This window comes from Hypanus sabinus, chromosome X1 (genome assembly GCF_030144855.1).
Source record: "Hypanus sabinus isolate sHypSab1 chromosome X1, sHypSab1.hap1, whole genome shotgun sequence".
Classification (NCBI taxonomy): Eukaryota; Metazoa; Chordata; class Chondrichthyes; order Myliobatiformes; family Dasyatidae; genus Hypanus; species Hypanus sabinus.
The window spans coordinates 7,713,369-7,857,547 of record NC_082738.1 but is presented as its reverse complement, the minus strand read 5'-3'; positions in this window follow the sequence as shown (position 1 = coordinate 7,857,547).

The following is a 144,179-nucleotide window of genomic DNA, read 5'->3' as shown; positions in this document are numbered from 1 at the left end:
TTGTCTTCAAAGGATGAATCTCAGTACTGATGCACTTTCAGTTATGTCAGTTCAGGCAAGGAAATTGGTGCTGCCTTTTCTGACCCTCGGGCTGAGCTGATGGAAGAAAGGAACATAGAAAATAGAATAATACAGCACAGGAGTAGTCCCTTCAGCCCACAATGTCTGTACTGAGCATAATGCTAAATTTAACTAATCCCTTCTGCCTGCACATTATCCATAACCATCCATTCACTGTATAGAAGCCTCTAGCACACTACAATTGCAAAGAGCAGGGACTGGTTCTCTCAGCAAAGGCAATGAGCCAAAGGTCAGCACTGACTGGGTGAGACATGACTTTCAAGTCCTGCTCCAGATATGACAGGAAAAGGTTGAAGCCAACACCAACGGCCCAACCTTCAGCATGGGAGTGCTGCATGTTTCATGGTACAATATACTGGATGAAACCTTCTTACATCAAACACCAGAGGGCGTATGTACAAAATTAAGGGAGGGAAGTTTAGTGGAGACATCAGGGGTAAGTTTTTTACACAGAGGGTTGTGAGTGCCTGGAATGACTTGCCAGGGATGGTGGTGGAGGCTAAAACATTAGGGGTATTTAAGAGCCTCTCGGACAGGCACATGAATGAAAGAAAAATGGAGGGTTATGGGGTAGTGTGGGTTTAGTACTTTTTTTTAAGAATTATATGTGTCAGCACAACATGGAGGGCTGAATACTGTGCTGTAGTGTTCTATAGTTCTATAGCACCATAAGATATAGAAGCAAGATTAGCCATTCAGTCCATCGAATCTGCTCCCCCCATTTCATCATAGCTGATCTAGTTCTTTCTCAGCCCCAGTCTCCCCATAACCCTTCACACCTCAACTAATCTACCAACCCCCGCCTTAAATGCACCCAATGACTTGGCCTCCACAGCCACCTGTGGCAACGAATTCCACAGATTTACTACCCTGGCTAAAGAAATCCTTCCTCATCTCTGTTCGAAATGGATGTCTGTCTATTCTGAGGCTATGCCCTTTGCTCCTAGACTCCCACACTACAGGAAACATCCTCTCCATGTTCATTCTATCCAGGCCTTTCAACATTCAATAGGTTTCAATGTGATTCCTTCCTTCATTCTCCCACATTACAAGGAGTTCAGGCCCAGAGGCATCAAATGTTCCTCACGTGTTAACCCTTTCATTCCTGCAATCATTCTCTTGAACCCTCTCCAATGTCAGCACATCCTTTCTTCAATAAAGGCCTAAATCTGCTCACAATACTCCAAGTGAGGCCTCACGGTGCCTTATACAGTCTCAACATTACATCCTTGCTTTTCTATTCTCGCCCTCTTAAAATGAATGATAACTTTGAAATGAATGAATTACAGAGAAGAAACTAGGGAGACATCTGTGGACTTCTTAAAAATATATTATCTTATTAACAGCTTAGCTGATGATTTGTATGTGAGCTGGATGTCACACTTCCTCTATTAACACCAGTAACTCCACCAAGGAGAGTTGTTGTTGTTGTTGAGTGCTGTCGAGTCATCATCGACTCATGGTGACCCTATGTAGAGTGTAGTTGTCCATAAGGTTTTCATGATTGAAGTAGATTGATGGGCCTTTCTTCTGCACAGATACTGGTGCTGCCCAGGTTGGGACCCAGCCTGATTCGAACTCAGGACCATCTGCCTCGGGCCCATGCTGATGCCACGACACCACTGTCCGACAAGAAGAGTTACTTGCTAATAAAGCCTTCTGAATTATCAAAGGTAGTATCTAAGTGAAAATTTGTTCATAAAATCAAAATATTTAATATACTAACATCAATTCAATTATTTAGCCAAAGCAAATTTCTTGGTTTAAGTTGAAGTTTTAATGGCGTACATAAAGCTTTCACTTCATGCTTCCCTGATCTTTGAAAACTTGGGCTGCATCAAAATAATTTCACCCCAGATTAGTAAATATTCCTCACAACTTCACGTCAGCACTCCTGGCATGAGTAATTTGTCAATCCTCCCAATGTAGAGTCTAAAGGTCAAGTAACTCAATGGGAAAGGTTGTCTCCTTGCTGAATGCTAGATCTTGAAACTTCCTTTTGCTCGGTCCAAGAGACTACGGGAAATTGCATCTTAAGTTTTCAAAGCAAGATTTGCATCAATGTTGGCCGACTGTTTCTCAACCCAGAATGTTGACAATTCTGCTCCTCCTCACGGATGTTGCTCGCCATGTTGAGTTCCTTCAGAAGACTGTTTTTGTGACCAGCTGTTCCCTTCCTATCCTGAGTTTTCTGGAGCCAATCTGAGCTTACAGCAAAGTGCCTTCATTTGTTGATGGATAAAAAAGTAAACCAAAATGGATTTTGTGAAAAAGTTTTCCAGATCACTGCAACTGCTGGAAAAAGCGTGATATTTAAAATGTCGATTTTCAGAAGCAAGCTTAGAGAATCCTGTAGTAAACATGAATATCAACCTGATACAGCTGGAACACAAAACTACCTCCTCAATCACCAGTTGATGTATCTCTACAAGCAAACTGACCCCAACACCAATGGAACAGTTCTAAGGTCTGCAGCGCTGTCAAATGCAGCCACATAAACCAATGGAGGGTAGTATAGTTAACAGGAGCAGTTTTGGGCTCCATATCTAAGAAAGGATGGGTTGATATTGTAGAGGAATCAGAGGAGGTTCATGAGAATAATTCTTGGAATGAAAGCGTTATTATATGAGGAGTGCTTAATGGCTCTGGGCCTGTATTCTTTGGAATTTAGAAAAATGAGGGGGGGGGGGGGTCTCTGAAACCTATCAAATGATAGAGTGGATGTGGAGAGGATGTTTCCTATCGTGGGGAAGTCTGAGACCAGAGAACACAGCCCCAGAATGGAGGGATGTCCATTTAGAACAGAGATGAGGAGGAATTTCTTTAGCCAGAGAGTGGTGAACCTGTGAAATTTGTTGTCACAGTCGGCTGTGGAGGCCAGGTCGCTGAGTGTATTTAAGGCGGAGGCTGATAGGATCTTGATAAGACAGGCTGTGAAAGGTTATGGAGAGAAGGCAGGAGAATTCGGTTGAGAAGGAAAGTGGAGCAGCCACAATGAAATGGCAGAGCAGACTCAATGAGCTAAGTGGCCTAATTCTGTTCCTATATTTTATGGTCTTATGGGGGAGGATTAAAAGGACCAACTAGAAGGTGATAGGTGAAGCCAGGTGAATGGGAAAGTTAAAGGGCTGAAGAAGGAATTTGATGGGAGAGGAGAGTGAACCTTGGGACTTTTTTTCACTGGGGTTTGTTAAGACTAGAACTAGAGGTCATGGGTTAAGGGTGAAAGGTAAAATGTTAAAGGGGAACATGAGAGGGAACTTCTTCACTCAGAAGGTGGTGAGAGTGTGGAACAAGCTTCCAGTGCAAGTGGTGGATTTGGGTTTGATTTCAACATTTAAGAGAAATTTCAAGAGGTACTTGGTTGGGAGGGGTACAGAGGACTATGGTCTTTGTGCAGGTTGATGGGACTAGGCAGATTAATACAGTAGTTCAGCATGGACTAGTTGGGCCGAAGCTCCTGCTTCTGTGCTGCCGTGTTCTATGACTGTTTGACTGAGAGTTGCAACACCCATCTATAAGATACAACAGGTCAGACTCAGGCATCCATTGATATTAGGAGGTTCTGTACAAGGTGAATCAGCAGGAACCAAGTGCAGACAAACCCAGGAGGAAGTGACAGCTCTCCAGAGATTCTGCTCTGGAGATCCTAGTCATAGACTGCTATGGGACTACCTGCACATGAAGTTGCCTGGAGCAACCTCAGGCCTGTCTTCAACCCTGTGTGAGGTATTGACTGCCAGGTTTAGGCTTGTGCATAACTGCTATCTTGGAGATAGAAATGAATCCACAGTCTGGGTCACAAAAGAAAGTTCAAAGTAAATTTATTATCAAAGTACATATACATCATGCTATACAACCCTGAGATTCATTTTCTTACAGACATACTCAATAAATCCATAATAGAATAATAACCATAACAGAATCAATGAAAGACCACACCAACTTGGATTGTCAGCCATCGTGTAAAAGACAACAAACTGTGCAAATATACAAAGAAAGAAATAATAGGAATAAATAACTATCAGGAACATAAGATGCTTGGAAGTGAGTCCATAGGCTGTGGGGATATTTCAGTGATGGGGCAACTGAATTGAGTGGTTATCCCCTCTGGTTCAAGAGCCTGATGGTAGAGGGGTAATAACTGTTCCTGAACCTGGTGGTGTGAGTCCTGAGGCTCCTGTACTACCTTTCTGATAGCAATAGCGAGAAGAGAGCATGGCCTGGGTGATGGGGGTCCTTGATGATGGATGCTGTTTTCTTGCAACAGCTCTCTATGTAGATGTGCTCAGTGGTGGGGAGGGCTTTACCCGTGATGGACTGGCCTGTATCCACTACTTTTTGTAAGATTTTCTATTCAAGTGTATTGGTGTTTCCATACCAGGCTTTGATGCAGCCAGTCAATATACTCTCCACCACACATCTATAGAAGTTTGTCAAAGATTTAGATTTCAAACCGGATTATGATAGTTGAGAAAAGCTTAAGAATTTTTATAAAGGTGCAGTAACAAAACAGATGAGAACCTTGAGGACAACCCATATTCAATGGTTTATCATCTCCTTGCCCTGTAACCTTCAATGCTGAAAAGAGCACAAATCAGAAATATATTGGAACAGCATCACATGGCATTGGTTTCTTTATCTGTTTAGTGGGTTTGGAGTTTCACTGACTAAACAAAGAAAAACTGTACACAAAAATGTAATTTGAAATGCAGGCAGGTTCTAATTTAGCAAATTGCAGTTTAACTTGTTTGAGTCCCCCTTCTGCGGAGAGCAAAATATCGTCATCGATGGGAACCTTCTGTGTTCTATTATATTTGAAAGTGATTTCTTTTCTGAAAATAAGCTGCAATTTAGCAGCATATCTTACAATCTGAAGAGTTTCTAAACAATTTACTTACTTACCTACTGCCTGTTACATCGCTTAGGGCTGCAATGAAGGTCCTCCATCTCTGTCTGTCCTTGAGCACTCAGATGTAGAAGGAATCTTCATTACTGTTTCCATAACATTGTTAGCCCTCAGACTTGGAGGACCAGTGGACCACTCTTTGTCTGGCCTCTACTTTTTGACCTCTTTGGCATGGATGGCCCTAACAAGAGCCAAAGCATAAAGCTCTGACTCCAGTCAACTTGGCTCTCCAGGTCATTGAGGTACACAAGCCTCCAAGCCCCTGAATTACTTCTGCGAGCAAAAAAGAGCATAAAGAGACAGGAAAAGAAAGCATAAAGCGAACGTGACCAAAGGAAGGGAGAGTTATCAAGAGAATAAATAGAAAACATAGAAATTTTAACATTATGGAGCATGGGTGGTACAAGATGTTTAAAAATAAAGTAAGATGAACTGCTATTAAAAATTAAGTTGTACAGCAATGTGCACGGTGTCCTTTATAGAAGAGAGAAACTGGAAATAATAATGCATTATTTGGAGCCAAATATAGTAGAAATTGCTGAAACATGGCTGCAGAAAAATCAGGAGAATGAATTAAACATCACAGAGTATAAATTTTTCAGAAATGATAAAGAGGACAATTGAGGGGATAGAGTCGCTGTACCCGTTGGAAGCAGCGTTAAAGCCGTAGAAACGAGGGATATGGCTAACAGTCGGACGGATAATGAGTCTATGAGAAGTGAGATAAAAGATAATAAAATGTCAGTCACATATATACCAAACAATACAAAGGAATTGCAGGAAGAAGTATAGAGATGCACAAAAATAGAATAATGATCAGATAGGTTCTCAACTCACTGACTGGAGGAGGTAAGGAATATGAAAAAAGGAATATAGCTTTGATGTGCTCAGAATTTCTTTCCAAACTAGTAAAATGCCTAATAAGGGAGATTTTGATTCTGTTTGCTAATGGAGCTGGTGACAGAGTAAATGAAAGGGAGCATCATTCAGAAAATGTGAAGACAAACAAAGAAGTGGGAGGGAGAAGGAAGGTAGCAGCTGGGGAGAGAGAGAGAACATCATTGAAAGGGTTGGTCTAGAATACATTTGGTAAGAATTGACCTGAAGGAAGGGAGTAATCATGCCACTGGTGTAGTAAATTCCTTGTATGTGTACAGGTACTTGACGATTAAAGTCTGATTCTGATTCTGATTATTGGCCAGTGTTGGCGCGTGGCCAAGTGGTTAAGGTGTTTGTCTAGTGATTTGAAAGTCGCTGGTTTGAGCCTTGGCTGAGGCTGCGTGTGTGTCCTTGAGCAAGGCACTTAACCACACATTGCTCTGCGACGACACCGGTGCCAAGCTGTATGGGTCCTAATGCCCTTCCCTTGGACAACATCGGTGGCGTGGAGAGGGGAGACTTGCAGCTTGGGCAACTGCCGGTTTTTCCATTAAAAAAAGCCTTGACCAGGCTTGTGAAACTTTCCAAATGCAAATCCATGGTCTATCGAGACTAACGGAGGCCTACACATACATACATATGACTATTGGCCACCAAAATATCAGAAATAGAAGAGCAAGTCTGCAGGGGAAATTCAAAACATCATGAAAGGGCTGTAGTGGGGTGAGAATGGAAGTTTTCAATTACCTCTACATGGACTGGAAAACTAAAATCAAAGGGGAAAGAAAAGGAGGAATTTCTGAAATGAGCTTGAGGGGTATAGGAGCAGCACGGTGACACAGTTATTGGACCACTGCCTATCCTGACTGTGTGGAGATTGCACATTCTCCCAGTGACTGGAAGGGTTTCTTCCTGGTACTTTGTTTCCTTTTGGATACCAAAGACCTGCAGACTAAGGGGTTAATTGATCATTGTAAATTCTCACCAGTGTGTAGACTGTACATGCTGAACTATGAAGCAAAAATGGAACTCTACATTCTCCCAATGGAATGTGTGGGTTTCCTTCAAGTATTTGGTTTCCTCCCAAAGTTCGAAGACATATTGGTTTGTAGGTTAATTGGTCAGTGTAAATTGTCCCGTGATTAGGCTAGGGTTAAATTGGGGACAGCACGGCTCAAAGGGCTGAAAAGACCTATTCTGCACTGTATCTCAAATAAATAAAATAAAATAAAAATAGAATCTGAGGGAACTTGACAGGAATGGAAGAATAAAATAGAGTGAGTGTAGGATTGTAGTGAGTAATAGATACTTGTCGTTTGGCACAAATCCGATTGGCCAGATGGCATGTTTCTGCGCTATTTAACTCTATGAGTCAGCTAGAACTTCTTTGATGAACAGGCCATTTTTGGATCTGATTCTGAAGAATAAGAAGGCCTCATGGACCACTGGTCAGTAAATGAACCTTTGCAGAGCTGTGACGATTGGATCATACAGTTTAGATTGGCAGGGAGGAATCCAAAAAAAAACCTTTAACCTGGAGGAGGGCTGACTCCAATGTGATACAAAGCACCTGGTTTGGATAAATGGAACCAAGTATTTATTGGTAAACCAGTGCTGAAAGACAAGGGTAACCTTTAAAGCACAAATGGTTCAGATACAAGCCAGGGATATTCCCACAAGGAATCAAAGATTGGACAAGGCATCACGAGGAAGGAGGGACAAGGGAAGTGCCTGATGCACAACAGATTGGTGTGAACCAGGTTGAATATAGTCAAATTAGAAGGGGAGTGAAAAGGGAAATGAGATCATGATGCAGTTAGTAGTTTCATTGCCAGAGACCAAGGTTCAATCCTGACCTCGGGTACTGCATGTGAAATCTTCCCATTCTCTCTGTGATGGCATGAAATTTGAAGGGGGCTGGGTAAGTACCTGAGCAGAGATAATCTGCAGGATGGTTAGGGTGGGGTTGGGGAGTGGGACAGTATAATAAGTCTTATATACAGCTGGTGTGGACTCATAAGACCATGAGGGATAGGAGCAGGATTAGGTAAACCAGCCAGTAAAGTTTTTGACTATTATCCACACATCCCGTCGCTTGCTTAATATCTGGAAGCCTATCATTCCAAATTTGAAATGAACTCAACAAATGAGCTTTCACAACACTCCGGGGTGGAAAATTCCAAATGTTCTCCATCTGAATGAACTAATTTCTTGGCTTCTCAGTCCCAAGCAACCGAGCACTTAATGAGCAACTGAAACAACTCAGCAGGTCACAGTTTAGGTCATGAGTCTTCATTTAGACTGACAGATAGAGGGGAGATAACTAGTACAAAGAGCCCTTGTTGCACCCCTCCCTCCCACCTCTTTATCATGGCCATCTCCACTTGATATTTTTCAGTTCAGATAAAAGGTTTCAACCTGAAACATGAACTGTCCATTTCCCTCTACAAATATTGCTTGACGCTCTTTGTTCCTCCAGCATCTTGCAGCCTCCTGTGTTTCCAACCTCGCACTTACTCTCAAAATGTGCCACCTGGCCCTGCACTCCTCAGCCAGGGGAAGCATCGAGTTGAATCTTTTTACACTTTGATTACTCACTGGCTTCCTCACTCAGCTTTCCAAACTCCAGAGAAAACAATCCCAGTCTACTCGATCTTTCCTTAAATGGCAAACTTGTCATCCTTGGAATTAGTCCAATCATTTTGATAATGAATTAGTCTAATAAATTGCGACAAGTAGGAAAAAAGATCAAAACTGAACATTGTATTCCAGATGTGGTCTGATCAAGATGGTATGAGACATTTTTAGTCATAAGACCATAAGACATAGGAGCAGAATTGGGCCATTTGCTCCCAGTCAACCTCATTCTCCTGCGTTCTCCCCGTAACCTTTGACACCATTATAATCAACCTCTAATTTAACCTCTACAGCTGTCTTCACTGGCTAAAGAAACTTCTCCTTCTCTCTGTTAGGATGTCTTTATATTCTGAGCCTGTGCCCTTTGGTCCTAGATTTCCTCACTTCAGTAAACATGCATTGCCAGGGGTGATGCAAGTATGACAGAGACATTTAAGAGGTTCTTAGATGGACATTGTATTGACAGAAGGAATTGTTTAATTGTTTAAGTGTTTAATTAATTTGCCACAACATCAGGGTACTTCTGACAGAACGATACCCTTTCACTCTTGCCCAGAATTTTGGTCCAGAAGCATGGTCAAACCCCTCAAAGCAAATTCAGAGATGAGGAGTGGAGTTGATATGTTTTTGGTGGAAATTCTAAGAGGTCCTCTGTCATTTTGAGAATGCATGTTTGTTCACTAGGGTTCTGCATTTCGATTCTTCACCCTGTAGTGTAATTAACTGAAAATAATTTTGAGGGGGTGTGAATAAAAGCAAGGGCGAGCCACCCACTGTTTAAGCTAGCTGTTCTGTGCAGAAGTCACTATATTAAAACATTGCATCACAGAACTGTCTGCAGCCAGGAGTTTATAAACTGAGCATATTGGCAAACTGTGAGAATAAATGGTAAGTTTCACACCCAACTGTTCTGCTGGTGTCCGTTAAAATCAATGAGTATCAAACCTTACACTTGAGTCTCAATACACTCTCCCAATGATATCATTGACCTTCTTAAGGCCAGTATATAATTACAAGGTGAGAATACTTGTTCGAATTGCAGGTGAATGTCCTAAATGGAATGTCCTATTCAACATGTGTGCCTACTTACTCTTCACTCAACAAAGCTGAGAGGCTTATCAAAATCCCAAATTCAGTATTATCTTCTGCCATGCTCTGCAGTGTCTGGGCTGCTTAACACGGCTACTGACTGAAGTAAAGTTTCCAGGAATGAAAGGGTTAACTAATGAGATGTACTTGATGGCCCTGGGCCTGTAGTCATTGGAGTTTTGAAGAATGAGAAGAGATCTCATTGAAACCTGTTGAAAATTGAAAGGCCTAGAAAGAGCGGATGTGGAGAAAATGCTTCCTATTGTGGGGGAGACTTGGACCAGAGGGCCCAGCCTTAGAATAGAGAGAGATTCATTTAGAACAGAGGTGAGGAGGAATTTATTTAGTCAGAGAGTGGCATCAATTGCAACATGTGGCTCTGGAGGCCGAGACATTGAGTATATTTAAAGAGGAGATTGATAGGTTCCATATTACTGACATATATCTTGAAAAGAGGCGGCCCTAACAACGACCCCTGCAAAATACCACTAATTACCAGCAGCCAATGAGAAAAGGCACCCTTTATTCCCACTCTTTTATCTGGCAGTCAGTCAATCTTCTGTTCATGCTCATATCTTTCCTGTAATATCATGGGCTCTTATCTTGTTAAAGAGTCTCATGTGTGGCATTTTGTCAAAGACCGTCTGAAAGTCCAAGTAAACAATATCCACCTATTCTCCTTTGTCTACCTCGCTTATTTCCTCAAAGAATTCCAAAAGGGTTGTCAGGCAAGGTTTTCCCTTAAGGAAACTATACTGACTTTGGCTTATTTTTATCACATGTCTCGAAGTACCCCGAAACCAAAACCTTAACAGTCAAGTCTGTTCTATTGGAATTGCTCCCTCCTTCCCCAATACTGGTGCCGGTGTCCAACGAATTCCACCCTACTTCTCCCACACCAAATTGTGAGCCACCCATTTAGCTCTCTGATCTTATTAACACTGTGCTCATTTTCACCTGGCTCAGTTATCAATCAAAAGATTACTATCTTTTTGATTCTGTGTTTTTATTTAGTCCTGAGCTGCTGAAAGTTCCTGAGAAGAACCTTTATTCCTCATTCTTCCTACACATGGAACATGCCAACTGGATCTTTGCTCTCCCACTCCAAATTCTTCTGCAAGTCAGATGAGGTGTCCTGAAGCCAGGCACCAGGCACGTAACACAGGTTTCAGGCCTTGCAACAGAAAACTGTGTCTGTGCCCCTAACTATACTTCTCTTCTTTCACCTTCAAGTCAAGTTTATTGTCATTTAACTATATACATGTATATATAAATGAGACAATGTTTCTTCAAACCAGGGAGTAAAGCACAATACATAACACACGGTAACTTATGAAGGTAAGGATAAAATCTACAGATGAGTCATAAATAACAAACTAAAGTGCATTAATATTAAATATTGTAAGGTACGGAACAGAATAACCAGTGACACTTTGAATACGATGCAACAGGGAGTTCAGAAGCCGAATTGCCTGGGGGAAGAAGTTGTTTCCCATCCTGACCGTTCTTGTCTTTATGCATCGGAGTCTCCTGCCTGAAGGTAGAAAGTCAAAGAGGATGTCGGATGGATGGGTGGGGTCCTTGATAATACTAAGGGCCCTGCGTATGCAGAACTCCTGATAACTGTCCCCGATGGTCCCCTATGATCCCCTCAGCTGTTCTCACAGTCCCATGTAGGGATTTCTGGTCCGATGCTCGACTGCTCCCATACCAGATGGAGATGCAACTTGTCAGGACACCCTCAATGGTGCTCCTGTAAAATGCAGTTGGGAATTGGGAGTTGTGCTTGCCTCAATCTTCTTAGGAAGATCTTTTTGATTGTCTCCTTGAACTACAACGCCACGGTTCAGTTGCTCATCCTTCCTGCAGCCCCTACTCTCAACCTCACAGGGAACAACAATCTCAGACCTGTTGGACAAGCTCAAGGCCCAAGCTCCTGCAGCAATACCTCTTGAATCCCCTCTTCTCCATGGCCACAGACCAAACTTGAATTAGTTATAATCTAATTTCAGACTGCCTTCTGAAACACAGCGTCCACTCTCCTCTTCCCTGGTGCTTCACAGTCTTTGAAGCTCAGATTCCAGATCATGAAATTTGAACCTGAATTTTGAACAACATGGACTTTATGTTGAATGGATTCTGCCATGACCAGGCACTCAAAACACCTTGTGCTGGTGATGGTGGTAGTCATTAAAGAATGTTATCTTTCTTTTCCTGAGTACCGGATGATATTGGTCTTCCTAAAGCAATTGGGAACCTTAGATTGAAGTAGACAGAGGTTAAAAATGTCTGAGAATAGCTCCGCCATCTGATCAGCACAGGCCCTAAAGACACAGTCACGGGCATTATCTGGACTACATGCTCTCTGCAAGTTCACTCTCTGGATAATAGCTCTTACATCTGAAACAGTGACTATGCATACAGGTGCATTGGAGGCCTCTGGAGTGGGTGGTATCCATTCCTTTCTCTTCAAAACGTGCATTGAATGACTTAAGGACATTATGAAGGGATGCATTGTTGTCTGTGATGGTTACCCCACATCGTTTTGTAACCTGCAATAAAACCATGCCAACCATCAACTATTCACATAAAATTACACAGTACTGTGGTAACTTTATGTATTTCACTGTACTGCTGCCACAAAAAAAAATTAATGAGCTCTGTGTGTGATGATAAACAATGATATTCATCTCTATTGTAGACTGAGGGTGGGAAGGAGGCAAGGAGAGGGGAATCATGGTTGGGAAAAGGGGAAGGGAGAGGGGAGGGAGTGGGAAGCACCAGGAAGACACTCTATAATAATCAATAAACCAATTGTTTGGAATCAAATGACCTTAGCTGTACCAGCCCCTGTCCCTGGCACTCCTTCTCTGCCTGCTGTCCAACACCCCTCCCACAGTGCTCCAGCCTCGCCATTCCCAACATCCTTTGCTCTGGCAGATTTACAAACTTGCTCTTTGCTCCACATTGACAAAAACAGTACTGTGCAAAAGTCTTAGCACCCTAACTACATATACGTATGTACCTAAGACTTTGCATAGTACTGCACATACATACATTAAAATACTGATGTAAACATATTAACTACATATTCTCTTGAACACTTGATTTCGTCATTCACCAAATTCCTCTCTGCACGCTACATTTGTTATCTCAGAAACATCCACTCCAGCTTACGGGTAAGTCCACACGCACATTTAGTCTCACATTTTTTCTCTCTAATTATTGAATGAACACAATTGCCCTGTTAACTGTGAGCAGACTTTCAGAAGGAATGGAACACTACAATACAGCAGTATTGAAGTGAGAGCTATGAAAATACAGACTGTGGGAGTATCTATAGGTATGACTAAAGGAAAAGATCAGCTAAGGTTAATATGAGTCCCTTACAGTCGAGACAAGAGGAAGCATATCAGGAAATCAGAAAATTGAGACTATAATATTATCACTTCACATTTACCCATCTTCTACAGGATCTGCTATGTATTTTCCATTCACTCACCGTATTGAAATTGCCTTGAAGCCTCTGTGCATCCTACTCACCACCCACATTTGCACTCACTTTAGTGTCACTTGTAAACTTAAAAATATTACTCTGAGTCAGGCTCATGTAACTCATTTATGTGTGCTGTGAATAGCTGGGGTCCAAGCACTGACCCCTGTGCAACCCTTGTAGTTGAACTCTTTCAAGAAAAACTCATTTATTCTTTTTCTCTGCTTCCTGTCTATCAACCAATTTTCAATGCATGCCAGTATATTATTATCCTGAGTCACATTGCTTTAATTTTGTGCATTGACTTCTCATGTCAGGCGATATCAAAGGCTTTCAGAAAATCCTAAACACCATATTTTCTCCTCTCCTTTATCTATTCTATCATTTAACTTCTTAAAAAACTTGGTAGATTTATTAAACACTATTTCCCTTTTGTAATCCAGGTGGATTTTATCTGATCCTGTTCATTTTTATACTGCCCCTTTATCATATTATACGGACTCCAAGCATTTTCCTACTTCTGATGTTAGGCAAACCAGACTTCTCTCTCCTAATTTTTTTTTTAAATTTACATGGTTAACACAGTCCAATCTTTGGGAACTGTCCCATAATCTACATTGGGTCCAAGACCTTAACTCCTGGAAGTGGCCATGTCACGATGTATACTGACAGACGGTAGAACCCAGATGCATGGAATGACTGAGATAGAAACAAGAGTTTATTTATAGGAGTTCCAACAGAACATCAGTGGCTTCACTGAGCGACACTGCGGGACAAATCATTCTTGAAACACAAGGAGCCTGCAATGAGCACTGCTCAGGAATCCACTTTAAATAATCACTACACAGAAAACCCGTGTCAGTCAAAATAAACTTGACAAGATTAAGCAGAAAGCAAATGGGCTTAATGATTCTAGATAAAACAATAATTAACACATACAGGTGCAGACGCCCGCAGGGGTCATGATAGACGCAGTAAGTTGATGACATGTTTAAGACAGCATATGGTATGCTTATTAGTCAAGGCATTGAGTTCAAGAGTTAGGAAGTTATGTTGCAACTTTATAAAACTCTGATTAGGCTACATTTGAAATATTGCATTCTATTCCAGGCAGCCCACTAGAGGAAAGATGTGAGGCTTTGGAGAGGATTAGAAGTTTACCAGGATGCTGCCTGGATTAGAAGGCACGTGCTGTAAGGAGAGGCTGGACAAACTTGGGCTGTTTTCTCTAGAGCAGAGGAGGCTACAGGGAGAGCTGATAAAAATTCATAAGGTTTTGAGATGTGTAGGTAGAGAGTCAGTATCTTTTTCACATGGTTAAAATATCTAATACCAGAAGCCCCGCATTTAGGGAGAGAGGGGGTTGTGCCAGGCAAGCTTTTCACACAGAGAGCGATGGACGCCTTGAATGTACTGCCAAGGGTGGTGGTGTGGGCAAATATACAGGAGACATTTAAGAGGCTCTGAATATGCAGAAAATGTAACACTATGGATTTGTGTAGGCAGAAGGGACAAGTTTGGTAGGCTTTTTAACTACCAGCTGAATTAATTTGGCAGAATATTGTGAGCTGAAAGGTCTGTTCCTCTGCTGTACTTTTCGATGTTCTGCAGAATCTTGGAATGCATTCACTGTTTCTGTAGTTACTTCTTTCACTAATGTTGGCCGTTCTGAGGCTCCTTTCCCAGCACTTGTTTTTCTAACATGACTCTCCTTTAATCCCTCCTTTTCATTCAATTCTTAAGTTCTTCAAGGACTGAAGAACGGCAGATTTCTTTCTCTAAGGGGTTAAGTAGGAGGAAAGGTCTGAGATCTGTATTGAAAAGGGTGACCTTTGTGCTTGTCAAATGTCTCCACCCCACTGTGGCTTTGGACATGCGCGAACTGGCTGCAGGGCCTATGATTAGCTCATGGGGTACAATATAACCATGAGAATGCAAAACTATGGGAATATGACCATTTGGACATGAAAGGTGCAATACTGTGCAAAAGTCTTAGGCACGTATATACACAGCTAGGGTGTCTCAGACTTTTGCACAGTACTGTAGTAATTTTCTATATTGAATCGTACTGCTGCCATAAACAAAATAAACTTCATGACGTGTAAGTGATGATAAACCTGATTCTGATATGGGTCACTATTGTGGACTGAGAGTGGGAAGGGGACACGGAGAGGGGAATCACGGTTGGGAAAAGGAGGACGGAGTGGGAAGCACCAGAGAGACATTCTGTAATGATCGATAAACCAATTGTTTGGAATCAAATGACCAAAGACCACACCCAGCCTGGTGTCGCAGGGCTGGGTGTGTCTGCACCCACACCACCTACGCCCTGGCACTCCTTCTCTGCCATCTGTCCCACACCCCTCCCATGGCACTACACCCTCACCCTTCCCAACATCCTTTGCCTAAGACTTTTTCACAGTACAGTAGGGGAACACAGTGGTTGCTCGGCGTTGTCCTCCGGTGTTCACACTGTGCTGCTTCTAGTGTTCGCTCAGTCTTTGACACAAAGACTGAAAGGCTTGAGCATGTAGATATTAAAAAAGAGAATGTGCTGGAGCTTTTGGAAAGCATCAAGTTGGATAAGTCACAGGGACCGGATGAGATGTACCCCAGGCTACTGTGGGAGGCAAGGGAGGAGATTGCTGAGCCTCTGGCAATGATCTTTGCATCATCAATGGAGATGGGAGAGGTTCTGGAGGATTGGAGGGTTGTGGATGTTGTTCCCTTATTCAAGAAAGGGAGTAGAGATAGCCCAGGAAATTATAGACCAGTGAGTCTTACTTCAGTGGTTGGAAAGTTGATGGTGAAGATCCTGAGAGGCAGGATTTAAGAACATTTGGAGAGGTGTAACATGATTAGGAATAGTTAGCACGGCTTTGTCAAAGGCAGGTTGTGCCTTACTAGCCTGATTGAATTTTGAATGATGAAGGTAGAGCAGTAGATGTAGTGTATATGGATTTGGGCAAGGCATTTGATAAGGTACCCAACACAAGGATTATTGAGAAAGTAAAAAGACATGGGATCCAAGGGGACATTGCTTTGTGGATCTAGAACTGGCTTGCCCACAGAAGGCAAAGAGTGGTTGCAGACAAGTCATACTCTGCATGGAGGTCGGTGACCAGTGGTGTGCTAGGACCCCTTCTTTTTGTGATTTTTATAAATGACCTGGATGAGGAAGTGGAGGGATGGGTTAGTAAATTTGCTGATGACAAAGGTTGGGGGTGTTGTGGATAGTGTGGCGGGCTGTCAGAGGTTACAGCGGGACATTGATAGGATGCAAAACTGAGCTGAGAAGTAGCAGATGGAGTTCAACCCAGATAAGTGTGAGGTGGTTCATTTTGGTAGGTCAAATATGATGGCAGAATATAGCATTAATCGTAAGACTCTTGGCAGTATAGAGGATCAGAGGGATCCTGGGGTCTGAGTCCATAGGACACTCAAAGCCACTGCGCAGGTTGACTCTGTGGTTAAGAAAGCATACGGTGCATTGGCCTTCATCAATTGTGGCATTGAGTTTAGAAGCCGAGAGGTAATATTGCAGCTATATTGGACCCTGGTCAAACCCAACTTGGAGTACTGTGCTCAGTTCTGGTCACCTCACCACAGGAAGGATATGGAAACTACAGAAAGGGTGCAGAGGAGATTTACAAGGATGTTGCCGGGATTGGGGAGCATGGCTTATGAGAATAGGCTGAGTGAACTCGGCCTTTTCTCCTTGGAGCAACGGAGGATGAGAGGTGATCTGATAGAGGTGTATAAGATGATGAGAGGCATTGATCGTATAGATAGTCAGAGGACTTTTCCCAGGACTGAAATGGCTAGCCCAAGATGGCACAGTTTTAAGGTGCTGGGGAGTAGGTACAGAGGAGATGTCAGGGGTAAGTTTTTTACTCAGAGAGTGGTGAGTGTGTGGAATGGGCTGCTGGCGATGGTGGTGGAGGTGGATACGATAGGGTCTTTTAAGAGACTCCTGGACAGGTACATGGAGCTTAGAAAAATAGAGGGCTATGGGTAACCTTAGGTAATTTCTAAGGTAAGGACATGTTTGGCACAGCATTGTGGGCCGAAAAGCCTGTATTGTGCTGTAAGTTTTCTATGTTTCTGTTTCTAGAAGATATCATGCTTCACACATATAAAGTTTCTGATTCTTATTGTGGACTATAAAGGGGTGCTTGGGGAAGAGAGGAGAAAATCTGATCATTGTGTTTTCTGGGTTTAATGTGAACATCTAGTTCATTCTTCACCTTTGAATGAGGTGTCAGCAGACAGTGTGAATGTTCATCCTGCACTTGTGTGAGGAGACGAAGGGGTGATCCTACAGACATATTCCAATGGAATTGGAATTCTCCAGCTCTTTTTAGGGGAGCAAACCAATTTCTCATTTTGTTCCAACATAAAGAATACAGGTCTGGAAATGCTTTAGTCCAGTAATTTTGTGTGCTATTTGTAGGAATACTGGTAAAAAAAAACAATAATCTGTTTGCAGCAGTTTTCAGAAGTCACTGACTGTTTGTTGGGTCCTCATTGCCAATGTCTCAATTTGTCATGGAGGCCCTTGGACATACCCAGTGATATGTAATCCTAATGAAACCTGCCAAATTTTGTCTGAAACTAGTGAGTAAGGTACTTGGAATCCACGGACAAGAACGCCCCACTAGAACGCAAGACCGTAAGATATAAGACCAGAATTGGGCCATTTGCCCCATTGAGTCTGCTCCACCATTTCATCATGGCTGATCCATGTTCCCTCTCAGCCCCAATCTCCTGTCTTCTCTCCATATCTCTTCATGCACTGACCAATCAAGAATCTATCAACTTCTGCCTTAAATATACCCAGTGGCTTGGCCTCCACATCCACCTGTGGCAACAAGTTCCACAGATCCCTTCACAATATCTTAGTACACGTGACAATAATAAACCAATACCAATAAAAATACATTTAAATTCTCTACTTACCCTTCGCAGTGGGTCTCCTTTTGGTCCTTACGCCTGGACATTGGTTCAGTGTAACCCTTGACCTTTGTTCTGCCGCTGCATTGAAACCCTGAATGATTGCAGCAATCACTCATGACCCAAAACACAATCAACTGGTCGAGATAATCCCAGTCCCTGAGACACTGGTCCAAGCCTTGAGCTGATGATCTCCGTATCTGAAACTCTGAGTCCTTGGGCTTCTCTTAATCACAATGCCTGGCCCCACACATTCAGGCTTTGGCCCTCCTGAGAGACCTTTGCATATGCACATGTACAAGGCTAATTATGTTGCACATTATGCAATTGGACTCATACACGGTAGAATTTTGCAGTATAAGACCCATACGCAGAACACATACTGTTCATTGTTGATTTAACAGGATAATTCTAGGCTGGAATTCCCAGAAACTTGAAAGTACTCTTGCAGAGTCAATATATAAACACAAGGGATTCTGCAGATGCTGGAAATCCAGAGCAACACACACAAAATGCTGGAGGAACTCAGCAGGTCAGGCAGCATCTATGGAGAGGAATGGAGTGTTGACATTTTGGGCCAAGGCCTTGGATTCTTTCACTTTAAGCAAAACATTTGGAAGTTCATGATCTGATCAAACAGAATCAATATGGCTTTATGCCAGGGAAATTATGAATGACAAATATATTAGTCTTCTTTGAAGAACTATCAACTAGGGTAGATAGAGGGGTACAAGTAGATGTAACGTATCTGGATTACAAAAAGTCATTTGATTAGGTGCCACACAGCAGGTTACTTCGTTAGTTAAGAAGTCACAATATTGGAATTGGTATATTAGCATGGGTTGTGAACAGGAAACAGTTAGAAGGGAAAAAGAAGTCATTACCAGGTTGGCAACATGTTTCCAGTGGGTTACCACAGGGATTGGTGCTGGGACTGTAACAGTTTAGTGCACAGATGAAGAGAACAAAGATACTGTCACCAAGGCTGTGAACTGTACAGAAGTAAGGAAGAAGGGACGCTTGAGAAAGATACAAACAGTTCAAAAAGAGGTATTGATAGGTCTGGTGAGTGGGCAAAAAATCAGCAAATAATGTTGAGAAATATGAAGCTGTTCATTTTGGAAGGAATAATGATAGAACTGATCCTGTTTTTCACTGAATGTCAATAGATTTCATAGGTTTACTATTATCCAAGTTAGGAGTGTTCCCTGGCTGTCTCTGATTGGCTCTCAGCTCCTCCAGATGTGGCAAGATAAGGCTCCCACTTGTGAGTGAATGGTGAAAGAAGCAGTTGAACGAACAAGCCCATTGTAAAGAAGAGCTATCCAATCAGCCTGCCCACCTGCCTATCTGCGTGGTTTGCATGCTCTCTGTGACCTCATAGGTTTCCTCTAGGTGCTCCCATTTCTTCCCACATCCTGAAAACATGTGGGTTGACAGGTTAATTGACCCCATGGTGTAGGTGAGCAGTAGATGCTGGGGAAATTGTAGGGACTGTGGGGAGAATAAAATGAAATTTGTGCAAATTGGTGTTTCTAGGTGCTCCGTGGTGATGTGAATCTCATTCACAGAGAAGCCTTTTTCCCCGCTTAATGATATTTATCTCCAAGAAACATTTTTCTTCAACAGTCTTGATCCAATTCCATTTTGAATCTGCTTCCAGTCATTGGACACCAGGTCATTATAAAGTCAATGCCTGGGGACAAAGAAAAAAATGAAATTAGCTTCCTGTGTAGCCAACATTCATTTATCTATTAATAAATCAATAAATCTCTTGATGATTAGGTTAGGCCTCAAGTTATAATTCAGCAGAATTTCATTGAATATACCCTCTGTCCAAAGGAAGGGCCACACCTTGCAAAATAATCACACTGTTAAATATGATATGGTGATTCAACTACTACATTGACTTCATTATATTCCCACCAGTCACAGCTGGTTTCCTCTAAGTTATAATAAAATATACTCAACTTTATGAATACATCAAACTCCAGCTACCAATTATCATTGGAAATGTTCTCCTCCACCATTTAAATCACTGTGGGCTCCCTATGCTGTCAGGCTGTAATCAAATTTGCTCTCTCCAGCATTATTCCATCAGAATCAGTTTGGTTATTATCATCCACTCTGGGGATGTTTGAAGCCGGATTCCTGCTGCTTTCTCTGTGTCTTTACTCAGTCTGGCACTGCCAGCTTGCTTTGAAATAATCCACCCACTGTAACTTTGTGGTTTTAGGCATCTCATTCCTTGCCTTCACTGACTGTATTCTCCAGATGGTAGGATGGTTATTCTAAAAGAGTTGTAGCAGCCAAACCAAGCCAAAATAATTGCCACTGCTGGTGACCCTACAGATTTGTTATACCTGTGTGACGCGTCCTCCACTCTGGCAAGTGATTCCATCCAAAAGTCGAATCCTTCATCCAATCCTTTATAAGCAATTAGCAAACATATTATCTTTAAGCAATGAAACTTAAGCATACCCAATTGTAAGCGAAGCATAATTGAGCGATCAGCAAAAAATGGTGGCTCACAGCTAATATAAACTGCGATGAACAAAGCATGAATATATAACTTATTCCCTTCGTTTTGACCACACCCCCACTCATATGACTAATTACCATAATAAACACATAACACAGAATACAATGCAGGTAGAGAACAGGTCCTTGGCTCCTACAAGAGTGATAGATGAACACCACTGATTCTCCTATTCCACCTTTGTCCTTTCACCTATCCATTCCCTCCTGAGGGTACAACTGAAATGGCAAGCTTTTTCATCAATATTCATCCAGCTGTATGGCTTTCAGGAAACGGAGCTCATGTATCCTGTTACACCCCGTAGCATCAGGGTTGCAGAAATAGTATGCTGAAGCAAAAGCACTTGCAGCGGAGGTCAGAGGCTTGGTTGCCAGAGCTGGGCAGGAAAATGCTGTCACTATGGACGGATCACCAAAACTTCATCAGGGGGACAGTGTCAATATTTCAGGTGAATAAACCCAACCATAAACCATTCCAACATTAAAACATGACAAAGACAAAGGGAGCTGGGTCAGGAGGTAAGAACAGGTCAGATATGCAATAGGGCGGAATGCAGGAAAAGTTAGATGATGAATAGGATGAGGCTGCAGGCCTAATGGGTGGTAGTGGGACAAGGAAAGAGAGGGAAAACGAGTTTGAAGGTCACTGCGACATCAGTAGTTTCTACCTGATAAGTGGGAGCATTAACTATGATCTGAAGCTATTGAACACTGCCTGTGCATTGAGTCTGAGAGAGAGGAGGTGCAGTCCTTTCAGATTCCACCAAGCTTCAATGTGACCACATCTCTCTCTGGCTATCTATCCCATAGGATGATGATGGTTCCTTTCAGTCAGTTAAGGTGACTACATAGGAATCTGGAGACAGGGTGGCAGAAAGGTTTGCCCCAGAGTCCAGATGAAAATACACCATGTCACTGAAATATAGTGGGACATGGGTGGGGAAGAAAAATTCGGCTGACGAGTAATCAGAAGCTCAGAGGCACACCTGATCAGAGCGAGCATGGGCAGCTTGTTGCACACTTGTTCCTCACTATGAAGGTCATGAGAACATTCGCTGCTGGAAGTTGAGAGTCTTGGGAGAAATTTTGAAGCATGCTCAGGTGGATATTAAAAATAGGACTATAGACTATACGACATAGGAGCAGAATTAGGCCATTTAGCTTATCAGATCTGCTCTGCCATTCTATCATGGCTGATTTATTATCCCTCTGAACACTATTCACCTGGCTTCTCCCCATGATCATTGATGCCTTTACTAATCAAGAACCTTATCAACCTCTATGTTAATGACTTGGCCTCCACAGGCTTCAGTGGCAATGGATTCCATCGATTCACCACCCTCTGGCTAAAGACATTCCTCCTCATCTCCGTTCTAAAGGCACATCCTTCTATTCTGAGGTGTGCCCTCTGGTCCTAGACTCGAACACTAAGGGGAACATTCTCAATAGCCTAAAGAATATCACTGTATAAACATCACTGGAATCAGGTATTGACTTCATTACTATAGCTAATGTAGTTGTCTATAACCTCAAGTTTACTTTATTGAGTTTGTAAACTGTGCCTAGAAATTCAGATTTTGCTTTCCATTGATTGCCAGCTACTGTGAGAACCTGTGATGAAGAGCAGTTAACTTATGCCTTGTCAAAGTCAGCACTCATCAGGATAGCATCCCCTAAGACTACACCCAACAGTATTTCAAATGCTGTTCAGGATTAACTGTGATGGATAGTTTAATAGCCAGACTGCATCCAAAGAAGCAACTGCCTTAGATTCCTGTTACGTGTTTAGGCCAATTTCTCCAATATTTTGTCTGCTCTTAACAGTAATAAAAAAAAATCTAAAATAATATACATTTTGCCATTGCTATGTTGGTTCTTTACCTGTCCACTCTTCAGCAGGTTCTGTCACGGGCCAAAAGGAGAAAATGCTGAAATACTCAGCAGGTCAGGTGACAACGGTGCAGAAAGAATTAGAATGAACATTTCAGGTTGATGACCTGCCACCAGAACACCATACTGGCTGGACAGATACGGTACAGTAGCTCACAAAAAGTGGTAACTGGAGGTCAATCATACCAGTCCCAGATATCATCAATGCAATGCTCCAGGACCAACCACCTTCAGATGCTTCACCAAAGACTTTCTTTCCATTATAAGGTCAGAAATGAGGATGTTTCCTGATGTCTGCACCATCTTCAATTCCATGTGTAACTCCTCAACAAATAAAGCAGAGAATGACGGCTTGCAGAAATAACTGGGTAACATGCTTACCAGTTACCGCACCACTAGCTTCTGTATCCAATGCATCATTCTTCGCAGCTTTTGCCATCTATAATAAGATCCTACCACTAGATACATCTTTCCCTTTTCTCCCTCCGTTTTCCAAAGGATTCACTCCCTCTGTGGTTCACTTGTCCATTCATCCCTCCCTGCTGATCTCCCTCCTGGCATATCCATGCCATTGTGCTAGCTACTACACCTGCCCCACACCTCTTCCCTCAATACCATTCAGGGCCCTTAACAATGCTTCACCTGCAAGTCTATTGGGGTCATTTTTTTCGCATTTGATGCTCATGGAGTGGCCTCCTCTGCATCAATGAGACACGGTAGAGATTGGGGAACTACTTTGTGGAGCACCTCACTAGGTCCTCTGCAACAGCCAGGATCTCGTTGTGACCAGCTATTTCAACTCTACTTCCCAATTCCACACTGAGATGTCTGTCCACGGCTTCCTCTGCTGCACAACAAGGCCAGACACAGGTAGGAGAAGTAACACCTCATAGTCTCCAACATGAGAGCATCAATATCGATTTCTTTAACTTCTGGTTACCACCCCTCTCTGCTTTCTTTCTTCGTTTTTCTACCCCCTTTCTTTTTCCTCATTCTTTTAACCTCCTCCACCCTCACAACCTGCCCATCACCTCTCTCTGGTTTCCCACCTCCTTCCTTTTATTCCATGATCAGCTGCCCTTCTTCCACTTATCACATCATTCCCTTTCATCCTCCTTTCCCTCATCCACCTATCTTCCTCCTTCACCTAGACTCACCTATTTCCTCTCAGTTTATGTTCCTTCCCTCACCCTACCTCTATGAAGAGAAATGAACAATTGATGGGTTGCCTTTTTTATTCTGGTGCTTCCCCCTTCCTTTGCAGTTATAATGAAGTGTCTCAGGACAGTAAAGAAAAGGCACAGAAGCCAGAATAAAAAATGTAGCGGGAGAGTAACCCATCCATTGTTCATTTCTCTTCATAGATTCTGCCTGACCTGCTGAGTTCCTCAAGCATTTTGTATGTGTTGTTCCTGGGATTTGCCATTTACCAACCTCCGGAATAATGTGGTTACAAGAGCAAGTCAGAGGTTGGGTATTCTGTGGTGAATGACTTACCCCCTGACAACACAATACATTTCTACTGTCTACAAGGCACAGGTGTAGAGAATGAAGAACACACTGCCACTTGCCTAAGTGAGTGCAGCTCCAAAAATTCTTCAGAAGCTTGATTCTTTCTTGACGGAAATGAACCACTTTAATGGGCATTCATCACACTTATATCCTCTGCTGCCTGCTCACAGTGGTTGCAGAGAGAATCATCTCAGAATCAGAATCAGATTTAATATCACCGACATAATCATAGAATTTGTTGTTTAGTGGCACTAGTACGATGCAGGCATAACAAATTATTATGTTACAATATGTAAACAAGTAAATAAATGGTACAAAGTGGATTACAAATATTTACTATGACCTCCCTGCAAGGAAACTCCGCTATTAAGAAAGGCAAATGGACTTGTAGCATCTCCTCCAAACATCACAACAGCCAAATTTGATAAGACATCACCATTCCTTCTTTGACACTGGGTCTAAATTCTAGAATTTCTTTTTTAACAGTGATGCACCATCAATAACTCACTCTGAGATGTGAAGGCGAGATGTCAGCTTTTATTGACTGGAAGAAGGAACCAGCAGTGAGTGACCACCATACTACATCCTGGAGACTGAGAGGCCGGACTCAGGCCTCGATCGCCTTTATACAGGGGTCTGTGGGAGGAGCCACAGGAGCAGTCAGCAGGGGACGTGTCCAGACAGGCACACGTAGTTCACCACAAACAGCTCACAACAGGGAAGATGTGGAGAGAGTGCAGAGGAAATTTATAAGGATAATGCCTGGATTGGAGAGCATATTGAGTGAACTTGGCCTTTTCTCCTTGGAATGACAGGGAATGAGAGGTGACATGATAGAGGTGTATAAGATAATGAGAGGCATTGATCGTGTGGATAGTCAGAGGGTTTTACCCAGGGCTGAAATGGCTAACACGAGAGGGGCATAGTTTTAAGGTGCTTGGAAGCAGGTACAAGGGGGATGTCAGAGGTAAATTTTCCACACAGAGAATGGCGGGTGTGTGGAATGCACTGCTGGCGGTGGTAGTAGAGGTGGATACAATAGGGTCTTTTAAGAGCCTCTTAAATAGGTACATGGAGCTTAGAAAAATAGAGGGCTGTGCAGTAGTGTAATTCGAGGTAGTTTCTAGAGTAGGCACAACTTTGTGGTCCAAGGGACCTGTAATATGTTTTAGGCTTTCTATGTTCTATGATTCTATCAATAGCACTGTGGGAGCACTTCCACCAGAAAGATTTCAGCCGTTAGAAGGCAGGTAACCATCACCTTCTCAAGTCCGTTAGGGATGGGAATACCCAGATCCTGGAAGATGAATCAACTAAAATAAACGCTATTTTATTTTGGAAAAGGAAGAATCTGCTACCTATTGGTATAGCCGAGTGAATATACTGCAGAAGTAACCACATCAGGTAGCAGAGTTGTCACAGTGACTTGTGAAATAGCTGAAAAGTTCAATACAAATTTTATTATCAAAGTACATATATGCCACTATACCGAATCCTGAGATTTATTTTCCCGTGGGCATACTCAGCAAGTCTATAGAATAGTGACTACAACAGGATCAATGAAAGATCAATAAGAGGGCAGAAGACAACAAACTGTGCAAATGCAAATATAAATAAATAGCAATATAATGAGAACAGAAGATAACAAGATAAAGAGTCCTTAAAGTGAGATCATCGGTTGTGGGAACATTTCAAGGATGGGGCAAGTGAGTGTAGTTATCCCTTTGTATTCAACAGTTGAGGGGTAGTAACTGTTCCTGATCCTGAAGGGGAATGTGATGAATTATCAGGCGTGTGATGGATCAGAGTGTGCCTTTTCCAATAAGCAACAAAAGCAAATGTGAGTTGATTAATGTTCGCATACAAAAATGACCCTATTTTGGGGTGTTACAGGTAACAAAGGAACTAAATAATAAAATGAGCTCATTAAATAATATTACAGTGTCCAGTGTTTCTACAGATTAAAATAAATCACCGATTTCTGCTCATTCATGATTGTGCTTTGATAGGGTACTGCAGTTTACATAATAGCTATAGTTGAGAGATTACCGTCTTTAAATGCATTAATTAGTTGCCAGATGACTTGAACACCTGCGATAGCTGGCAATCAGCAGGAATCAGAACTCAGTCAATGTTAACATACTGAATCCTTTATCTAGTTGTGGTGATATTTTCATATCTTGCTGAAGATTGCACCGATGAATGTGCTTTCTTGGGGATTTGTAGCCTGCTCAGTCACAATGGTCACATATTATTGAAAATGACTATTAATTTATTAAAATTCAACTTCTACTTTGCTAGTTCTGCTGTCCAAACAGCAAACAGTTAGCAGTATTTATTCATCACTGTAGTTGACATAAGCACAGAAAGGTTTTAAATATGCTTAAAATGTATGTGTGAAAATATGATTATGAAAATTCACTCCATTTCTTTAAAAATGAAAATGAATGCTTCTTGTCTGCTGTTTCACATTCTATTCAGCCTAGTTCTCCTTGTCCAATGGAAGAAGTGATGTTTTTTACGTACTTACTGAAACAGTAATAATTTTCATGTAGTGAAAAATAGTGTGTATCTCAGGGAGTTGACAGCTTTAAAGATGGCATTAAACTGCAAGAGTTTAGAGATTCCATTGTACAACTCCAATAGAAAGGAATGCCACAGCTGAAAGTTGGCTTCACTGGGAGCAGAGAGACAGGTCACCCATTTCTGGGTGCCCTAGGGTCCAATAGGAAGCTTATCACCATTGGAGAATTTTATGGCTGAAAAAAAATTACTAGGGGGAATGAAAATCCAGCTAAGAAACAAGGAGCCGAAGTTCCCAATGGGCATCAAGGCAGAGGGAAATGTGTGTGAAATTGCTTTTTCTTTCCCATTTAAGCTAACTTTCAACAGCACAGCACATTTTTTTTGTTGTGTGAACAAAATTTTAGCCCATTTTGTTTTTAGTGACATTGATTCAGGGATAAACATCAACAAGGACATCAGAGACCATAGAAGCTGCTCGGCCTGCTGATTTCCTCTAGCAGATAGTCTCTTGCTCCAGATTCCAGCATTTTCAGACTCCAGCATGTTTGTAATTCCTCTGCTTTTTAAAATCCTGCCATGACATCACCTACACACACGCACCTGAGAAGACAGATGGTTCACTCCAAAAGAAGTCATTTTTTATACTGATTCTTTAAGTACCATGAGCTCCACCATTTTCTAACCCAGAGATATACTTACTCAAAACCAAGCCACGGGTGACCTATCTCTGCGTGATATACACAAACAATTTCACTCCCATCTCTCTTATCACTACCTTATTTATGAATCAATTAAATATTTTACAAGATTCATCCCTCTGTGAAAATATTTGATCGCAGATGGCGAGGAGAATTAAAGAAGACACTCTGGAATAACAAATTGGGGACCGCTTTGTCGAGCATCTCCACTCTATCCACCAAAAGCGGAACTTCCCAGGGGTCAAACATTTTAATTCCCTTTCCCATTCCTGTTTCAACAAATCAGTCCGTGGCCTCCTCTTGTGGCAAGATGAGGCCACCCTCAGGGTGGGGGAACAGCACCTTATACTCCGTGTGGAATATAATTCTGATGGCATGAGCACCGATTTCTCCAACCAGTAAAAAAAATTCCTTCCTGCTCCCTCTTCTTCTATTCCCTACTCTGGCCTCTTACCTCTTCTCACGTGCCTGTCAGCTCCCCTTGTGTCCCCTCCCCCTTCCCTTTCTCCTATGCTCCACTCTCCTCTTCTATCAGATTCCTTCCTCTCCAGTCCTTTACCTTTCCCACCCACCTGGCTTCACATATCACCTTCTAGAGCTCTTAAAGATAGTGGGGTCAAGGGATATGGGGAGAAGGCAGGAATGGGATACTGATTGTGAATAATCAGCCATGATCACAGTGAATGGCGGTGCTGGCTCGAAGGGCCAAATGGCCTACTCCTGCACCTATTGTCTATTGTCTAGCTACCCTCCTTCCCTCCACCTTTGTTATTCAGACATCTTCCCCCTTCCTTTCTAGTCCTGAGGAAGGGTCTCAGCCCAGAACACTGACTGTTTATTCAACTTCCATAGATGCTACCTGACCCGTTGAGTTCCTCCAGTATTTTGTGTGAGTTATTCTGGGATAATAGATTGGCTTCTCATTTATTAAATATCAGAATCAGGTTTATTATCACTGTCAATATGATGTGAGTTTTACTGTTTTTGCAACACCAAATGCAAGTTAGAAAATTATTCTAAATAACAAAATAAATAAACAGTGCAATAAAAAACAGTCACAAGATAATATTTGTGGACTGTTTGAAAATCTGATGGCAGAGCGGAAGATGTCTCTGAATTGTTGAATGTCTGTCTTCAGGCTCCTGTATCTCGTCCCCAGTGGTAGTAATAAGAAGCGGGGTAGTCTCAGACATTGAGGACCCTCAGTGACGGATGCTGCCTTCCTGAGGCGCTGCCTTTTGAAGATTCTCCTTTATGGTGGGGAGGGTTGTGCCCGTGGTGGGCAACCCTCTGCAGGTGCTGGAGCAAACAGCGGAGGACATGCATTTAAGGTGACAGGGCAAGTTTAAAAAGATGTGCTGGTCAAGGTTGTTACACAGAGAGTGGTTGATGCTTGGAATGGGCTGCCTGGGGTGGTGGTGCAAGCAGATATGATAATGTTGTTACACAACCTTGTAGATAGGCATGTGACTATGCAGGGAATGGAGGGATTGATGCACCATCAATAACTCGCTCTGAGATGTAAAGGCGAGATATCGGCTTTTATTGACTGGAAGAAGGAACAAGCAGTGAGTGACCACATACTACATCCTGGAGACTGAGAGGCCAGGCTCAGGCCTCGATCGCCTTTGTACAGGGGTCTGTGGGAGGAGCCACAGGAGCAGTCAGCAGGGGACGTGTCCAGACAGGCACATAGTTCACCACAGGGATATGGATCATGAGCAGGCAGAAAGGATTGTGTTTGACACAGGTAGGAGCTATTCCTGAATTGCACTATATTCTATGCCCCAACTTATTATTGATCTATGGTAATGGACCCTAGTGATTAAAACAGAAAAGAAAAGCAACTTTAATGGTTACAGGAGAAAAACAGCAAGGGGGCTATTTAATTAGCCCTGATGGTGAAGCTCACAATGGATCTAGAAATGCTCTGCTCTTAAGTAACATCTTGCACATCCTAATAATATCCCAAACTGCTTTAAAAGTCCATAACGTACTTTTGCCGCCCTGTCCCTGTCATAACTCGGGAGCCGTTTTGTTTCCTCATAGCGATCTGACAATGAGCAGATAATTACTTTCTTATTTTAAGGTAGATTGAAGGATATCCACTGAGCAGAGGAGTGGAGGTGTGATATGAAATGATTTCATGGATAATTGCTAAATAAATCAAAATTCCACTTTCTTTAATTGACTCAACTTTACGCAACATTGAGGTAGAAGAGATGAAGTCTTAAGCTGGAGGTGGCTAGTGTTAGGTTACCTGAACCAGAAGCAGTTGCTGAGACCGCCAAGGGAGATAATGTCTCACAAATTTGAAGAAGAAATTTGAAAAGTTTTTGAAGTAACAAAGAATATCTCTGAGAGTAAAGTAGTAGAGGGAGTCCATAGGGACTTCAGAAAGGCTTTTGATGAGGTTTTGCATCATAGCCTGCTTTGGGATTCAGGGAGAACTAGCTAATTGGGTATACAACAGGCTCAATGGTAGGAAGCAGAGGGTAATGGTGAAAGATTACTTCTCACACTGGAGGACTGTTCAAGTCCAAATTTATTGTCATTCAACCATGAACGTGTATACAACTAAACAAAGCAGTGTTCCTCCTGGACCAAGGTGCAAAACACTAGTAAAAGTCACACACAGCACAGAGCACATATAGTTATGATAGTATATACAGTCACAAAACAATTGGCACGTCCCTGAGTGACCTGATGACTGACGATGCATGGGATGTTGCCCTGGAGTCATGTTCCTGCGAGCAAGAACAAGCACATAGCACTTCCTCATCCCCCACAACTGAAGGTGATACAGCTTGTCTTTCAGGAAGCGAACACTGGAGAGCACCGGTGGGAGAGCCAGTCTGCCGCGGCCAGTTCCCACCACAGCATGGGTTCCACCGCGCCTGCTGTGCCTCTGTTCTTTCCCACACTGTATGCAATGCCTCCTCCCCTAGGCGCCTGTTATAGCTGACGCTGTAGCAGGAGGGGTCCTCAGGCACAAATTCGAGTGCACCCACTGCACATTTTTGCATTCCCACACTGTCTCCAGTGCCTCCCCCCCGGGTAGCTGTAATGGTGATGCTGCGGCATGAGGGCGCGTGGTCCTTGGGTATGGATTCCGGTGCACCCACTGCACCTCGTATGCACACCTCCTCCCTTGGGTGGCTGTAACAGGCGACACCGCAGCATGAAATCCTGGTCTGTGCAACAACCTATGCCACACAGGACCCCGCCATTGGTCTTGCCAAAAAATGAATGAATCGGGCATGCAGTACTTGATTTCCCAGTGTCCATCAGGGTCTTATGATTACAAGAAAAATGTTCAAGACGAGCGTTAGCACTTTTTGTTGTTCCTGGAGAGGCTGTTGCGGCCAAGTGCATCACCAGCTTACTGGAATTTGTGTTCCCAGTGGTCAATAGTAGTCCTAGTGGTGTTCGTCAGGAGTCCATAAGATCATAAGACATAGGAGCAGAATTAGGCCATTCAGCCCATCGAGTCTTCTCCACCATTCCATCATCGCTGATCCATTTCCCTCTCAATCCTATACTCCTACCTTCTCACCATAATCTTTGATGCCTTGACCAATCAGGAAACTATCAATTTTTGTAAAAGGAACAATAGTGCGGACATTTATCTAAATGGAGAGAAGGTTCAAACATCGGAAGTGCAGAGTGGCTTCGGAGTCCTTGTCCAAGACTCCCAGAAGGTTAATTTCCAGGTTGAGTCTGTGGTAAAGAAGGCAAATGCAATGTTGGCATTTATTTCAAGGGGAATAGAATATAAAAACAAGGAGGTAATGCTGAGCCTTTATAAGACACTAGTCAGGCTGCACTTGGAATATTGTCAACAGTTTTGGATCCCATATCTAAGAAAGAATATGTATAGCATAGGCAAGTGATGGGTGAGCTTATAGAGCTATATAAAATCATAAAGGGTGAGATGGGGTCAATGCACAGTCCTTTCCCCAGGGTTAGGGAATCAAAAACTAAATAGCAAAGGTTTAAATTGATCAGGAAATTATTTAATAGGAGCCTGAGGGGCATCATTTTCATCCTGAGAGTGGTCAGTAGATGGAATGAGTAGCCAGAAGAAGTGGTTGAGGAAGAAACATTAACAACATATAAAAAAGTATTTGGACAGATACATGGATAGGAAAGATATAATGCAGGGAGTTCCAACCTTTTTTATGCCATGAGCCCTACCATTAACCGAGGGGTCTGTGGACCTCAGGCTGGGAACCTCCATTATAGGGGGAGAAGGGCCAAACACAGCTAAGTGGGACTAGTTTATATTAGAACCAGATGACCAAAGGCCCTGTTTCTGAGCTATATGACTCTGTGGTCCTGTAATCTCCCTCTCACCCGGGTTCACCTGTTGCTTTCCACCACTTACTCCTCTTCTCCCTGTCACCACTGTACACTGGCTGTCTAGCCTCTTCAGCTTTTGATGAAGGATGATGAAATATTGACTGCTCATTTCCCTCCACAGGGAAAGATGTGGAGACTCAAGTTAAGAAGCTGTCCTTGAGTGAACAAAATGCTGATTTTATAGCCAGCACTCCTTCTCGCTCTCATTGAGTGTGTCTGTTTATAAAATATTTAACTGCCCAATAAGTGTTGAATTGGCAACATTTGTATGTGAACTGAAATATATCTTTCAACATTTAATAAGTGTTTGAAATCTCTGATGTTTTTTCATAAATGCACTCAAACTGAAACCCTCATGTTTTTTTTTCAACTCTTTCCTTTCATAGTGGTATTTGAAATCATCAAGAGTAAGCAAGCTATCATGTTATTTTGCAAATAATTCTTGATTTGCGCTGTAGAATTTGTCTTTTCAATAGAATAAATCTTGCATGTAGTCCAGATGCAATTTCATGTTCAAAGAAGCTGTCATAACTTTGATTTTGTGAGCTTTTTTTTACCCCTTTACTGTTATCATCGACCTCTGCAGGGCAGATGTGAACAGGGACTCCTGATTTGTCATTGTTTCCTTTAAGTACAGTGTGTGCTCGAAGCTACTCATTGTACATGAATGAACATGGGAGGAGATGTGAGGCAATCTACCAAAGGAGAAAGTAAAAAGGAGCGTGTAATAGTGAGCAAGTTTGTGACAGAGGAAGTGAATTATTGAATCTTAAAAAACAAAAGGTGCTAGATTTACACTGAGATCAGTCAGTGTACATAGAGAGAAGATTAAAGTCAATATTTCAGCACAGGTGGTGCATACAAGCTCAATTTCAATGCTTAAAAGAAGATTGGATAGGTACATGGATAGTAGGGATATGGAGAGCTATGGTCCTGGTGCAGTTTGATGGGAGTAAGCAGTTTAAATGGTCTAGATGGGCTGAAGGGCCTGTTTCTCTGCTGTACTTCTCTATGACTTAATGACTCCAAAAACAGTGAGAGTAGTGTTCATGGGTTCATTGTCCATTCAGAAATCAGATAGTGGAGAGGAAGAAGCTGTTCCTGAAATGCTGAACGTGTGTTTCCAGGGTCCTGTACCTCCTTCTCGATGGTAGCAATGAGAACAAGGCATGACCTGGGTATTGGGGGTCCTTAATGATGCATGCTGCCTTTCTGAGGCATCATCTTGAGGACTGGAAGTCAGTCCTGAGGAGAGAAACCTGGTGAAAAGAGACATGTTGAGAAGGCAATGGAATTGGCAGTCGCTGCATTGTTAAGAATAAAGAGCAATCTGTGCGAAACAAATAACAATCCAGAGACACAAAGAGCCTTAGACTCTGCTTCTCTCAACATCCTTAACTGAACAAACACCCACAGGCACTGTCATCTCTTAAGTATTCTTAATTGCATTTTCTTTGATATTAAGGTGCCTCATCTGAACAAAACCAGTATTTCAAATGACAGTAACATCTACAATTGTGTAGATAATTATACAACATTTAAGGTTATGTATTGGTCAGAACTGTATTTGCATACCTCATCAAAGATAGAAAATCAAGATTTAAGCAGCAGCTAAAGAGAAAACAGGAAATGCTGGAAACACTCAGCAGGTCAAGCTGTACTCATGAAGAGAGGAATGGTGCTGAAGCCTCAAGTTGATAGGCGTTTATTAGAGTAGGGCAACTTCTCACCAAGTTGACTCCATCTGAATTTAACTCTGGTTGGTCATTTCAAGGAGCAGTGTCTCCATCATTAAGGACTCCCATCACCCAGGACATGCCCTGGCCTCACTGTTACTGTCAGGAAGGAGCTACTGAAGCCTGAGGGCACACACTTAGTGATTTAGGAACATCCCTCTGCCATCCGATTCCTCAATGGACTATTTTAAATTTAGCTATTTAATATGCAGATATGTACTTTTTCCTATATTATCATGTATTGCAATGTACTGCTGCTGCAAATTTAACAAATGCCAGTGATAATAAACCTGTTCCTGATTCATAAACACACACCTTAGCTTTTGCTAAATTCTATGAATCAGAAAGAAGTCAATGGGTCTTCAGCTGAAACTGTTAATTCTGTTTTCGCTTCTACAGGTGCTGCTTGACCTAGAAACACAGAACATCGAAAACCTACAGGACGATACAGGCCCTTCAGCCCACAGTGCTGTGCCAAACATGTACTTACCTTAGAAATTACCTAGCGTTACCCGTAGACCTCTATTTTACTAAGCTAAATGTACCTGCTGAGGGTTTCCACCATTTTCTGTTTTTACATCAGAAGCAAAAGCTACCTTCTGCTGTGTGTTGTTGAATCATAATTCAAATTGTTACAGATTTGGTGTTTCTGAAGCTCAGCCAGATCTAAGGCCCAATTTAGCCGAAATTCACATTTTCATATTAATCCTCTATTGTGGCAAGAGTCCTAGAAAGATACAATATGAAAATTGATCCTTCTGTCAGTAAGTACCATAAAATGTATCTTGATTTGGTACAGATTTGCCTTAGATTGGAGGAAACAGCAGAGAGTTGTAGATACAACTCAACACATCACAGAAATCAGCTTCCCTTCCATGGGTCCTGTCTACACTTCTTGCTGCCTCGTTAAAGCAGCCAACCTCATCAAAGACCCCACCCACCCTGGACATTCTCTCTTCGCCCCCCCCCCACCCCCATCAGGCAGAAGAACAACATCCTGAAAGCATGTACTACCAAGCTCAAGAACAGCTTCAACACCGCTGCTATGAAACTAGTGAATGGATCCTGAGAGAGATAAGATGGACTCTTGACCTCACAATCTACCTCTTAATGACCTTGCACCTCATTGTTGCCTGCATTGCACTTTCCTTGTAATTGTACAACTTTATTCATAATCTATTATTGCTTTCATTTGTAAAACCTCAATTTATTGTTGGATTAAAATAATCTTATGGACACCGTGCAAACGAAAGTTTTTCCATTTTGTCTCAGTCCGTGTGGCAATTAAAATCAATTTACTAATAGAATTTATGAATTTTATTCTCTTCTTCTCATCAGCTCCCCCCTGATTTCCTGCTCACTTACACATCAGGAGCAATTTGCAGTGAACAGCTATCCTCACAACTTAATTAGGCTGTGCTAGGAACTCACTGCACCCTAAGGAATCATAGCCAATCACAAGGAGCACAGACAGCGTCAGAGGTTGGGATTGAATCCAAGTTCGTGGAGCTCTGAGGCAACAGGTCATTGTGCTGTGGGAGGCCTAGCATTCAGGAGAATGCAATCAGGTTTAATATCACCGGCATATGTCGTGAAATTTGTTAACTTAGCTGCAGCAGTACATTGCAATACATAATAATAGAGAAAGGGAAAATAATAAGTGAATCAATTACAGTAAGTATGTATGTGTATATTAAATGGTTAAATCGGATAGCAGAGGGAAAGAGGGTGTTCCTGAGTCATTGAGTGTGTACCTTCAGGCTTCTGTACCTCCTGCCTGATGGTAACAATGAGAAGAGAACATGCCTTTGACTTGAGGTAAAGGAAAGTGTAGATTTTTCAGGTGAGGAAGAAGCAGTCATCGGACAGTTAGTTAAATGAGAGAGTGAAGTCACTTGAAAACTCTGAAGAAATCGACAGAAAATAAGAATAACTTGTGTAATAATCCTTCCTAAAGTAGCTGTGATTGGACTTCTCCAGACAGGAAGAATATTCTGCTTCCTGTAAACACAACTGGATACAGCATTCACTTTGTGTACAATGAATTTGGACAAATCTCCTGATGTTGGAAGTTGATTTACACTGAATCTTTATTCCCAGCGTCAGCTACTCATTTTGAAACTAATTTTCCTCCCAAATACAAAGATATAAGGATAAATTAACTTGGGGACTCAAGCCATTTTTCGGTACTGTGTACTCATAGTCTCTTTGGTCCATCAAACCCACATTGTCCATTTGCACTAATTTCATTTTGTTTTCCTCCATTCACATCAACTCCCACGCACAACACCCAAATTCTACCACTCACCTACTGCAGTGGCCAATTAGCCTATTCTCCTCTTAGGGATATAGAAGGAGACCAGAACACCTAGAACAGGGGTTCCCAACCTGAGGTCCATGGATCCCTTGCTTAATGGTATTGGTCCATGAAATAAAGAAGATTGGAAACCCCTGATCTAGAAGAATTCAACAGAGTGTTAGGGAGAATGTGCAAACGCCACCTGAGGTCAGGATTGAACCAAGTCTTCGGTGTTGTGAGGCAGCGGTCCTTCTGTTTGTGCCACTGTGTCCTAAAAAATAACCAGCGTGAGATTGGCTGGATTTATATTACACCTTTCACAGCTTTGTAATCACTTAGAGTGACTTTTTAAAATATTGTTACTGTTGTCACAAGGCAACTACAACTACAAAGCTTACCATGAGCATCCTTGGACAGCAAGATCATGACCAGATCATTGAAAAGAAGCGCATAAATGTTGGAACTCTGAAATAAAAATGGAGATTTGTAGAAGTACTCCACAAGTCAGGATTCAATAGGCAGAGTAAAACAGAGTTGACCTATCAGGACCCTTCTTGGAAATTGTGTTGATGAAAGTCTTCAACTTGGAACACTTTCAGTTTCTCTCTCCACTCACTAAAAATTCTAACATATTCTGTTTTTAATTGCTAATCAGATTAGCTATGTTAGTGGTGCTAGTTGCAATCAAACAGTGACCAGGTTACAAAGGAAACCCTCCTGCTTTTTTACTACGAATACTGTTGAATCAGTTACATCCAGGCTGGAAGATGTGACCTCAGCTCATTGCTTAAACCAAAAGGCAACACTGTCAACAGTGCACCACTCCTCATTAAACACTATCCTGTGTGCAGACTGGGAATCTCAATATAAGTCCCAGTGACTCATGGTGAAATGTGCACTTCCAGTTAGTGGTCAGTGCTGGGCCTGCAACTCTTCGTGATATAGATGAATGATTTGGAAGAGGGGACCGAGTGTACTGTATTTAAGTTGAGGCTAAATTGAGTGGAAAAGCAAATTTTGCAGAGGACACGGAGAGTCAGACAGGTTAAGTGAATGGACAAGGGTCTGGCAGATGGAGTACCATGTTGGAAAATGCAAGATTATTCAATTTGGAAGGAAAAATAGAAGATCACATTATTATTTAGATGGTGAAAGATTGCAGGATGCTGTTGTGCAGAAGAGTGTTTGTACATTGATCACAAAAGGTTGGTTTGTAGGTGCAACAGGCTATCAAGTCGCAAATGGAATGTTGGCCTTCGTTGCTGGAGGGATTGAATTTAAGAGCAGGGAGGTCATGCTGTAACTATACAGGCTACAGCGAGGCCACACCTGGAGTACTGTGTGCAGTTCTGGTCTCCTTACTTGAGGAAAGATATACCGGCTTTGGAGCAGGTACAGAAGAGGTTCACCAGGTTGATTCCAGAGACAGGGGAGTAACTTATGAGGAGAGATTGAGTTACTCAGTGGAATTCAGAAGAATAAGGGTATCTTCTTGAAACATGGGCTGGAAAAATGAACTGAAAGTGGGCAGGTGGAATTTAATGCAGACAAGTGTGAGATGTTGCACTTTGGGAGGCCAAACCAAGGTAGGAATTACACAGTGAGTGAGAGAGCACTGTGGAGTGTGGTAGAGGGATCTGGGAATATAAATCCATAATTCCTTGAAAGTGGCATCACAGGTAAATAGTGCCTTGAAGAGTTTTTGACATATTTGCCTTCATAAATTAAAGTATTGGGTACAGGAGTTGGGATGTTTTGTTGAACTTTTATAAGACACTGGTGAAGCCTAATTTGGAGCATTGTGTGCAGCTTTGGTCAGATACCTACAGGAAAAATGTAAATAAGGTTGAAAAAGTACAGAAAAAATTTACAAGGATGTTGCTGGGACTGGAGGACCCGAGTTATAGGGAAAGATTGAATAGGTTAGAACTTTAGTCTTTGAAACTTAGATTGAGGAGAAATGTGACAGGGGTATACAAAATTTTGAGGGGTATGGTTAGGATAAATGCAAGCAGGCTTTTTTCCATTGAGGTTGGGTGAGACTACAACCAGATCATGGGTTAAGGGTGAAAGGTGAAAGGTTTCAGGGGAAAACAAGGGGAAACATTTTCCTCGGAGGGAGCTGAGAGTGTGGAACAAGCTGCCGGCACAAGTGGTGAATGTGATTTTGATTTCAATGTTTAAGAAAAATTTGGATAGGTACATGAATGGGAGGGGGAGGGGTATGGAGGGCTATGGTCTGGGTGCAGGTTGATGGGATAAGGCATGAATTTAGAGGGCTGAAGAGTCTATTTCTGTGCTGTAGTGTTTTATGACTCTAGGATTCTATGAAACATAAAATTATGGAAAAGGGATATATAAGATAGAGGTAGGAAATTTGTTTCCACTGGTGGGTGAGACTAGAACTAGAGCACATAGCCTCCAGATTCAGTTGAATCGATTTAGGACAGAGTTGAGGAGGAACTGCTTTTCCCAGAGAGTGGTGAATCTGTGGAATTCTCTGTCTAGGGAAGCAGTAGATGCTACCTTAATAAATATATTTAAGATACAGTTAGATTTTTGCAGAGCAGGGGAATTAGGGGTATGGGGAAATGGCAGAGAGTTAAAGCTGAGTCCACAACCAGACCAGCCACGATCTTATTGAATGACAGAGCAGGCTGGCTTGATTTACCCAGTGATTCCGCCCTCCAAGGATGTATGGCACTGAGAAGACCATTGGTTCACCACATCTGTGCCTGCTTTTTGCCTGAGCTTATTTCATTTGCAACCCCAATGTTTTCTCGGTCACATGCACTATGTCTTATGTCAAGACGTGTCTAATCTCTTGGCTAGAATCAGTTTTCCTTAAAGAAATGGCCACTGGAACAAGGTGTGCTTGGAAGCTGTATCTGTACCCTCTGGGGAAACAGCTAAGGGTTTATACAAATTGCTGGCTTTACCCACAGTTCTTGCACAAAAACCTGACCCTTCCCGTGAAAACCCCTTAGCAATGCAGTTTGGTGTGGGGAACTGCCACCTTGTCGGAAGATCAGTGGATGGGAGAGGAGGATAGAAGTAGAAGTGATCTCCTCCCCACCCCCCACCCCCATATCATTGCACAGAGAAGGACTCCCAAGTTTTATGGAGCTTAGAGAAACAATTTAAAACCAATATGCCTTTTAAAAAAAAATTCACAGTTCAAATTAACTTACTTTAACCTGAACCATTACTTTGACTCTTTGACTTGATTAACTCTATTTGTCTTCCCACAGATGCTGCTCGGCCTGCTGTGCATTTCACGATTCTCCATTTTTATTTCAAATGTCCAGCATCTGTGGATTCTTGCTTTTCAGTTCTAGAAGGGGAATGGGTCCTAGGGCTCCCACCCCACCAAGTATTCTGCTTCTCCCATCACTACATCTATGTCCAAAGCAATGGCTAAAACCATATGCATCCATATGCATATGACTACACAGGAGTAGAACGTGCTGCTGTGGCTGGTTCCCCAACAGGGACTTAATTAAAGACAGTCCCTTTCAAAACTGCAGCACAACCAAGATTGGTACCGATCGGTTCTTGATGATCAACGTCAACATGGTGGTCCAAAGAGCCTGATTCTGTGCTGTACAATTCCATAACTCTTTCTTGTAGTCACAACCTTTCTCTCTTGGTCATAGATGATATGGTTTCCTGGTCAGAAAGCTGAACTTCAATGTTGCAGCAATAAACAAGGTGCTGGAGGAACTCAACGAGTCATGTACTATCTGTTGGAAGAATGAAATTGTTAGCGTTTCTGGTTAAGGACTGAAAGTGGAGAGAGGAGACCATTTCAACCCTAAATGCTGACTATTTTTTTCCTCCCACAATGCCGCTCAACCCACTGAGTTCCACCAGCACATTGTTTGCTTATCCAGATTCCAACGTCTGCTATATCTTGTGTTTCTAGTAAATATGTGTTGCTTGTCCTTCGATGTCACTGGTGTATGACCAGTGGGGTTCAAATGTAGATCAGTCACACCCAGTGAAGTGAACAGCTTACATGGCACATTCAAAGGTGCTAATCATGCTTATTGATCAATTTTACATTTCCGTACAATCAAAAAGTGTACCTCTCTCTCACACACACACACACTATTCTGAGTTTGTAAAGCTGGCAGGAGCAAAGGATATTGGGAATGGTGAGTGTGGAGTGCCGCAGGAAGGCTCTGGAGCAGGTGGCAGAGAACGAGTGCCAGGGGTGGGAAGGAGGGGTTGACATGGGTGCAGACACACGCAGCCCTGAAACACCAGGCAAGGTCATTTGATCCTAAACAATTGGTTTATTGTTCATTACAGAATGTCTCTCTGATGCTTCCTACTCCCTTCCCCTTTTCCTAACCATGATTCCCCTCTCCCTGCCCCCTTCCCACTCTCAGTCCACAATAGAGACCTGTATCAGAATCAGGTTTATCATCACTCACCAATGTCATGAAATTTGTTTTTTTTTTCTGTGGCAGCAGTGTAGTGCAATATATAAAATGCAAAGCTCTTGGGCACCCTAGCTATATATAAATGCCTAAGACTTTTGCACAATACTGTACACCCTATTTATGCATATGTATTTATACACACACGCATGCACACACACACAAGTAATAAATAAACAGACTACATTATTTGATCTGACTGGAAATATTTTCTAAGTTAGAGTCATAATATAAGTTTCAAGCTGTTAAATCAATTTCTTTCTTCACCAGATGTCTCAGCCAGCATTAAGACATATCTTTATTGCATGTGTATACATGTAAATTCAGAGTTATGTTTAATGTTTCTCTAATCAATCAAATATAAAAGCTGAGAATTCTGGAAACATTCAGCAGGTCAGGCTCTATCAGTGAAAAGAGAAGCAATTAATGTTTTCAGGTTCAAGGCCCTTCATTTGAATAGAAGAAGGATCGGGTGGCATGTAGAACAACAGGAGTATCTCAGGCAGAGTGAGACCAGGTGGGTTAATGTCATAGAAGCCAAATTGCTTCTTTGTCTTTATTATGTTTCACTAGGAGCAGGTCAGAGGGATATGATCAGCTAAATCTCTCTCTCTAGCCCTGTCTCTCTCTCTCTGTTCCTTTCCTCCCCCACCGACTCTCCCTTTCTGTTTCTCACTCCCTCTCTCTTTCATGCTCTCAATATTTATTGCTTATTTATTTACTATTATTATTAATTCCTTTTTTCATTTTGTATTTGCACAGATTATTGTCTTTTCTGCATTGATTGCTTTTCCATCTTGTGTGTGGCCTTTCATTGATTCTATGATGTTTCTTGTACTTACTGTGAATGCTGCAAGAAAATTAATCTTAGGGTTGGTAAATGTACTTTGATAATATACTTACTTTGAACTTTGGAGGGTAACGAAGCACAAATAGCAATTAGATGAATGATCACTTAATGTGGTTTCCGGAGCAACATTAATGATAGTTGCAGGAGATCTCAAGCACCTTTGAACGTTGCCTTGGGACCTTTAACAGCAGAGATCGGTGTAATGTGTAACCTGAAGGACAGCACTCATAATGACAAGGACATTAACATGTGAAATGGTGCTGAAAAGGACAACGTGAAATGTCATTTAAGGTCTGTGAAGTGGAGGAGAGGGAGCTTAAATCATGTTACTTGATTTGAGGGAACTTCAGAATCCTCAGGTTCTTAGGAACTTGGTTCAATTCCACCATGGGCACGAGCCTCTGTAGTTATCATCATTAAGGACCCCCATCACCCAGGGCATGCCCTCTTCTCGTTGCTACAATCAGGAAGGAGGTACAGGAGCCTGAAGAAACAAACCAGGAACAGCTTCTTCCCCTCTGCATTCTGATTTCTGAACGGATATGAACACTATCTCTACCTTGCTGAGGTCAGGAGATAACTGTCAGACACCTCCTTTTACTTACACCTCGAACAGGACCCTGCTCCCCTTCATAGATGCAGCCTGATCTGCTGAGTTCTTCAGCATTTTGTGTCTGTTGCCCCATCCATCCACCCATGCCCAAAGCAATTCATAATAAAAACAGAAATGCAGGAAGCACTCAGCAAGTCAGGCAGCATCTGTGGAAAGAGAAACCGTGTTAATATTTCAGATCCATACTGATGAAGGATTTTCATCAAAAATGTGAACTCTTTTTTCTCTTGCCTCAGATTTCTAGCTGCTGCAGATTTGGTTTTGATTTCCAAAAGCAGTTAACCTTTTGAAGACACCTCATGTACAGAGGGTGATACCATTTGGATGATGTGGTTGTGATGGAGCATTATTATGGATGTTCATAACTGTCAGCATATGGAGTACTCTGTACACGATACTGCTGAAGTAATCTACTGTACTTTTATAGTGATTTTTCATTTGAAAGGAGTGTCTGGAGTATCAGATATCAGGTTGCTGTCACGTACAGCAATCTGGTCAATGCTCTCATCCTGTATTTGATTTAAAATGAGTGCAGCATAGTTTGATAATCTTGGATTATAAGGAAGCTGCTGACTGCATTTCTTAACATTCCTAGGGCTCTGCTCCAACACCGTCACCTTTGTTCATCAAGTTACATCACAAACATTATCAGCAGATGATGATGGCAGTGCTCACGAAATTTCTGCCAAGAATAAGTCAAATAATCAATGAACACTGACTCTTGTTTGTCATGTGTGATAAACTACATATACCTGTCTGGACACGCCCCTCTGCTGACTGCTCCTGTGGCTCCTCCCACAGACCCCTGGATAAAGGCGATTGGAGGCACTGCTCCTCCCTCAGTCTCCGAGATGTCATGCTCCCTTTTGCTGCTACCGAAAGCCTATCGTTCACCTCCTGTCTCCGAGAGTTATTGATGGTGCATCATCATGATGTCTTGTCTTGTCATCATCGGGTCTCTCTCCCCACTCCCCCACCACCATTCAGGGCATATATCAGAAGGGACACAGACACAGTGCTTCCAGCATTGGCATAGACCCCTCCTATCCTTTCCCCAATCTCTTTGACCTCCTGCCATCAGGCAGAAGATACCACAGCATAAGAACCAAAACTGTCAGGCTGGGTAACGGCTTATTCCCTCAGACTGTTAGACTTAACACCTTGCTGTCATCCAGCACACAGGCACAGGATGTCCTGTCTGAATGTCCTACCCCACGGCCCAACTCACATACACACTCTCATCCTGCACTGGTCACTTTTCATCTTTTATTGCTGCTGCTTCACACATTCATACGAATGCTTGTTATATCACAATTCTGTCTTACGTAACCATGTACCTCTCAATCTGTGAAACCCTCTCAATCTTCAGTCCATGCCACTCAGGGACCTGTGCTCATATTATTTTGTGATTGTTGTGGTAGATAGTAACTCTATGTGCTGTGTGTGACTATGTGTACTGTGGTTTGAACCTTGGTCCCAGAGGAACGATGGTTCATTTAGCTGGATACTCTACATTGTGAATGGTTGAATAACAATAAACTTGAACTTCAAATTGTATTTTCACAAAAATACTTCCAAAATGCCTGAAATTGAGAGACAAAGATGGAGAAAGGTTGAGCAGGTTGGGACTGTTTTCATTGGAGTGAAGAAGAATGAGGGGTGATTTATAACGGTGCATAGATAGGGTGAATGTGCACAGGCTTTATTCCAGGGTTGAGGAATCAAAAACTAGAAAGCATAGAATTAGGGTGAGAGGAGAGAGATTGGAAATAGTTGGGAAGAAGTGTTGCTCGGGTGGTTGAGTTGTTCTTTGATCTTGGCAATTTACTTGCAGACATTTTGTCACTATATGAGGAAACATCATAAGTACACTGTTGATTGTGCTGCATTCTCCGAGTGCTTGGCCTCTACATGCTTTTCCATCAGCTGATTGATCGTCATTTCAGAAACTCAGTTGTGCTGTGGGGAGTGGGTCTCACTGCTGATTGGTTGCGTGGTAAACTCTGTGCTTTGTGGACTGGAATTTTGCCCTCATTGGCTCATAAATAGGATCGAGGCCTACATGTCGGTTTACAGAACTGTTTGTGGAAAACCACTCTTCTAGGAATTCTCTTGCATGCCGTGTGTTTGCTTGTGCCAATGCACTCACTGATGTCCTCTCGATCTTCATGGGTAGAAGAGTTGGTCACGCCGTTTTGCAGTTGATGATCCTAGGTCCTCACAGATATTTTTCTCCCAGTTTGGCCGTCATTATATTTGCTACTGATTTTGTTGACCACCTTGGTTTGTTCTTTAGGCCTGCAAAGTACTCTCCTCAATGTTGCTGTTGGCTTATGCATGACCAAAATTTTACATTCCTGGAGTGGTTGGGCCGTCCTTTCCAAGTTACTTCGAACGTATGGAAGGACAACCGGTTTGTTTGCTGCGTTGGTGACGTCGGAGAGAGATTAGCTTGGATCGGTTGGGCTGAAGGACCTGTTTCCATGTTGTTTGGCTTTATGACTCCAAGCCAGACTGTGCAGTCTCTATCAGAATCATCAGGTTTATTATCACTGACATAATTAGTGAAATTTGTTACTTGGCAGTAGAAGTATAATACAATACATGAATTATTCCATAAGTTACAAAAAGAAATATAATTAAAAAAACATAAATATGTAGTGAGAAAAGGGCATGTCCTCAATGATGAGGGTCTTCTACTGGTGTTTCTGACTGTCACGGGGTTTTGTATTAAAGCAAGCTGCCTCAATTCACAAGGGCAGAGTTTACATAGAGTCATTCAGTCATACAGAATGGAGACAGCCATTTCTTTACCCACACCGGTATAACAGCAGGACTGCACCAGTTCAAGGTGATTACAGCTCATCTCCTTTTGAAGGGCGATTATAGAAGGGCAACCAATGCTGATCTTACTGGCAATACCCGAATCCTGAAAATAAATATAAAAACATTAGGCAGGAGTCTTAAAAATCAAATTGGGCCTGCCTGGACTTGCCTGCGGAATGAGTTGGAGACAGTTCCTTGTAGACCTTACACGCCAGTTTTAAAAAGTGAGTGGTGAGTGTCAGGACTTGTATGTGGTGCGGGAGATCGTAGAGTGATTTGGAGACAGTTCCATATGGACATTACGTGCCAGTTTTAAGAAGCAAATGGGACTTGAAGGAACTTGTCTGTTGTGGTGAACAACGTGTGCCTGTCTGGACACCCCCCCGCTGACTGCTCCTGTGGCTCCTCCCACAGACCCCTGTATAAAGGCGATCGAGGCCTGAGCCCGGCCTCTCAGTCTCCAGGATGTAGTATGGTGGTCACTCACTGCTTGTTCCTTTTTCCAGTCAATAAAAGCCGATATCTCGCCTTTACGTTTCAGTGTGTTATTGATGGTGCATCATCTGTGGAGTGGGAGATCATGGAGTGAATTAGCAAGAGTCCCTTGTGAACTTTACGCGCCAAATTTAAAAAGCGGGTGGGGTCTATTGGGGCTTGTCTTCTGAGCAGCAGGTTGCCTGGGTTATTAGTAACTTAGCAAGGGCCATAAAAGAAGCGGGGTTAAATCAGAGAGGCCATTGTTTGAGTAGATTCTTTTAGAGTGGTCAGGCTTTGGCAAGGACAGGCAGAGGCTAGATCTTAAGCTTGATAAGTTAGAGCCAAATGTTTAACAAGTGTAGTCAGGATAGTAGTTCAAATAGTGGAATGCTCCCCCTGTAAGATGTCGGATTGCACAGTACTTAACAGTCTCCCCAATAACTACAGCTGTGGGAAGTAAACTCAACTGCGTCTTCTGACTGACAAGATCAGGGAACCGGAGCTGGAGCTGGATGCACTCCGGACCATCCGGGAGGCTTTCTCTGAGGTGGTTACACACAGAGCTCAGGCTTCAGATAGTAGATGGGCGATCAGCAGGAGAGGTAAGGGGAGTGACCAGTCAGTGGAGGGCTCCCCTGTGGCCATTCCCTTCAGCAACAAGTATTCCCCTTTGGATACTGCTGGGGGGTGGGGGGTGGAAATGATCTATTAGGCCAGTGGCACTGTGGCCAGCTCTAAGGCTCAGCAGGGAAGGGTAAAGTCAGCCCGAGTGATGCACCATCAATAACTCACACTGAAACGTAAAGGCGAGATATCGGCTTTTATTGACTGGAAGAAGGAACAAGCAGTGAGTGACCACCATACTACATCCTGGAGACTGAGAGGCCGGGCTCAGGCCTCGATCACCTTTATCCAGGGGTCTGTGGGAGGAGCCACAGGAGCAGTCAGCAGGGGGGGTGTCCAGACAGGCACACGAAGTTCACCACACCGAGCGACAGTGATAGGAGACTCAGAGTAAGGAGAACAACAAACAGGAGATTCTATGGCTGTGAAAGTAACACCCGGATCATGTGTTGCCTCCCAGCTGCTTGGGTCTAGGATGCCTCAGGGCAGCTGCAGTAGATTCACAGGGGTGGGGGAAGGTGAGCAGCCAGGGAATGCAGTGCACTTTGGAACCAATGACATTGGTAGAAAGGTCCTGCGCAGTGAGTATTGGGAGTTAGGAAAGAGGATGAGAAGCAGGACCTCCGGGGTAGTAAGTAATCTCTGGATTACTCTCATGCCACATGCTAATCAGGCAGAGAATAGCAGACATCCCACCCTGCAAAAACTCATTTCAGGGAGGTAGCATCACCACCCCCATCCCTCGCAACCCCATATCCCCTCCCCGGTCGACCTCCAAGAGTGTATGTGTACAGGACATTTGATTATGAAAGAACACAACGATTTATTTGATAAGACAGAGTTCTTTTTGCTAATCATCACATTGCAGTTGTCTCTGCTAAATCCTACACAATTAGACCATTCAAGGCCTTTGTCATGCATGGATGATGCAATGCAGTTGAATATGTTTTCAGCTTTGGCATCATTGCACACTGGCATGTCTACAAATCCGACTGGTACCTTATCCTGCGCTTCATTATAGTACCTGGCTAAAATGGCACATTCCTTCTCACATATGATGTCGTTGCTTTCATCAACCAAAATACTGCGTGGCCTTTTTTCTGTCCGGATGAGTTTGTACAGATCCTCTGAACATTCAGGTTACAGTGCCATGTCCACAGCAGCTGCTGTCTTGGTTGATGAGCAGGCAGTGTTTTGCTAATTCTGAATCGGGGAACATTTTCCTGAATAGCTCGCCCGTGCGCTTACACACCTGGAATGGCAGGTTATGCTCAACAATGAAAGATGTAAAGTACACCTCAGCTCTAGTGACCTTCTCTGTCAGACTTTGGTTTTCTGCTGAAAAGAACTGTGAAATACTTGAGCAGCCTTCCCTGCGCTTAGCCTCCCTAATATGCTGTGGTCCCTAAAAGAAATAAAAGCATAAGTTGCATCCTTAGTATATTGTCTTATACAGAAAATGTGACATTAAAATATGTACTTATATTATATTCTATTAAATTATATCATCATGGAGTCTTTTTTTATTCTATTACAACTTTAAGCAAGTCTACAGGGAGTTTGGCCTCATCATGTAGGACATCAATAGAGTAGCTCCTTAGCAGCTACCCAGCTAGTTTAAATAACATTAGGTATGCTAATGAATGAATGACACCTGTTAAACTCACCTCAACATGTCTTTTACAGTCATTTAACTCACCATGGGCAATAGAAAACTCACTGTTGCAAACAGGGCAGCGAGCAACACTGTCATTATTTTTGACCCCTATTAGGCAGGGTACACTTTAGTGTAGTCTGGGGTGAAGTACGTTTTATATTTTCTTGTTTTGGAACACTCTGCCATGACGCTGCAGGACACTAAACTGAACTAATGGACAATGAAAGGGAGAGAGAGGTTGACTGTAAAGCCCACCCACAGAGAAAGCTGATCGGTCTACTTAGCACAAAGAGAGACCGATCAGGATGCTCTCTCTGTCACTCTCTTGCTACGGCAGTCACCCGCTCTCTCCCCCCCCCCCACCTCCTCTCTCTCTCTCTCTCTCTCTCTCTCTCTCTCTCTCTCTCTCTCTCTCTCTGTCTCTCTCTCCCTCTCGCTTGCTTGCTCTCAAAAAAATCGATTTCTGGGATATTGTATATAATTTGCGAGCATCAGGGAACCACTATCAATATGTGGGAAACTCCCGGAACTTCTGGGAGAGGTGAGATGTTTGGAATAGGATGATAGTACAAGTGAGTGAGTGGCTGAGGAACTGGTGCAGGGGCAGGTCTTCAGATTCGTACATCATTGGAATCTCTTCTGGGGCAGGAGAGACCCGTACAAGAAGGACAGGCTGCACCTAAACTGGAGGGGAACCTATATCCTGACCGGGAGGGATACTGAGGAGGGTTTCAACTAGTTTGGCAGGGGGATGGGAGCCAGAGCACCAGATCAGAAAGTGGAGGATTGGAGAGGAAAGTAGATGCCAGGGCCAGTAAAAACAGGCAGGAGCAAAGTAATAGATACGACAGGACAGTTAGATTGAAGTGTGTGTGCGTTTTAATGCTAGGGGTGTTACAGGTAAAGGTGATGAACTCAGAGCACAGATCAGTACATGGAATTATGATGCTGTGGCCATTATAGAGACTTGGCTGAGAGGAGGAGGTAAAAAGGTGGGAGGAGGAGAGTTACCCTACTAATCAGGGACAATATCACAGCTGCACTCAGAGAGGTCATAATGGGGAGCTCATCCACTGAGTCTATATGGGTAGAACTCAAAAATAGGAAGGGTTCAGTCACTCTCATGGGATACAGACACACCTCCCCCTCCACCCAATAGCCACTGGGACATTGAGGAACAGATATGCAGACAGATTAATGTATTAAGATTAAGGTATCCAGACAGCAAAGGTGTAAACCTCAGGATGCCCGCTATCAATTGCAGCTTGGTATTTAATGCCATCATCCCCTCAAAACCAATCAGCAAACTCCGAGACCTGCACCTTAATCCCCCTTGTGCAATTGGACCTGGAATTCCTCACTAGCAGACTCTAGTCAGTTTGGATTGGCAAAAACATCGCCTCCACCATCTTCACCGACACAGGTGCAGCATAGGGCTGTGTGCTTAGCCCCTGCTCTACTCACTTTACATCTCTGACTGTGTGGCTAAGTACAGCTCCAACACCATATACAAGTTTGTTGATGACACCACTATTGTGGGCTGTATCAATAAAGGTGATGAATCAGCATACAGGAGGGAGATTGAAAACAAGGCTGAGCGGTGTAATAACAACAACCTCTCAGTCAATGTCAATAAGACCCAGGAACTGACTGTAGACCAGGAGAAGGAAACCAGAGGTCCATGAGCCAGTAATCATTGGAGTTTCAGAGGTGGAAACAGGCAGTAACTTTAAATCATTGGGTGTCACCATCTCAAGTCAAGTCAAATCACTTTTATTGTCATTTCGACCATAACTGCTATGTACGGTACATAGTAAAAGTGAAACATTTTTCAGGACCATGGTGTTACATGACACCGTATAAAAACTAGACTGAACTAAGTAAAAAAAACAACAACACAGAGAAAAAAAAAGGTCTCAGAGGACCTGTCCTGGACACCTCATAAATATTATTGTGATGAAAGCACAACAGTGCCTCTACTTCCTCAGGAGTGTGCAGAGGTTTGGTATGTCATTGAAAACCTTGCCAAAGCGCTATAGATGTGTGGTGGAGAGTGTGCTGACTGGCTGTATGACAGCCTGGAATGGGAACACCAATGCCTTTGAGTGGAAAATCCTACAAAAGGTAGAGTATTTGGCCCTCTACATCACGGATAAAACTCTCCCAACCATTGAGCATACCTACTGTAGAAAAGCAGCATCCATTATCAAAGATCTTCACCACCCAGGCCATGTTCTTTTCTCACTGCTGCGGTCAGGTAAAAAGTACATGAGATGCCTCAGGACTCACACCACCAGGTTCAAGAACAGTTACTGTCCCTCACCCATCAGGCTCTTGAACAAAAGGGGATAGCTACACTCATTTAAGGACCCTGTTATATTGTTATTTCATGCTCACTATTTATGGCTCTTTATTTACATCTGCATTTGCACAGTTTGTTTACAGTTAACAGTTCCTGATGCTTACAGTTTATATTTACTGTTCTATAGATTTGCAAGGTATGTCTGCAGAAAAGGAATCTCAGGGATGTAGAAGGTTAAAAGGGAGAACATCTGGTTGGATGTGGAGGATGGGGGTTCGGTCCTTAACGAACACTTTATATCAGTATTTACCAAGGAGAAGGACATAGAGGATAGGGAGATCAGTGCTGACTGTATTAAAATACTTGAGCATTTCAAGGTAAAGGAGAGGCAGTTTTGAGTCTTTTAAGGAGCATTGAGGTCCATGGGCCTGATGGGATATTCAGAAAGGCAAGAGAAGAGATTGCGAGGGCCTTGACCAATATCTTCATGTCCTCTGTAGCCTTGGGTGACGTCCTAGATGAGAAGCTAATGTTGTTCCATTATGCAAGAAGGGTATTAGGGATAATCCTGGAAACTATAGCTTGATGAGTCTCACGTCAGGGGTAGGGAAGTTACTGGAGAAAATTCTTAGGGACAGGATTTATGAGCATTTGGAAAACCATGGCCTAATTAGGGAGAGCCAGCATGGTTTTGTGTGGGGCAAGTTGTGTCTTACTAATTTGATTGAGGTTTTGATGTGTGAATAGGTAACTGTGCTATCTACCCATTCACTTTCCCATTCCTTCTCCTGAAAGTCACCCAGCTACCCACCTCCTGTGGCTTAGGGGTAACTACTTTACTGGGACATCTGATGTTTGTGATGTATATAAATGATCTGAATGAAAATGTAAATGGATGAGTTACCAAGTTTGCAGATGATGCGAAGATTGGTGGTGTTTACCAGAATGCTGCCTGGATTAGGGGGCATGTGAAGTTAGACAAACTTGGGTTGTTTTCTCTGGAGCAGTGGATGCTGAAGGGAGATCTGATGGAGGTTTATAAGATTATAGTGGCAAAATTAGAGTAGACAGACAGTATCTTTATCCCAGGGTTGAAATGTCTAATAACAGAGGGCATACTTTTAAGGTGAGAGAGGTAATTTCAAATGAGATGTGAGGGACAAGTTTTTTAGGTAGGTGCCCGGAATGCACTGCCCAAGGTGGTGGGAGAAGCAGATATGTTAGGAACTTTTAAGGGATATTTAATAGGTATATGAATGGAAGGAAATTGGAAGCATATGGACATTGTACAGGCAGAAGGGATTAGTTTAGATAGTTATTTGATTACCAATTTAATTGGTTCAGCACAACATTGCAGGCTGAAGGGCCTTTTCCTGTGCTTTACTGTTCTATGTTCTATAGGAAAAGGCTGAAGAACAGGATCTCTGGATTACTCCCAGTGCCACGGGCTAGTCAGGGCAGGAGTAGGATTATACAGGTGAATGTGTGGCCGCGAAGTTGCTGCAGAGGACAGAGTTTCAAAGTTCTAGATCATTGGGATCTCTTCTGGGGAAGGGATGACCTATACACCTGAACCCAAGTGGGGGAGCAATATCCTTGCAGGCAGGTTTGCTAGAGTTGTTGAGGAGGGTTTAAACTAAGTTAGTAGAAGGATGGGGTCTGGAGGGATAGGGCTGAGGATGGAGCAATTTGTATATAAATTGATGCAATGTGTAATGAGACTGTGGAAGGACAGGCAGATGATAGGACAAAATTGCAATCAATGCTTTGAGGTGAAGTGTAATATGGGGGCAAATCAAAAAGGGTGACATATACAGGACTGAAGGTGTTATATTTGAATGCATGAAGTATACAGAATAATGGAAACAATCTTGTTGCTCAGTTACAGATTGGCAGGTGTGACGTTGTGGGCATCACTGAGTCATGGCTGAAAGATCATAGTTGGGAACATAGATTCCAAGGATACTCATTGTATTGAAAGGACAGGCAGGCAAGCAGAGGGGTTGGGGTTACTCTGTTGGTAAGGAATGAAATCAAATCCTTAGAAAAAGGAGACATAGGATTGGAAGATGTTAAATTCTTGTTAAGAAACTGCAAAGGTAAAAAAGCCCTGATGGGAGTTACATACAGGCTCCCAAACAGTAGCCAAGATGTGGGATATAAATTTCGCGGAAATTAGAAAAGACATGTAAAAAAGGCAATGTTATGATAAACATGGGGGAGGGGGGCGGATTTCAATATCAGGTAGATTAGGAAAATCAAGTTGGTGCTGAATCCCAAGAGAGGAAATTTGTAGAATGCCTATGAGATGGCTTTTTAGATCAGTTTGTGGTTGATCCCACTAGGGGAAAGGTGGAACAGACTCGATGGGCCAAATGATCGAATTCTGCTCATATGTCTTATGGTCTAACGGTCTTATGGCTGTTTGCAAGAACTTCTTTTCCAAGATTATGACAGAGTCTGTGACTGCATCCTAAGTATAATGCAATAAACCAATGTGTTATACAAATGAATAAGCTTTTTCTCCCAGTTTATCCTTCCTTAGAATGGTGGAATTTTTCAGACTATAAGAAATTTACCGATACACACCAGAAGATCAAACCCAAATCAACAGTACTGCACAATAGGCTCCCAACAAATCTACAATTGGTTTGCACAGAGCCAATTCTATTTTCCATTGATTTCAGTCTTGTTCAGATAAGAGCACAGATGGGGCCTCAAATATAAAAGCAATTGAGCTAATGTGAGCATCCCTGCAACAGGGCTGCTGGGATTACAGGCTAAAGTCTTTGTGCTAGCAATTGAACTACTGACCTTCTCACCCCATGGCAAATACATTGTGACAAATGCAAAGCTTCCACATTGGACAAGGTGGAACATTTAGTCCTGAGGGAAGCAATGTTAGACGATAAAAATGTCCGTACACAGCGTGGTCAAAACATGGAATGAACAATCATTACTGCTGAGAGATGGCTGTTGAAATAACTATGTTTATAATCCATAATTATCTCGTAAACAGGAAACAGAATTATTTTTATTGGAACTAATGTCAAAAACAAACTGCTGGAGGGACCCAGGCAGTGGAGTGGCTTCTGTGGAGGCAAATGGTGGGTAGATGTTTGGGATTGAGACCCTGCATCCAAGGAAGATAGCCAGTATATTAGTGTATATTAACATGTTAGTATTAACTCTGTCATGAACAGTCACAAGCCCACCTGCAAAAGCAGTGTTGGGTATGGGGCTAGCAATCCCATCCAGCAAAAATATAACAGAGCTATAGAAAAACCAAAGACCTCATCCCTGGAGAAGAAGGATCTTTGCCTAAAAGACATTTGAAGTCGTGTGGTGAAAGCAGAAACCACAGGGCAAATCAACCTTCCACCCAGGACAGAAGATTCAGGTGAGCTGCTGTCAGTGGCCTATGCTCCAGAGGGGTGATGAGCTTAAGAAAAAGAAGCATACAGTATGTTAGTATTCAGTGAATTAGTGTTCTGATTAATGCGATATCTGACTTTTATCCATGGAGACAGAAGAAACTGCAGATACTGGAATCTAGAGCAAAAAGCAAGATGCTGGAGGAACATAATGGACTAGGCAGCATCTGTGGAAGGAAATGAACACTCAACATTTTGGGTTGAGACCCTTCATTTGGATTGAAAGATAGAGGGCAGATTGTGTCACATCTACTTTGTTTTCCATGCCATCCATACAGATCATTTTAAAACATAAGTACATTGAGGTTGTGCAAGGAATAATCAATACTAGAATGTAAAATGTACTGTTACAGTTACAAAGAAAGTACAGTGCAGGTAGACAGAGAGTGCAAGGGGCTTCATGATGTAGATTGTGAGAATAAGGGTTTATCTTTAATGTACAAGAGGTCCATCCACGAGCCTTATAAAAACAGGACAGTAGGTGTCCTTGAGCGTGCTGTTGCGTGGTTTCAAGCTGCTGAATCTTCGAACCTATTTAAGGGGGGAGAAGAGGGAATGTTCGGGGTGGGAGGGGCTTTTCATCATGCTGGTTGCTTTTCTGAGGCAGGGTGAATGTAGATAGAAATTGTGGGGGGGAAGCTAGACTGAGCTGTGTCTACCAGTCTACCAAATCTGAAGAATGTTGTGTGCTGTAGGATGGACTTGAGTGAGGTGCAGCCTGGAGAAAGGACCTCTGGAGGTAGCCTCTGGTGCTGCTAATCAGAGCACCGTGTGCAAAACACCGTAATGGTTCTGAAGAATTTGAAACTGTATCATCAATGACCAAGAATGTACACTTGGTTGTAAAAACCTCTTTTTGCATGAATTCTGTGTCTATGAAATAAATCGTATAATCTCCTATAAACAAAAAAATTAAATAGTAAATTAAAAACTGGTAAATTGCTAACTTGGTTAATTATTGTCAGATGTACCAAGTTACAGTGAAAAGCTTGTCTTGCATCCTTACATTACATACTTGTTCTGGAATTCAGGAGAATGAGGGGTGAAACCATTTGATGAGTTTTAGTGAGGCCACCCCTCATTCTTCTGAATTCTAGTGAGCTTAGGCCTAAAGCCATCAAACACTCTTCATATGTCAAGCCATTCAATCCTGGAATCATTTTTGGGAACCTCCTTTGCACCCTCTCCACTTTCAGCCTTGTTAAGATAAGGGGCACAAAACTGCCCACAATAGTCCGTTATCTCAGCAGTGAACATTACAGAGAAGCTATTTCATTAGCCTTAGCAGTGAAATATTACAGAGACACCATTACCGTGCGTTACATGTATTTTCTCTCCATTAGAAAATAGTTAAGCTTTTTATTTCTTCTACCAAAGTGCACTGCCATACACTTCCCGACACTGTATTCCATCTGCCACTTCTTTGCCCATTCTCCTAATCTGTCTAAGTCCTTCTGTAGCCTCTCTACTTCCTCAAAACTACCTGCCCCTCCACCTATCTTCATATCATCTGCAAACTTTGCAATGAAGTCATTAACTCCATCATCCAAATGACATTAAATATAAGAGGAATTGGTCCCAATACAGACCCCTGTGTATCATCACTAGTGACCAGCAGCCAACCAGAACAGGCTCCCTTCATTACATTTTGAATGTGTGTTGTCAGGCTCCTGTAGCAATGAGAAGTGGAAAATGAGGGCCCTTTATGACGGATGCCATCTTTCAACCTCCATTGCACCAAGGAGAAAAGGCCAAGTTCACTCAACCTCTTCTCATAAGGCATACTCCCCAATCCAGGCAACATCCTTGTAAATCTCCTCTGCACCCTTTCTATAGTTTCCTCGTTCTTCCTATAGTGAGGTGACCAGAATTGAGCACAGTACTTCAAGTGAGGTCTGACCAGGGTCCTATATATCTGCACCATTACCTCTCATCTCTTAAACTCAATCCCACGATTGATGAAAGCCAATGCACCATATGCCCTCTTAACCACAGAGTCAACCTGCGTGGCAGCTTTGAGTGTCCTATGGATTCGGACCCCAAGATTCCTCTGATCCTCCACACTGCCAAGAGTCTTACCATTAATACTATATTCTGCCATCATATTTGACCTACCAAAATGAACCACCTCACACTTAACTAGGTTGAACTCTATCTGCCACTTCTCAGCCCAGTTTTTCATCCTATCAATGTCCTGACAGCCCTCCACACTATCCACAACAGCCCCAAACTTTGTGTCATCAGCAAATTTACTAACCCATCCTGCCACTTCCTCATCCAGGTCACTTATAAAAATCACAAAGAGAAGGGGTCCCAGAACAGATCCCTGAGGCACACCACTGGTCACCGGCCTCCATGCAGAATATGACCCATCTACAACTACTCTTTGCCTTCTGTGGGCAAACCAGTTCTGGATCCACAAAGCAATGTCCCTTTGGATCCCATGCCTCCTTACTTTCTCAATAAGCCTTGCTTGGGCTACCTTATCAAAAATCCATATCCACTACATCTACGGCTCTACCTTCATCAATGTGCTTAGTTACACCCTCAGAAAATTTAATCAGGCTTGTAAGGCATGACCTGCCTTTGACAAAGCCATACTGACTAGTCCTAATCACATTATGCCCCTCCAAATGTTCATAAATCCTGCCTCTCAGGATCTTCTCCATCAACTTACCAACCACTGAAGTAAGACTCACTGGTCTATAATTTCCTGGGATATCTCTACCCCCTTTCTTGAATAGGGAACAACATCTGCAACCCTCCAATCCTCGGGAACCTCTCCCGTCCTCATTGATGATGTAAAGATCATTGTCAGAGGCTCAGCAATCTCCTCCCTCTCTTCCCACAGTAGTCTGGGGTACATCTTGTCCGGTCCTGGTTTTTATCCAATTTGATGCTTTCCAAAAGCTCCAACACATCCTCTTTCTTAAAATCTGCATGCTCAAACTTTTCAGTCCACTTCAAGCCATCCCTACAATCGCCAAGCTCCTTTTCCATAGTGAATACTGAAGCAAAGTACGTATTCATTAAGTATCTCTGCTATTTCCTCCAGTTCTATACACACTTTTCCATTGTCACACTTGATTGGTCCTATTCTCTCACATCTTATCCTCTTGCTCTTCACATACTTGTAGAATGCCTTGAGGTTTTCCTTAATCCTGTCCACCAAGGCCTTCTCATAACCCCTTCTGGCTCTCCTAATTTCATTCTTAAGCTCCTTCCTGTTAGCCTTATAATCTTCTAGATTCATATCATTGCCTAGTTTTTGAACCTTTCGTAAGCTCTTCTTGACTAGATTTACAACAGCCTTTGTGTACCACGGATCTTGTACTGTACTACCCTTTCCATGTCTCATTGGAACGTACCTACTCAGAACCCCACGCATATATCCCTTGAACATTTGCCACATTTCTTCGGTACATTTCCCTGAGAACATGTTTCCCATTTATGCTTCCAAGTTCCTGTCTGATAGCCTCATAGTTCCCCTTACTCCAATTAAACATTTTCCTAACTTGTCTGTTCCTATCCCTCTCCAATGCTATGGTAAAATAGATAAAATTGTGATCACTATCTCCAAAATGCTCTCCCACTGAGAGATCGAACACATGACCAGATTCATTTCCCAATACCAGATCAAGTACATTCTCTCCTCTTGTAGGCTTATTTACATATTGTGTCAAGAAACCTTCCTGAACATACCTAACAAACTCCACACCATCTAAACCCCTTGCTCTAGGGAGATGCAAATCAATATTTGGGAAATTAACATCTCCCACCACAACAACCCTGTTACTATTACATCTTTCCAGAATCTGTCTCCCTATCTGCTCCTCGATGCCCTTGTTACTATTATGTGGTCTATAAAAAACACCCAGTAGAGTTATTGACCCCTTCCTGTTCCTAACTTCCACCCACAGAGACTCAGTGGACAATCCCTCCATGACTTCCTCCTTTTCTGCAGCTGTGACACTATGATCACTGTGATCAACAGTGCCATGCCCCCACCTCTTTTGCCTCTGTCTTGCCTTCTTTGTAATTACCTCAATATGTTGGTCCTCGGATAGATCCTCAGAGATGTTAACAACCAGGAACATTAAACTGCTCACCCTTTCCACTGCTGATCCCTCAATGAGGACTGTTGTGTGTTCCCTTGAGTCCACAATCAACTCCTTGGTCTTACTGATGAAGTAAGTTGAGTGCAAAGTGGTTGCTGTGACACCATTCAACTAGCTAATGTATCTTGCTCCTGTACACTTCCTCGTAAACATCTGAAGTTCTGCCAACAATAGTTGTGTCATTGGCAAGTTTGTTGAGCTGGGGCCGAGCTGCAATTGTGGGTGTAGGGAGAGTAGTGCAGTGGATTAAGCACGCATCCGTGAAGTGCGTCAGTACTGATTGATGACTGTCTTAGTAACATGACTCACTTGCCTCTATTAAATGTTTTGAGTTATTTAAAGCTTTACAGGATTTCATCAGTAACAATCTTTGTGTCAGGTGATCAATCATTTCAGGCCTTCATAACATTAAAAATCTTTCTGAAATAATGAGTAACGTGAAACTGATTTCCATCTATATCATTTGTTCATGACTTAACTATCATGAGACAAATTCTCAAAACAATGAAATGAGATGCAATGTGCATCATTTGCAAATAATGAAATACGTTTGAATTTAGGGTCTGTTCCTGTGCTGTACTGTGCTCTATGTTCTCTGGAAGGAGAAAGTGCAAGTTTTGGTAATTATGCTCTGCCTGAGATTGAGTCTTAGAACTAGCTGAGTCTCTGCAGATGGTTTAGAGAATTTAGGCAGGAACGTTTAGAGAAGCACAAATAATAGTGTTTATTTGGGCTTCAGTCCATTATCACAGTTAAATTCTTCTTCTCCAGGATGCCAAGTCAGTCTTTTGATAGCATCCATCTCTTCCATGCTTTTTCAATCTAAACAAAAAGGTGTGGTAAAGTACTTAACCAGTTCTTAGTCCCCATTATGCTGCCTGCCCCATTGAGTTCCTCCAGCAGATTGCTTGTAGCTCCATTTTACAGTCTTAAACAATCCCATGTTTGCTCATCTACATTGATTCCTCTTGTATTTCTGCAATTCTAATCCCTCTGTCATCTGTACATCGGTCTACTCTTTCAAATGAGGTCTTGAAATCGCGATTAATCTTCCTCTGAATTTCCCCCTCTTCTGAAAAGCATAATTGACATGAAATGTAAACTATCTGAATATATAATGGCTTGGTATAGCAACTGTTCTGCACATGGCCACAAGAGTTGAGGCCACATCATGCAAACCAGCCTCTCCTCGATGGACTCTGCCTATATTTCTCACTGCCTTATAAAACAGCAATATAATCAAGGTCATTCCCACCCTGGACATTCTCTCTTCTCCCCTCTTCCATCAACCAGAAGATACAAAAGCCTGAAAGCAGATTCCACCAGGCTCAAGGACAGCTTCTATCCCACTGTTATGAGACTATTGAAGGCTCCCCAGCTCTTGATCTCACAACAGTCCTTGTTATGGTCTTGTACTTTATTGACTGCCTGCACTGCACTTCCTCTGTAACCTTCTTCTGCATTCTGTTCTTGCTTTCTCTCAGTGGTCTGTGGTAAAGAATTGATGTGTATGGATGGAAAAACAAAGCTTTTCACTGTATCTCGGTACATGTGACAATAATAAAACCGTTATTATTGTAATTTAGGGTGGTGGAGTGGAGATACGTCTCTACCAAAGGAGGTGTAAGTCTCTCCTTCCCTCCATTAGCCTGCAGGTCACCCTTGGGCAAGGGGCATCACCTGCTTAGCCCCCTGATCAAGATCATGTGAATCCATGGGAGCAGGTGGTGGATGGTCGTATGAGCAGTTGGTACACATCACAAGTCCTGGTTATGCGACCAGCGATGCCGGGCAGACAATCTCTGAAGAGTATTGATAATGGCTGGGGTCACCCGTCTTGTAAAGACACTGCCCAGAAGAAGGCAATAGCAAACCAGTTCTGTGGAAAAATTTGCCAAGAACAATCATAGTCATGGAAAGACCATGATCATCCACGTTATATGACACGGCACATAATGATAATGATGATTATTGCGATTACTAATTTCTAATTCGCTAAAGACTGAGTGATTTCAATAGATTGGGTAATGATTTGATCCGTATGAACAGTATGTAAGAAATGTTTTCACTTTATCTCAGTACAAGTGTGCCACACTAACATCTCCGTATCTCTGTTTTAAATGGAAGCCCCTTTATCCTGAGGTTGTGCCCTTTTGTCTTAAATTCCCACACCAAGGGAAACATCCTTTCCACATTTACTCTGTCTAGGCCTTTCAACATTCAGAGGGTTTCAGTGAGATCCCCCTCCCCTTATCCTTCAAAATTCCAGAGAATTCAGACCCAGAGCTATCATGGACTCCTTATTTGATAACCCTTTCATTCCTGGAATCATTCTTGTGAACCTCCTCTGAACCCTCTCCAATGCCAGCACATCTTTTCTAAGATGAGGAGCCCAAAACTGTTCACAATACTCAAGGAGAAGCCTCACCAGTACCTTACAAAGCCTCAGCATCACATCCCTGCTCTTGTATTCTAGTCCTCTGGAAATGAATGCTAACATTGCATTTGCCTTCCTCGCCACCAACTCAACCTGCAAGTTAACCTTCAGGGTGTTCTGCACAAGGACTCCCAAGTCCCTTTTGCATCTCAGAATTTTGGATTTTCTCCCCATTTAGAAAGTAGTCTGCATATTTATTTCTCCTACCAAAGTACATGACCATGCATTTTCCAACATTGTATTTCATTTGCCACTTTCTTGCCCATTCTCCTAATCTGTCTAAGTCCTTCTACAGCCTTCCTGTTTCCTCAACACTACCTGCTCCTCCACCAATCTTCGTATCATCTGCAAACTTGGCACCAAAGTCCTCTATTCCATCATCTAAATCATGTAGCATAAAAAGACACAGTCCCAACACCAACCCCTGCGGAACACCTCTAGTCACTGGCAGCCAACCAGAAAAGAATCCTTTTATTCTCACTCACTGCCTCCTACCAATCAGCCAATGCCCTAACCATATTAGTAACTTTCCTGCAATACCATGGGTTCTTAACTTGGTAAGCAGCCTCTTGTGTGGCACCTTGTCAAAGGTTTTCTGAAAGTTCAAATATACAACAGCCACTGCATCCCCTTTATCTATCCTACTTGTAATCTCTTCAAAGAATTCCAACAGGTTCGTCATTCAGGATTTTCCCTTAAGGAAGCCATGCTGACTTTGTTCTACCTTGTCCTGTGTCACCAAGTGCTCCATCACCTCATCCTTAACAATTGACTCTAACATCTTCCCAACCACTGAGGTCAGGCTAACTGGTCTATAATTTCCTTTCTGCTGCCTTCCTCCTTTCTTAAGTAATGGAGTGACATTTGCTATTATCCAGTCTTCTGGCACAATGCCAAAGTCCAATGATTTTTGAAAGATCATTACTAATGCCTTCACAATCTCTAATGCTACCTCTTTCAGAACTCTTTCAGTTCATCTGGTCTGGGTGACTTATGTACCATTAGGTCATTCAGCTTTTTGAGCACCTTCTCCCTTGTAATAGTTACTGCACTCACTTCTCTTCTCACACACCCTTCAACATCTGGCACACTGCTGGTGTCTTCCAAAGTGACGACTGCTGCAAAATTCTCATTTAGTTTATCCGCCATCTCCTTGGCCCCCGCTATTATTTCTCTGGCCTCATTTTCTAGCAGCCCTATATCCCATTCTCATCTTTCTTTTATTTTTTACATACTTGAAAAAGCTTTTACTATCTATTTTGATATTTATCTCAAGCCTAGGTGAAGGGAAATCTGTGTAACCAGAATTATGAATCCAGTAATGTATCAAGAATGAAGAAAACCCTTCCTCTCCTTCAAGATGCATTCAAATTACTTCATCGAAACACTAGCTGGAGCACAAAGGGAAATAATGCACTCTTCTTGACAGAGTGCCTAGTGTTTAATGCTCTTTGTCAATCACTGCTTGTGGTTACATTACTCTAACACCTCTGGACAATTTAGGGCAAAGTAACAAATGCCTGGGAAGAGTCACACAAAGAAATGAGTACAACAATTTGCTAGGTATTATTACAGATGACAGTAATAATAATCCAGCAGTAGGCATTCAAATAATCACAATATGTTTTATTGAATTTCTAATGTCATGGAAACACTATTGTCAACAGCATTACAGTTTGAACACTGATTATTTGTGTACATTTATATACTGTATGATTTGAAACTTTACTGTGTGATTTGATTGCACACTATATCATATACAATATCATATACATTTTTTTAACTGAAGCAGGATGTACGAGAAAGTGTGTTAGCACTACCCTATTACTTTGCTTTCTTGTGGTATTTCTTTCTCTTTGATGTTTTCATTGCTGATGCTTTCTTAATTCACCAGAGACCCCAGGAGCTTTGTCTAATGAACATACATGACTCCCTCCTAAGCAACACACACAAAATGCTGGAGGAACTTATCAGGTCAGGCAGTGTCTATGGAAATTATGTTGAGGCCCTTCTTCAGAACAGAGAAGAAATGGTAAAGATCCCAGAATAAAAAGGTGGGGGGATGGGAAAGAGGCTAGCTGGAAGGTGATAGGTGAAGTCAGGTGTGTGTGAGAAGTCAAGGGCTGGAGAAGAAAGAATCTGATAGGAGAGAAGAGTGGGCCATCAGAGAAAGGGAAGGAGGAGGGGACCCAGGGGGAGGTAACAGGTAGGTGAGAAGTGAAAAGTCAGAGTGAGGAATTCAGAATTCAGCTCCTGAAAGCCAAACGTTCATCTGCTCTCACCACACCTCTTCGAGGCCAGTTAGGTTTGGTTTTGGATTAAAAACCCTTTCCATCCCAACTGATCCTCAGTCACTACTTTTAGGAGCTGGTTCCATAAGTTGCCAAGAATTAGAAGGATACCCAGCACATCCTACCTTTCCAATGAATCTCAGACAGCATTGTTTCTGCCTAAATGTAATCACCATATTTATTTATCCCATTTACAATTACACAAAATAACATAAAAATAGGGCTGCTGGGGATACTGAGCTGGATTTAAGTTTCCTTGAAAATAATGACATTGCAGCATTTTTCAGAATCTTTGATCTGAAACTTTTTATTGACTCTCATGTGTGTGTTTACTGTGGGAGGTCCACATCACACTACAGTATAAAAATAGTCAGCCAAGCATAGACACCTGCCATACTCATTTCTTCCCATAAAAGTATTGAAAGAAAGTTCTCCATACTTTGTATGAGAGTTACTTTAATCAATGTCAGTCAGATAGAGCATGTGCTAGTTCTTTGAATGTATTAGATGTCTTCTGTTCAGCAATCTCTTTTTGTAGGGTGGCAGCAGTGGATAGTGGTTAGCACAACGCTTTACAGTACAGGTGACCCGAGTTCAATTCCCACTGCTGCCTGTAAGGAGTTTGTACGTTCTCCCTGTGACTGCATGGGTTTCCTTTGGGTGCTCTAGTTTCCTGCCACAGCCCAAAGAGATACCGGTTGGTCATTGTAAATTGTCCCGTGATTAAAATCGGAGGATGCTGGGCGACTTGACTCAAAAGGCCAGAAGGTCCTAACCCGTGCTGTATCCCAATAAATAAATAAATAAATAAGCAATAAATGACAACTGAGATCCATTTGACCATGCCCTAAATATTCCCCTACCTCTAAGCTGAAGAAATAAATATTTTATAAAACTGAAGAACTTCATAGTGAAGATTTGAAAATATATTTTTCTTTAACTTTATGCATAGAAGAAAGAAACTGTATGATGCAAGTGACTTATTTTCATACTCTTTCAGATTGGGAACATCTCCAGTGTGTTCAGCAGCATGTTAGGTAACTATGCATTGGAAGAGTTGATGTGTAGTTAAGAGTTTTTCGGTAGATTTCAGGAGACGACATAGTGGAATTTATGGTGTGTAGCCAATTCTGTGGTTCTGCCATGACATCGGCAAGGAAAAGCAGATATATCAAGGGGTATCATGCACGATGTAGATTTCATTTTAGGCATCTTTATTTCCAATTTGCAAGTAATTTTACTATTAAGATGTTAGTCACAAATGCAGCATTAAAATGGCAGGATTTTCACAGGAACTGCGTCAATATTTCAGAACTATAGTCTTTTATTTTGGAGAATAATATGCCATCTGTGTTTACTTTATCAGGCATTCTGCTTCTAAAATTACAAGCCCCTTCAGGGACCAGGAGCTAAAGGTGAGTTGATTACCAGATTCTGAATTGCACAACACATTCTGGAAGCCTTCCAGCTCCTCACACTGAGATGAACATGCTGAGCAGTATAGAGATTAAGGAAGAATGATTCATGCACGGCCTCAAATAAGAATGACATTAACCAGATCCTTGCCTTATTCCTGTCCAATTGTTCTCAGCTGCATCCATGTCATTTCAGAATTGACTAAGTTCCAGCCCCTCTGAAGGAGACCACACTGTAGACTCCAAAGGAACTCAATTTGCTTTTAATCACAAGCAAAGCAAGAACAGGCAGTTATATAGCTACTGTTGTAATTTCAGGATGTCCATTGCTTTTTACAGCTTATAAGGCACAACTTTTATTTTTAAGAAAATATGAGGGTGGCTGTATTGGTAAAAAATCTAATCCTTAGAAAGAACGATTGGAAGGTGTAGAATCTTTGTGGGTAGAATTAAGAAACTGCCAGTGCAAAAAGACACTGATGGGAGTTGTATACAAGCCACCGAACAGTAGCCAGGACGTGGGCTACAAATTACAACAGGAGATAGAAAAGGTATTTAAAATGGCAATGTTGTGATAATCATGGGGGATTTCAATATGCAGGTAGATTGGGAAACTCAGGTTGGTGCTGGATTCAAAGAGAAGGAATTTGTAAAATGCCTACGAAATGGCTCTTTAGAGCAGCTTGCGGTTAAGCCCACGAGAGGTTAGATAATTCTGGATTGGGTGTTGTGTAATGAACCAGATTTGGTTAGGGAGTTTAAGGTAAGGGAACTCTGAGGAAGTGGTGATCATAATATGATAAAATTTACCCTGCAATTTGAGAGGAAGAAGATAAAGTCAGGTGTATCAGTATTACAGTGGAGAGATATGATTTCCAGAGGCACGAAAGAGGAACTGGCCAAAGTTGATTGGAAGGGGACACTGTCAGGGATGATAACGGTACAGCAATGTGTGGACTTTTTGCGGACAATTTAGAAGGTGCAAGGTAGATACATCCCAAAGATGAAGAAGTATTTTAAAGGGAGGATGAGGCAACCATGATTGACAAGGGAAATCAAAGACAGCATAAAAGCAAAAGAGAGGGCAAAAATTAGTTAGAAGAATGGGAAGCTTTTAAAAACCCGCAAAAGTCAACTAAAACGGCCACAAGGAGAGAAAAGATGTTGTATGAAGCTAAACTTGCCATTAATATAAAGGAGAATACCAAAAGGTTTTTTTCAGATGTATAAAGAGTAAAAGAGAGGTGGGAGTAGATATCAGACTGCTGGAAAATGACTCTGGAGAGGTAATAATGGGGGATGGGCAATCCTGGCACAGCTCCCCTGTCGTCATCCTCACCGTTCTCTCCAGTTTCTAAGTGGTTAAAAGGAATGCAGCAGCAATAGTAAGGTGAGATACGGAAGCTTACTTAACAATATGAAGGATTCTGGTAATCAGGGCAAATATTAGCCTAAATAGGGATTAGATAATATGCACAAAATTGAGAGAAAGGATTCTTGGACCATTCACTGATTGCAACTAAAGGGATAGGTGTTAAAAGCTCAGGTATTTACTATCTACATTCATCAATTTGATGAAGGGACCAATGCTTATGAATCACTCCATCCCATTTTTGCCATTAAAACAAGTTATAGCTTACCCAAATGTTTTTTTTGAAAGTCATATAAAGAGTGAGATCTTGAGTTGTGAGGTTCACAGGAAATACTTGTTGGATGTGTAAGGTGAAGTTACGTTGATGTGAATATGGTGTAGTGAGGTGTACAGACTCTGCTACAGACAAATAGCATAAGGAACAGAAGGAGGAACAATCCACTAATGGGGAGGGAGGAGGGCAGGTTGACGTCCTCAACAGAACAGTAAGGTGCAACGTGTGGAGATCACTGCTCCCACTAGGTACAGGACTGCCAAAAGTTACTTGTTGGTTACCCAGGAGCAAAGGCCGCAGCATTTTGAAATTTGAGAAGTAGAAGCTAAAATCATATGTATGAGTATTACAGAGGAGTAAAGGGAATTACAGAGGTATGAGAGAGGAGTTGGCCAGAATTGATTGGAAAAGAACACTGGCAGGGATGACGGCAGAGCAGCAATGGCTGGAATTTCTGGAAGCAATTCGGAAGGCACAGTATATATACATTCCAACGAGGAAGAAGTATTCTAAAGGAAAGATGACACAACCATGGCTAACAAGATAAGTCAAAGCCAACATAAAAGCCAGAGAAAGGGAAAAAAATAGTGGGAAGTTAGAGATTGGGAAGCTTTTAAAATCCAACAGAAGGCAACAAAAAAAAAAGTCATGAAGGTAAAAATGGAATAGGAAAGTAAGTTAGCCAATAATATTGAAGAGGATACCAAAAGTTTCTTCAGACACATAAAGTGTAAAAGAGAGGTGAGAGTGGATATTGAACCGCTGGAAAATTATGTTGGAGAAGTAGTAATGGGGACAAGTAAATAGCAAATGAACTAAGTATTTTGCATCAGTCTTCACTGTGGAAGACACTAGCAGTATGGTGGAAGTTCCAGGTGTCAGGGGTCATGAAGTGTGTGAAGTTACCATTACTTCTTGGGAAACTGAAAGGTCTGAAGGTAGATAAGTCACCTGGTGTACACCCTGGGGTTCTGAAAGAGGTGGCTGAAGAGATTGTAGAGGCATTAATAATGATCTTTCAATAATCACTAGATTCTGGAAAGGTTCTGGAAGACTGGAAAATTGCAAAGTCATTCCTCTCTTCAATAAGGGAGAGAAGCAGAAGAAAGGAAAGTATAAACCAGTTAATTTGACCTCAGTGGTTGGGAAGACGTTGAAGTCGATTACTAAGGATGAGGTCTCAGGGTACTTGGAGGCACATGATAATATAGGCCATTGCCAGCATTGTTTCTTTAAGGGAAAATCTTGCCTGACAAATCTATTGGAATTCTTTGAAGAAATAACAAGCAGGATAGACAAAGGAGAATCAGTTGATGGTGTGTGCTTGGATTTTCAGGAGGCCTTTGATAAGGTGCCACACGTGAGGCTGCTTAACAAGTTATGAGCTCATGGTATTACAAGAAAGATTCTAGCATGGATAAAGCAGTGGCTGATTGGCAGGAAGCAAAGAGTGGGAATAAAAGGAGCCTTTTCTGGTTGATGTCAGTGACTAGTGGTGTTCCACAGGGGTCTGTGTTGAGACCGATTCTTTTTATGTTATATTCAATGATTTGGATGATGGATGGTCGGCTTATACACGGGGTGCCAACTTTGGAAAAATGAATACACGGAAGGCAGGTGGTATTTATTGGCTGTTTTTGAGTCAAATTTGTTCCACTGTCGTCGCATGAATTATTTGAATGATTTGTTTAAACTCACATCTAGTGGCTGGAGCACAGAGATCAAACCACCGGGGATGACTGCAATGTCTGTATTTTCAGCTTTCAATGCTGCTTTTGTCTCACCTAACAGTGCGTTTTGAAGACGTCCCAGACATGTAGTGACTTTTCTTTCTCGAAACCTTTGGGACGTTGACGCCACACCTCTTTAACCCACTTCAAGCAATCAGCTTCGTCCATCCAGCAGCGTTCTTGAACATAAACAACAACACCCCACAGGAATTTTCTGAGCAATCTTTGTTTTTTGTCTCAACACAAGATCACGTCTATTCATAAATCAGGTGCACCAACTTCACGTAGCTTTGAAATTTTCGCTGACCTCACGATGTCTTTCGGCCCATTTCAACGCTTGAACACGAATCATTTCTCTGATAACAATGTATCCAGGCAATCGCTGGTGATTCACCCACTCTAAAACTTTTTCTTCCAGTTCTGGCCACTGGCATGTTTTCCCGCAGTTTGCACATTTAATCTCTGGCATTTTCCTCAGCATGTCCTTTGCCTTTCTCCACTCAGTCACTCTCTCTCTCGTTTACACTAAACTTCTTAGCAGCTGCAGAATTATTTGTTCCCTTAGCAAAATTAACAACCTTCAGCTTGAAGCCAGCATCATATCGCATGCGTTTTAATCTTTTGTACATGGCGGTCGCAAACTCAATACTGAGTAGACGTGCTGATCCCACTACCCCGTGTTATGTTTTAACGAGATTACGATGGGTGCTAAATGGTTTCACGGGGGTTACAATTCTGAGGATTCTTTACCATTGGAGACCTAATCCAAAATTTCCCTCTCCGGTTTATTTATTAAGAATTTGCCTATAACGCTCTACAATGTGTAGGCCTGTTTTCTTAGCAGGTACTGGTTCACAAAATTTCCCGGTTCCAGATCCAGCAAAGCTGAGTACCGGCATGTGAGATCTTGTGATCTTTTCTGGTTAAATCAGAAACCTCTACAAAAGGGGTCGACTTATACAAAAGTAACATGAAAAAGTCACTTTTTTAAACTTGAAAAAACTCCAGGTCGGCTTATATGCTGGAATATATGGTAGTTGTAAGTATGAATGTGTGTCCAGCATAGTATGTGCAACAAACTAGGGCAATGTGTTTCTAGTTGTACTGTGACTGATCCACAAACGTGGGATGTCGCATTTGAGCTCCATTTTGTGTCAGCCAGGAAGGAAATGCAAGGTGGGCATCTGTGATGCCATTAGATGTGAAAAGCTTCAGTCACACAAATTTCCCAAAGGACACAGTTTCATCATAACCAATCCAAATGTGATCTAACCTAGGCTGAATTGTTTTTCTGTATAATTGGAATGCAAAATGTCATCTAATTGATCCAATTTCATGGCTTAATTGCCTTGTATCCACAATGCAGAAATTAGGAGGAAAACAGGTTGAGAGAACTGAAAGGAATATTCAATAGGTACATATAATGTCAGAGAAATGTAAACAATATACAGCCTGAAATTCTTTTTCTTTGCAAGCATCCACGAAAACAGAGGAGTGCCCCAAAGAATGAATGACAGTTAAATGTTAAAACCCCAAAGCTCCCCCCCCCCAGCTCCACCCTCCTGTGCACAAGCAGAAGCAAAGCAACAACCCTCCCCCCACCAGCAAAATAGCATTGGCACCTGCTGGTAAGCACTCAAGTGTGCAGCAAAGCATCAATAAGATACAGATTTGCAGTACCCCAAAAACTACTCGTTCACCCGGTAATTCAACATACCACAGGTTCTCTCTCTCTCTCCCTCCCTAATAAGGGAGAAAGAGGTGTCCCCGTTTCACAGCGAGAGGGGAGACATAACAAACAACTCACTGATTTATGATGTTAAAAGTCTGTTGCGTCGCTTTTTCTGACTCTGCGCCCAGAGGGTCGGCCCCAGAAAGGCTCAGCTCTCCGGACACACAACCCCCAGCAGTGAACCTGCTGCTCCAATGTTCCATATTCTCCCCCGACGCTTCAGTCAGGGGCACCGGCCTAGAATCAGCCCGTCTCCAGAGCTACGAAAATCCGGAACCCTGAAGGCACACTCGTCTTCCAGGCCGCCTCCTTGTGATATTAAAAAACAGCCGGTTGTCAGGCCCTGAGAGCGGGTCCATTTCCACAAAAAACTGAAGTCAGAGTGTAACTCCAGGTCAGGGTCTTCAAACAAACCTTGAAAAGGGAAAAAAGAGACAAAAAAATTACAAATATCGCTGTTTCTGAAGATGCAAGCAAAGGAGTCACCGTTTAGCACCATCTTTTCTTCGCCCTGCCTCCAGAAGTCCAGAATATCGATAGATGACATGAATTGGGAAACATCAAATACAGACATCCAGTAAGATGGCAGCATGCTTATATGCAGCGGCCTCTCTGGGTCCAAATAAAGGTCCATTTGTTCATCCATTATGTCTTCTTTATGATTTCAAGACTCTGCTGGATATTAAGACCATAAAGTACAGCAGGTCTACCCCGTCAGTGAGTTGCTGGATTGTTGCACATCATGTTACAGCCTGCTTCAGCGACTTAGGCATTACATGATCCAACAAATATTGAAATAATTGGCTTGGGGATTTTTCTTGTAAACACGTGACTCTGTTGGACATTGGTAATGGAGTTTACTGTAAGTCTATTTCACTAGCTCATTGGTGAGACTGCCGACGAGGGAGCTGCGTTGCCCTGGTTCTTACATGGACCGGGCCTTCATGCCTCAGAATCACCAGGGAAGAAGTCGCTAGAGATGGCTGACTGCTGCTGGGTTCTGGGCTGGTGCCTCCCTTCAGTGCTGCTCTCCAGTGTTTGCTTGGTGGAAGGCAAGCTGGGCTGCCCTCATCTGTGGCTACACTTACGCAAACTGAGGAACTGCTGTGGGCTTGTTGTTGCAGAACAATGTTTCCAGGACCATATCTATGCACCATCAATCTACAGGACATGACACTCAGAAACGTGCGTTATATTGTTACTAATTTTTTGTAATTGTGTGTTTTTCTGCTATCATAATTATATGTGGTGTGTGTGACTGTTGGTACTGTGTATTGCACCTTGGACCTGGAGAAACATTGTTTCATTTGACTGTATACATGTGTATGGTTGAATGGCAATTGAACTTGAACTTTAGCTTGAGAGATAGAGTATAACAGGAAAATAAAATTGTATCCATCTATTTAAAGAAATTAATAAGAAGCTATTCTCGTACAGGTAATACAGCAGTTTATATCCAGGTGTCATAAGCAATATAAAGCCAAGTGAAATATTACCTTTATCATAAACACAACAGAATCTGCAGGTGTGGAAATCCAAAGTAATTCACAAAAAATGCTGGAGGAACTCAGCAGGTCAGGCAACATCTATGGAAGCGAATGAGTAGTTGCCGTTTCAGGCTGAGACCCTTCACCAGGACTGGAAAGGAAGGGGAAAGATGCCAGAATAAGAAGGTGGGTGGACGAGAAGGAGGAAAAGCTAGAAGGTGACAGGTGAAGCCAGGTCTGTGGGGGAGGGGATAAAGTAAGAAGCTGGGAGGTGATAGGTGGCAAAGGCAAAGGGCTCGAGAAGAAGGAATCTTATAGGAGAGGAGAGTGGATCCTCATAATACAAAAAGTAGAATTTGCTGGTGACCAGCCATTTCAATTTCCATCTCCATTCCTATTCTGACATGCCAGTCCATGGCCTCCTCTTCTGCCACAATGAGGTCACTTTGTGGTTAGAGGAGCAACACCTCATCTCGATCTGGGTAGTGTCCAACCTGATGGCATGAACATCAATTTCTGCAACTTCTGGTAATTTTTCTCCTCCCCTTTCCTTCTACTTCATTTCCCCACTTTGACATCTTACCTCTTCTCCTCACCTATCTACACTTCCCCCTGGTTCCCCTCTTTCTCCCCTTTCTCCAATAATCAACTCTCCCCTCCTGTCAGATTCCTTCTTTTCCAGCCCTTTGCTTTTTCCACTTATCACCTCTCAGCTCCTTACTTCATACCTTCTCCCTCACCCACCTGGTTTCACCTATCACTTTGCAGTTTGTCCTCCTTCCCCTCCTCCCACCTTCTGGCATCTTCCCCCTTTCTTTCCAGTTCTGATCGAGGGTCTTAGCTGAAACATTGACTGTTTATTCATTTCCATGGGCATTACCTTTATTGCAAGGACTATATAGTTCAAACATGACGGCAACAGTACAGAGAGTTGGTGAGCCTATACCGGATACTGTGTATAACTTTAGCTTTCTTATTTTTTGGAAGGATATACTTACCTTGAAGCAGTTACCTGCACCCAAGTAATGTCAAGGTAGTCACATTACAAGCAATTTGCCTTGATGAACCGGTCAGAAAAATGCTATGCCTTATGGGCTGATTCCAGCTATTAGCTGTTGATTGAACATCAATTTGGAAACTAAATTACACATCTGCAAATGTAGCTCAACAACGGAGACCAGGAGATGGAGAATATCACCATGAGACCAATCTGTTGAATGTAATCCTGCTCCAGGAGCTGAATATATTCAAAAGAAATCAAATGTGAAATGGAAAAGCTAATTTGAAATGAATTAATAAAGTATTGTTGAAAATGCTATGTTATCACAACATAATTAAATCTTCATTTTATATTAAAATGTTGTTGTTAAAACAGCATGTATCCCGATAAACTGGGACAGGAGGAGCAAAAAGTAGTCCTTCTGTGGCTAAAGATATGTCAGAAAATCAGACCCTAGTACATCTCAATGTTGGACGGGTGTTACTCTGCCACCTATTTAGTGTCAACAATTACCTCAAACAATTACTATAAACTAAACCTGCCACTACAGGCTCTTGTGACTTTATGAATGCCTTCGTGAAGTTGAAATACAATAATTTCTTCATTTCCATCTATCATCCTGATCAAGACTTCCTCAAAAAATTCTAATAAATTTGTGAGGCACTATTTTCTCCTTCATAAAACTATGTGGACACTGTGTATGTTTATAATTTTCCTAGTGATGTTATTTTTATTTCCTTAATAATTGATTTTAATATTATTTGAAGAATGCACATTAGACTAATCAGTCTGCAGTTAATCATTTATGCCTTCCCAGTTTTCATCTAGGTGGCCACATTTGTAGCTTTTCAATCCCCTGGCATTTCTCCCAAATGTTATTAATTTTGTGTACCTATATTTCTCTATCTCAGTATTCAATTATTTTTACATTCCAAGTTTATGCTATCTGAGACGGGGTGGGGGGGGGCATATCACTTTTTAGCCCCATGAACTTGCCAAACATTAATTTGTTAGTAATGATGACAGTCAGGCCTGCACAGGCAAACACCTTCCAGGATCCACTCAGCGAAAGGGAGTCACCCACCTCTCGTTTCCAACTCATCACCTGCAGCCTATTTAAACCCAGCTCTCATCCACAGTCCCTGTCTAGCCTTCAGTCACCTTGTTGCCTTGTCGTATAGAGTATCTGTTCTCTCTTATTTTGTGGCTCTTCGTAGCTTGTTATTTTTGCAGCCTATTATTAAATTTATTGCTCACTACTGAATTGTCTCTGCTGCTTGCTTTTGAGTCAAGCCTCCTCTACATTTCCAGGCAATCAGCATTGAATTCCTCTCTAGCCTTATTCACTGTTAATCAAATGTTTGTAGTATCTTCAACCATAATGACTAATGCAGAATATCTGTATAAATCCTCTGATACTTGTTCCCTATAACTGTTTCCCCAGTCTCATGCCATGATGACAATAAAGCATGCATCAGGCTGTTGTTTGGCATTCAACATAACCATCCTCTCCGAACTTATAACCAAGCTCCAAGACCTGCGCCTCTGTACCCCTGCAACTGATTCCTCAGCCTCCTCATTGGGATACTCCAGATCGGTATCAACATCTCCTCCTCACTGACCAGCAACAGAGATACATCTCAGACCATCATGCTTCACCGTTTGCTCTATTCACGTTGCACCAATGACTGTGTGGCTAAGGACAGCTTCAATACCATCTACAGATTCACTGACAGCTCCACAGGCTGTGATGATTCAGGATACTGGAGTGAAATAAAACACAGGTTGGCTGGTACAGCAATAGCAATCTCACATTCAATGCCAATTAAACCAAGGAACTAATCATCGACTTCAGGAAGGGAACGTTGGGTGACCACATGTCAGTTGTCATTGGTTCTACAGAAGTAGTGAGAGTTAGCAGCTTCAAATTCCAGTGTGCTAACATTTCAGGTGATCTCATCATTATATTCTCTTGAATTTTTTATCTATCACTGTATGTTTAAGGCTCATAACTACTAGAAACAATCCTGTTGATAACTATATTCTGTGTTGCTCTAACATTAAGGAATCCTCCACCTACTTTTGGAGCAGTTTGTTGGAAGGATATGGAAAGTTTCTCTCAGACTCTGGACCTTTCTGTAAGTGGTCACTCCCACTGTGTTTCTGGGTCAGCCTCCTTTTCATCATTATTTTCCCCAAAGTGCTCAATTCTTAGCAATCCCAGATCTCTTTGTTGTTACAGTGATAGGCCCTTAAAATAAGTATAGAATCGCCAAGCTGCCCTCACCCAATCCCAGAACACCTCACTTCAAATAGAGTAAAAGGGCAGCACAACGGTAACATAATGCTTCACAATGCCAATGATCGGGATTCAATTTCTACCACTGTCTGTACGTTAGTTTGTACCTGCTCCTCGTGACCATGTGGGTTTTCTCCAGGTGCTCCAGTTACCTCCCATATTCCAAAGAGAGACAGGTTAGTAACATTGGCATGCTGTGTTGGTGTCGGAAGCACAGCGACTCTTGCCGGCTGCCCCCAGCACATCCTCGGACCGTTGTCGGCCCAAGCAATTAAGGAGCTAAATGGTTCATTAGCCTTCATTAAGAAGATAAATACTGTCTTGCTACAATTATACAAAGCACAATAAACACCTCACCTGAAACATTATGTGCAGTTTGGGTCACCTTGCCTAAGAAAGGATATACTGTCTGCTGGTGGAACTCAGTTAGTCGAGCAGCACCTGTGGAGAAAGAGGAATTGTTGAAGTTTTGGGGTTGATGCTGCTCGGCCTGCTGGGTTCCTCTGGCAGAATATTCGTTGCTCCAGATTCCAGCATCTGCAGTTATTTGTGTCTCCAAGAAAGGATTCATTTGCCAAGCAGGGAGGACAGTGAAGGTTCAGCAGACTGATTCCTGACATGACAGTGACTGTTGTATGAATAGAGTTGAGGTTGACTCGGTAGTTTGGAAGAATGATAAAGAATTTTGCTGAAATTTACAAAATTCTGACTCCCCTCATCCAGGAGAAATATTCTGACAGAATATTTCTCCTGGATAAGGGGAACTTATAAGAGGTTCACAGAATGACGTAACAAGGCAAGACCTTTTGGAATGAGACAGAGAGAAACCAAGTTGTTAAATATTTTAAGAAAGAGATAGATATATTTTTAGACATAAAAGGAGTCAAGGAGTATAGGGAAACAGTACTGTAAGATAGAAAATCAGCCATGATCATGTTGAATGATTTGGGTTTGAAGGGCTGGGTGGGCTACATCTTGATTTTCCTTCCTCCCTTTCCATGTAAAACTCAAGGTGTGGTCTAACTGGAGTCTGGCAGAAGCCTGCTGCTCTTATATTCTTTCCTAGGCCAATAAGGAAAAGCATTCCATGAACCTAACTAGCCAACTCTTTGACCTCCCTGTCCTCCTACTCCACTGAATATCCTCCCATTGTCACATACCCCTTTGCCGAGTTGCTCCATCCAGTGGTTGGATACAATGGAGGCAATAGATACAATAGTCTAATAGATAGGCTCACAAATATGCAGGAAATGGAGAAATATGCAGAATATGTAGGCAAGAAGCATTATCTTAACTCAGTGTCATAAATTTAGTTAGGTTAACAAATCATTGTAGGCTGAGGGGTCTGTTCCTGTACTGTAGTGCTCTGGGGTTAGCACAGATGGGTTTCTGATGCTTGGCATGGACTCGGTGAGCCAAAGGGCTTGTTTCTGTGCTGTATCTTTCTGCCATCATTACTGAGAGTGCACAAAGAAGTACTGAGCTCCGTGCAATCCCAGTATTGACAGTCTCTCATTCTTCAAATCACCTGTCAATCCCTCCTGTGCCTCCTGTCACTAAACCATTTCTGGATCCAATTTGCCACTGCGCTCTGGGCTTTTACTTTTCGACTTCATTACAATGCAGAATTTTCAGAAGTGCAAAGTGTGCATAGATTACCCAATCATATTTAATAATCAATGTTAAACAAAGTTCCATTATGTAACACATAAATTACCTTGCTTTGAGGTAGCTTTTGGAGTTCAAATTGCTTTTGACATGGAATGATAAATGTCTGTTAATCAGAGTCAGAGTGAGCCATGGTTTATTTCACAAATGAGCAGATTTATCATTTCTTCCCTCTTACAATGACTTTTTTTATCTGATGTCATAAAACGAAGGCAACATTTTGAAAGTCATGAACATTATTCTGACAGTTCATGTGGTGGAGTAATGAAAACAGTTCTTCACAAGTCTCAAATGAATTGACAAGAGCCATTTTGCTTTAGGTTAGACCTTTCATCCTGTGACATAGGGGTGAACATTGCCATTGCTAGGCAGAGGTCAAAGATTCAAAGTACTGTATACAATATAAAATCATGAGATTTGTCTTCCTGCAGGCAGCCACAAAACAAAGAAACACCATGGAACCTGTTCAAAGAAAACGTCAAACACCCAACTTGTGAAAAAAAAGAACAAATCACGCAAATGGTAAGAAATGAGTGAATAACCCACATAATATAAAACATCAAACTGCAGGCCGCAGAGCCAGTCCACGTCAAAGCATCCTGATCAAATTGTGCAAATTAGCAATAAAAGAACTAACCAGAAACACATGTAACATGAACCGCAGAGTCATCTAAAATGAGTTCACAGTCACGAGTGGTGCCGATCAAACTTTGTCCAAGACCTAAGACTCCTGCACCTTCATCCGGCAGCAGCAAGTGAGAGGCAGAGGGAGACCGGTCAAACGCTTGCTGATGCTGCTGAATACCACTTGTCTTCCACTCTCATCCTTGTTGATTTCGATCTTGCTTGACACTTACATCGGCGAGGAGTGACGAAGCCAGTCACGGGTTCACGCTTCGCCATCAGGCCACACACTCCATTCTCAACCTCATCAAAATCCCCTGGATACAGCAAATGTACCAAATCACTCAGTTGGCCCAAAAACATTGCAAAAATGTAAATTGCAGGCTCCAATCGCACAGAGTTTAATGGTAGAAGCATATTTAAAAGCAGAAGTAGTTTTGTGAGCTGTCTGCAGGATGTCGCCATTGCTCATGTTCGTTGCTGGTGGCATTTTGTCAGGAATCATTGTCGGGGGAGGGGAAAAAAGTTAAAGAATTCTTCAGTTTTAGAGGAACTGCTAGTGAACTGCAGGAGTCAATGGAACACTCTTGTCAGATCTTGCTTGATGTAAAGAGAGATATTCACTTAGATTGACTGAGAGCTCACAGGAAAAGAAAACTGGATGGTAAAGGAGTGATGCACCATCAATAACTCCAAAAGACTGGAAGTAGAGTAAATACTGAAAGGCTTTTATTAGCAGTAAAATGGAGCACGTCCATGCTGGATGACTGTGGGAGCAGCAGTGACACAATCACCTTTATACAGGGGTCTGTGGGAGGAGCCACAGGAACAGTCAGCAGAGGGGCGTGTCCAGACAGGTATACATGGTTTACCACAACGTGCAAAACACACAAAATGCTGGAGGAACTCAACAGGCCAGGCAGCATCTATGGAAAAAAGTACAGTCAACGTTTTGGGCCAAAACATCAACTATCCTCTTTTCCACAGATGCTGCCTGGCCTGCTGGGTTCCTCCAGCATTTCGTGTGTGTTGCTCGGATTTCCAGCATCTGCAGGTTTTCTCTTGTGTGTGGATGAGCTCATCTTGATTCATCTCGAAGAAGCAATGCAGCTTTATAGTATTTCATCAATGGTCAAATGAATAAAGTTACTGTAGGTGGGGCTTGGTCAGAAGTCTGAAGTTCAATTCCAGTCCTTTGTTCAGCTGATGTTAATGACCACTAGGACAAAACTTGTAGCCCCAAATTCTTTATGTTAAGGAAAGGGATTTCTGTTGATCAGTAACTGATAGCTCCTGTCGGAGTCCATGTAAGTAGAGTTCCTATTTCTTATTTCCTCATGTTCGATCAAACCTCTCTGGTTCCTAGAGCATTTTCATAAATTTCTTTCCTATTCTTTCTCATGCATCTGTCAACTCCACCAGCTCTCCCACCGGCCATCTACACTCGAAGCAACTTGTAGTAGTTCATTCCCTTATCAACCTGCACGCCTTTGGGATATGAGAAGAAACTGGAGTCCCCATGGGAAGCCCACACAGTCATTGGAAGAAAACATGCACACTCCATGCAGACAGCACCAGAAGGTCTGGATCAAACCTAGGATACTGGAGCTATACAACAGCAGAACTAACCTCACACCACTCTGCCACCTTGTTACATGGACGTGTACCATTTGCCTAAAATGTTGTGCTTTATTTTTATTTAGTATCAGACCCTCCCAGCCCAATGAGCCCCACACCACCCAATTAACATCCATGTGACCAATTAACGACTTTGGAACATGCGAGGAGACCAGAGCAACTGGAGGAAACCCTGGCAGTCACAGGCAGAACGTCAGAATTGAGCCCGCTTCATCACCATGCCACATTATGTAGCAGGTATATAAGAGAATGGGAAACACCTGGAGTATTATGTACAATCTTAGTCACGCTGTTATACTGTGGGTAAGAAAGTATTCAACTACAGAGTGCAGAAAGCATTTAGTAGGATGTTGCCTGGACTTGGGCATCTGAGTTATGAAGAGAAGTTGCATAAGCTAGGACTTTATTCCCTGGAATGTAGGAGATTAAGGGGTGACCTGATACAGATTTTAAATCATGAGGAACATCGACAGGGTGAAAGCACAACCCTTTTCCCACTGAGGGGATGCAGCTCAAGTTTAAGATCGAGCCGAGAGACTTAAAAGGGACAATAGGGGCAATGTCTTCATGCAAGCAGTGGTGTGTGTATGGAATGAGCTGCCAGAAATCGTGGTCAAGGCAGGCACGTTAGTAATATAGAAACAATCTAAGTAAGTACGTGGATGGAAAACATTTAAAGGCTAATGGGTCAAAAGCAGGCAGATGGGACTAGCTCCCTGGGCAAAACAGTCGGCATGTATGAGTTTGTTCAGAAGGGCCTGTCTCCAAGCTGTTAAACTCTATGACACCATTAATTTAAATAGTAAATTCTGGAAATACACAGCAGGTCAGGCAGCATCTGTGGTAAGCAAAGCAGAGCTAATGTTCTAGGTTTAAGACCCTTCTTTGGCCTGAAGCATGAGCTGCTTCTTTTCCCACAGATGCTGCCTGACCTGCTGAGTGTTTCCACATCTATAGATAATAGAACATAGGACAGTACAGCACAGAAACAGTCCCTTTAGCCTACAATCTCAGCACCGAACATAATGCCGAATTAAGCTAAATCTCTTCAACTTGCACCTGATCCTGTTACTCGCTTTATTTTAGATTTCTATTTCTACATTTATTCAATTCTGTCTGATAACTTCCTGTGACTATCTCTGAACCTTTGCTCTATTGGTAACTTGATCATGTTACTTACTTAGGTAAACCTTTAAAAATTTGCAGATTAGTAAAATGTATTTTTATTACAAGCTATTGAGTCGTTGGTGTAAGTCTAGGAAGAAGCAGTGGTCTGCATAAGCACACTCCCAGGTGAATTCTAGTCATGTTTGTTGGCCAGCGCTTTGGAGCGTTATGATGCTAAACATGTGGGCCCTGCTTCCCAGTATGAGCTTGGCGGAATGAGGGTTTGCCTCTGAGAAAGGGATGCAATGCAGTGGAGAGACCCTCCAGTTATCAAGACCAAGAGCGTTTAGCTTTGGCCTAGGAGTGCAGTAGAGCCTAGCACCTGGGTGAAGTACAAATGGGTCTGATAATGCTGGAGTGCAGCACACAAAGGTAGACATGCTGTAAAGTTTATCAAGTAATTAGGAGGACCAATGGAATGTCAACCTTTATTGCAAGGGATATAAAGTATGAAAGAAAGTAAGGATGCTTTGATGCAATTTCCTAAGACTCTGCTAAGGCTGCCACCTAGATTACTTTATACTATTTTTCTCTGTATGTGAGGAATTATATATTGCATGAGAGGCAATAAAAAGAAAGTTCACTGGGTTGATGACTGAGATAAGGGAGCTGAGGTATGATCATAGATCAAGCATATTGTGCCCCAAAATCTCTTGTTTAAAGAAATGAAAAGTAGCTGTACTGAAACATATGAAACTCTGAGAGAAACAGGGTGGATGTTTCTTCTAATCAGAGTATCTAAATATAGGGACCTTAATTTCAGAATAAAGAGATGACACTCAAGGCCATTGTGCAGGTGAGGCAGCAATAATCTTTGTACTCCAGGAAGTGGATGATTATGCTGTGGTTGGACGCTAAAGGAAGGCTCTAAAACCAGTTCTTCTCTGAAGCTTCCAACAATCCAAGACTAATTCTTAACCCCAGCGGCAGCCTTCTCCCTTTCAAACATCACACCCAGCGTTGAAGATTCACATTGATACTGAGTAGGTAGAAAGAAATGGCTCTTGTTGTCTGTCCTGGCAGCCAACTCTCCCAGAGAACAAATACAAGATAGGGTCCATTGTTCCAGCTTTTATCCAGCGCAATATGCACGTAAGAGGCGCATGGGAATACATGCATGCAGGGAGTGTGTATGCACACATGTACTCACATGCAAGGTGATGGCAGCATATATGTGCATGCAGTTGTTTACATGGATGTATGGTGGATACATATGTACAGTCATACATGCAGTGAATGTGTACATAAATAATGCAAATGTGAGCATGTATATACATCCTGTGTTGTATAATTATGTATAGTGAATGAGCCTGTATGTTTGTGCAGGCTTTATGTGCATGCATGGTCTTAAAAGTGTGTATACATGTGAATAAGTAGGTAATAGGCATTGGATATGTTGTTGTGTATATGTACATGTGTGTGCATGTACATGCAGTATATTTGCACGCATGAATGTTCAGGAGATGTGAGTGATGTGTGCCAGGAGGGCTCGTGGAACTGTTGGTTGTCTACTCACACTGGGTTTCTGCGTGTGCGCCTGATGGAATACAGAAATGCCAACTCCCGTCTGCCTGATCCCCAGTGGGGGTTAGGGACTGAGCATTGAGATGAGATGCTGTAACAACAATTCCCAGAAATGACAGTTCTCAGAAATTTCTGCCTTCATTAACTTCTAATTATGCATTGCTCGTGTATACTTCATGATACATCAATGCAGCTTGCGATGTGAAAAGAATGCTTGTGTGTAATGGTGTGGGGAGGGAAATTACACGAGGCTGCTCGGGGGTAAGTGACCTGGTCTCAGTCCTCCCTGATGAAAGCAACAGTCCTGGAATAGAGTTAGCAGCAATGGCCTTTAATTGAGAGGTGGGTGGAAACCGTGTCATTTCTGCACTCACTAATTCATCCACAGTGACTTTAATATTCATTTGCCATGCTGTTGACTTTTGACTGTCAACACCTTTCCACTGAATATGTTGTTTTGTTACATTGAGGAACTAGCACTTGCTATGACCTAATGTAAAACAATCTACAGCTCAAGCAAAATGTAATTTAGAACATTATTTTATTTGAGTGCCTTATGTATTATCCATTACTTATTAAAAGAGTGTCATCAGTGCATCTTCCTTTTCTTCCCTCAATGGATGGGACTGCATTTATTGCCCATACACCTTTGACATTGAGAAGTTTGTGATGGGCTGTAATCCCGAACTGTTGCAGTGTTTATGGCTAAGAGACGGATACACAGGAAAATCAGGCAACAGATGTTGGGGCTTGGGAAATGCCTACTGATAAAGCCTAACAATGCAGTAGATGACGTAGCTTCGAAGTTCAAATTCTATTTGTTATCGAAGTCTGGATACTATACACACCTTTAAGATTTGTATCCTTACAGGAAGCCACAAAACAACGAAGCCCGATGGAACCCATTTAAAAAAGACCGTCAAACACCTAATGTGCAGAGAAAGAAACAAATCATCAAACAATAAAAGTAAGCAAATAACATTCAGAACTGAGTTCACATGCATGATCTGATAGTTGCAGGCCACAGCCTCAGTTCGGTACAGAGATGAGTAAACCTTGCAGAGTATCAATCTGAACGGGCTCATCCCTTGCCTCCAGCCCTAACATCTTGACCTTTTCAATCTGGCTCAGCGCATAAGTCATCCAAACCTTGGGTCGTTCCTCGCTCTCAAACCTGGGACCTTCTACGTCGACATGCTTTGAGGCCTGGGCCCCACCACCTCAATTTGACCCATAAATGCCTTTCCAATGCTGTCGTAGGAGGTACAATTCATAAACTTGATGACAACACAAATACTGTTGGGGGTATTGATGGTGAGGAGGATAGTCTTAAGTTACAAAACAATATTGATCAGCTGGTAACTTCAATGGAACCACGGTAGATGGAATTTCATTGTGACAAGTGTGAGTGATGCATTTTGTGGGGTCAAATAAGAGTAAAATATACACCCCAACAAGCAATGAGAAACAAAGGGACTACTGTGTACATTCAAAGACCCCTGAAGGAAGGAGCATACATAGATTGGGAGATGAAGATCACATGCAGGGTTCATTAGCCAGGGCAAAGAATATAAGAGCAGGGAAAATTTGATAAAAACTTCATAAAACATAATTTAGACAACAACTGAAAAATTGTGAGTGGTTCAGGTTACCACACTACAGGATGGAGGTGATTGAACTGAGGAATGTGCAGAGAAGGTTCACAAGAATTTTACCGGGATGGAGTTTTTCACAGTCAGGATAGGTTGGACTTCGAGTCATACAGCGTAGAAACAGGCCATTCGACCTAACTGGCCCATGCTGACCAACCTGACCAGACAGGTTGATATACAAGTTATGAAAGCCATAAATAGGGTAGATAGTGAGAGACTTTTCCCCACCTAAAACCAAAAGACAAAGATCTAGGTTGAGGAACATGAAGCTTAGAAGGGATTTGAGGGAAGTGTTTTCACACAGAGGGTGGTTGCAGTTTGAGAGGGATGTGGAGGAAGGCAACATTTCAGAGGCATTGGGATGAGCACTGGAAAAGACCAATTGCCTGTAAATGGGATTAGTATCAAAAGCTACTTGAGGACCAGAAAAAACAAGGTGGACCAAAGGACTTTATGGCATGATGAGCATGCAGCCCTACTGCAGAAATGAACTCATCTAGTTAAGACACAAGGGCCTTGTGCACTCTGGAGTAAAAATAAACTGCTCAGTGGATTGAGTAGCATCCATGGAGGCAACTGGGTGGTCAACAGGTTGGGTTGTGGCCCTGTTTCAGGAAGAGAAATTACAGCAGGGGTTCCCAACATTTTTATCCTAAGGACTCCTACCATAAACCGAGGGGTCTGTGAACCACAGGTTGGGAGCCCTTGAAGGTAGCCAGAAAAAGATGTGAGAGGGTGGATGGGACAGGTGTTGATAGGTGATGGGTGGAACCAGGTGGGAGAGAGGGAGGCAGAGGATGAGTTTTGAGACAGAGTCCGGTGCGTGACTGGTATAATCTAATTTTTAAAAAGTAAGTGGGCACATAAAGCCAGGTCAGGGGAACAGAGGGGCCAAGTAAAGACAGAGCCACACATACAAACTCAGAAAATCCGGAGGGGGACAAACAGTCAATGCTTTTGGCTGAGACCCTTCATTGGGCCTGGAACACTTGGTTTCACCGATCACTTGTCAGCTTGTACTCCTGCCCCTCCTCCCACCTTCTTGTTCTGGCTTCTGACCCCTTCCTTTCCAGTCATGATGATGGGTCTTGGCCTGAAATGTCAATTGTTAATTCACCTCCAGTAGTTTGTGTATGCAGAGTAATGTTGTTTGTTTCGCTATATTCATGTAAGGTTGAATAATAATTAAACTTGAAACTTGTTTGCTCAAGATTTCCAGTATTGTATCTTTAGGAAGAGATGGAGGTTGGAAAGGACCATGGAGTCAGATAAAGGAGGATGGTTGGCAGATGGGGAAGTGGATAGGAAAGGCGGGTAATGGATAGATGAAAGGGTAATTGATGGGTGTGGCGGAGAGATGGTAACCGTTAGGAGTGGGAGAAAAACAGGGGAATCAATGATCTGAAAAGGGGGAATTCAGTGTTTATACCATTGAGTTGTATGCTACTCAAGTGAATATGAGCTGGTGTTCTGTTTGCCTTTGGTCTTACCCTGGAGAGAGAGAAAATATGTCGCTATAATTGTCATAGTGTGTGCTGACAGACAACTGAACCCAGGAGCAGAAGAGTGACAGACTCCCATGTAGAGAGGGAAACAAGAGTTAATTCATCAGAACTTCATCTGAACTTTGGTACTTTGACCGAGTGACACCGTGAGACAAATCATTCTCGAAACACACTCACGGACCCCGTGATCAGCGTGAATCGGGAGTCCGCTTTAATCATCACTGTACGGAAAATCAGTGCCAGTCAAAATAAACAGAAAGCACAAGGGCTTAATGACTCTAGATAAGACAGCAATGAACAAATTCAGGTGTACAGCCCTACAGGGCTCATAAGAGAAATGTTTTTGGACCGCTCCCTCAATATCGCAAAAACAAAGGAGCTGGTTGTGGACTACAGGAGGAATGGAGACAAGCTAACCCCTATTGACATCAATGGATCTGGGGTTGAGAGGGTGAACAGCTTTAAGTTCCTCAGCGTCCACATCACCGAGGATCTCACGTGGTCTGTACACACCAGCTGTGTGGTGAAAAAGGCACAACAGCACCTCTTTCACCTCAGACAACTGAGGAAGTTTGGTATGAGCCCCCAAATCTTAAGGACTTTCTACAGGGGCACAATTGAGAGCATCCTGACTGGCTGCATCACTGCCTGGTATGGAAACTTTACTTCCCTCCATTGCAAGACTCTGGAGAGAGTGGTGCGGACAGCCCAGCGCATCTGCGGATGTGAATTTTCCTCTATTCAGGACACTTACAGTAGCAGGTGCATAAAAAGGGCCCAGAGGATCATCAGGGTCTCCAAACACTCCAACCACAAACTGTTTCAGCTGGCCAATAGTACCTAAGCATTAAGGCCTGGGCCAACAGGCTCCGGGGCAGCTTCTTTCATCAGGGCATCAGATTTATCAAAACACATTGATCTGACAGCATATCTGTCTGTACATTGTATCTGACTGTACTTACATGCATACAAAACAATTATGTATACAATCAGTGTTTGGGCAATATCTTCCCACATTTCCCTTCCTTATTGCTTGCACATAGTGATGGTGACACAACACAAAGATTTTTACTCCCTTGGATGTAAGAAATAAAACAAATCAATCATAATATCGCAAAGAGGGTGGATGTGACCAGGTTTGTCTCGGGGAGAAGTTATAAATGTTACTTCCTACTTCTCAGAAAGGTATTCATCTTGCAGTATTGACTCAGTTTCTTTTATCACGGATGCGGAGTGTTTGCAGCACATTTTTATCTTTTAGGTAATTTCACATTTCCAGCATCTGTAGATTTTTGATCCTTCAGTTGCTGAATTGATTAAATTAAACACAGGTTGACTTTGATATATTTAAGAGAACTGCATAGCAACGTGAAGGCAGGGAACTACCCAGAGAAATGCCACAGCGAGTATGGACTGACTGTCAGCTCATTAGATGTCGCCAGGCTGCAGCGAGGCAGAATGAGAACAGGCTCGTCCGAATTCAAATCCTTGGATTTGACCATAAAGGAGATTGTGACTCAAAAAGGAACTGGAGGAGGAAAGAATTGTTTGAACTCTGCAGGTCATTATAGAGAAAGTCAATGTGAACGCAGAAGTGCAAAAATGGACAGTTGTAGAAAGCAATAAATGTTCTCACTGATGTTGTGATATTCAATAGCATACCTATTGCAATGTAAAGTAAATTATTGTCAAAGTACCAATATGTCACCATGTACAATCCTGAGATTTGTTTTCTTGCGAGCATTCAGAGTAAATCTAATAAATGTAACAGAATCAATGAAAGACCACAACAACAAAGTGAACAGCCAGGGTGACAACAAATTGCAAAAGACAACAAATTGAGCAAATAAAAAAAGAAAACGAAAAAGAAATAATAATAATAATAATAATAATAATTAAAAATAAACAATAAATATTCAGAACATGAGATGAAGATTCCTTGTGCCCATAGGTTGTGGGCACAGTCCAGTGATGGGCTGAGTGAAGTTAGACCAGTAGACCATAAGACATAGCAGCAGAATTAGGCCATTTGGCCCATCGGGTCTTCTCCACCACTCAGTCATGGCTGATCCTTTTTGCCTGCTCAGCCTCACTCTTTGGCCTTCACCCAGTAACCTTTGATATCATGGCCAATCAAATACCTATCAATGTCTGACTTAAATATACCCAATGACCTGGCCTCTACAGATGCCTGTGGTAACAAATTCCATAAATTCACCTCCCGCTGGTTAAAGATGTTTCTCTGTATTTCTGTTTTAAGTGGACTCCCATCTATCCTGAGGCTGTGCCCTCTTGTCCTAGACCCCACTCCCTACCATGCATCCTTTCCACATCTACTCTCTCTAGGCCTTTCAACATTCAAATGGTTTCAATGAGAATCCCCCTCATCCTTTTAAGTTCCAGTAAGAACAGACCCAGAGCCATCAAACGTTCCTCGTATGATAACCCTAGGGTGCAGTTCATCTGGCCCGGGTGACTTATGTACCCTTAGGTCTTTCAGCTTTCTAAGCACCTTCTCCCTTGTAATAGTAACTGTACTCACTTCTCTTCCCTCACACCCTCCACCAACTGGCACCCTGCTAGTGTCTTCCACAGTGAAGACTATTGCAAAATGCTGCCGTCTCCTTGTCCCTCATTATTATTTCCCCATCCTCATTTTCTAGCAGTCCAAAACCACTCTCATCTCGAAACATAGAAACATAGAAAACCTACAGCATAATACGGACCCTTTGGCCCACAATGCTGTGCTGAACATGTACTTACTTTAGAAATTACCTAGGGTTACCCATAGCCCTCTATTTTTCTAAGCTCCATGTACCTATCCAGGAGCCTCATAAAAGACCCTATTGTATCTGTCTCCACTACAGTCATTGGCAGCCCATTCCACGCACTCACCACTCTCTGAGTAAAAAACTTACCCATGACATCCCCTCGTTACCTACTTCCAAGCACCTTAAAATTCTGTCCTCTCTGCCTCTCATGTTACCCATTTCAGCCCTGGGAAAAAGCCTGTGACTTTTATTTCTCTTTTTTTTTACATACTTGAGAAAACTTTTACAATCCACTTTGATATTTTTTGCTCACTTGCTTTCATATTTCATCTTTTCCCTCCTAATGATTCTTTTAGTTGCTTTCTGTAGGTTTTTAAAAGCTTCCCAATCCTCTATCTTCCTGCTAGTTTTTGCTTTGTTGAATGTCCTGTCTTTTGCTTTTACATTAGCTTTGACTTCCCTTGTCAGCCATGGTTGTACTACTTTGCCATTTGAGTATTTCTTTGGTTTTGGAATACATCTGACCTGCACCTTCCTCATTTTTCCCAGAAACTCAAACCATTGCTGCTCCGCTGTCATCCCTGCCAGCATCGCTTTCCAATCACTTCGGCCAACTCCTCTCTCATACCACTGTGATTTCCTTTACTCCACTGAAATATTGTTACTTCAGACATTACTTGAGATATGACGCTTTGAGTACTATATTTGCTACCCTTTTTGATTCTGCATCCCTAATGCACTGATATTCACCCTGCAGGCTGCAATTATGTCCTATCATCTGCCTGATTTTTCTGATAGGCTGACTGCATACTATCTTTACTTTTTTACCGTCTGTCCTATCCTGAGTCCCACTCCAGTTCCCACCTCCCTGCCAAATTAGTTTAAACCCTCCCCAACAGCTCTAACAAACTTGACTGTGAGTCTATTTGTCCCCTTGGGTTCAGGTGTAACCAGTCACTTTTGAACAGGTCATACATCCCCCAGAAGAGATCCCAATGATCCAAGAACCTGAAGCCCTGCTCCCTACACCAGCTTCTCAGCCACACATTTATCTGCCAAATCATCCTGTTTCTACCTTCCCTGGTTTGTGGCACAGGTAGCAATCCAGAAATGACTACCCTGGAGGTCCTGCTTCTCGGCTTTCTGCCTAGCTCTCTAAATTCTCTCTTCAGGACCACTTTGCTTTTCCTTCCTGTGTCATTGGTACCAACATGTACCAAGACATCTGGCTGCTTTCCTTCCCCTTCTAAAATGCTGTGGACACAATCTGAGATATCCCTGACTCTGGCACCTGGGAGGCAACATACCATTTAGGTGTCCCATTCACGTCCACAGAGTCTCCAGTCTGTTCCTCTGACCATAGAGTCCCCTATCACTACCATTCCCATCTTCTGCCTCTTTCCCTTCTGCACCAAGGACCCATGTTCAACGCCAGTAACCCGGTCTCCATGGCATTCCTCCTCCATGGAGGTCATCACCCACAACAGTATCCAAAACAGTATATATATTATTGAGGGGAATGGCCACTGAAGTGCTCTGTGCTAACTGCTTGTTCACCTTCCCATTCCTTCTCCTGACAGTCACCCAGATACCCAGCTAAAATGAGTGAAGTTATCCTGTCTGATTCAAGAACCTGATGGTAGAGGGGTAATAACTGTTCTTGAACTTGGTGGTGTGAGTCCTGAGGATCATGTACCTTCTTCCTAATGGCAGTAGCAAGAAGAGAGCACGGCCTGGGTCGTGATGGTCCCTGACCCCGCACCACGTGGATGTGGTCAATGGTGGGGAGGACTTTACCTGTGATGGACTTGCCTGTATCCACTAGCTTTTGTAGGATTTTCTGTTCAAGGGCATTGGCGCTTTCATCCTAGGCTGTGATGCAGCCAGTCAATATACTCTCCACACACATCTATGGAAGTTAGTCCAGGTGATAGATGACATGTCGAGTCTCGATAAACTCCTAAGGAAGTAGAAGCACTGATGTGCTTTCTTTGTAATTGCACTTATTGTATGCGCTGGGCCCAGGACAGATCCTCTCAAATGACAACACTGAAGAATTTTAAAATTGCTGCCTCTCTCCAAATCTGATCCTCCGATGAGGACTGGCTCATGGACCTCTGATTTCCTTCCTTCTGAAGTCAATAATCAGCTCCTTGGTCTTGCTGACAATGAGTAAGAGTTTGTTGTTATGGCACCACTCAGCCAGATTTTCAGTCTCTTTCCTATATTCGTCACCACCTTTGATTTGATCTTTGACAGTGGTGGCGTCAGCAAAGTTAAATATGGCATTGGAATTGTGCCTAGCCTCACAGGCATTAGTGTAGAGAAGGCAGCTAAGCATATAGCCTTGTGGTGCACCTGTGCTGATGGAGATTTGGGAGGAGATGTTATTTATTTGTTGATTTATTTATTGAGATAAAGTGCAGAGTAAACCCCTCCTGCCCTTTGATTCGCACTGCCCAGCAATCTCCCGATTTAACCCTAGCCTAACCACAGGACAATTAACCTACCAATCGGTTCATCTTTGGGAAGAAACCTAGCACCCAGAGGAAATCCACGTGGTCACGGAAAGAACATACAAACTCCTTACAGGCAGCAATGAGAATTGAACCTGGGATGCCTGTACTGTAAAGCATTGTGCTGACCACCACACAAGATGTGTGCCTTCAGGGTGCGGCCCCGTAGATGACCCAGTTCTTTGCCAGCAGTGTTGACTGAAACATCATGGGCGACTGAAATATCGGGACAGCAGGAGATGTGTGCTGCTGTCAGAAGAAGGACCCTGTACTCGAGTGATTTTTCTCCCCCCCCCTCACTTTCTCTCCCTGTTGAGGTGAGTGAGAACCTGTCGGTCCACAAATCAGAACAGTGAGTTGTTGTTGCAGGAGTGACCTCTCTCTCCCTCGCTGGTGAGAGGGAGGCCTGTTTGAGTCACTGAAGTGCTGGGTTATGGACTCTACATCAAGGTCCCTTTGTAGGCGTTTGCTATTAATGGCATAGTGGGGGGGGGGGAAGGGGAGGAGGAGGGTCAATGTTTCTGGTGCTGTTGTGTGTGGGAGGTGGAGGGGACTCTACATTCTGATATGCTGTCACTCATTCTTTGGAGTTCCTTGTTTCGTGGATGTCTTAGAAGAGTAAGAATTTCAGGTTGTGTACTGTATACATTCTCTGATACTAAGTTGAACCATTTCACTGTGGGGAGACTCACACCAGGACTAACCAGGGCAATGGGAAAGGCAGGTGACCCAAGGAGATTGAGACTCTGTGATGAGGCAGTGAACAAATTCTCTGCAGTTACTCGGTAGATCTACTGAGCTTGCTGTCATTACTTCAGCGAAAAGCTGATGTTAACAAGTACAAGCATAAAATTAATGGAACATACGTTCTTCTGAAAGTGAAAAACCATGGCTACAAGGTAATTTGAAGTAGCTTTCGAGCTAATGTGCCATTTGCCTTGAAGTGCATAGGCAATGACTGATGAAGATTTGAGTTTATAAAGGCACATTATACAACAATAGGTTCAATAAAGGCATTAACACTATTATTGTGAATAGTTAAATCACTATGCTTTTATATTTCAGACTTTGTGAATTGCAGATAATCATGACATTCACTCAGTGGCCAATGTATTATGTACACCTGTACAGCAGTTAACTAATTCAAATACCTAATCAGCCAATCATGAGGCAGCAGCTCAATGTATAAAAGCATGCAGACATGGTCAAGAGGTTCCACTGTTGTTCAGACCAAACATCAGAATGATAAAGAAATGTGGTCTAAGTGACTGTGATTGTTGGTGCCAGACAGGGTGGTTTGAGTATCTCAGAAACTGATGATCACCTGGGATTTTCACACACAACAGTTTCTGTGAAAAACAAAATAGGTTTCAGTAGGTACACTTAATGTCAGAAAAATCTATACAATATACATCCTGAAATGCTTTTTCTTCACAAGCATCCACAAAAACAGAGGAGTGCCCCAAAGAAATGAAGGACAGTTAAAGAACCCCAAAGGCCCCCAGCTCCCCCCCCACACACAAGCAGCAGCAAAATGATGAACCCCCCTCCCCACAAGCAAAAAAAACATCTGCACCTTCCACTGAGCACTCAAGCATGTAGCAAAGTATCAATACTGACATAGACTTGCAGTACCCCAAAGACTACTCATTCCATCCAGTATTCGACAGACCACAGCCTCTTTCTCCCTAATAAGGGGAAAAAGAGGTGTCCCCGTTTCACAGTGAGAGGGGAGACATAACAAACAGCTCGCTGATTTATGGCGTTAAAAGTCTGTGAGTCACTTTTCCTGAGCTCTGCACCCAAATAACTCGGGTCTCAGGGCACACAGCCAGCTCGCTGTTGACGACCTTCTGTCTCCCATGATGCATCAGGCAGCGGCATCCACCTGCCTCCAGAGCCACGAAAATCATCCAGTAAGCAGCAGCTCTGTGGGTGAAAACGAGAGAGGTCAGAGGAGAATGGCCAGACTGGTTCAAGCTGACAGGAAGGTGACAGTAACTCAAATAACCACACGTTACAGCAATGGTGTGCAGAAGAGCATCTCTGAACGCACAACACCTCAAACCGTGACGGGCGTCAGCAGCAGAAGACAACGAACATACACTCAGTGGCCACTTTATTAGGTACAAAGGGTAGCTCATACAGTGGCAACTAAATGTATATTGTGCAGGGGAGAGCTCCCCTTTCTCATACTCACTCAGGAAAATTGGCTACACAGACAGGCTTGCTACACACAAGCACGGGTAGTAGTCTAGCAACACTCACGGCCTCATGAATTTGACTCAAGTAACAAGGTCCTGTGCCAAGTCTGACAACTCAAAGCAGAGAAATCTTCTTCAGTAAAAAAAATGGAAGGAACAGTGAATACCAGAACTGCTACTCAAAGCAAGAAGTGCAAGAAGAGAAACGCCACTATTGTTATAATTGTTTCAAGTGAAAGGATGACATAATCTGTGGAAAGGCACAAAACAAGACTTGTGTTTATTCAATACTGTTCAGAGGTTCAGAATGTTTCAAAGTATTTGACAACCAATGAACTCTTTCTGAAGTGGAGGGCTACTGCTGTGTTGTATTGAAGTAATGACACTGAATCTGTACATAGTGCAATCCCACTAGGATCAATGACTCCATTTTTATTGCCATTGAGACGTGATAGCTATTTCAGATTCAGATTCAGATTATTGTCATTTAGAAACCACAAATGCTATGCAGTTAAAAAATGAGACAACGTTCCTCCAGAATGATATCACAAAAGCATACGACAAAACAGACATCACCAGAAAATCCACGTAATGTTTGGCAATCCCCAATCCAGAGTCCGGAGAGGCTGCTGCGTATTAATATCGCGTTACCATCTTAGCGCATTTCCCGGAAAGGAGCCCCAAATCCACCAGACAAAACAAGACCAAAAACTAAAGCTACAAGACCTGCACAAAACCACATAGTTACAACATATAGTTACAACAGTGCAAACAATAGTGTAATTGATAAAAAAAACAGACTATGGGCACAGTAAAAATAGTCCAAAGATGTTAAAGGACTATAAGTTTGAAAGAAATCACCACACAGTTTCCACAAGTCCCCGGGGTCCCGACAGACTCGCCATCCCACGCCGGCGGCAGAAGGGAATACCCCCGCTATGGACTTCCACGGCACCGTCCGACTCAGCCTCGCAGATGCAGCACACAATGAAAGCTCCGTAAAACCCAACCTCGCAGACATAGCACACACCGAAAGTGACCTGACCACAGCGGACTCCGAGTCCGTTGAACCTCTGAGCCGACAACCATCCCCTGTGGCACAGCTTCTCCGAGCACCATCCTCTGCCGAGTGTATTAAGACGGCCCCGCTAACGGCCATCGGCAACGCGACCCCGAGGACTGGGGGCCTGTTCTTCCCAGCAGAGTCCCGGACATCACAGCAGCGGCAGCAACGAAAAAGGTATTCCTGGAGATTTCCTGATGTTCCTCCGTGCTCCCACGTCTGTTTTCAATCGATTATGATTGCGCACGGCACCCCGCTTCACAAATAACAGATAATCAGCTCCGGGCTTCAAGGTGAATTCATGCTCTTACTTAAAACAGTGCCACAAATGCACTGAGGAGCAGACAGGCCCGTGGTCAAACTCGTTATGTGCCATGCTGTATGACATGGGTGATCATGGTTTTTCCATGACCATGATTGTTCTTGGCAAATTTTTCCAAAGAAGTAGTTTGCCATTGCCTTCTTCTGGGCAGTGTCTTTACCAGACGGTGACCCCAGACATGATCAGCACTCTACAGAGGTTGTCTGCCTGGCGTCAGTGGCTGTAACCAGGACTTGTGATGCATATCAGCTGCTCGTATGACCATCCACCGCCTGCTCCCGTGGCTTCACGTGACCCTGGTCGGGAGGCTAAGCAGGTGCTACACCTTGCCCAAGGGTGACCTGCAGGCTAGCGGAGGGAGGGAGCACCTTACACCTCCTTTGGTGGAGACGTATCTCCATCCTGCCACCTATGTGGTTAAATTCCTCTCTGAAAAAACAGCAGCAAGTGGTGACAATTTACTTTGGGAGTGTCAACGCATCCTGTGGCCATGTCCCATGAGCAGGACCAAAGCACAACCACAGACTGAAAAAGCTGGCATGTAGAGTCTCTGAGTTAATACTCTGAGGTATTGCTCTTCGAACAAGTCACATTTGTACATGGAGCAACAAAGTTCGGGATGAACTCAGTAAGTCAGTCAGCATTTGTGGAGGGAAATGGGCAGTCAGTGTTCTGGGTCCAGATGAAGGTTCTCATCCTGAAATATCAACTGTCATTTTTCCTTCACAGTTTCTGCCCGACCTGTTGAGTTCCTCCAGCAGCTTGTCTTTTTGTTCAAGATTCTGGCATCTGCAGTTTTTTGTGACTTTAATGCGAATAGTGAATCACTAACTAATGGAAAGCTTCACTGGTTATGTTGCTTTGATACTTGCATTGAGCATAATTCCCAAGTGAACAAGTAGTTAAATTGTTAAATTTGAAAATAAAACTTGTTGCCCTCAGCATGATACACAAACTGATGCTTATCACCGTAACCTAGTTACAGGGACAGTAAAATACAGTGATGTGCTGGAAAAATCGATAATCCCACTTGGCTAGTTTACTTAATGTCTTGAAAGCGGTTTTAATGTCATCAAAATTTTTGTTGACCAAACTTAGCTTCACCATCAGTCTGGAACTTCAATAGATTAAATGCATTATTACATTTTTTAATTATTCATGAGGCATGGACTCTGCATTGGTTATTACAAATCTAAAGCCACCCTCCAGAAGGTGATGGTGAGCTAATACCTTGAGCCACTAATGTGTGTATGTAATGCCACCTTGGAATCAGTGCATTTGGGTAGGGAGCCCAGGCTATCGACATGGTGAATAGAAGGAAACTGTAATGTATTTGATTGTCTTATTTATTGCTTGGCAGTTGGACCAAAGCTTATCAAAATGAACTAGTTATGTGGAGACTTTACTTACTGAGAGTCATGATGTTATACAGTATAGAAACAAGCCCTTCAGACAAACCCATCCATGCCTATCTGAGCCATTTGTCTGCATTTGACTCTTATCCCCTCTCAATGTTTTCTGCCCATGTGCCCATCATATGTCTTTTAAATGTTGTAATTGAACTCATCTCTGCCACTACTTCTGACAGCTTGTTTCACCTACCCACCAGGTGCAATACCTTCGCATATATCTATTGTCCTTTGGCCTGCTAGATGATAGAGATGCAAAGTGCATTTATTATCAAAGAATGTTTAAATTATATAACCTTGAGATTTGTTTGCTTACAGGCAATCGCAAAGCAAGGCAGCCTAAGGTTACAGTTCTGAGCGGTCATAGAGTCAAAGAGTCATTGAGCAATATGGCATGCATACAGGACTTTCAGCCCAATGTGTCCATGTCGACCACAGTTCCCACCAAACTAGTCAGCATTTCCTGTGTTTAGCCTGTAGCTTTGTAAAATCTCTCCCACACCCTGTACCTGTCCAAGTTCTTCTTAAGTGATGTTATTGTATCTGCCCAAACCACTTCTTCTGGCAGCTCATTCCATATACTCACCACCTTCTCTGTGAAAACGTTGCCCATCAGGTGATCTCAAAGATACTTTGCTTTCTTAGTGGAAATGAAAAGTAGTAGGGAGATCATTTGGATCTGCATAAATGTTACTTAAGCCACAGCAGATCTTCACATGCTATCTGACCCACATTATGGGTTGGACCTGATAGCTTTGGATCTGCAGCAGGAGAGTTTTTTGAGAATGTTACCAGGACTGGAGGATCTTGGTTATGAGGAAATATTGGTCAGATGGAGAACTAATCAGAATATAATATGATCAGTGGTCCAGGGTAAACAGGATTCCCTGATTGGATGTCAAAAACATTCAAGATTACTCATAGAAGGATTGGAGAGGTGGAGGAACACCAATATACAAGTCCATTCCTGAAAGGGTGCTGATGCTGTAATGTGAGAACCTCAACATACATCAGAACTAATTCCAGACGATACTTCTTAGGCCATGGTACTGCACTCTAAAAGTGGGAAGTGGAGATGCTTGAAGAACTTTGTTTTGGGCAGCAAGAGTGAAATGGGCTAAGTGGCCTGTACCTATGTACGAACTTCTAGGATTCTAAGGAGACAATTGTAACAGCTGCTCATCTTCTCACTACCATCTGGTACAACAATGCAAATGCATTAGGTAAATGCAAGCAGGCTTTTTCCACTGAGGTTGAGTGGGACTACAACTTGAGGGCATGGGTTAAGGGTGAAAAGTGAAAAGTTTAAAGGGAACATGAGGGGAAACTTCATCTCTCAGAGGGTTGTGAGATTGTGGAATGAGCTGCTAGTGCAAGTGGAGCATGCAAGCTCGATTTCAATTTTTAAGCAAAGTTTAGATAGGGACATGGGCAGTAGGGGTATGGAGGGCTGTGGTCCCGGAGCAGGTCAATGGGAATAAACAGTTAAAATGGTTCAGCATAGACTAGATGGGCTGAATGGGCTGCTTCTATGTTGTATTTTTCTATGACTCTATGGCTCCATGACAATAGCCAATTGTTACTGTCCATGTTTCAGATTGCAATAATTGCATATGAAATCACCGGTTAAGGGAAGCTGAGTAATCTGATGTAAGCACAATAGCAACATCTTCCTGACTGGGATTAGCTCAGAGACGGCCTGCAGCTCATGCTTCCTGCTATTCATGGATCCCACAGTTTGAACTATAACAGAAAATCAATGCACTGTTAATGTCTGGATGGTTTTCTTTTCTTATTTTTATTCATCCAGGTTCCCTCATGGAGCAGAGAAGGTTTCAGTTCCAAGAGCAACATCCAAGATAACCTGTGATTGGCCAGATACTACAAGATTCATTATAAACTTCTATAACAAAGCTGCACTTGTCCTATGCAAAGATCAAGAAAATGTCAATAACACGTTTTTAGCTCTATTACAATTCTCGTGTTACAATTTAGTGGCTACCAGGGAGCAAAGTGATCTTGCCTCTAACCCTGTATTGATGTTATCGTTTCCCTCATTGAGGTTTCCCAGTGTGATAACATTTCAGGTTTTACAGAGTTGATTATGTGGGCCAGACTTGTTAGCTGCTGGGTATACAATTAGGGTGAGCAAGGCAGATTAATGGAGGCCAGGGCAAAGTCTACCTTTGCCTCTTGATGGAAGTGCATGTGCCCCATTAGATTTAGCCTTTCCCAATTCCTTTCAGCTGTGGTGTGAGGGTGCTGAGGGTGGAATAAGTTTTGGGAGATTCAAAGGGTCTTTTGATCCATAGTTATTGGAACCGAATGTCTAGTACTTCTCTCACACTTTATGTGTTAACACTCTGGTAATGCCAGATATGGGCCGAATCCAGGTGTCGGAACCCGGGCATGAGAGTGAAGAATGAGTCGATGTTTGGCCATTGCTACAGTGAATTACAGGCCTAATTGAAGCAGCACGGCCGGGGTCCAGGAACTTTAGTTCTGAATGTTATTTGCTTACTTTTTATTGTTTGCAGGGTTTGTTCTTTTTTTGCACATTGGGTGTTAGTCATTTTTAAATGAGCTCTATTGGGTTTCTTTGTTTTGTGGCTTCTTATAAGAAAATGAATCTAAAGATTGTGTGTGTGTGTGTGTGTGTGTCTCCTGGTGGAGTTGTCGGGGCACCATCATGACAAGCTTTTTGCACCGATCTTTTTGGTGATTGCTCATTGTATCTTGGCGTGTCTTGGGCATCTGAAACCTGGCGGAGCCCATCCCTCCCTAGGTTTTTTTTACGAGGTCGAGTTACTAGCTCAATGCTCAACCCTGACACGGATGGAGAGTGTGCAAGGGAGCCGGCCGGATCCGAACTCGGGACCTCTCGCCCTGAAGTCCAGTGCTGATGCCACTACACCACCAGCCAACATATAGTATGCATACTTTGATAATAAATGTACTTTGAACTTTGAAATAAAGGCAGCCAATTTGCCCATTATAAGGTTCTTTAAACATAGTGTGTTTAATGATAATGGATTACTGTTGAGAGAAGTCTGAAAAAAAAAGCTAGCAACTGTTGCAAGTGCTCAGCCAGTCTGGCAGCAGCTGGTGGGGAGAGAAACAGAATTAACCTTTTAATGCCTAAACATTAAATCTGTTTCTCTTTTCACAGATGATGCCTGATCTGCAGTGTGTTGTTTTTTTATTGATATTTGATGAGGGAACATTATTCCATAGAACACCAGGCAAAACCTCTTCACTTTTCTTGGAAATGTTACATTTGAAAGATGGAAGTCCACCTGTATGTCTCACAATATAGCAATGAGGCACTACCCCAGATTTGTGTATGCAAGGAAAGAAATCATTTAATTCCCTGAGCTTCTTACACTAAACTTCACCCTTTAGGATACTCCCTGCCTTCTGCTAATATTAATACTGAACAATCAGTGCAAGATGGCATCTCCAGTTTAATCTTACTTTTAAATGAAGTGGAAAATATCAATGGTACCGAAATTTCCATGGTAACATCAGCTCTTTGCTTCTGGAGGGAGGGAAGCTGGAGCTAATTTAGAAAGTGTTATATTTCTGGCAAAATGAAAGCAAAATTTCAACATTTAAAATCCGGGCCAAAAATAGAACATTGTCAAAGGATTTGTTCTGGGTTTTTGAACAAAAGGTGAATATCACTTTAAAGAGAGGGCACTTCTCGCTTACTGTAATGTCTTCTTAGCACCCTGTCAAATAGTTCTAGAGCATGGGAAGAAAGCAAAGCCAAACCGAAGGCATTACTCCAAGTGCTGACAATTATGTGCTGCAGGAGGTTGGCTGTCCATGAAAATCCTCTTTGGAGCGACAGAGCATGAGAGGTGACTTGATAGAAGTGTATAAGATGATAAGAGGCATTAATAGAGTGGACAGCCAGCAGCCCCTCCCCCAGGGTGACAATGGCTAATACAGGAGGACACAATTTTAAGGTGATTGGAGGAAAGTATACGGGGATGTTAGTGGTAGGTTTTTTTTTACACAGAGAATGGTGAGTTCATGGAACAGACTGCCGGGGTAGTGGTAGAGCCAGATACATTAGGGGCATTTAAGAGACTCTTAGATACAGTAAGTACATGGATGAAAGAAAATTGGAGGGCTATATGGGAGAGAAGGTTTAGGTTGATCTTGGAGTAGTTTAAGGGGTTGGCATAATATCGTGGGCTGAAGTTAGAGCTTTATTGTCTTTCCTGAAGACAATGAGATTGCAGTGCTACTCCATACTGGCAGTTCAATAGCTAAAAACACAGTAACTAAGTTTAAAATAACACCTGAGTTACTTAGAATTTCAAGAGGTCTAGAATACAAGAGCAGGAATGTGATGCTGAGGCTTTATAAGGCACGGGCGAGGCCTCACCTTGAGTGTTGTGAACAGTTTTGGGCCCCTCATCTTAGAAAAGATGTGCTGGCATTGGAGAGGGTCCAGAGGAGGTTCACAAAGATGATTCTGGGATTGAAAGAGTTATCATACAAGAAACGTTTGGTAGCTCTGGGTCTGTACTCACTGGAATTCAGAAGGATGAGGGAGGATCTCATTGAAACCTTTTGAATTTTGAAAGGCTTAGACAGAGTAGATGAGGAAAGGATGTTTCCCATGGTGGGAGAGTCTAGGACAAGAGGGCACAGCCTCAGGATCAAGGGGCTCCCTTTCAAAACATTGATGTGGAGAAATTTCTTTACCCAAAGGATGGTGAATTTATGGAATTTGTTGCCACGTGCAGCTGTGGAGGCCAGGTCGTTGGGTGTATTTAAGGCAGAGATTGATAGATTCTTGATTGGACGTGACATCAGAGGTTACGGGGAGAAGGCCGGGAACTGGGGTTGAGGAGGAGAAAAAAGGATCAGCCATGATTGAATGACGGAGCAGATTCAATGGGCCAGATGGCCTAATTCTGCTTTTACGGTCTTTGGACATCTGAGTTACAACTGAATTAAAAACAAACAAATTTAAAACGTGTCAATGTACAGTTGCACGACAGCCCTGGGGAAAAAGTCTGGATGTCTGTTCAGAGATGTTTCTGAATCTCCTGTCGGATGGTCAGAGATTGAGCAGGTGTTTACTGGGGTGGGATGACTCCATCAATTCCTTTCCCCACCCCAGATTCTATTTGACCCTCTGAGTTCCTCCAACAAATTGTTTGCTGCTCCTGATTCTAGCATTTGCAGCCTTTTGTGCCTCTTTCTTTCAGCCACCATTCTATCAGACTTCTGAACCAGTCACCTCTTCCACATCTCCTTCTCAGTGCTGCTGCCACCTTCTTGGACTCTTAACCTCTCTCTGTTGTTCAGTTATTATCACTTCAGCATTTCTTTTTACACTACTTCAGATTCCACTGCTGCCTTTCCCCCATTCTGCTGTTTTAGAAACATAGAAACATAGAAAATCTCCAACACAATCCAGGCCCCTTGGCCCACAATGTTGTGCCAAGCATGTACTTACTTTAGAAATGACCTAGGGTTGCCCATAGCCCTCTATTTTTCTAAGCTCCATGTACATATCCAGGAGTCTCTTAAAAGACCCTCTTGTATCCGCCTCCACCACCATTACTGGCAGACCATTCCACGCACTCACCACTCTCTGTGTAAAAAACTTACCCCTGACATCTCCTCTGTACCTACTTTCAAGCACCTTAAAACTGTGACATCTGTGTTTTGTGCATGTTGCTGTATTGAAGGTTGTAATTATTATCACCATGTATGCTGTTTACTCTGTGAAGTTTCACTTGAGCAAAGAATTGCAATGCACCCTGTTTTATAATCTCAGTCAGAATCAGTCAGACAATAAACTAATTGAATCAAATTAGTTATGCTTAGAGTAAAAGCAGATGTGCTTCTTTATATTCCTTTTACAGATACCCGTGTTGTCAGATACCCATTCTGTCTCTGTCTGTCTGTCTCTTTATCTATCTCTTTCTCTCTCTGTCTGTCTGTTTCCCTATCTATTTCTCTCTCTCTCTCTCTCTCTCTCTATCTCTCTCTTCCTCTCTCTCACTCTCTTTCTCTCTAATGTCTCTATCTCTCTCTCCTCTCTGTCTGTCTGTTTTTCAGTCTGTCTCTGTCTGTCTCACTCTCTCTGTATCTGTTTCCCTCTCTCTGTCTGACTGTCTATCTGTCTCTGTCTGTCTCACTCTTTCTCTCTCTCTTTGTCTCTCTGTCTGTCTGCCAGTCTGCCTACCCCCCTCGTGCTCTCTCTCTTTCCCCCTCTCTCTTGGCATAAAAGCTGCCTTCTTGCCTCAATGTAACAGGCACACAGCAGAGAGAGCCGACACTTTTTAGTTTAATTTACCATCTATCTCCAGGGTCTATGAGAGCAATACTGTTATATTGGCATCATTTCCCTTCCAGATTTTTCTTAGGAAAAGAAACAGAATTCAATTAGTTACGGTGTCTGGATTGCTACTCTAGGTAGGTGCATGGCCAACTCCCCCATTTGTCATTGAAACTAAACGTGTTTCTGAAGCGCTAAATATCTTAGGCCTGTCTTTCCCTCTGAGGGTTGGATTACAGTCAGGTCCATCTGCTTAACACTGGTTGACAAAATTTGATAAAAAAGATATCCAAGCAATATTTAGGATTGTGTATAAAAGATTTGTTCTGGTGAAAGCAGCATTAAGCCTGGCAGCTGCTGGTGCCTAGTCCTTTTGTCCATCGTTGCAGAGACTGAGGCAACAGCAAGGTGAATCACACTATTAGCAGAACATAACAGTAAAGCACCTTCTGTTCTTCACTTCCCAGTGGTCAATGCAGCTTTCGGGCGCCAGTGATCACCAGTCGGAGTTGAGTTTTCATTGCTGCCTGTACGTCCTCGCTATGATTGCGTGAGTTTCCTGTGGGTGCTCTGGTTTCCTCCCACGTTCCAAAGACATACACTTAGTGCTAGTGTGTTGTAGGCATGCAATATATTGGCACCAGAAACCTGATGACACTTGCCCAGCGCAATCCTCATTGATTTGATTTGACGCAAATGACGCATTTCACTTTTTTTTTATGTTTTGATGTACGTGATCAATAAAGTTAATCTTTAGCTAATCTTTAATTTTTATCTTTTCATTCTGTGTCTTCCACCTATCAGTGCCTATGGCAGCCACTGGACTGGGTAAACCCTTTCCACGATGTCATGTATTTAACGCTCAATCCCCTAACTCTGGGGAGACTTTAACAGTTCAAGAACAGCCAAGTGAGAGGCAAATAATACTGGTCACAGTGATGTCTGTTGTAGGGGAAATGCTCAAAATGGTAGGAAATAGGTGACATTCTATAGTCCTGGCCTTACGTCCAGTTTCCCTGGAATACTGACCTCAAAATTGCGCCCTTTTTGGGCTTTACATTAGATGTCTTTCCAAGCTTTTCATACATCAGACTGGAAATACATTTCATCATGACGAAGTGGTCCTGTCTGCCACATTATTGAAAATCAAAACTTTAAATGCTCATCCCCATTTCTGAAAGGAAGTTAGCTTTGTGTTTTCAAAGGGATCTTAGAATCCAAACCAGATTTAATATCACCGGCATATGTTGTGAAATCCGATGTCTTTGAGGCAGCAGTACATCGCAATACATAATAATAGAACAAAAACTGTGAATTAGACATAGAAACATAGAAAACCTACAGTACAATACCAGTCCTTCGGCCCACAATGCTGTGCCGAACATGTACTTACTTTAGAAATTACCCAGGGTTACCATAGCTCTCTATTTTTCTAAACTACTGTAAGTTTATACTGTATGTTAAATAAGTAGTGCAAAAATAAAAGTAAAAAATGTTGTGAGGTAGTATTCATGGGTTCAATGTTCTTTCAGAAATCAGATGGCAGAGGGGAAGAAGGTGTTCCTGAATCATTGCGTGTGCCTTTAGACTTCTGTACCTCCTTCTCGATGGTAGCAAAGAGAACAAGGCATGTCCTGGGTGATGGGGCAGGGTGCTTAATGATGGATGCTGCCTTCCTGAGGCATCACTGCTTGAAGATGTCCTGGATGCTGGAGAGGCTGGTGCCCATGATGGAGCTGTTGCTTACTTTGATCCTATGCAATAGCCTCCATACCATCTATGATTATTCTATCAATACTTCCCTGTTGTCTAGCACATTAAAACTTGTCCCATCCTATCGGAGACATTTTTGAGGCATTGCTTCTTGAAGATGTCCTGGAGGCTCGTGCCCACGATGGAGCTGACTAAGTTTACAAGTCCCTGCAGCTTATTTCAATCCTGTGCAGTACCCACACTGCCCCCTCCCCATATCAGACAGTGATGCAGCCAGTTAAAATGCTTTCCACAGTGCATCTGTAGAAATCTGCAAGTGTCTTTGGTGACACACCATGAGCCTCTGAAAGATCCTCCATATTTTCTGGCCAAGGAAGATCTTAACCACGTCCTACTCCTTCAGTGTTACCAAGAGGACATGGCCACAATCGTCATGAGGAAATGTTGGAGATGGATTGGACACATGATGAGAAGAGAGGCCGACTCCACCATCAAGACAGCACTTCACTGGATCCCTGAAAGGTGGAGAAAATACCAAAGACAACTTGGTGCTGTACATAGAGGCAGAAATGAGGACCCAGAGCCACACCTGGAGTACAATAGAGAAGATGGCCAAGGACAGAGAGAGAGATGGAGGACCTTCATTGCTGCCCTAAGTGACAGTGGCGTAACTAACTAACTTTGGAGACATGCCAAACCCCTCAAAATCCTAATGAAATATAACTGCTATTGTGCCTTCTGCATAACTGCATTGGGCCCAGGATAGATCCTTAGAGATGTTGACACCCAGGAACTTCAAGTTGCTCACTCTTTCCACTTCTAATCCCTAGGAGGACTGGTGTGTGTTCTGAAGCTTAATCTGAGCATCTTATCCAACAATAGATTACCAAGGCTTAATTTTCAGAGTCTCCTGCTCTTTGGATCAAACCTCCACCTGATTGACTTGCTGCCTCTCAATGCCCACTCATCGGTTCCATTCCAATGTGACCCAACAGAGGACTGGTGACACTGATAATCAGCAGTGCACCCAGCCCAAAATATCCTGCCACAGAGTTGAACTGACTTGCATGATATAGGCAGAAGGCCCACAGCTCATGGGCTATCAAGATGCAGACCAATAAGTGATGTTTAACTTTCAACTGGTAGCTCCTTTGTCCCTGTCAGGTAACCAAATCCTTTTCTGAAGTCCTGATCACGAGAGATGGATAGTGCATAGGAAGTAGAAGTCACCTGAAGGGCAGTTTTATTCCCTGAATGTTAAACTGAAGCTCTGCCTTTTCCTGTGAGGAAAGCCTCAGAGATGTTGTGATTTTGGGGAAGTTCTTCCTGGCCTCCTGGACAATATTTATCTCTTTATCAACACTGGAGCCAACAGGTGAGACAAGAGAGACAGAGATGCTGGAATCTGTTGCGACACACAAAATGCTGGAGATTATCAACAAGTCAGGCAGCATTTTTGGAAGAAAATGGACAGTTAGTGTTTCAGGTCAGGGGTTATGATTACGTTGTTGTTTGTAGGAGCTTGCTCTGTAAGCATTGGCTGCATAGTCACAATATAAACAGTGAATCAGTTCAAATGTGTTTCATTGGGTGTAATGTACTTTGGGACATGCTGAGGTTGTGTAAAGTGCATATAAATGTTAGACCTTTCTTATTCATATAAAAAATATAGATGGAGCTGCCACTTTCAATGAAGTCTCTTCAGGTTTATGTATCATCACCACTTCTGCACGATTAAATAGCTATCGCTGCTTCTAGCTTTCTATGTAGATTGCAATACATATTGAGAAGGTTTTGGTGGCAAGAAACCTACCCACTCACTTCTGAATTATTCATCAGGTCCATGCAATCAGTTGCTTGAAGTATTAGTAGAGTTGACAGGCTCAGATAAAGCTCTGCAGGTTTCTCACTTGGAACCAAATTATTCTCTCTTAATGAATTGATCTGGTATTTGGCCTATTGAAATCCAATAATATTATTTGGTTATAACCTTCCTTCCCTCAGCTAACGGTGCAGATTAAAGGTGAGGTATATAAACGAAGCATTTAATTACCTAAATATTATAAGCAGCAAAGAAAACAGAGATGCAACAAGTATTTTTGGGGAGCCTAAAATAGAAAGACTTACATTCACACAGAGACACACACAATTTCCTTGCAAGTACATTTCCTTATTTTAACATACAGCGCATGCAAAAATATTACAAAGTAATACTGATGAGAAATAAATAAATGGACTTTGACTTAAATGTTGACTGCTTTCTGATGCTCTTTGACTGACTTACTGAGTTCTTCCAATGTTTTCTGTTCTTGTTTCAAATATAAAAGTCCGATAATCTGGCCTCCCTCTGGAAGAGCCTGGCCGGCAGATTTTCTGGACAATTGGATGTTACTTCTATTAATAGCCCAACACATTATTGCTTCACTTTATTATCACATTACACAGCAGTATAACGGATTTCTCATTGAATTTAAAGGGCGGTGGGAATAGAAGCAGGCCAGTTTCAGCTACTAAATGCCAGACTGTATGTTTCAGTTTGTCAACACACTGAACACTATCACTTGGGCCACAAATCTACCACCATTCCTGTCCCTTGATGTTCCCGACTTTAACGCTGGCACACCCAGACCACAGTCCAGACGTCCAATATGCTGGATATTCTGCCTGCTTCCCCTCCCATCAGGCAGAAGATACAGAAGACTTAAAGCACGAGGCACCACCAGGCTCATGGACAGCTTCTACCCTGCTGTTGTAAAATTAGTGAACAGACTTCACAGACTTGACCTCACAATCTACCTCATTATGGCCTTGTACCTTATTGATTGCCTTGCCTTCACCTTTCCTGTGACTGTAATGCACAATTATATATTCTGTTATTGCTTCTTCCTCATATACCTCAAAGTTTAATGGAATGATCTGTATGAACTGCATACTAAACAAGGGTACATGTGACAATCATACCTATTTACTTATTTGTTTACCACCAATTTTCAGAGTTTTATTGTGAAGATAAACTGTTTACTACTGGGCTTGTTACAAGCGTGATGGCACAAACTGAGCAGACACTTCAACGCCAGCACATCTCTCCCTGTCTCCTAACTGCAGTCATCTGAGAGGCTGAGAAACCCGAGGACCAACATGGATAAATAAAAAGTGAGAAGATTAGGGTTGAACGAGGATACCTGATGCATATTCTAATAACAAATTACAGGTGCTATTTTCCTGGATTCATCAGTTGCATGGAATACACAGGGAGATCATCATTAACAAAAGTTTATTAACCTGAAATGTTCCCTTAGTTTTTTCTGTTTACAAGTGCTTCCTGCCCTACCCTGTAATTGTGCCATTCCCTATTTTTCATTTGGATTTTCAATGAGTTATTTGCCTGCGAGAACAATTTTTAAAAGCATTGCATGTTCCCAATGCTAATTGGAAATCATTTGATTAAGGTCTGAGTACAAGATCTTGGCTGAGTGCCCTGTTTAGTGCTGAGGGAGTGCTGCAGTGTCAGAGGTAGACTGAAACAAAAACCTTTTCTGTTCTCTTAATTGGATGCACCAAAATAAACAACATAGCATTTTTGCAAAGAATACCAAATGCCAGAGCTTATCACTAAAGCACCTTACAAAGGTGCTTGGTACAATGACCTTCAGTGTTTCGGTCACTGGCCTGGTGTTTCAGGGATATCATGGCCTCTGATTGCAGGTTTGATGTATGAAATGTTAGGGTTCTGGGGCCTGGCCTGGTCAGAGGGCTGGAAAGGTAATTATTTACATTCATACATCACAGAAACAGGACCTTCAGATAACCCTGGTCCATGCCGTCCATGCCCAACTACATTCATTCTGTTTGCTCTCATTAGGACTGTCTCCTTCCACGCTTTGTCTGTTTTAGTGTCTGTCTAAATGTCTCTTAAGCATAGTAATTGTATTTGATCAACACACACAAAATGCTGGAGAAACTCAGTGGGTCAGGCAGCATCTACAGTATGAAAATAAATAAACAGTCAATGTTTCAGGCCGAGACCCTCAGATGTTCTGGGCAGTCATCTACTGTATCTGGTGCTCCCAATTAAGCCCCCTCTACATTGGTGACACCTCATGTAAATATGGGGATCGCCTTGTTGAGCACCTCCACTCCATTCAGCAAAAGTGGAGTTTACTGGTGGCCAAGCATCTTAAGTCCTATCCCCATTCCCACTCTGCATAGTCGGTCCGTAGTGTCCTCTTTTGCCATAATGAGCTCACTCTCAGGATGGAGGAACGTATTTTATCTTGGTAGCCTACAACCTGACAGCATGAGCATTGATTTCTCCTTCTGGTAATTTTTCCCCTCCCCTTCCCTCTTCTTCTATTCCCCAGTTTTGCATCTTACCTCCTCTCAGCCACCTATCACCACCCCACTGCTGCCCCTCCTTCTTCCAAGTTCAAGTTCCGTTGAACTTCCATTTCATTCAGCCATACACGAATACCCATGAACACAGCCAAACAAAATAGTATTCTCTTTCTCCCATGGTCCACTTTCCTCTCCTACCAGATTCCTTCCTCTCCAGCCCTTTATCTTTCCCACACACTTGGCTTCACCTATCACCTTCTAGCTATTCAACTTCCCCTCCCCACTCCTTTTTTATTCTGGCATCTTTCTCTTTCCTTTCTAGTCCTGAAGAAGGGTCTCAGCCCGAAACATTGATTGTTTACTCTCTTCCATAGATGCTGCCTGACTTGTCGAGTTTCTCCAGCATTTTGTGAGTTTTGCTCTAGACTTCCAGCACCTGCAGAATCTCTTGTGTTTATGATTTGTATTTGATACTACTTACTCATTTGTCAGCACATTCCAGACTTCAACCACTCTCTGAGTAAAACTTTACCCCTTAGATCTTCTGCAAAACTCTTTTCGCTCACATTAACCTATGTTCCTTTCTTTGGATAATAGTTTTAACTACTTATCCAATTGGTACCTCTCATCATGTTAAATACTTTTATCAAGTCACCCCTCAGCTTTCTTCACTCCAGGGAAAACAAACCCAGAATGTCCAAACTCTCCACATAATTAAAGTCCTCCAGTCAATGCAATACTCTGGTAAACTTATTGGGTCGAGACCTTTCATATGCCTAAATTAAGGGTCTCAGCCAAAAACATCAACTACCATTTCCCTCCATAAATGCTCTCTGTCCCATTGAATTCCGATAACTGTTTGTTTGATATTCCATGTTCCAGCGTCTGTAAACTCTTGCTTTTTCCATGTTGGGCGGGTGGAATTTCTAGAGTGGCAGGAAATAGTTATTCACACATTTCACTCAGCAAAATGGATTTTCAATGCACACAATGGAAATAACGAACTTCCTGTATGCAAGTTGCTTGTTGCAATTGCTACGTTTAAGTATTAACTATGTATCAAAGGCAGCTTTAGATTTTCAGAAAAGTGACTTACATCAGTAAGTGGATAGAGAAGATAACTCGTTCATGCATCTAATAAGAAGCAGGCAATATTCTTCTCCAAAAATACTCACTGTGGTATTCCAATAGACAGGCAGACCTGGCTGTAGTCAAACACTTTGGTAAGGAGGTGTGGGGGTGAGGTGATAATTGGAGAGTTGTAAATATGAATAAAGAAAGCTGGTAGAGGAGGAGTAGTCTAAATGGAGAATGAAGCATCTGCGGCTGACAGGGGAAGTCAAAGACTGCATAGCCACAACTGAGAGGGCATACAATATAGCGAAAATTAGTTGGAAGGTAGAGGATTTGAAAACTTTTAAATATTAACGGAAGGCAACTAAAAAAGCAAGAAGAAAAAAGATGAAATATGAAGGTAAGCTGGCCAATAGAATAAATAAGGATAGCAAAGATTTTCCTCAGATATATAAAGTGTGAGTGCAATCGTTATTACTAAGGGAAAGGGGAGGGTCCAGGGGAGGTTTAGGAGAATGATCCTGGGAATGAAGGGGTTAATGTATGAGGAGCATTTGATAACTCTGGGCCTGTACTCACAATGTTTAGAAGAATGAGGGGAGATCTCATTGAAACCAACTAAATATTGAAAGGCTTAGAGAGAATGGAAAACTTCTCAGGGACCAGGCAGGGAGTGGTAAATTTCTGGAATTTGTTGCCAGCGAAGGTTGATAGGTTCTTAATTAGTAAGGTGTCAAAGGTTAAGGGCAGAGGTAGGAAAATGGGATTGAAGGAAAAAATAAATAATCAGAATTGAATGGTGAAGCAGACTTGATGAAAGAAATAGCCTAGTTCTTCTCCTATGGCTTCGGGTCTAATGGGTGAGGAGATGGTGTAGGTGCACATGGGATGATGGTCGGATGGTGGTGGGGTGGTTTTAGGGTGAAGGTGAGGAGACAATCATGGTGGGGGTGCTGAAACATTGGGAGTCAGGAGATGTTGGGGATGTGGTGGGGAAATGTGGCAGGGATGAAGGTGATGAGATGAGTGTGGGGAGACAATAGGGTTGGGGCTGAGTGGTCAGGAGATGCTGGGATGTTGGTGGAGTGGGGAGGTGTTAGGCAGGGGAGTTTGAATGACTGGAAGAATTGGATCAGCCATGATTGAATGGCGAAGCAGACTCGATAGGCTAAATGGCCTACTGCTCCTATATCTTATGGACTTATGGTCTTATGGTGGGGCAAATAATGGGTGAGGATGGGAGTGGAGGTGGGAAATTGATGAGGTGAGCTGGGTAGATGATGGATTGGGAGTGGAGAGATGATGGTATGGAGTGAGGAGACAATGAGGTGCGGTGGGAGATGACAGTGTGACAGTGGGGTGTGATGGAGTGGAGTTGGGGAGATGATCGAATGGAGAGGGAAGATGATTGCAGATTTAAGCAACTACACCTATGCTGAGGAGATGCAAATGATCACAGTGGGTAGGTAACTGGAGAAGAAGCTGAACTTCAATAGAAGCAACAGACTTCTTGTGGGATCCATTGGGCTCTTTTAGTAAAACTGAGGCAGGCTTCAGCAGTGCTGAAGTTCAGTGTCATAGGTGAACCTCAGTGCCCACTGTGATATTAATGATATGCTGTTGCCCTGCATCCCCTCGGTGTACTGCTGGGTGCAGAGGGGCAGACAGTATACATGAACAGTACTGTGCAAAAGTCTTAGGGACATATATATATACGTTACAAAAACAAAGGAGCTGGTTGTGGATTACAGGAGGAATGGAGACAGGCTAACCCCTATTGACATCAATGGATCTGGGGTTGAGAGGGTAAACAGCTTCAGGTTCCTCGGCAACCACATCACCGAGGACCTCACGTGGTCTGTACACACCGGCTGTGTGGTGAAAAATGCACAACAGCACCTCTTTCACCTCAGACGGTTGAAGAAATTTGGTATGGGTGCTCAAATCCTAAGAAGTTTCTACAGGGACACAATTAAGAGCATCCTGTCTGGCTGCATCACTGCCTGGAATGGGAACTGTACCTCCCTTAATCGCAGGACTCGGCAGAGAGTGGTGCGGACAGCCCAGTGCACCTGTAGTTGTGAACTTCCCACTATTCAAGACATTTACAAGGTGTGTAAAAAGGGCCTGTAGGATCATTGGGGTCCTGAGTCACCCCAACCACAATCTACTCCAGCTGCTACCATCAGGGAAAAAGTACCGCAGCATAAAAGCCAGGACCAACAGGCTCCAGGACAGCTTCTTCCACCAGGCCATCAGACTGATTAACTCATGCTGATTTGAGTGTACTCTATATTACATTGACTATTCTATTTACTATAAATTATTATAAATTGCTATGATTGCACATTGCACATTTAGATGGAGATGTAAAGATTTTTACTCCTCACGTATGTGAAGGGTATAAGAAATAAAGTCAATTCAATTCAGTTCAAATCAATATAGCTAGTGTGCCTAAGACTTTTGCACAATATTGTGGTAATTTTATCTTTTACACTGTACTGCTGCCACACAATAAAAAAACAAATTTCCTGACATATGTGAGTGATGATAAACCTGATTCTGATCCGGGTCTCTATTGTGGACTGAGAGTGGGAAGGGGGCAGGGAGAGCGGAATCATGGTTGGGAAAAGGGGAAAGGAGAGGGGAGGGGAAGGAGTGGGAAGCACCAGAGAGACATTCTGTAATGATCAATAATCCAATTGTTTGGAATCAAAATGACTTTGCCTGGTGTTTCAGGGCTGGGTGTGTCTTCACCCATGCCCCTCCTCCACCCCTGGCACTCTTTCTCTGCCACCTGCCCCACGCCCAAACGGCAGCTCTCCACCCTCGTCATTCCCAAAAATCCTTTACTCCCGCCAGATTTACAAATTCGCTCTCTGCTCCGTGTTGACAAATATATGTATGTGCTGAAGACTTTTGCACAGTTCTGTATACAATGCATGGATCAGGTCTCAGATCAAATTTACTCACATTGTGTTTTTTTAGCAATATAAACATATATAGTAATATAAATTAGCAGAAGCATGCAAGTCAGCCCCTTAAAGCCACTCTATTATTTAATGATATCCTGACTTATCTGATTGTGAGCTCAACTCCACATTTCTGTCCCCATGGTAACATTTCACTACCTTCTTTATCAAGTATGTATTCACCTCAAATTATTCAAAGCATTTTTAGCTCTCATGGTTCTTTGAAGAGAGTCTTGTCCCTCTAAGCGGAGAAATGTTTACCTCATTCTGTTTTAATGTGAAACCTTACTTGCAAATTGTGACTACTAATTACTAAATTGGTTTAATATTATCATATGTACCAAAGTAGATCATGAGGTCAAGTCCATTGGTTCAACAGTCTTATAACAGCTTATAAATTCCAGATCTTTCATAAGAGGAAATACTGTCAGGACTTCAGTGGATAATATATTTCAGTCAAGCCACTTCTCTCTCGTTTAAATTCCAGAAGGTATAAACCTAGCCTGCCCAATATTTCCTCATGAAGGCAACTTGGCTGTTCTAAGCATAAGTCGTGTTAGCGTTCTCCAAGTTTCTTTCAGAACATTATCATTGTTCTTTCAATAAGGAAACCAATATTATAGAGTCATAGAGCACAGGAGGAGGTCCATACATACTCGATCTTCTGCCTGGTCCAAATCTACCTACACCCAGACCATATTCCTCCATACCTCTCCCATCTACGTACCTATCCAAACTTCTGTTTGATGTTACAGCTGAACCCTCATCTACCATTTCTGCTGGCAGCTCATTCTACACTCACACCACCTTTGAAAGAAGTCTCCCCTCGTGTTCCTTTAAACATTTCACCTTTCACCTTAAATTTATGGTCTCTATTTGCAATCTCACTCAACCTGAGTGGAAAAAAACCATTTGCAATCACCCTATCGATAGATATCTGTATAATATCTCCCCACATTCTGCTGCACTCCAGGGAATAAAGTCATAACCTATTCATCTTTTCCTGATAACTCAGGTACACAGTACTGAAGTAGTCCTCTACCTTTGCATTCAATCCCCTTCACAATAAACTATATCAGTCATAATTTCTTGTGGCAGCATGCTGTCATATTGTAGACCATGCCCTAGACACTCATCTCCCTCTGAAATTCAGAGCTCTACAATCTCTCTTCATTTAGACTTTTTATATATATTTTACTTCTAAAATGGATAGTTTCACATTTGCCCAGATTGCATTCCTTTTGCCCAATTTTACTCATTTACTTAACCTATCTATATTACTCCATACCTGCAGATTTTCCTCTCAGATTGATTTTCCTTTCTATCTTTGTGTCCTCATCAAATTTAACAGCCATAGATTTGTTTCCTTCTTCCAAATATAAGTTGTGGGGAAGGTGATGCCCTGGTGGCTGATCAGAAGTTGGTAATTTGCCAAACTTCCATTGAGTCCTATAGGTCTAATAGGAGTCCCCACTGTGACCATATGTTCTCATGGAGCTCAATATCCCTATAGAGTCTCCCTGCCCTTACGTTACCCATCCAGCAGCATCCGGGCAGCACCAAAGTGACCCAACATTGCTGGGCTGTGGAGAGGCCAAGTTAGCCTGAGAACCCAGGATTTGTGCACACGTCACTGTCACAGATCCAAATACTCATCCTTCTTAGAAGAAACCTTTGCTATATACTTTGCAATTAGATAATGAAGCACTTTAGAATTGATTTAATAACAACATTTATGTCACCTGACATTCTGAAATGCCAAGTACTGCTCAACTTATAGAAAAAATTTGACAAAATGCGTAATTTTTATTTCATATTCTGTTAAGGCATAAAAGGAGGCCCATTGAGTCTATGCAAACTCTCATAGAATTGCCAGCAATCACATTTTCCCAATTATTTCCCTGTAACATAGGAAAGTTTAGAAGGATATGGACCATTGCAGGCAAAAGGGATTTAGCTTAGTTAGACATTTTGGTTGGCATGAACTGCTGGGCTGAAGGGTATGGTTCCATGCTGTAGGACTCTATAACTTTATGTCCATCATAGCCGGGGGCGACAGTGTTGATATGCTTGTGGTTGACAGCTAATCTAGGAGATGGAAAACTCTGATCTCAAACCTCCACTGTTTTGCAGCTATACCCAATCATGGGAAAGGCTTCGGGAGTAAACCCTGAGGAAAACTCCAGAGCTGGAGTCCCTAAAGCAGTCCTACGGTGAGTTCAATGCTGACTGGCAACTCCGCAACGTCACTGGTGCTATTCTGTGTCGGTCTCTGATGTTCCTATGGGTTCATCGGCTTCATGGAGAGGGGAAGCCTGCTACAAGGGCAACAGCTCGCTCTCCATATCGTAGTGCCCCAGCTTGCCTATTACATAGACAGATTGGACGCAATATCCATGGTCAACCCTGACCAACGGAGGGCCTCATTCTGACAAAACTCTCCCATCACGCTTTCACACCAGGCATTTCATGGCTGCTTATAAACTTATCAACCAGCGTTTCTTTGGGATGGAGGAAGAAAGCTGAACAACTCTTGCAGTCACAAGGGAAATGTTCAAGCACCATATAGACAACACCAGGGGTCAGGACTGAGCCAAGTCAATAGAGCTTCATGGTAGCAGCACTACCTGCTGCATCATTATGCCACTCCTTTTATCCTGCAGCTCTTTAGATTTCATATTTGACATTTGATGATCTGCAATGCTTGCACTGATGCTGTAGTGATGATACTGAAGCCAAATTTTATTGGGATATGTTCTGAATAGACAAGAGTGATATGTTTACAGGGAAGAGTGTTAAAGATTCATTTGCATTTTATTTCATTTGGACTTTTTTTTTCCGGTCATGTCTAGAATCATGTGAAGCAGAACAAAATGTGTAAGTTCATAAAGAAGATTCAGTTCTTCGGGTTTTAATTCTCTCTTAGCTGTTTACTATTTTGCAATTACAGACACCAATGTAAAAATCAATGTGCTAATGCTTCCTGACAGACATTTCATCAACTTGTTTTTATTTTTGTTGAGTAATCACTCACTGGATTTGAGCTGGAAGGTCTTTCGAAGTGTTCTCATTTAAAAAACAAATCGTGACATTGTGGTCATTAACTGTCATTCTCGGAAGCTGGTTTTAGTCTGAACTCTAACAGAAACCATTAAAAATGCACCAGTTGGTGAAGCTAATTCTCTGGTGTTTTATGGATGTTTATTTTTATTACTAAAGCTTCAGGCAATTTTGTTAAAACATGTTTCCCTGCTGTGTCTATGGCTTAGAGATCTTTGTTATTTTTTTTCCTCTGAAAGGGAAATTAGAATTTAAGAATTCTAAATTATTATTTTAAAGGAAATATTTGTTTCAGTGGAAACCACCACCCTTCCTACCATATACACATGGGATTATTGAATGTGTTAGTTGGTGGTATGATTTCATTCTAGTTTGGATTTCAGAATCCATTGTGCAGTAATGACCATACCATCATAACTAATCAAAGGCAGGTATCATATCACCAACAGACTTAATGATACTATATTTAACATTGGATAAGGCACTCATCTATGGTTGTGGTTAACCTCTAAGATGGAAGGAAGAGACTCTACTGCAGTTATCAAAGATATTCGCACATGATTCCCAGCTGAAATTCTTCAGCTGACATTACTTAAGTAGACATGATGGAGTCAGCATAAATCTCTTGTGGTTATTGGTATTGGAATTGATTTATTATTGTCAGGTGTACGGAGATACAGTGAAAAGCCTGTCTTGCAAACTGTTCATACACATCAGATCATTGCACAGTATATTGAGCCAGAATGACGTAAAAAATTATGATGCAAAATAAAGAGCAATATCTATTGAAAAGTGTGCTGCTGGTAAATGGTTAAGTGAAGATCATAACCAGGTAGATTATGAGCTCAAGAGCTCCATTCAAGAATCTGATAACAAAATTGAAGTTGTCCTTGAGCCTGATGATACTTGCTTTCAGGCTTTAGTATCTTCTGCCCGATGGGAGAGGGCAGAAGAGAGAGTGTCTGGGGTGGGTGTGGTCTTTGATTACGCTGGCTGCTTTCCTGAGACGAGTAAGAAGTATAGACAGAGCCCATAGAGAGGAGGTTGGTTTCCATGATGAGTTGAGCTGTGATATTTACAACTCTCTGCAATTTCTTGTAGATACATGCAGAATAGTTGCCATACCAAGCTGTGATTCATCCACACGGAATGATTTCCACGGTGCATCGATAAAAATCGGTAAGAGTTGAAAGGGACTTGCCAAATTTATTTAGCCTCCTGAGTAACTAGAGGCATTGGTGCATTTTCTTGCAGTGACATCAAGGTAGTTGGACTAGGACAGGTTATTGGTGATGGTCACACCAGTGAACTTGAATCTCAACCTCAACACCATTGATGTAGACAAGAGCATGTGTACTGCTCTCTTTCTAAAGTCAATTACCCAGTTCTTCTGTTTTTTTTTTAAATTTTGTTTTATGTTGCCTTTTGTTATATGGAAACTATTAATTTAGTAAAACATTCCGAGGCCATATGCAGGGGAACCTTTGTCATGTTTGTGCCTTGTTATTTGAGGGACTTTTCTGTGCAAATATTGTCTCACCTTTCCTGCATGTATAATAGTGACATATTACAATGTTGCGGTGGATGTGGGATGTTCGTGAGTTTCCAGGGGAGGTCACAAAAGATTATGTGAAGTGCTCTTCCTTCCTCTCGTTTATTGTTGAAAGTGTCCTGATTGCATCATAGTCTGCTCCGGCAATTCTAATGAACAGGAATGAAGCTGCAGAGTGGACTCTGCCCAATGCATCACAGGCACATTGCTCCCCACCATCTACAGGAGGTGCTGCCTCATGAAGGCACTATCCATCATAAAAATCCCCAATATCTGGACCTTGTCATTTTTTGCAGCTACTATTGAGAAGGAGGTATAGAAGCTGTAGGTTCAAGAACAGCTACCTCCCTTCAATCAGTCATTTTTTGAACCAATTGACAAAACCCTAATCATGATAGTTTAGCAATGCTGCAACAATTCTGAGTATTTTGCACTGAATTGGACGTTACTTCTTTTGTCCTAATTCTGATAATTTCTTGTAAAAATGCACATAATTGTTGTTTAATTTATATTTTCCTTGAGAATGCAGCTTATATGGTGCTCTGTGCCTGTGATGCTGCTGCAGTTTGTTTTCATGGCACCTGTCCATACATATGACCATAAACTCAAATTTGACTTTGACTTTTATACTTATCCCACTCTGCAAAAACTGGTCTTAATGCAAAAGCTGATGATGCTATTGTTTTCAAATTGGGTATCAATTTAATGGTTGCCTGGCAACTTTTGGTGGAGTGGCAGGAGTGATCCAGAACAAAGCAGAATTGCAGAATTTATTGCCAAAATTCCCAGATTTATGGGCTGCTTGGGAGTCACTGAAATATAGATGCAAATGCATGGTGTAAGTGATCAATTACACTGTATCTCTCATATTTCCTATTTATGAAGTATTTGTAAATGCAGTTTTTTTAATTCTTTGTCCTGACTTCTCTCATCCTCCTATGCTGTTGTGCCATCTTTTCATGGAAAAAATATGTGGAGGAATAAACATTCCCTCAGGCTCAAGGGATGAAGATGGCATTCATTTAATATTTATTAGTCTGGCATCATGTCAAATTCATCCCCTGTACCATCAATAAAACTTGGCATCAATCTGACAATCAGCGACTGAGGGAAGTGTCATGCAGATGCTGTCCAATAAAGAGTTTAACAGTTTTTCTTCAGTCTGAACTTTACAAGAGGTTTATGGAAGACACACAGTGCTCAAAGGTGAACTGGGTTCAAATGATTTGCCAAACAATCACAAAACAATATCTGCTCACAACTGATTAAAGTTCTGTATTTGCAGGCACATCCCGATGAGCACTTGACTTCAAATTGTACATTTTTGTGTCAGCATTTTGGTGCTCACTGGTGAGAGAAGATAATGAAACAGAGATGGTCACATCGAGAGTTTAGTATATGACCAGTGAGTTGCTATACATGTCCAGGCACAGCTGTGTAGCAGGTTTTACAAGTGGTCTGGTTCAATGCTAATGGGAAAAGGAGCTGGATAAATATTTAGATTTGGATAAATAATAAGTATAATTTGCAAAGACATGGAAAAAGAGTCCCAGAGAGATGTAACACAGGAGCAGGCCTTTCATCCCACCAAGATTGTGTTTACCATTACAATAATCCTACATTAATCCCATGTGGAACATACTGTAGAATGTACAGCACTAGACAGGCCATTCAGCCCACAATGTTATGCTGATTTTGATGCCAATTTATACCAGATATCGTTTTCTGTGTATCATCCATATTTCTCCTTTCCCTTCATATTCATGTGTCTATCTAAAAAACTCTTAAATTCCACCTACTGCTCCTTATATCATCTTCAAACATCTCCTCTCAAACCTGAAAAACATTTCCTCTAATGGTTAACATTTCTACCTTGGGAAAAAGTTTCTCCTCCAAGAGGACTGCAACCTTGTCATTGGGTTTGGAGGCTTGTGTGCCTCAATGACCAGGGGAGCTATGCTGGCTGGAGTCAGGGCTTTAAACTTTGGCTCTTGGTAGGATCACCCATGCAAAACAGGTCAAAGGGTAGAGGCCAGACTAAGAGTGGTCCACTGGTCCTCCAGGTTCAGAGGTTCAGCTCAGGACTAACAACCCTGACTGGTAAAACTAAATTGTTTCAGAAACAGCAATGAAGAATCCTTCTAGATCTGAGTGTGGCGGTATTCCCGAGTCTCCACCTGGGACTGGTGTGACTGACAGTAGTAAAAACCAAGAGGAAGCTACTGACACGATGAAGGAAGCCCTGGACCCTGCTAGAGATGGAATTCCTTCATTGCTGCCCTAAACACCAGCGGCGTAAAAAGCAGTAAAATAAAGAAAAGAACTATCCAATGTTCTAAGAACAATCCAAATTTGACCAATCTTTTCTTATTAATGATGCCCTCAAATCTCAGTAGCATCCTGGTTAAATCTCTTCTGCACAGTCTCTACACCCTTCCTATAAAGAGGTGACCAGAACTGCACGCAATATCCAAGTGCAGCTTGATTAATGTATTATACAGCTGTAGCAAATCTTCCTTGATTCTACTACTAACTAGGGAGGAAATTGACCACCCAGTAAAATGTATACAATTGCAGGGAGAACGTGCAAACTCCACACAGACTGCATCCGAGGTTGGCACTGAACCTGTGTCTCTGCTGCTGAGGGTTAGTAACTCTACTAATTGTCCCAAGTGCAGCTCACAGGTGGTGAGCTTGGAATAGGACCAGAATTGGCATGGAGCCAGTGGGCTGAATGGCCATCTATTGGAGTATGTAATTCCCCAGAGGTTTTCCTTGTCTTTCATCCACCAGGTGCAGGAGGCATCCAGTGTTCAGCAACTACGAGACACATCTAGAATTGGACCCTACTGTGCTGTCCACATTGAAATCAGCCCAGAAACATAATGGAAATCCACCTGAACTGGTTGTAGAGTCTCTGGTGTGGGAGTTGCAGTAAGGCCAGGGTTAAAGACAACATCCAGATGAGGGTGGCTGTAGCGGTGTGCTGTCAAACCTCGACAAGGGAGATCTCTGAAGTAAGACTGCTGGAGCCAATATTGCCATTGCAGACAGATGGAGTAGGCGAGAGTGACGATGGCAATGCGTAATCAACCTCAAAGAACATAGCTTCCCTTTACGCAGTAGGGAGTGCCGGAGACAGGTGAGAGAGGAATAGTAGAAGGATGTGAAACACACAGACCAACTAGAAGACAATTGCTTTACTAATTCAAACTATAATCGGTTGTCAGCTTGAAGTTTCTATTGACTTTTAACACCTCTATTGTGAATGGTGATTGATTTTCCAAGTAACAAGTTCAAACATACACAGTTTACCAAATTGTCAATAGCCATATTCTGTATAAAAATAGCAGCTTGCTGTTCAGACTTTAGAACAGTATGGGTGACAGGGGCTATGCTGTTCTTCTTGTGCACAAATGAAATAAAGTATGTGTGAGTCATAAGAGTGTGTGTGTGTGTTCTGGGTCTAAATATTTTAATTATCTTGTCTTATTTGATTTTGCTATCAGCGACAACACTGGACAAATGTCACAATCCCAGTATGCTTCCCAGTACCTATCAGAGACCCAGGATTGAAATTGATTCCCCTCTTTGAATGGCGATAAGAGATTCAAAATACCTCCAAAATCCATGCAGAATATTTCAGTTCTTCTATTTGAGTTTATTTTGCTCAAAATTTATATTTTATTTGCTATAATGCTTTCAGACATTCCTTCACTTGGTGCAATCGATAGATGGGTGGATAGGCCTTGGTACCTGGCTAATTTTGAAACGGTAAAGAATAGCTGAAAGTCACTTGGGCTTTATGAGGGGCCTTTCAGCTTTTGTTGCCTTTTGAGCCTATTTTCTCTTGTTTCTTTTATACTGATTCATCTTCTACTTTATAAACCATTGGCCTTCTAGATTCTCTCCCTGGTCACTTTGCTAATCAACAATGTGAATAGCTCTCTTTCCTGGAGTGTGTTACCTCTTTTTTGACAAACTAACCTTCATCTCCATTTTCTTGCTGTACCAGCCTTGTTTCCTTTGTCTCTATGAATCTGCACCCAGCATTGGGAAGAAGGCCGGCCAAGTAACTGAAGTGGTAATTGGGGAGCACTTTAGGCCTAGTGATCACAACACAATTAGTTTTAAAATATTTATAGGAAAAGATAGAACAGGTTCAGAAGTTAAAGTTCTGGACTGGAGCAGGGCCAAATTTGAGGGCATTAGGAAGGACTTAGCTAGGTTCAACTGGGTGACTGTCTCTAAAACAAAATAACAGTTGGGGAAGGGAAGGTTTTTAAAAGGGTCATACCAAGAATTCAGGGGCAGCATGTACTTGTTAAGGCGAAGAGTAGATGTACCAAGTTCAGGGAATCCTGGTTGATGAGAGATATTAAGGCTCTGGTCAGAAGAAAGAATGAAGCATACATTGATTTAGGTAGACGGACTAGGTAGTCTGAACAGTCTGTTTCTGTGCTGTAGTGCTTTATAACTCGATGACTCTATCATAAAGGTCATAGTCTTTTCCCCATGATTGGCAAGTTCAAAACTGTGGAGGGCACAGATATGAAGTAAGGGGGGAGAGATTTAATGGAAACCAGATGGATAACGTATTTACATAAAGTGAGTATGTGGGATGAACTGCCAAAATAAATAGTCGAGGTGGGTCCAGCTGTAACATTTAAGAGGCGTTTGAAAAAGTAAAAACTGTAATTCCTATACTTCATTAGAAGTTTGAAAAAATTTGGCAGACAACAAATACACTCAAAAACTTCTATAGATGTGCCATGGAGAGCATTCTGACAGGCTGGATCACTGTCTGGTATGGAGGGGCTACTGCATTCTGACAGGCTGCATCACTGTCTGGTATGGAGGGGCTACTGCACTGGACTGAAAGAAGCTGCAGAAGGTTGTGAATCTAGTCCGCTCCATCTTGGGTACTAGCCTACAAAGTACCCAGGGAGCGGAGCGGTGTCTCAGAAAGGCAGTTTCCATTATGAAAGACCTCTAGCACCCAGGGCATGCCCTTTTCTCACTGTTACCATCAGGTAGGAGGCACAGAAGCCTGAAGGCACACACTCAGCAATTCAGAAAGAGCTTCTTCCCCTCTGCCATCCGATTCCTAAATGGACATTGAACCCGTGAACACTACCTCACTTTTTAAATATACAGTATTTCTGCTTTTTGCATGATTTTTAATCTATTCAATATACATATACTGTAATTGATTTACTTATTCATTTATTTTTACTTTTTCTTTTTCTATATTATGTATTGCATTGAACTGCTGCTGCTAAGTTAACAAATTGCACGTCACATGCCGGTGATAATAAACCTGAGTCTGATTCTGACTGACATGATATATATAGATAACTGTGTAAGGAGAAGACAGACAAAGTTTTGCAGGAAAGGGGGCGATAAGAGGCATTTGGACATGGAAGAGAGGGGCTTGGAGGGTTACAGTCCAAACGTGGGCCACTGGAGGATGCTTTGGTCAGAATAGACCAGATGGGCTGAAGACTTTGTTTCCGTAGTGTACTTTTCTATGACTCCCACCTTATTATCATTTCCAACATCCTTAAATATACTGTTATCTTCCAAATCTATACCCTTTTTTTCTGTTGTTCCATATTTGAACCTCTGCCAGCAGATATGTGTGGCTCAACCCAGTACCTCTGCCAATCCTTGTGACTGACACTTCATTACCCATTCCTCATCCCTGCCTAGTGTAGCTTTTGACAATGGTCAACAGAGGAGGGGAGACAAGCAGGTAGCTTTCTTCCAAATCCCCTCCATTATTGTCCATCTCACCTAACTGTTTGTCCACTATCCATTCTTACTCATCCATTTCTAACCAAATCATCACCAGCAATAACCTTCCTTCTTCCAAGAATTTATCCCTTTTCATTTAGATGGTGCTCCTCACACACACCAGGTCAGTCTTGACACTTGCATTAAATCTCTTGCCCTCTTTACTGCCTTATTGTTGTCAGACTGCTTGTTCAACATTTCATGTGCTACACTATTCAGCTGACGAACTGAAAGTTGTCACTTCCAAACCCATCAAGAGTTTTATAAACCGAGAAATTCCAAAGCAACACACACAAAATGCGGGAGGAGCTCAACAGTTCAGTCAGCATCTATGGAAATTAATAAATTCTGAGATGGACTAATTGCTACCTCATCACACTGGGATGAGTTGTTAATCCACTTTCACCCATCGTACTTACCAGCCACTTCAGCTGAGTGAAGTATAAATTCTGACCCTGTCTCAGACACTTCTCCTTTCCCCCATCACCTCCAGGGGCTCAACAATTCCAAAGCAGTCACCACATGAAGTGAAAATATAATAAAACTCCAAAACACTAGACTTATTCATTGGCAGAGTGAAGAAAAGAGCTGAAAAAATTACCGCTGACTCAACCCTAGCAGTCACCAATTCATCAAGTTGCCATCAGGGAGACACTACAAGTCATTCCAAAGCTTCTCTCCTGTATGAAATTCACTCAGGTGTAGTAGCCAAACTGTCCCTGAACAACATTGTTAAATGGTCTTTCCTTTCTGTTGATAATTATTGAGTTTGTTCATCTGTTCACATTTATTTCAGTTTGATTATTGATGTTTGCACATGTGGCCATTCTACTAATTGTTGACTGCTCATGGTTGTTTGCACTATTGTCTTGTAAATTATTGTGTTGTCCGTTATGGTGCTGTCCTGTGTCTTATTTATTTATTTTATTTCGAGGTACCGCATGCAACAGGCCCTTCTGGCCCTTCGAGCTGTACCGCCCTTCAACCCCCGATTTAACCCTAGCCTAATCGCAGGACAATTTGCAATGACCAATTAATCTACTAACCGGTATATCTTTAGAAACCCATGCAGTCAGGGAGAGCATACAAACTCCTTACAGGCAAAGGTGGGAATTGAACCCAGGTTGCTGATACTGTAAACGTTGAGCTAACCACTACGCTACCGTGCCGCCTCATGCTTAGCACCGAACCACAATCAAATCTGATATGTCTCACGTGCTGGCAATAAAGTGATTCTGATTCTGATAATCTAGCACAACCAGGTCTTTGATGGTAGGACTAGAAGTTACCTGGACTATTGGATGTTATTTTATTAATACCTCAACACACTGTTAATTTAGACACATTTGATGTTACAAAATTATGATAAATTTTCTGGTGCATCAAGCAAGTTTAAAGACAGCGCAGGAACTGGGGCTCTGTAAATTTGAAGGGAGCGTTTGAAACAGAGCCCCATTGAATGGAAAGGGGTTACAGGAACTGGATCGCGGTGAGTTGAAGGGAACAGTGGCAAACATCACCCAGTTAGCTAGATGCAGAACCATCAGGATTTCTGAGTAGCTGGATAGAGGATAATTGGACATTTACACAGACTGTTCAGAACAGAAGCAAGATGCTCGGTTGCATCATCACTAAGATGAAGAAGGTGCAGAATGCAGTGAGTAGCTGGACCAGACATTGACAGCCTCAAAAATACACACTGCCATTTGATTGTAGCAATGTTAATGCTTCTTTCTTTTGACAATGATTGATGCTCACAGTCCAAGCCTTCACATTCTGTTAATGAAGCAATGAAATACATTTTTACATGGAACTGCATAGCTTTCATAGTCTATCTGCTTCCAATATTTGATTTTTGTCAACTTTTATTTCAATAAATCAAATCAAGTTCCAAGAAGATTTTAATCCTGTGTCATTTGGAATTTCCTTCATCTTCCACCAAGCCTCTTACCAGAAGGCATGGTCTAATTACTCTCTCTGCTTTATTTAGAGTCAGTTCTAATGATATTCAATGACTTTTGTTTCTCTCTCCTTAAAGATGTAGAAAACAGTGTCACTCTGTCACTGGCACAGTGTCAGGGCACTGCAATACATTGTAATGCCACTGCCCAAAATAACATGACATGAAGTGGGGTGGTACCTGCTAATTCATTACGAGTTTGAAGATAAGATCTCCTTCATCAACTTGCCTGATGGTATATTGCTCTAATGCCAGTCGGTCAGTCTTTCACCTGTATTTGGTATATGGGAAATGCTGGACAGGCTTCAGATAATACCCTCCCGTATGCAATAAACAGGGTTACACCTTGAACCCGTACTATCCAGTAAGTAAGGTTTTCAAAACTTTCACCCAAAGTTAGTGAAAGAAAGGAGTGTGGTTTATTTGCAGAATGGAACTTGTTTGTGAACATGCTTTGGATTATGCTGTTGTTAATCTTCTCAGAAGGAGAGACCACAGGGAAAGGAAATGGTGAGTTGTGTCCTATGTATTGCACTAACTGCAGACTGGCAGGGAGTGTGCCAGTCAATCCGTGCTTTCTCTTGGCTTAGAAAGGCTGGTGGAGTTGCCACCATGTGGGTGAATGACGAATATTCCAGGCTTAGGCATTGTAAGTGAGGGTGGCTTCTGAGATATCATAGAATCTTCTGTTCCTGCCTGCTCTTTGAACTGTGAAATGTTGGCTCCAGCTGAAGAGTGATAGTCACAACCTTGAAAGTCAAAAGGTGATCGCCAGCTCCTTTTTCTTTGTCATTGTCCTGTGCTCACCGTTGTGAAGCTCCACACCACTGATCTTGTAACATGAGTTTGAGTTCCACAGCAGCAGTCGAACAACTTAGATGCAAGTAATCAAACAAACTTGGAATTTAAAAAAAACTCTAGTAACTCAAAGCATAAAAATAACTAAAGGCCATTCAGCTGATCAATGTTCTTCAGGAGAGTTTGTCTGTTATCTGCTCCAAGTCTAGAATATGAGGGCTATACATAGTGTGAATGCATGCAGGCTCAGACTGGGTGAGACTAGAAATTGAGGTCATAGTTTGAAGGTGAAAGGTGCTAAATTTAGACCATAATTAGACATAGGAGCAGAATTAGGCCATTTGCCCCATTGAGTCTGCTCTGTCATTCAATCATGGCTGATCCTCTTTTTCTCCTCCTCAACCCCAGTTCTTGGCCTTCTCCCCAATCATGTCTTCTATCATGTCCAATCAAGAATCTATCAATCTCTGCCTTAAATACACCTGTCTTACTACTTTAATGCCTTAAATGAGCTGGCCTCCACAGCTGCATGTGGCAGCAAATTCCACAAATTCACCACCCTTTGGCTAAAGAAACTTCTCCGCATCTCAGTTTTGAAAGGGCGCATCTGTGGATAAAGACTAATGAATACAGGGGCTGATGGCTCCCCTGGTCAGCGGGTTTCAGGATCGGAGGTCTGTGCAGGCCAGTGGTTCCCTAGGTCGGTGAGTCTGGAGCTCAAGGCTGAAGCTCAGAGTCCTGGGTTGATACTGAAGCTTGAAGCCCAAAAGTCGAAGACCAAAGTTGGTTCTCCGGTTGTTGAGGTCCAATGACCGAGGCCCTACGTTTGCAAATATGCCAGTCCAGTGGGGAAACTGAAGTCCAAATGTCTGCAAGTATGCAACTCCACTGGAGGCTGAAGACCCAAAGGTGAACCATCCTAAGGTTGAAAGATGGTCTCTGTGTGTCTGTGAGTGGGTGGGTCAGTGGGAGGGAGGAACAGGGCAATTTTGCTGTTGTTGTTTTTCCTTGTGTTGTTCTGCTGAAGACTGTAGGCATGCTTTGCTGGTGCCTGAATGTGCGGCGACATTTGCAGGCTGTCTTCAGCGCATCCTGAGGTTGTGTTGGTGTCAACATGAATGATGTACTTCACAGTGTGTTTCAATGTACATGTGATAAATAAATCTGAATCTGAATAAGGAACATTGTTGAATGTTTTCTAACGTGAGCAAAGCCTTCAAGAGAAAGTATAGCCTCTTGCTGATGTCCCGCTGATCTGGCTGACATATTGCCTGGTCTGTCACCCCACTTACAGACAACTGATGTCACAGAGAGCTCATAGACATTATGTCAGAACAAGACAGGCAACCTGTCATCCAATGCAGTCTTCATCATCAAAGTTAGGAGGACTGGAATAATCTTTTTCTAATAATCACATCTTTCATCCAATATCACCTCCAACCTTCTTGAGAATAATTTATCTCTGGGTCGCCTCAGACTCGCTCAGCTCGTTCTCGTCTAGGGGGAGCAGCCTTCGGCCCCACCAAACTGGGTAATCAGCTGGTGTGGATGCTGTGTGAAGTCCCCGCCTCGCCCAAAACCAGACAGTACACCATATGCGATTAAATGAGTACAATTTATAAAGGTTACTATAACTAAGTGATTAATAACGATACAGTATATATGAAAAAAAAATAAAGAAAAGGCGCCAAACTTATCAAAGTCCAAACCACTTCATGCACAACCGTTGGAGCTCAATTACTGAAGTCTTCTGGCCACCATTCGATCCCCTCCGAACTCCTCGACTTGCAGCTTAGGACCATCCGAAGTGGTCAACCAAGCACATCTAGCTTCATCCCCTCTCCTCGGAGTACCTCCTGGCCTCGGACCCCCGCTTGGGGTCCGATCCTCGCCCAGCTTACAGCATTGCGTCCTCTCTCTCAACCACTCGCGCCGATCTGCCCAAAAGCCCGCCAACAATAGCTTACAGACTCAGAAGAAAGAACAACATTAATCCCAATTGGTTTACAAAGGAATACAATTCTCGTTATCAGTAAATTTTAACCCAAACACGCTTCCAGCACTCTCTCGCAACAAAGAAGCATTCCTGCTTTTAACAAGACAAAGAAGCCATTTTGATTACATACACAGTAACAAAGAAAAAAGAAGAAACCCCCTTTACATACTAGTAGGATAAACTTCCCAGAGGCAGGGCCACAGTCAGCATGGAGTGGTTCTGAGAGGGCCAATTCCAAATAGATACATATAACAGATTTGAATTAAGTGAGCTAAAGGAACCCATGCACCTACCACACCTTCATACCTACCCTCACACCACCCTTGCATTTACCCTCACACCACCCACTGGATTTTTCCATGCTAACGCAAAATAACCTCTCTTAATTGTGACAATTAATCACATGGTGAGTTTGGGGTCAAATGGACACAACAACATCTCAAATATTAGACCCATTGCTGTTTTCAAAAGTGCAATTCGTGAAGGAGTTTGCCCTGTAAAATAGTCACCAGTAGCCCACTGTAAGTGTGAAAAGACATCTGGTTGAAAGGATGGGTTCATACGGCATGGAAGCAGGCCTCATGTTCCATCAAGTCCATGTTGGCCAGTAGGCATTCATTTACCCGAGTCGCATTTCATATTCTCCCCACACTCCCATCACCTGCCCCTCCTCTGAGATTTAGAATCAGGTTTAATATCACTGGCAAATGTCATGAAATATGTTGCTTTGCAGCAGCAGTACATTGTAATGCATAATAATAAAAACTATAAATTACATTAAGTAATACAGTAACTATATATATAATTAAATTAAATAAGCAGTGCAAAAAGAGAGAAAAATAGTGTCAGTGCTCATGGGTTCGATGTCCATTCAGAAATCTGATGGCACGTGGGAAGATGCAGTTGCTGAAATGCTGAGTGTGTGTTTTCAGGCTCCTGTACCTCTTCCCTGATGAGAAGAGGAAATGGAGGTCCTTAATGATGGATGCCTCCTTCTTGAGGCACCACCTTTTGAGGATATCCTCGATGCTGGTAGGCTTCTCTCCCCACTGGTCAAAAGCTCCATTTATACAAAAGAAAAGAGCGGCAGTTATCTAGGCAGAAACACTAAGTTATTGACTTGTTTGTCCTGGCATAGAGAGCGGAGAGATCTGGCACATAGCTGCCCCACTTTGTGAATGTGGAGGTCCGGGTAAAAAGAAACTAACATTCTCTGCTTTCCTACATTCTCCTCAAGAAGAGAAGTCAGGATGTTTGCCCAGAACGCAAAGTAATTTAATTTGAACACTTTAAGCATTAATGCTTTTTAAATCATCCTCCTCCGTGCTACATATGTGCAGAACTGAGTCTTTGCCAGTCAGATGGCAAAGAATCGGATGCCTATGTTTTGGAAGAATTGTGTGAAATAGGTTAGAATTCATTTCAATTCAGAGCAAGTGGTGATAATGTTTTAAATGCTAAACTTCACTCACAATTTGAAAAACATCACAGATATGCACACAGTGGCCACTCTATTAGGTACAGCTGTACACCTGCTCATTAATGCAAATATCTAATCAGCTAATTAGATGTGGCAGCAATTAAATGTATTAAAGCACACAGACGTGGTCAAGAGGTTAAGCTGTTGTTCAGACCAAACATCAGAATGGGGAAGAAATATGATCCAAGTGACTATGAGTGTGAAATGATTGTTGGTGCCAGATGGGGTGGTTTGAGAATTTCAGAAACTACTGATCTCCTGGGATTTTCACACACAAGCCTCTAGAGTTTACAGAGAATGGCATGAAAACCAAAACAAAAAAGATCCAGTGAGCGGCAGTAATGAACTGAATTGAATTGATTTTATTACTCATACGTGAGGAGTAAAAATCTTTACGTTACATAGAAAACCTATAGCACAACACAGGCCCTTCAGCCCAAAAAGTTGTGCCGAATATGTCCCTACCTTAGAAATTACTAGATTTCCACATAGCCCTCTACTTTTCTAAGCTCCATGTACCTATCTAAAAGTTTCTTAAAAGTCCCTGTCGTATCCGCCTCCACCACCGTTGCCGGCAGCTCATTCCATGCACTCACCACTCTCTGAGTAAAAAACTTACCCCTGACATCTCCTCTGTACCTGCTCCCCAGCACCTTAAAATTGTGTCCTCTTGTGGCAACCATTTCAGCCCTGGGGAAAAGCCTCCGACTATCCACATGGTCAATTCCTCTCATCATCTTGTACATCATCTTAAAATCCTGCCTCTCAGGATCTTCTACATCGACTTACCAACCACTGACTTAAGACTCACTGGTCTATAATTTCCTGGATATCTCTACTCCCTTTCTTGAATAAAGGAACAACATCTGTAACCCTCCAATCCTCCGGATCCTCCCCTGTCCCCATTGATGAATCAATCATCATTGCCAGAGGCTCAGCAATCTCCTCCCTCCCCTCCCACAGTAGCCTGGGGTACATCTCATCCAGTCCCGTAGACTTATCCAACTTGATGCTTTCCAAAAGCTCCAGCACACCCTCTTTCTTAATGTCTACATGCTCAAGCTTTTCAATCTGCTGTAAGTCATCACTACAATCAACAAGATCCTTTTCCATAGTAAATACATACTGAAGCAAAGTATTCATTAAGTACCTCTGTTATCTGTTCCGGTTTCATACACACTTTTCTACTGTCTCACTTAATGGGTCCTATTCTTTAACATCTTATCCTCTTGCTCTTCACATACTTGGAGAATGCCTTGGGGTTTTTCTGTCTGCCAAGGCCTTCTCATGGCCCCTTCTGGCTCTCCTCATTTCATTCTTAAGCTCCTTCCTAGTAGCCTTATAATCTTCTAGATCTCTAACATTACCTAGCTCTCTGAACCTTTTGTAAGCTTTTCTTTTCTTCTTGACTAGATTTATTACGGCCTTTGTACACCATAGTTCCTGTACCCTACCATAACTTCCCTGTCTAATTGGAACGTATCTATGCAGAACTCCACACAAATATCCCCTGAACATTTGCCACATTTCTTCCATACTTTTCCCTGAGAACATCTGTTCCCAATTTAAGCTTCTAATTTCCTGCCTGTTAGCCTCATAATTCCCCTTACTCCAATTAAATGCTTTTCTAACTTGTCTGTTCCTATCTCTCTCCAATGCTGTTGTAAAGGAGATAGAATTATGATCACTATCTCCAAAATGCTCACCCACTGAGAGATCTGACACCTGACCAGGTTCATTTCCCAATACCAAATCAAGTACAGTCTCTCTTCGTGTAAACTTATCTACATATTGTGTCAAGAAACCTTCCTGAACACACCTAACAAACTCCACCCCATCAGAACCCCTTGCTCTAGGGAGATGCCAATCGATATTTGGGAAATTAAAATCTCCCATCATGACAACTCTGTTATTATTACACTTTTCCAAGATCTGTTTCCCTATCTGCTCCTCAATATCCTTGTTACTATTGGGCAGCCTATAAAAAACACCCAGTAAAGTTATTGACCCCTTCCTGTTCCTAACCTCCACCCACAGAGACTCCGTAGACAATCCCTCCATGGTGTCCACCTTTTCTGCAGCCGTGACACTATCTCTGATCAACAGTACCATGCCCCCACCTCCTTTGCCTCCCTCCCTGTCCTTTCTGAAACATCTAAAGCCTGGCACTTGAGGTAACCATTCCTGTCTCTGAGCAATCCAAGTCTCTGTAATGGCCACAACATCATAGCTCCAAGTACTGATTCTCGCTCTAAGCTCATCCGCTTTGTTCACAATACTCCTTGCATTAAAATAGACACATCTCAAAGCATTGGTCTGAGCGTGACCCTTCTCTATCACCTGCCTATCCTCCTTCACACACTGTCTCCAAGCCTTCTGTATTCGTGAGTCAATTCCTCCACCTCACTCTATTCCTATCCTCACTGTCACGTGGCACAGGCAGTAATCCCGAGATTACTACCTTTGTGGTCCTGCTTCTCAACTTCCTTCCTAACTCCCTGTAGTCTGTTTTCAGGTCCTCTTCCCTTTTCCTACTTACGTTGTTGGTACCAATATGTACCACAACCTCTGGCTGTTCTCCCTCCCACTGCAAGATATCATGGACGCAATCTGAAACATCCCAGACCCTGGCACCTGGGAGGCAAACTACCATCCGAGTTTCTTTCCTGCATTCACAGAATCACCTGTCTGACCCCCTAACTATAGAGTCTTCTATCATTGCTGCCTTCCTCTTCCTTTCCCTACCCTTCTGAGCCACAGGATCGGACTCTGTGCCAGAGGTATGGCCACTGTTGCTTCCCCCAGGTAGGCTGTTCCCCCCCCCCCCAACAGTACTCGAGCAGGAATACTTATGGTTAAGGGGGAACAACCACAGGGGTACTCTCTAGTACCTGACTCTTCCCCTCCCCCCTCCTGACTGTGAACCACTTGTCTGTATCCCAGTGTGACTACCTGCCTATTGCTCCTTTCTATCACCTCCTCGCTCTCCCTGACCAGGTGAAGGTCATCGAGCTGCATCTCCAGTTCCCTAACGCAGTCCCTTAGGAGCTGCACTCAATACACTGGGTGTAGATGTGGCCGTCCGGGACCGGGGGAGACTCCAGGACTTCCCACATCTGACACCAAGCACAGAACACCAGCCTCACACACATTCTTCCTTTCCACAATTCACACAGGTAAACCTACCTCGCCTGTCTAAATGTGCAATGTGCAATCATAGTAATTTATAATAAATAGAACAGTCAATGTAACATAGAAATACACTCAAATCTGTATGTACATTCAAAAAGTACTGTACGTGAAAATGCCTTATTAATGAGAGAGGTGGAGGAGAATGGCCAGACCAGTTCAAACTGACAGGAAGGTGACAGTAACTCAAATAATCACACGTTACAACAGTGGTGTGCATCTCTGAACACATAACACATTGAACCTTAGCAACACACACTAAATGCTGGCGGAACACAGCAGGTCAGGCAGCATCTACGGAAAAGAGTACTTTCGACGTTTTTTCCATGGATTCTGCCTGGCCTGCTGAGCTCCTCCAGCATTTTGTGTGTGTTGCTCAGATTTCCAGCATCTGCAGATTTTCTCTTGTTTGTGATTGTTTTACACATCGAGCCTTGAAGTTTAAAGTTCAAAGTAAATTTATTACCAAAGTATGGATGCTATATACAAACTTGAGGTTCATTTTCCCATAAGAAAATAAAGAAATACAATAGAATCCAATGATCAAAAGAGTACAAACTGTGTAAGTAATTAAGCAAATTAAAACAAATAATACATAGAGCATGAGCTGCAGAGTCCCCGAGAGTGAGTGCACAGGGCTGAGGTGAGTGAAGCTACGGCAGCCCAGGAACCCGATGGGTGCAGGGCAACAGCTGCTCCTGAACCTGCCCGCGTGGGACCCAGTGCTCCTGCGCTTGCTGCCCAATGGTAACAGCAAGAGGAGAAGGAGAACGTCAAATGTAGGCAGAGAGGATGTGCTCAAGTAGGGGATCTTGGCTACCATGGAGTGGGGGATGGGTGTGGAGCTGCACACCATTTGTTTCCTGCTCTCTGGCCTTGATGCTTTAATCTGGCTTGAAGTTCATCCCGACACTCTCTCTGCCAATGATGGCCGACCTCCATTCACTTCAAAGTGCCATGCCTACATTCCTGAGAGTCAAGTTCATCGAATCTAGCCAGTGGTTGGGGGATAGCAGCAGGAGACCACAGACATACACTCAGTGGCCCCTTTATCAAATATATTTCTTTATAAAACAATATCATAACTCAAAGGTTATTTCTATTAATAAAGTTTGAATAATACAGGATAGAAGCAGAAAATGCTGGAGACACTCAGCAGTTCAAGTAGTATCTGTGGAAAGAGAATCAGAGTTCACATTCCAGTCCAAAACTTATTGTCAGAACTGGCCCACTATTTGACAAAGATCCCTGACTTCAAATGTTAATTGAGATTCGATCCAATTTTCACAAATGCTGCCTGGCCTGCTGAGTTTTTACAATAATTCTTGTTTTTATTTCAGATTTCAAGTACCTGCAGGTGGTTTTATTTAAATTTTCTTGAACAAAGTCGGGCATTTTTAAGAGCATAAGAAAATAGGAGGATGAGTCTTCTTCATGTGCCTTGCGCGTTACACGCTTGGGCAATCATGCCTCTCCACATCGAAAGACGCCTCGCAGCGTCAATGATATCTCGCACATTTAGATTTGTTAGTTCTTTCACAGAGTCCATATATCACGGAGGATGAGTAGTCTCATTAAACCTGCCCCAGCTTTCTCCTTCTCTCTGCCAGCTCCCCCCAGTCCTCAATTCCCTGACCTTCCAATGATTAGGCCTCCAAACACTCCGGATAGAAAATTCCAGAGTTTCTCCGTCCTCTACAACAAATTGTTAGACACCTCTGTTTTAAATGGCTGTCCTGTAATCTGGTAACTATGTCCTCTCATTCAAGCTTCTTGTCCTAGTGGAAACATCTTGATATCTACTCTGAAGGTCTTTTATAAGATTCTTCTCATTCCAAAGAATATAGACCTAAATTTTTAGCTGCTTGTGATAGGACAACTCACCAGAAATTCGTTTAGTGAATCTCTTTTGGAATGCCTGCTGTGTCAGTATATCCTTTCTTAAACAAGGGGATCATACCTGTTGCTTCACCAATACCATGTTCAATTGTAATAATACCTACCAATTTCTAAACTTTGACCCTCTTGCAATAAAAGTTAATGTGGCATTTGCCTATCCGCCCACTAGCTGCAACTGCCTGCTATTTTGTTTGTGTGATTTATGCAGAATACATAAATTCCTCTGCACTTTGCTCATCCACAATCTATCCCTGCTTAGATAATACTCTGCCTTTAGATTCATCTTAATAAAGAGATGATCTCACACTTCGCCACATTAAACTCCATTTGTCAAGATTTCACCCACTCACTCAACCTGTTGCAATTGCAGAGTCCCAATATCCTCATTACAACATGTCCTCCCACCTATTTTCATGTCATCAGTAAACCATGCCTCTTGCCTCCTCCTCTGTGTCATTAACACAAATCTTAAATAACTAAGGGCCTTGAAATGATCCTTGGGGAAATGCACAAGTTACATCCTTCCAGCCTGAAAAAGACTGGTTTATTTTGACTGTTTTCTATGCAATAGCCAATATTAATCCATGCTAACACACACCTCCTACAACACTGCATTCTTATCTTGTGCTCTAGCCTTTTAATGTTTCAACTTGTCAGATGCCTTCTGAAAATCCAAATGCACTACATCAACATCTATCGATTCTGTTTGCTACATCATCATAGAACTTCACAGTAAACTCGTTAAACATGAATTACCTTTCATAAAGCCATATTAACTTGGGCTGATTAATTAATCTTCTCTGAATGACTATATTTTCCATTATCATAGACTCCAGCATCCTGACCACAATAGATATTAAGCTAGTAAATCTATATATAGTTACCTTTGTTTTGTCTTTCTCCCTTCCTGAACTTTGAAGTCACATTTACAGTTTTTCAGTCCCTGGTACCTTTCCAGAATTCAGTTCACTTTGAAAAATCTCAGAAAGGGCTCCACTATCTCTCCAGTTTTCTCCAATAAAGGGTGTTGGATGAACTCAACAGCGACATTGAAGTTTGATAGGGTGGGCAATGAGAAGTTATTCTATGGGTGATTGGACTGATGGGCCACAAATATCAGGTGGTCACCAATAAATTCAAGAAGAAATTCTGGAAAAATGCCTTTCCCCACAAGTGTTGAGATTTACTTTACTTTACTTTACTTTATTGTCACCAAATAATTGATACAAGAGCGTACAATCATCACAGCGATATTTAACTCTGTGCTTCATGCTCCCTGGAGTACAAATCGAAGTAAATACAATAAAAATTTAAATTATAAGTCATAATTGGAAAATAGAAAAGGGAAAGTAAGGTAGTGCAAGTCAGGTCCAGATATTTGGAAGGTACGGCCCAGATCCGGGTCAGGATCCATTCAGCAGTCTTATCACAGTTGGAAAAAAGCTGTTCCCAAATCTGGCCCTACAAATCTTCAAGCTCCTGAACCTTCTCCTGGAGGGAAGAGGGACAAAAAGTGTGTTGGCTGGGTGGGTCGTATCCTTGATTATCTTGGCAGCACTGCTCCGACAGCGTGTGGTGTAAAGTGAGTTCAAGGATGGAAGATTTGGAGTAGATGTGTCAAATTGTGTAATCCCACCAGATTTATTGCTAGATTAGATAATGCAAAGTGGCATGTGGAATATAAGCACTGGGATACAGCAGTTGGACGAAATGTTTCTGCACTGTAAATAGATTGTAGAATTTATCACTGTTAATAGATTGCAGAATTTGTCACTGTTTTCACATTTACACTTGTGTGATGATATTTGAGTATAATTAGATCTAGTAACCCCATCATCTCTGTCTTGGAGGCCCATGTCAGAACATCCTACAAGAGGCTGAATGCTTGCAAGGTATCAGGCCTCGATGGTATACTGTACCTGCCCGGGTACTGAAAGCCTGTGCCAACCAACTGGCTCAAGTGTTCAAGGTCAACTTCAACCTCTCACTTCTGCAGTCTTCCCACCTGTTTCAAAAGAACAGCAATCATACCAGTGCCCCAGAAGAGCAGGGTGAGCTATTTCAATGATATCACCCGGGAGCACTCACATCTACTGTAATGAATTGCTTCAAAAAGTCAGAAATGTCTAGTACTAACTCCTGCTTTAACCTGCTGCAATTTGCCTGCCACCACAACAGGCCTAGAGTGGATGCCATCTCACTGGCTCTCAACTTGGCGTTGGAGTGCCTGGAGAACAGCAAAACATACCAGGCAGCTGTTTATCGGTTACTACTTGTTGTTCAACACCATTATCACCACGAATCAACAAGCTCCAAAACCTTGGGCTCTGTACCCTCCTCTGCAACTGGATCCTCAATTTCAGCTCATTCCTTACCTATCAATTCCAAGATAACAACACTGTTGTTGATCAAATCTCAGGTGGCAAAGAGGAGGTGCACAGGAGTGGATCAATTGTTTGAGCGGGGTCGCAACAACAATCTCGCACCCATATTAGCAAGACCAGGGAATTGTTTGCGGACCTCAGGAGGCGGAAGTGAAGAACACGCACCGGTTCTCATCGAGGGGTCAGCAGTGGACATGCTCTCTTCTTGTTACTACCATTGGGGAGGCTATACAGGAGCTCGAAGACCTACTCACAATGATTTAGGAACAACCTCTTCCCCTCTGCCATCAGATTTCTGAACGATATAGGAACCTCTGAGCACTACATCATTATTTCTTCTGTTTGCACAATTTATTTAGGTTTGTAATTTATGGCAGTTTTATGTTTTTGCACTGTACTATTGCAGTGAAGACAATGATAATAAATCTGTTTCTGATTCCTTAAGCTTTTTATAACCAGGGGTGATAGTAGGGATAAGCTCCCATCTCAAATAGCCTTTGCCAACCAGGTCCAGCTCCTAGCCTTCACACATGTCTTAGCTACCAAGCCCAGCAGAACCATTCCTACTAACAGGAGAGGGGGCAAAGACAGGTTACTGGTGCCTTAAGACCAGTCACTTCAGGCAGATGGGGGCCGTCAGCCGTGGTTGGCAACTCATCTAGGAGAAGGAAATCTCTAAACTCAAACCTCTGTTGCCTTGTGGCCATACCCACTCATGGCGAAGTCTTCGGGAGTAAACCCCAAGGAAAACTCCGGAGCTGGAGTCCTTAAGACAGTCCTACATTGAGTTCAATGCTGACTGGCAACTCCTGCTACGCTGATGGTGCCAAACTGTATCAGTCTCTGCTGTTCCTTTGGAGTCATCAGCTGTGGGAGAGGTTAAGCCTGCTACGTGGGCAGCAGCTTACTCTCCATGTGGTACTGCACTGGTTTGCGTATCACTTAGACAGCTATGCTGGAATATCCCTGGTTGACTCTGGCCAACGGAGGGCTTCCGATTCTCCTCAGCAGAGACCAGACAGAAAAAGGTGAGATTACTTGAGAGGCCAGCTGCCTTATGGATCTGGTACATGGCTTCTTGGATGGAGCAACAGGTCCTCTTGCATGAATTGGCTATTCAAGTATTGAAGAAGGATGGCTTTGCCTTACTGATGAACTGATTGTGGTTGGTGTAGACATTGTGAGGCAAGGGGCCTGCTCCTGTGCTCCATGTTTTATCTGTTGCCAATCAACTCTTAGACCTGAAATACTGTTTGGAAACTCCATTTCACAATGCTTAAAACTGCAGCTTGGGGTATATCTGAGCCTTTTGCAAGCCTGGGTAATACTTCCTACCTTCTTGGTGCTCCTCTTCATCCTGTCTGTGCATGGACTGGCATCAAGTGGCTGTGTTTGCCCAGGGAGCCTCGCGCTACACAGCAAATATAGTAATTTTACAAACAGTAAGCTTGAAATGAGTGGATAAACATTGCTATTTCAGCAAGTAGTTCAACGCCTGGTAAATAAATGGTTGGGTATGGGGGGGAAATATGCCTCTACCAAAGGAGGTGTAAGGCACTTCTTCAATCTGCTAACCTGCGAGGTGTAGCACCTTCTTAACCCTCTGATCAGGGTCACATGAAGCCATGGGAGCAGGTGGTGGATGGTCGTATGAGCAGCTGGTGCACATCACAAGACCTAGTTATGTGACCATTCACGCCAGGCAGACAATACCTGATGAGTATTGTTAATGGCTGGGATTACCTGTCTTGTAAAGACACTGCCCAGAAGGCAATGGCAACCTCTTCTGTAAAAAAATTATCAAGAACAATCATGGTCATGGAAACCATGATTGCCCACATCATATGACACAGCACATAATGATAAATAGGATGAAATAAATGGTGAAATTCTCAAAGTAGAAAGCCCATAGAGACTGTATCTTAGTTTCAAAGATTATTATCTATTCCATTTTCCCAGGCAGGAGCAGATCATCGACAGCCTGCCAAGAATGTCATTCTGCTATTCATCCCTGGAGGCTACCATAGTCCTAGAGTCAAACAGCAGAAACAGACCTTCGTCAGACTACCCTGTCTACATCAACCATCAAGTACCCATCTCTACTACTCCTCTTTCCAGAGCTTGCTCTGTAGCCTTCTACACAACGATGTTTCTTGGATGGCTTGAGTTACGAGGAGGGACTGGATAGATCTGGCACTTTTTTCACTGGAATGCAAGAAGTTGAGGGGTGACCTTATACTGTAGAATTGGAATTGATTTATTATTGTCACATGTACTGAGATGCAGTGAAAAGCTTGTTTTGCATACTATAAACTTTAGAGATCCTGCAGATGCTGGAAATCCTGAGCAACACACAGCAGCTCAGGCAGCATCTATGGAAATGAATAATCAGTCAATCTTTTAAGCCGCCACCCTTCTTCAAGATAGGAAAACATAGAAACATAGAAAACCTACAGCGCAATTCAGACCCTTCGGCCCACAAATCTGTGCCGAACATGTCCCTACCTTAGAAATTACCTAAATTTACCCATAGCCCTCTATTTTTCTGAGCTCCATGTACCTATCCAGGAGTCTCTTAAAAGACCCTATTGTATTTGCCTCCACCACTGCCACCAGCAGCCCATTCCACACACTCAACACTCTCTGTGTAAAAAACTTACCCCTGACATCCGCTCTATACCTATGGAAAGGAAGGGGGAAGGTGCCAGAATAAAAAGGTGGGGGGAGGGGAAGGAGGATAGTTCGAAGGTGATAGGTGAAGCCAAGTGGGTGGGAAAGGTAAAGGGCTGGAGAGGAAGAAATCTGATAGGAGAAGAGAGTAGACCATAGGAGAAAGGGAAGGAGGAGGGGACCCAGGGGGAGGTGATAGGCAGCATCCATCATTAAGGACCTGTATCACACAAGGCATGCCCTCTTCTCATTGCTACTATCAGGAAGGAGGTACAGAAGCCTGAAGGTACACATTCCATGACTCAGGAACAGCTTCTTCTCCTGTGCCATCCGATTTCTGAATAGTGATTGAACACATGAACACTACCTCACTACTTTTTTTCTATTTCTTGCACTACTATCCTTATTTAACTATTTAATATACATATATACTTACTGTAATTCTGAGTTTTTTTGATTATTTTGTATTGCATTGTACTGCTGCTGCAAAGTTAACAAATATGAAACTGATTCTGAAGAAGGAGGACATTTCTGATGTCCTGGGAAGAAAGCTGCATCCCTGGAACAGAAGTGGTGCAGATGAAGGAACTGAGAAAAGAGAATAACATTCTTACAGGAGACAGGGTGGGAAGAGGTACGGTCAAGATAGCCATGGGAATTGGTAGGTTTATTAAAGATATCAGTAGACAATTTTGTCTCCAGAGATGGTTACACAGAGATCAAGAAAGGAGAGGGAGGTGTCAGAAATAGACCAAGTGAAGTTAAGGGCAGGGTGGAAGTTGGAGGCAAAGTGGATGAAATTGATGAGATCTGCATGGGTGCATGAAGCAGCACCAATGCAGTCGTCAATGTAGCTCAGAAAGAACTGGGGAGCATTACCAGGGAAGAACATGGACTGTTCTATGTAGTCAATGAAGAGGGAGGCATAGCTGGGGCCCATGTGGGTGCCCGTGGCCACCTTTCAAGTCTGAAGAAAGTGTGAGGAGCTGAAAGTGAAATTGTTGAGTGGGAAGACCAAATGGAGGAGGGGGATTGGTTGGTTCTTTTATTGAGAAAGAAGCGGAGAGCTTTAAGGTCTTCTTGAGGTGTACAGGGATTGGACATTCATGGTGAAAACAAAGTGGTCATGTTGTTCATACAGATACAGTGCATTGAGGTAGGAAAAATAACAGAAAGCAAAATAAAGTGTAACAGCTACGGAAGGAGTGCAGTGCAGGTATACAATAAGGTGCAAGGTCATAATGAGGTAGATTGTAAGGTCAAGAGTCCAACTAATTATTCTAGGGAACAATAGAGGTATATAAAATCATGAGAGGGGGTGTGGTGGTGCAAGGTAAAGTGAAAATTCACAGCACAATCATAGATTATAGATGAGAGTGAAAGATTTACAAGGGACCCGAGAAGCAACTTTTTCATACAGAGGGTAGTGTGGAATGAGCTGCCAGAGGAGGTGGTGGAGGTGACTACAATGACCGTGTTTTTTAAAAGACATTTGGATGGGCACATGAGTAGGAAAGGTTTAAAGGGATGCAGGCCAAAGGTAAGTGGGACTAGCTCAGATCAACATCTTGGATAGCATGGATGAGTTGGACCCTCGAAATTGCCACATGATCAATATTTTCTGTAGCTTGCATCTGTCTTCCTCACTTTCCAGAACATCACCTATTTGAAGTTGTATTGAAATATCCTTCAAGTCATGAACAATGAGGGCCCAGTACCATTCACTGTGGTTCACAACTGTTCACAGAATTCAGGTGAGGAGTGCAACCCTCCACTATTACTCCTTCTATTAGCAAGATGATTTTGGATCCAGATATCCTCTTTGGATCTCCTGAGCTCTCACCTTTTGAACCAGCCCTCCTTCCTGAAGTCCAGGTTTTCTTCTAAAATGTACTGATGAATATGCATTGGGAGCATGAACTATGAATCAGAGATTGTTGAGCTCATTCGTAGTATCCAGTCCCCAACCACAAACCTAGATGCACTGAGAAAGGATATAACCTGATACCTTCCTACAGACTATCAATAGTTTTTGTTCATAGTCCATTTACTGGAAGGGGAACAAAATGATTGTGCATTCTGAATTATTACTGCAGTTAATTGTTTCCTTTTATCATGATGCCATTTGTAATGTAGGCTATACTTAAATTGGAATTTCTACAGACATGGATATCATTGAGAAGGGCAAGTATTATGATGCATCCCCCGCTGTCGTTGAGGAGAGAATGTTTGGGTGAGGTGGAGGAGAAGCCCTTTATTGGTTGGAGTTGACTATGGATGTTGCACCCTAACTGTCTACACGATACACAAGCCTGATAGAGAGCAAGCTGTTGCCCAGGTAGCAGACATTTGCTCTCCACGTAGCTAATGAATCCAAAGGAATGCCAGAGACTAATACAGTTTAGCACCTGTGGTGTTGCAGGAGCTGCCAGCCAGCATTAAATTCAATGTAGGGTTGGCTGAAGGACTCCAGCTCTGGATTTTTCCCCTCGGGGTTTACTCCCAAAGCCTTCTCCACGAGTGGGTATAGCCACAAGGCAGCGGAGGTTTGAGATCAGAGTTTTCCTTAAATGAAAGAATGCAATCCTAACAATATATTTAAAATGTGATTTGAAATTCAGCTCAGAGTCAATAATGATGCCTAAGATCTTTACCTGTGAGTCAATTTGTAAGGTCAGATAATCAAGTTTATTTCTAAATTTCAATCTTCTTTTATTACTACAATAACCAAATGTGGGTGGCGGTGAGGAGATAGTCTCTGCCAGAGGAGGTGTAAGACGCTCCTTCCCTGCAGGTCACCCTGGGGTAAGGTATAACTCCTGCTTAGCCCCCTGATCAGGGTCACATGAGGCCATGGGAGCAGGTCATATGAGCAGCTGGTGCATATCACAAGTCCTGGTTATGCAACCACTGACATCAGGCATACAACCTCTGAAAAGTACTGATAATAGCTGGGGTCACCCGTCTTGCAAAGGCACTGCCCAGAAGAAGGCAATAGTAAACCACTTCTGTAAAAAAAATTGCCAAGAACAATCATGGTGATCGCACATGTCATATGACACAACACATAATGATGATGAGAAATAACCAAAATTGCTGCTTTTCCTTATTTAGTTTAATGACATTTGAACTAATCCATTTTTTACTGCTAGTAAAACACTGGACCAGACAGTTTAGAGCCTCAGGGTCATTTGGCGTAATGGACAAATACAGTTGTGTGTCATCTGCACGGCTGTGGTAATTCACGTATTTTGAAAGAATTTGACCTATTGAGAGCATGAAGAGTGAGAGCAACAAGCGGACATCAAGCACAATCTCCTGGATTTTGGACTCACAATCCCCACAGCAAACAAAGAACTTCCTTGTTGTTATATAAGATTAAAACCAGCTGAATGCAGTACCAGAAAGTCCTACCCATTGACTAGGACGGTTTCTGAGACTGCTATGATCTACAATATCAAATGCCGCATTCAAATCTAAAAGAACAAGAACTGATATGTTACCTGCGTCAGCATTACACCGTAAGTCATTATCTACTTTAAGTAATGCAGCTTCTGTACTTTGATTCCACCTAAAACCTGACTGATACTTGTCAAGAATAGAATTCTTATTCAACTCATCATTTAATTGTTGAAAAACTCCTTTTTCTAAAATTTTACTTAGAAAAGGCAGGTTGGAAATTGGTCTAAAGTTGTCCAAAACAGATTACTTTTCTTAAGCAGGGGTTTATCTACTGCAGTTTTTAAGGAATCCAGAAAAATGCCTGAACCTAGTGAGGGATTAACTATGTTGAGTACACAGTCGATTAGCAAGTCAGAAAGTTCTTTTAAAAAGCCCGTGGGACTAGGATCAAGGTCACAAATGGACAGTTTCAGCTGAGAAGTTATTTCTCAAAGTTCTGGTAAACTTATTTTAGTGAAGGAATTTAGTTCATTGCTTTGAGCTCATTGAGGTTCAAAAAGGTTTATTCTTAAGGACTGTATTATATTACATTTTATATTATTTATTTTTGATGAGCTGCCAACTACAGCTGATGAACTCCATCTGCCCAAAGTGACTGGTTTTAAGGTGCCAGTAACTCACCTTTGCCCCTTACCGTCAGTAGAAGTGGTTCCACTGGGCTTAGTAGCTCAGCCACACGTGAAGACCAGGAGTTGGACTTGGTTGTCAGAGGCTATTTGAGATACACACTGTTGGAAGCATTTAATAGCGAGTGGGAGTTTATCGCCTCCCCCATGATTACATCAACCTTAAGGAAACAGGAGGAGAGGGAAGCCTCTGAAAAATCTGCTCTTTTGGTGACAAAGGTACTTATGGTGTTGTTAGGTGGAAATTCCTTGACTCTGCCCTAGAAGGGAATTGCCTTCACAGACCTGTGCTTTTTAACTCTTTCCTACCTTCATTGCTGCCTTTGCATCTCAAAACTAACATTGTCTCTGCCTCATTTCATTTCTGGTGATAAGTTATTGACCTGAACGTTAACTGTGTTTCTCCAATGATGTTGTCTAACCTGTGGAATGTTGAAATCAATTACATTTGTTTTATTTCAGATTGCAGGAACTACAACAGGTTGCAGCAAGAGACTGCAGAGAGTTGTGGACACAACAGAGAAACCTTCTCCCCTCCATGGACCCTGTCCACATTTCTTGTTGCTACAGTAGCCGGTATACCCACAGATCGCACCCACCCTGGACATTCTCTCTTCTAGCTCCTCCCATCAGGCAGAAGATACAAAACCCTGAAAGCATGTCATGCTAGGGTTAAGGACAGCTTCTATCCCCCTATTATAAGATGCTTGAATGTTTTCCTGTATGATAAAATGGACTCTTGACCTCAAATGTACCTAATTTTGACCTTGTACCTGATTGTCTACCTGCAATGCACTTTCTCTGAACTGTAACATATTATTTTGAATTCTGTTATTATTTTAACTTGCACTACCTTGATGACCTGTTGTAATGAATTGATCGATATGAATGGAATACAACACAATTTTCTCTCATACAAAAGGGCATAATTTAAAAGTGATTGGATGATTTGCCAAAAGTAGATTTTTACACAGAGTGGTGGGTGCTGGGAACACACCTCCAGAGGCAGCGGTAGAGGCAGATCCATTAGGGACATTTAAGATACTCTTAGATAAGTAGATGAGTGAAAGAAAAATGGAGAGCTATATGGTTAGATTGATTTTAAAGTAGGTTAAAAGGTGTCAGTCAAACATCATGGACAGAAGGGCCTGTACTGTGCTGTACTGTTCTATTCAATTCAGTTCAATTCAATTCAAGTTTAATTGTCATTCAACCATGCATGAATACAGCCAATATCATCTGTCAGCTGGCCCCAACACCCAACCAGCAACTCCATAGCTTTGAGACCCAGTCCTCGCATATAAAAGCATACATAATATATTTATAAAAACAAGCCACACACTATATGTGTATATAGTCCAGACCCCTCAGTTCATTTGAAACCTTCAGTCCACCTTCGACTCGGACTCCTCTCCCCGGCAGCTGTAAAGCAGGCGACCCTGTGGCTTGAGGCCCCGAGCTCACTGAGTGCCGCCAAAAATATCTGCAGCCGGCAACCGCAGAGCTTGTCTTCTGCTGAGTGAAACCCTAGGAGGGCAACGACAACTCCATTCAGGTTGCCATGCCACACGCACCATTCATGGTGAAGCACAACAGCTTTGTCCCCTCACTCCGGGCGGCTGCAAACAGGCAACACCGTGGCTTGAGGCCTAGTTTTCTGCTAGGCCTAGGCCTGCTTTCATCCCAACAAATCAGAGAAGCAAACTTGCGGAGTATGAGATTAACAACGTCCAAAGGGGTCTTGTGATCACAAAAAAAGTGACCATGACAGCCACTCGCTATTAGACTGTGAGCCTCCATCGACTCAGGCAGCAGCAAGTTGCACAACTCCTTCAATATCTTCACCAGCGAGCAACCTGCTGAAGGTGTAGTCCTGCAATCCCTTTAGTTCTTAATGTATCACAAGATATTGCTATCATTAGAACTTTTAGAATTTAGAAGTTTAGAATTTATTTAAATCTTACATCCATCCCATACCGTGAGGGAGTAAGAATTTCTGCATTATGACTCAGTTGCAATATACAGACATACAAATTTAAAAGTGTAATGGCTTGTAGAAAGAAGCTGTCCCATAGCCCGTTGGTCCTGGCTTTACTACTGCGGTAGCATAGAACAGTAGTACAGTAACACCTTTTGTTGATCCCATAGAAGCCACTATGACCAATTGCACCACCAATTTGCTAGAAGTCTACGTTCTATGTTCTAAGGTTATGTTCTAAATTCCTTGATACGGTTGACAATAATGAACTAATTGACCAAGTTACCAATTTAGCTTTATTCTGAACTTTAGGGTAGATGTAAAATTTTAATGCAGTCATGCTGATGCCATTTACTTGTGTCTTGAGGAAATATCAAGTTACTATGTAAATAAACAGTCTAAATAAGGCCCCAGTTGTACCTCCATAGGAGAATGACCTATGAGGTAAGGTTCCAAAGGAGTACAGATGGGATGGCATATTATAAAGGTATGAAGAAAGAAAAATGATTACTTGCATTTAGACATGAATGTTCATAGCCTCACCTTATCTTAAAACATATTGTAACTGATGAAGTACTATATAGAATTAAACCAGTATTTCATCTCTTGTATACAAACTACAAAGAAAAATTTCTGGATTGATGTGTGGTGTGATAATTATTAATAAAGTAACAATTAACCTCTTGTTATTTATTGACCATGATGGGAGTTACTGTATATACAAAGGCCTCTGAAAAGTAGCCAGGATGTAGAATACAAATTACAAGAAGAAATCGAAAAGGCATGTTAAAAAGGGCAATGTTATGATAGTCAGGGGGGATTTCAATATGCAAGTGGACTGCGAAAATCAGATTGGCCCTGGATCCCATGAGAGAGAATTCGTAGAATACATACAAGATGGCTTTTTAGAGCAGAGCAGTTTGTGTTTGAGCACATACGGGAAAGGTAATTCTGGATTGGGTGTTGTGTAATGAAATTAGATTAAAAGAGGGAGATTAAGCTAAAGAAATCCATAGGAGGCAGTAGTCATAGTATGATAGAATTCACCCTGCAGTTTGATGTATCAGTACTACAGTGGAATAAAGGGAATTACAGAGGCATGAGAGAGGAGCTGGTGAAAGTTGATTGAAAGGGGACACTAACAGGGATGGCGACAGATCAGCAATGGCTGTAATTTCTGGGGACAATTCAGAAAGCGCAGGACAGATACATTCCAAAGATGAGGAAGTATTCTAAAGACAGAATAATACAACCATGACTGACAAGGAAAGTCAATGATACCATAAAAGCAAAAGAGAGGGCATAGGGTATAACAAAAATGAATAGAAAGCTAGAGGATTGGGAAGCTTTGAAAAACCAGCAGAACGCAACTGAAAATGTCATAAAGAGAGGAAAGATGAAATATGAAGGTAAGCTAGCCAATAATATAAAAGAGAATAGCAAACTTTTTTTCAGATTTATAAAGAGTAAAAGAGAGGTCAAGGTGGATTATTGGAAAATAACATTGGAGAGGTAGTAATGAGGGATAAGGAAGTGCCATATTTTGCATCAGTCTTCACTGTAAAAGACACCAGTAATATGCCAGAAATTTGAAAATGTCAGGGCGCAGAAGTGAGTGTAGTTGCTATAACTAAGGAAAAGATGCTTGGAAGCTGAAAGATCTGAAAGTAGATGTCCATAAGACCATAAGGTATAGGAGCAGAATTAGGCAAATGAGTCTGCTCCACCATTTCATCATGGCTGATCCATTTCCTTCTTCAGCCTTAATCTCCTGCCTTCCCCCTGTATCCCTTCATGCCCTGACTAGTCAAGAACTTATCAAACTCTACCTTAAATGTGCATTAAGACTTGGCCTCCACAGCAGCCTGTGGCAAAGGATT